Below are 144,179 nucleotides of genomic sequence, written 5' to 3'. Positions count from 1 at the left end.
CGTGTACCTGTACCACTAAGTCTCTCTGTTCACGAATACATCCGTGGGCTTGTTTCTCCAGTCCTGATTTAACCTACCAAAGTTATCACACCTCACACTTGTCAGAGTAAAATTTCATCTGCCATTCCTTGACCCACTCCCCACTTCCTCTGGACCTTGTAGTAATCTCGGTTCAGAAGAATGAGGTGCGGGGGGTGGGGGGCCTCACAGGAGCAATTTGAATGTTGAAAGGCCTGGACGGAGTAGATGCAGCAAAGTTGTTCCCCATGGTAGGGGAGCCCAGGACAAGAGGACACAACTTCAGGATTGAAGGGCGCCCCATTTAAAGCAGAGATGTGGAGGAATTCCTTCAGCCAGAGAGTGGTGACCCTCTGGAGTTTGCTGTGGAGGTCAGGTCGTTGGGCATATTTAAGGCAGAGATCGACAGGTGTCTGAATAGTCGGCGTATCAAAGGATACAGGGAGAAGGCCGGGGAGTGAGGCTGAGTGAGAGAAGGGATCAGTTCATGATGGAGCGGTGGGGCAGACTCAATGGGCTGAATGGCCTACTTCTGCTCCTATATCATATGGCCTTATGATCTTTTTCAATGTCCACAATATCACCAATTTTGGTGTCATCTCTAAACGAGGTAACCATGCTAATTCCACTGTCATCCACGTTAATATAGATGTCAAGCTTTCAACCTGAAATGTTCACCACTACATGTCCTATGATCACCTCCAGGAGCTCTGGTTTCCTCCACCGTTAAAAACATACTGAGGGTGAAGGTCAAATTGGGCAACACGGGCTTGTGGGCCAAAAGGGCCTGTTTACTGTACAGTATGTCCGTATATATAAATATTCTTTTCATCTCATCCAATACCTTAATGCTACTCGCAATCAAATTAATGGAACCATTTGTTTAATGAATACCACAAAACATTTTAATATTATTTATGAGGGTAACAAATTGTAATGGAAAAAAGAATTAACGCAGCAGAGATGTGGTTTCTCAGAACAATGCTGTGCATATTATCTATGGACAGAATAACAAACGAAGGAGTTCGACAAAGAACGAAAACAAAACATACGTGACTTAAAAGAATCGGAAAACAGCGATCAGAATTCTTTGGGCACATCATGTGAAGAGAGACATGAGAACATTTTGTTACAACGGGAAAGCTGGATGGCAAAAGATGCCGAGGCAGGCAGAGGATGAGAATGAGCAGTGGATTAACATTGTGGTTAGAAGCAGGGGAAGCAACAGTTCGGAGGGTCAGTGACCGTGATGGAAGGAGAGACGTGATTGCCCATGCTGAACGGCAAGGCACCTGAACGAACCAAGCATTCAAGTTACGGGAAAGTTAGGATAAAGTTGAATTTGTGTTATTCAAGCAACCTCAGGGCCCTTTTGTGGGGGATATTTGACATGGGCATTAAAGAGAGCTATGTTACAGTGTGTATTGAATGGAATAAGAGTTGTTTACATTGTAGGGAAAAATAGCGATTATTTTCATCAGAGGTGATGGTCCTGCCCACATCACAAGGAATGTGACAAGGAGCACTGCAGATGGTGAACATGAAGACAGCTCTGAGTACATGGTGAGGATGCACAACTTCTGGAATTTTGTGCTGAATAATTGGAGCTCGGAGGAAGAACACAAAGGCTCAGTTTGCCCTGCTGGAGCTCTCGTGCTTATGGCAGATCAGCCCTCCTCATTTATTGCTCAGCGGAAGCTGGAATATTTCCGCCATCCACACTATTCTGAGCCAGGGAAACTGCTTCAGTGAGGAGACTTCGGAAAGGGGACAAGAGACGGTTGGCCTGGTTTACAGGGGAGAGGCTGGACAACTTGGGAAGTATTATCTGGAGCGTTGGAGGCCAAGGGGAGACCTGATTGAGGCTTATAAGCTCACAAATGATGTAGGATGGTGTCTTGGGTAAACTTATACCTCTCATTTTGTTCATTTTAGATTGGTCACAGTGTTTGAGCTACCGAAAGAAAATAGACACACACACCGAGAGCAGTTCAGTTTATACAAAAGTTTATTACTAATTCAAAAGCTGATTTCACACTACAATATGCAAGCCCTTCCCAACTATACTTATCAACGCTTGGACTGGTCCCAACTGCCGAAGCGAGGCAACAACTGCACATTTGTAGTAGGTTGTCAGGGCGCTGGTAGCAGCTTCTCCACCTCCCCCGACCGGGACGTTGCTCGGACTCTGGCTGTTCTTCCTTCTTGACAAGGGGTGTTCCCACCCCTCGGAGAGTCTAAACTTCAGCAGCAGGACCACAGACTTTTATACCCCAAAAACAATTAATCATGCACCCACTCCCTCTAACATTTGTCAGTCAAAATCAAAGCTGAGCATACTATTCTACAATTTAGAAGATTAATTATTATGGAGCAGGATGCTATGATATCCTGGTTTATCTCGTAGATACAAGGACTCATTAAAACTTCTTGAGCAAGACAGGTTGTGACCAATACGTCAATTTCAGAGTGTCGTATTTGACAACTGCTTTCCCTGGGCCTCACGGTGGAATTCCATTTCAAAGTGTATCTTCAGATAAGTCCCCATGGCTGAGTTTAATTACATCTGCTAGTTCTGAAAGTAAGGTGACCTGCGTGTGGACCCAGTGTCGTCAGTTCCACATAAGCAAAAAGCATCTGAGTACATGGTTTTAATCCTCCATTACATTCCACCCCTTGGTCACAATCTGTCATTTGCGAGGCCTAACCAGTATTTGAGTACAGAGGGAGCGAAAAAAGAGAAATCAAAACAACAATTACAAAGATAAGCAATGACGCGAGCAACCAACGGAGGATAGTGTGGCCCACTCCCCCAAATGTAGCAGTTAGCCATGAGAAAGGATTCCAACCAAGGCTCAAATTATCCTTGTTGGCCACAATACCCAGATACTGGAGCTCACGAACAGATTTTGAAACATGCTGAACAATAACATATTTATATAAGCTGCACTTGAGGCTGGTGACCGAGGACTTCCTTGGTGTAATGCATCGGACCGTGTTTCCCACGGGGAACTCCCTTGGAACCTCCTCGACATTACAAATCCAATTGCTGGCATCAAAGCAGCTGTTAAGCCAAATCACCAGGAGTGTAAAATGGAGAACCTGGAACAAAGAAGCCTGACACATGTCACTCACGATACCATAAGCGTTCAGTGTTTAAACAGACTAAATCATCCTGTCCCTCAATAGCTACCCACTGAGTGTTACCCTGGGCAGGTGTCACTATTTCCCCTTTTACAGGAGGGCCACTACCTGGTGGTGCCACCCATACCTTTTGTCCAACATTCTCTAGTTCGGGGATGGGGGGCAATCACTGTTTTTCCTCTGGAATAGGCTGTAATTCAGGAGCGTGAAGAAGTCGGTGGAAAGGTGTACCTCCTTTTAAAGGGCGATGATTCAAATTGTCGACTGCCTGCTGCAGCACATGGCACCATCCCTTCTGGGTCCCCAGTGATGTTAACAAACGAATTTGTTCCTTCAGTAAGCCGTTCATTTGTTCAACTAACCCGGCAGCCTGCGGGTAATAAGGAATATGGTGGACCCATAAAATACCGTTGTCATTTGCCCAATCACAGATTGCTTTCCCGGAGAAGTGCGAGCCATTATCAGAGTGAATCTCCTCTGGAACATCATAACGATAAATCAAATGGTTTTGTCCTTGGATAGTGCTAGCTTGGTCAGCCGTCTTGGTGGGAAAAGTAAAAACCAGGCCCGAAAAGGTGTCAACCATTACTAGGACGTAATATTTACCCATGCAGTCTAGCATGGGGCCTATGTAATCAATTTGCCAGACCGCAGCTGAGTGAGCACCCCGTTTTATTCGGCCATGCGGACCAGGTGGAACGGTATGGAACTTCACAAGCTGACATTCTGGGCATGTACATATGACCATGCGGACATCATCCTTATGGATGGATAAAGCATGTGTACGGGACCACATAGCTGATCCCTTCTCCCCCAAATGACCACTCTGTTCATGTGCCCATCGAGCCAGGGGGACGGTATCAGCACAGCTGATAGTGGCAAGCTGATCTGCTACTGCATTATGTTGAGCCATGTTAGTCGCCATATTGGTATGGGCATCAACGTGATAAACGGTTATCTCACGATGGTGGGAAGCATCCCACAACAGCTGCCACAACTCTTTGCCCCATACTGGGCGGTCATGTATCATCCAGTTGTTCTTTTGCAAATCAGGCATCCATACCACAAGTCCATTAGCCAAAGCCCAGGAATCAGTAAACAGGCGAAGAGGGTGATCATGGGGATCTAGTGGTAAAGTGACTGCCTTCAACTCAGCATACTGACTGGAGCCACCATCCCCCTCCTCCGATAAGTGAGTTCCTGACCTGGGATGGTAAGCCACCTGTTCGTGTACGCGGCCCACCCCTTCAGACCCTCTGGTCGCACGACTCTGAATATACCACTTCCATTTAACAATAGAAGACTGCTGAGCCCGCCCGATCTTTAGATTAGCATTATTAGCCAGGACCCAATTCATTATAGGAAGTGCAGGTCGCAATTGAACATCTGCATCACCTGTCATTCTTTCAGTCTCTAGCAGGGCCCAGTAACAGTCTAGTAACTGTTGTTCAAAAACAGAATAACGAGTGGCAGCCTCAGGCATGGTACGTGACCAGAATCCTAGTGGGACTCGGCGACCCTCTTGTTTCTGCCAGAGGCTCCAGGAGGCCACATCATCAATATAATGGTGAATTGAGAGGGAAGGCGATACTGGAAGGTGGGTGAAGGTATACTGGCGCCCCTTCCAGGTAAAGGCGAACTGATCCTGTGAATCCTCAGCTATAAGAATACTGAAGAAGGCGTTAGCGAGATCAATGACAGCATACCATGTTCCTGAGTTCCCAGTAGCAATGTTTTCAATAAGGGTGACAATGTCCGGAACTGCTGAAGCAAGTGGTGGGGCATGTTTGTTCAAAAAACGATAATCAACTGTCATTCTCCAGGAGCCGTCCGGCTTCTGGACCGGCCAAACGGGGCTATTAAAGGGCGATGTTACGGGCCTCACTACCCCTTCTTCTTGCAGAGCATCGATGGTGGCAGTAATCTCTTCCTGCCCCCCAGGGAGACGATATTGTGGAATGCACACTGGTTTCATGGGGGCTGGCACCATCACAGGATCCCACTTAGCCTGACCCACTACTAGTTTTTTTGTAATAGTTCGAATTCCAAATTCAAATCCCCCTTGGCTAGTATTAAGGGCCATACCGGCCAACATATTAATACCCAGGATACACTCGTCAGTAGCAGCCACCAGGGCATGTAACCAGACAGGGGAAGGGCTATCACCCACCATGGCACAGACTTTTATTTCCTTTGCCAGGGTGACCGCTCCTCCCAACCCCTCTATTTGAAAGGCCGGTCCAGTCCAGAGGTCGGGATTACCAGGAATCACCGAGTGCTCTGCACCGGTGTCGACCAAAGCCAAGTATTGGCGATCATTACCCCCACCCCAGTGGATTGTTAATGGTATGTAGGGCCGCGGATCCCCGTGTGTGCGCCGTGTCTCGATGGAGTAGACACGGGAATCCTGCCCACACCTTCAGGCTTCAGAAGGGTTCGGGGGCTTCCAGGACCACATGCTATTGTTATCTTTAAGAGCCTGTTTAACCCATTGTTTTACCTCATCATGAGTAACTGGAGCAGGAGAAGCCAGCTCGATAGAAGCAGCAGTGGGAGCAGAAAGCACAGCTGGGCCAGGAGGACTCAGCAGCTGGGGATGATGTTCCCCTGCTTTTTGCCTAAATCGATCTCCAATGGCAGCCAGCTCTTTTACAGAGAAATCACGGATCATTGACTCCTTCCGACCCCTGTTCCCACTTTGGCTCACAGGGTCCTCCACCCAGTCTAGGGGAGGAGGTGGAGGCCATCCAACAGAGGGAGTAGGCCATAGAGCATAAGCAGGGGTTTGGGTATTTTCCCCTGGGTCCACATGGGAAACCGGGGTATCTATCCCTTCCATCTCTACCCTTACATCATCCCCCCTTCTGTCTGTTTGGGAAATCTGCTGCCTTATAGGGCGGGCATGAACAGCAGATGGAGAGGGTAGTATGTTAGACACATGCTGAGGAGTATCTGCATTATTACCATTGTCATTCCAGATATTCCCATCCCAATCCTCAATTACATCAGGATCATCACCATTCCTTATCATGGCATGAATACGATATGGATCGGGTTCTACTCCATGCCTTTCCTTATCTGCACAGAGCTGCTGCCGGAGTTTAATATTACGGCAAATCATTTGGACATGCTTATCTTCCCATTCTTTGGCTCTGTCCTGACTGGTGCGAACAATCTCGCTCATCATGGAACAGCATTGTCGCAGGACTTCTAGCTCCTCCTCTAATTGCTTTCTTTTGCACTGAGATTCTACTTCTCTTTGAATTAATTCTGCTTCACGCTGAACGGAGTGGCGTAATGCTGTGGCCAGCAACCAAAAACCATTCGTCAGCGTTCCCTTTTTATCAGGAAATTTACTTTCTCGAAGGAGAGTGGCAACCCGCTCTCCCAGAGGTGCACTTGATGAGTCTAACTTCTCATCCCAACTAATGGGTGGTCCCAACAAAGACAGGGTATTGGCCAACATGCCAAACCCATCGTCTTTGGAAGTCCATCCAGGAATCAAGAACTGCTCAGGGCTCACCTCTTTCTTTCGGCGAAACATCTTGAGACCAACCCTGCTCGCAGCGCCAATTGTCTTGGGTAAACTTATACCTCTCATTTTGTTCATTTTAGATTGGTCACAGTGTTTGAGCTACCGAAAGAAAATAGACACACACACCGAGAGCAGTTCAGTTTATACAAAAGTTTATTACTAATTCAAAAGCTGATTTCACACTACAATATGCAAGCCCTTCCCAACTATACTTATCAACGCTTGGACTGGTCCCAACTGCCGAAGCGAGGCAACAACTGCACATTTGTAGTAGGTTGTCAGGGCGCTGGTAGCAGCTTCTCCACCTCCCCCGACCGGGACGTTGCTCGGACTCTGGCTGTTCTTCCTTCTTGACAAGGGGTGTTCCCACCCCTCGGAGAGTCTAAACTTCAGCAGCAGGACCACAGACTTTTATACCCCAAAAACAATTAATCATGCACCCACTCCCTCTAACATTTGTCAGTCAAAATCAAAGCTGAGCATACTATTCTACAATTTAGAAGATTAATTATTATGGAGCAGGATGCTATGATATCCTGGTTTATCTCGTAGATACAAGGACTCATTAAAACTTCTTGAGCAAGACAGGTTGTGACCAATACGTCAATTTCAGAGTGTCGTATTTGACAACTGCTTTCCCTGGGCCTCACGGTGGAATTCCATTTCAAAGTGTATCTTCAGATAAGTCCCCATGGCTGAGTTTAATTACATCTGCTAGTTCTGAAAGTAAGGTGACCTGCGTGTGGACCCAGTGTCGTCAGTTCCACATAAGCAAAAAGCATCTGAGTACATGGTTTTAATCCTCCATTACAGATGGACAGTCAGAATCTTTTCCACTGAGTGAGAGTGCCACACGCTAGGGGAGTGAAACAGAAAGTCCGCAGACACCACAAAAGTGCTGGAGAAACTCAGCACGTCTCACAGTGTCCATAGGAGGCGAAAATATACAGCCCATGTTTTGGGCCTGAACCTTTCGTCAAGGTAGGAGCAGTATTCCTCTTTCTTCAAATAAATGTGGCTTTCCCTCCACTTCCATCAACTTAGCCCTCTCCCTCCGCCTTTCCTCACTCATTTGCCCTGATCTCCTCCACCCCCAGAGGCAATAAAGACAGGATTCTCTTTGCCCTCACCCACCTCCCCACCAGCCTCCATATCCAACACATCCATCTCTGCCATTTCCATCACCTGCCACGTGATCCCACTATCAGTCATATCTTCCCCTCTTCACCTTCTGCAGGGACCGCTCCCTCCATGACTACCTTCTCCACTCCTTCCACTGCACTAATCGCCCCCCTTGGCACCTACCATCACCACTGCAGGAAACGCTCCATTTGCATCCACACCTCCTCCCTCACCACCACCCGGGGCCCCAAACAAGTCAATCTAAGTGCACTTGTGAATCTGCAGGGGTTGTCCTCTAGATCGGAGAGACCGGGAGATCGCTTCGTGGAGCACATTCGCTCCGCCGCAATTCCGTGAATCTCCCAGTGGCCACCCATTGCAATTCCCCACCCCATTCCCTTGCCAAAATGTCAGTCCATGGTCTCACGCACTACCCAACAGAGGCCACTCACAACAATCCGGGCCCCCTCAAAGCGGATGGAATTAACATCAGATTTTACGGTTCCTGTTAGGCTCCCTCCCATTCCCTTCCTTCTTGTTCCTCCTTTCCTCCAACTCCTTCTCTCTCTCCCTATCCCTCTGTCTCCTTTTCTTCTCTCTCTCCCTATCCCTCTCTCCTTTTCTCCAGCTCCTCTCACTCTCCCTATCCTTCTGCCTCCTTTTCTCCAACTCCTTCTCTCTCTCCCTCTCCCTCTGTCTCCTTTGCTCCACCTCCTTTTCTCTCTCCCTATCCTTCTGTCTCCTTTCCTCCAACTCCTTCTCTCTCTCCCTATCCCTCTGTATTAGCTGCTACATTAACTGTGAAGACCGGTGCCCATGATGTTGGTGCCAAGGAAAGTGTAATAGAGTTGTACTAACCGCTACACTAACTGTGAAGACCAGTGCCGGTGATTTAGGTGCAAATGAAATTGTAATAGTGTTGTACTAACCACTACATTAACCATGAAGAACGATTCCTGTGATGTCGGTGCCGATGATGGTATAATTGAGTTGTTCTAACCGCTACATTAACCGTGAAGACCGCTGCCCGTGATGTCAGTGCCAATGAAAGTGTAATAGAGTTGTACTAACCACTATATTAGTCATGAAGACCAATGCCCATGATGTCGGCGCCGATGAAATTGTAATAGGGTTGTACTAACCCCTACACTAACTGTAAAGGTCAGTGCCCAAGATTTTGGTGCCAATGAAAGTGTAATAGAGTTGTACTAACGGCTACACTGACTGTGAAGACAGTTGCCCTTGAGGTCAGAGCCAATTATGGTGTAATAGAGTTGTACTAAGCACTACACTAACCATGAAGACCGGTGCCCATGATGTCGGTGCCAATGAAGGTGAGATAGAATTGTATCAAACATTACTTTAACTGAGAAAGACCGATGCCCCTGATGTCAGTGCCGATGATGGTGTAATAAAGTTGTACTAACCGCTACACTAACCGTGAATGCCGGTGCCTGTGATGTCGGTGCCAATGAAGGTATAATAGAGTTGTATTAACCATTACATTAATCATGAAGACGGATGCCCCTGATGTCAGTTACGATGTCACTAACCGTGAAGACAGGTGCCCTTGATTTAGGTGCGAATGAAAGTGTAATAGAGTTGAACTAACCACTACATTAACCATGAAGACTGATTCCTGTGATGTCCATACCGATGATGGTGCAATTGAGTTTTACTATCCGCTACACTAAATGTGAAGGCCGATGCCCGTGATGTGGGTGACAATTGAAGTGTAATAGAGTTGTACTAACCACAATACTAACAATGAAGACCGGTGTCCGTGATGTGGGTGCCAATAAGCTTATAATGTGGTTGTACTAACCGCTACACTAATTCTGAAGGCCAGTGCCCGTGATGTCAGGATCAATGAATGTGTAATGGAGTTGTACTAAATGCTACACTAACCGTGAAGGCCAATGCCCTTGATGTCGGTGCCAATGAAAGTGTAATAGAGAAGACCAATGCCCCTGATGTCAGTTACGATGATGTTGTATAGAGTTGTACTAATTGCTACTCTAACCGTGAAGACCGGTGCCTGTGATTTCGGTGCCAATGAAGGTGTAGTAGAGTTGTATTAACCACAACACTAATGGTGAATACCGTTGCTCTTGATGTCTGTGCAATAAAAATGTAATAGTGTTTTACTAACCGCTACACTAACAGTGAAGGCCACTGCCCGGGATGACGGTGCCAATGACATTTTAATAGGGTTGTACTAACCGCTACACTAAACTGAAGACCGGTGCCCATGATGTCGGTACCAATAAAGGTGTGATAGAGTTGTATCAGCAGTTACTTTAACCGTGAAGACCGATGCCCCTGATGTCAGTGCCGATGATGGTATAATACCGTTGTACTAACCGCTACACTAACCGTGAAGACTGGTGCTTGTGGGAGGAGTCACGTGATGGAGTAGTGGCCGGACCGTGAACTCCAGCCCTCTCCAGAAAAGTTGGGAAAAACAAAGGAAAACACAAAGGCACAGAAATAAAAGTTAAAGAAAAGTGAGTATAAAGGTGGAAAGAAGATGGCGACAAAAAAAGAAAAATCAAAATCAACGGTAAGAAGAGAGGAAGAGAAGACAACGGAGGAAGAAGGAGAAGGCCTTACCTGTTCGAAGAGGCCCGCTGTGGAGAGAGAAGCCCGCTTCCTCAGGTCGGTAGAAATTGGACTACAAAAATGGCTTGCTGAGCCGAGTAAAAGTGCGCAACCGCGCATGAAAAAAACCACACCGACGGGAGGGGGGACCAGCTGGGGAGTCGATCTCCACAGCCGGCAACGACAGCTGCAGAACACCTGCAGCAAGAAGAGAACACAGAAGACAATGGAAACAAGAAAGAAGAGAAGAAAAGGGCAACAAAGAAACAACAGATGGCCAACCCAGAGGATGAAGAAGAGGAAGAGTACAGTGAAATAGAAGAAGAAGGGAAAGGCAAGATAAAGGATATACTTTCTCTTGTTAGAGGATACATGGAGTCATTTAAAGAATGGCAGACACAGGAATTTAATGATTTAAGAAGAAGAATAAACAACACAGAAGAGAAAATGAACAAAATAGATATGACCCTAACAGAAATGGGAAAGAAAATGGACAAGATGGAAGAGCGGGAAGCAGCAGTAGAAATGGAGGTAGAGGACTTAAAAAAGAAATTAGAGGAATCTAATAAAAATGTTATAGAGACACAAGAACTGTTAGCTCAGAAAATAGATATAATGGAAAATTATAACAGAAGAAATAACAAAGATAGTGGGCCTTAAGGAAGATGAAGAAGGCAAAAATATGAGGGAGTTTATAAAAGATTGGATCCCTAGGATCCTAGGATGTCCAGAACTACAGCAAGAAATGGAAATAGAAAGGGCACATAGAGCATTGGCCTTTAAACCACAACCACAACAAAAACCAAGATCTATTTTAGTAAAATTCCTAAGATATACTACAAGAGAAAAGATACTGGAGAAGACAATGGAAAAAGTAAGAGAGGCCAACAAGCCACTGGAGTATAAAGGGCAAAAAATCTTCATTTATCCAGATATAAGTTTTGAACTCCTAAAGAAGAGAAAGGAGTTCAATACAGCAAAGGCGATTTTATGGAAGAAAGGGTATAAATTTATACTAAAGCATCCAGCGGTATTGAAAATATTTATTCCAGGAAAACAAAACAGACTATTCTCGGATCAAGAAGAAGCACGAAAATTTGCAGAACAACTACAAAATAGACGGAGAGATGAAGACGTGTAATGAGAGTAAAAATGATCACGATTGATATGTATGTGGGTAAAGAGGTATAAGAGTGTATAGGTATAATGTGCATACGTGAATGTATCTGTACTTAGAGGAAAATATAGATAGTATAGACAAGAATTAATAAGGGAAGGTAATGGAATAGAGAGAATAAGGAGGGAATTAAAAGAGTGACCTTTGTTACATATGAAAAGTGAAATCTTTTCTGGGGGGGCTGGGTGGGGGGGAATAGAGGTCACTGCAAAATCAGTTGACGCTTGCGAGTGAATTCGCAAACCCAAATGGAGAGGGGAGATGTGGTTGTCCGACAAGGGATAAAGGACAACTCAGGAGGGGAAGGGGAGATTGGGGCTAAAGAAGTTATAAATAGGAGAATAAGGAAAATGTTTGATGTTTTAGGAATGTTGTCTTATAAAGGGTTTAAAATAAGAAAACAGAAATGGAAAAGGAGGAAAGGTAATGATGGAAAAACGGAAAGGGAAGATAATCAAAGTATAAAATGGCTACGTTGAACTATATGACTTTAAATATTAATGGAATACATAACGAAATTAAAAGGAAGAAACTGCTAAATTTACTGAAAAAAGAAAAAATTGATATAGCATTTGTCCAAGAAACACACTTAACAGAATTGGAGCACAAGAAATTAAGGAGAGATTGGGTAGGACATGTAACAGCAGCATCGTATAATTAAAAAGCAAGAGGAGTGGCTATATTAATTAGTAAAAATGTGCCATTTAAAATAGAAGAGGAAATAATAGATCCAGCAGGGAGATATGTAATGATAAAATGTCAGATATATTCGGAGTTTTGGAATCTACTTAATGTATATTCACCTAACGAAGAAGATCAAAAGTTTATGCAAGATATCTTTTTGAAGGTAGCTAATACGCAAGGGAACATACTAATAGGAGGGGATTTCAACCTGAATTTGGATTCAAATATGGTTAAAACTGGGAAAAAAATTAACAGAAAGAACAAAGTAACCAAATTTATAATTAAATCAATGCAAGAAATGCAACTTTTGGATATATGGAGGAAACAAAACCCAAAAGAAAAGGAATATTCATATTACTCGGCTAGACATAAAACATACTCAAGAATAGACCTATTTCTGTTATCAGCTAGTATGCAAGATAGAGTAAGAAAAACAGAATATAAAGCTAGAATACTATCGGACCATTCACCCTTAATATTGACAGTAAAGCTAGAGGACAAGAATGTATAGATGGAGATTAAACCCCATGCTACTTAAAAGGCAGGATTTTAGAGAATTTATTGAAAAACAATTAAAAATGTATTTTGAAATAAATACGGAATCAGTGGAAGATAAGTTTATACTATGGGATGCAATGAAAGCATTCATTAGAGGGCAAATAATAAGTTATGTAACCAAGATGAAGAAGGACTATAATCAGGAAACAGAGCAGTTGGAAAGGGAAATAGTAAATATAGAAAAAAAATTAGCAATGAAGGAAGATACAACTAAAAGAAGAGAATTGGCGGATAAAAAAATTAAATATGAAACATTACAAACATATAAGGTAGAGAAGAATATAATGAAGACAAAACAGAAATATTATGAACTGGGTGAAAAAACGCACAAAATCCTAGCATGGCAGCTTAAGACAGAACAAGCTAAGAAAATGGTATTGGCATCAAGGAAAAAAGACAAACAAATTACATATAATCCAAAAGAAATTAAGGAAAACTTTAGAGAATTCTATGAACAATTATACCGAACTGAAAACGAAGGGAAAGAAGGGAAAATAGATGAATTTTTGACTAAAATTGAACTACCAAAACTACAAATAGAGGAACAAAATAAATTAACAGAACCATTTGGAACAGTAGAAATACAAGAGATAATAAAAAAATTACCAAATAATAAGACACCAGGAGAGGATGGACTCCCAATAGAATTCTACAAAACATTTAAAGACTTATTAATTCCACCCCTCCTGGATGTAATCAACCAGATTGATGAAACACAAAGCTTACCAGATTCATGTAAAACAGCAATAATTACAGTAATACTAAAACAAGGGAAAGATCCACTCTCACCAGCGTCATATAGACCAATATCTTTACTAAACACAGATTATAAGATAATAGCTAAACTATTAGCAAACAGATTAGCAGAGCAGGTACCGAAAATGGTAAATTTAGACCAAACTGGATTTATTAACTTAATTCATGCAGTAGAAGGAAATAAAGCACTTATAGTAGCAGTTGCTTTAGACGCAGAGAAGGCCTTCGACAGAGTAAGTATATTAATTGGATTAAAGCATTATATAAGGGACCGTTAGCGAAAGTGACAGTAAATGGACATGTATCAAAACAATTTAACTTAAGCAGGTCAACGCAGCAGGGATGCCCACTATCACCTTTATTGTTTGCGTTAGCTATAGAACCACTAGCAGAATTGATAAGAATAGATAATAATATAAAAGGAATAAAAATAAAAGACAAGGAATATAAAATCGGTCTATTTGTGGACGATGTTATAGTGTACTTAACAGAACCAGAACTATCAATAAAAGAATTATATAAGAAATTGAAGGAATATGGAGAAGTGTCGGGTTACAAGATAAACGTAAATAAAAGTGAAGCAATGCCTATGAATAATGCGGATTTCTCAAAATTTAAGAAGGAATCTCCATTTAGATGGCAAATGCAGGCAATAAGATACCTAGGTGTACAAATAAACAAACATCTCGGCCAATTATACAAACTTAATTATTATCCACTAATGAAAAAATTACAGGACGATTTAGAGCATTGGAAAGATCTACCACTAACACTAATAGGAAGGATAAACTGTATTAAAATGAACATTTTTCCAAGGATATTATACTTTTTTCAAGCATTGCCAATACAACTGACAGAAAAATTCTTCAAAGAGTTAAAGAAAATAATAAGGAAATTTTTATGGAGAGGGGGGAAACCGAGGATAGCACTGGATAAATTAACAGAAGGGTATAAACAAGGAGGCTTACAATTGCCAAACTTTAAAAATTATTATAGAGCCGCACAATTAAGATACCTATCAGATTTTTATCAAACAAGGGAAAAACCAGACTGGACGAGATTAGAATTAGATAAAATAGGGGAAAAGATACCTGAACACATATTATATAAATGGGATGAAAAATTGGTACAACATAGAACTTCTCCAGTATTACATCATCTCCTCAATATTTGGAAGAAGATTCATGTAGAAAGAAATAAAACAAATTATCAATTACCAAAACTAATATTGAAGCAAAATAAGTTACTCCCTTTTACAATAGATAACCTTTCCTTTAGAGAATGGGAAAAAAAAGGGATTAAAAGAATAGAGAATTGTTTTTCAGGAAGTAGATTCTTATCCTTTGAACAAATGAGAGATAAGTACAATATAACTACTTGAAAGATAAATTAGGAAGCAATTTGAGTTTGCCAGAGGGAAGTAACCTTGAATATGTGATTACAGATACAATGATAATCAAAAGATTTATAACAAATATGTATATTGAACTGCAAGAAAAAGAGAATGAGGAAACAAATGGTAAAACTAAACAAAAATGGGAACAAGATTTAAATATAAAGATAAAAAAGGAAACATGGGAGAAATTATGTTCTGGAACGATGAGAAATACAATAAATACGAGGTTAAGTATGATACAATATAACTGGCTACACAGACTATACATTACACCTCAAAAGTTAAATAAATGGGACCCAACAGTATCTGATAGATGTTTTCGATGTAAAAAAGAAATGGGAACAACAATTCATGCAATCTGGACATGTGAAAAAGTAGAAAAATTTTGGGAAAATCTCAATCAGATATTAAATAAAATAACAGAAAACAATATACCAAAGAATCCAGAGATCTTTCTTCTAAGCAACATAAAAAACAAAGAATTTGGAATGGATTTGGAGGATGCACAAAAAAGATTTGTTAAGATAGCCCTAGCCGTAGCAAAAAAATGTATTATGTCAACCTGGAAATTGGAAGATAATCTTAAAATACAACAATGGTATATAGAAATGAATAAATGTATTCCATTAGAAAAAATTACATATAGTTTAAGAAATAATATTGAAATATTCGAACAAATATGGGAGCCTTACATTAAATACAATAGCGAAAACCTACCGGGGACAATCATTACCTAAGTTGATGGAAGGAGAAGGAAAGAAAAGAATGGACTCAGTAGAATTTCTGGGTTTTTTTTGTTGAATGACAACATTATCTGACTGGTTTAATGTAACCTAGATTGTATACCTAAAATGGATGGGAGGGGGGGGGGTGGGGGGGTGGCTTGGGAGGAGGGAGGGGGGGGAGAAAAAGTCACTGTATATGTGTGAAAAAGAAAAAGTGTGTAGCATGGCTAATGTGATTTATGGTGTGAAAAATAAAAAATAAAAATAAAGACTGGTGCTTGTGATGTCGGTGCCACTGAAAGTGTAATAGAGTTTTAATAACTGCTACTCCAACCGTGAAGGCTGATGCTCGTGATGTCAGTGCCAATGAAGGTGTAGTAGAGTTGTATTAACCGTTACATTAACTGTGAAGACCAATGCCCCTGATGTCAGTTACGATGATGGTGTATAGAGTTGTACTAATCGCTAATCTAACCGTGAAGACCGGTACCCGTGATTTCGGTGCAAATGAAAATGTAATAGAGTTGTACTAACCACTACATTAACCATGAAGACCGATTCCTGCGATGTCGGTGCCGATGATGGTATAATTGAGTTGTACTAACCGCTACATTAACCTTGAAGACCGTTGCCCGTAATGTGAGTGCCAATGAAAGTGTAATAGATTTGTACTAACCACTACACTAACCGTGAAGACCGGTGCCCATGATTTCTGTGCCATTTAAAATGTATTCGAGATGTACTCGCTGGTACACTAACCGTGAAGGCCGATTCCAGTGATGTCGGTGCCAATGAAGGTGTAATAGCGTTGTATCAACCGTTACTTTAACCATGAAGACCGATGCACCTGATATCAGTGTTGATGATGGTGTAAATACAGGTGTACTAACTGCTACACTAACTGTGAAGGCCGATGTCTGAGATGTCAGTGCGAATGAAGGTGTAATAGAGTTGTATTAACTGCTGCACTAACCGTGAAGACCATTGTCCTTGATGTTGGTGCCAATGAAAGTGTAATTAAGTTCTACTAACCGCTACACTAACTGTGAACACCAGTGCCCATCATGTCAGTGGCAATGAAGGTGTAATACAGTTGTATCAACTGTTAATTTAACCGTGAAGACTGATGCCCCTGATGTCTGTGGCAATGATGATGTAATAGAGTTCTACAAAACACAACACAGACTGTGAAGACTAGTGCCCGTGATGTCGGTGCCAATGAAAGTGTAATAGAGTTGTACTAACCACTACACTAACCATGAAGGCCGGTGCCCGTGATGTCGGTGCCAATGAAATTGTAATAGGGTTGTGTTATCCGCTACACTAATTGTAAACGCCAGTGCTGATGATGGTGTAATACATTTGTACTAACCGCTACACTAACCGTGAAGACCAGTGCCCATCATGTCAGTTGCAATGAAGATGTAATAGAGTTGTATCAACCTTTACTTTAACAGTGAAGACCAATGCCCCTGATGTCAGTGGCAATGAAAGTGTAATAGAGTTGTACTAACCGCTACACTTACCGTGAAGGCCGATGCTCATGATGTCGGTACCAATGAACGTGCAATAGTGTTCTACTAACCGCTACACTTACCGTGAAGGCCGATACCCGTGATGTCGGTGCCGATGAAATTATAATAGGGTTGTACTAACCGCTACACTAACTGTGAAGGCCAGTGCCCGTGAGGTCAGGGCCAATTATGGTGTAATACAGTTGTACAAATCTCTACACTAACCCTGAAGGCCAATGCCCATGATTTCTGTGCCAATGAAGGTGTAATAGAGTTGTAGTAACAGCTGCACTTACCGTGAAGGCCGATTCCAGTGATGTCGGTGCCAATGAAATTATAATAGGGTTGTACTAACCGCTACACTAACTGTGAAGGCCAGTGCCCGTGAGGTCAGGGCCAATTATGGTGTAATACAGTTGTACAAATCTCTACACTAACCCTGAAGGCCAATGCCCATGATTTCTGTGCCAATGAATGTGTAATAGAGTTGTAGTAACAGCTACACTTACCGTGAAGGCCGATTCCAGTGATGTCGGTGCCAATGAAGGTGTAATAGAGTTGTATCAACCGTTACTTTAACCGTGAAGACTGATGCACCTGATATCAGTGTTAATGATGGAGTAATAGAGTTGTACTAACCGCTTCACTAACTGTGAAGACTAGTGCCCATCATGTCGGTGCCAATGAAAGTGTAATAGTGTTTTACTAACCGTGAAGGCCGATGCCCGTGATATTGGTGCCAATGAAATTATAATAGGGTTGTATTAACCACTACATTAACCGTGAAGACCGGTGCCCATGATATCTGTGCCAATTAAAATGTAATAGAGATTTACTCGCCGCTACACTTGCCGCGAAGGCTGATTCCAGTAATGTCGGTGCCAATGAAGGTGTAATAGAGTTGATTCAACCGTTACATTGACCGTGAAGACCGATGCACCTGATATCAGTGTTGATGATGGTGTAATACAGTTGTACTAACTGCTGCACTAACCGTGAAGACCATTGCCCTTGATGTCGGTGCAAATGAAAGTGTAATAGAGTTGTACTAACTGCTAGACTAACCGTGAAGACCGGTGCCCATGATTTCTGTGCCAATCAAAATGTAATAGAGATTTACTAGCCGCTACACTATCCGGTAAGGCCGATTCTAGTGATGTCGGTGCCAATGAAAGTGTAATAGAGTTGTACTAACCGCTATACTAACTGTGAAGACCGATGCCCGTGATGTATGTGCCGATGAAATTATAATAGGGTTGTACTAACCACTACACTAACCGTGAAGACCGGTGCCCATGATGTCTGTGCCAATTAAAAAGTAATAGAGATTTATTAGCCGCGACACTAACCGTGAAGGCCGATTCCAGTGATGTCGGTGCCAATGAAGGTGTAATAGAGTTGTATCAACTGTTACATTAACCGTGAAGACCGATGCACCTGATATCAGTGTTGATGATGGTGTAATACAGTTGTACTAACTGCTGCACTAACCGTGAAGACGGATGCCTGTGATGTTGGTGCCAATGAAGGTGTAATAGAGTTGTATTTACTGCTGCACTAACTGTGAAGACCATTGCCCTTGATGTCAGTGCAAATGAAAGTGTAATAGAGTTGTACTAACCGCTAGACTAACCATGAAGACTGGTGCCCATGATGTCTGTGCCAATCAAAATGTAATAGAGATTTACTAGCTGCTACACTAACTGGTAAGGCCGATTCCAGTGATGTCGGTGCCAATGAAGGTGTAATAGAGTTGTATCAACCATTACTTTAACCGTGAAGACTGATGCACCTGATATCAGTGTTGATGATGGTGTAATAGAGTTGTACTAACTGCTACTAAATACTAGGATTCTACTAAATAGAATAATACCTAGTGTCGCCGAGAATATTCTCCCAGAATCACAGTGCGGCTTTCGCGCAAACAGAGGAACTACTGACATGGTCTTTGCCCTCAGACAGCTCCAAGAAAAGTGCAGAGAACAAAATAAAGGACTCTACATCACCTTTGTTGACCTCACCAAAGCCTTCGACACCATGAGCAGGAAAGGGCTTTGGCAAATACTAGAGCGCATCGGATGTCCCCCAAAGTTCCTCAACATGATTATCCAACTGCACGAAAACCAACAAGGTCGGGTCAGATACAGCAATGAGCTCTCTGAACCCTTCTCCATTAACAATGGCGTGAAGCCAGGCTGCGTTCTCGCACCAACCCTCTTTTCAATCTTCTTCAGCATGATGCTGAAACAAGCCATGAAAGACCTCAACAATGAAGACGCTGTTTACGTCCGGTACCGCACGGTTGGCAGTCTCTTCAATCTGAGGCGCCTGCAAGCTCACACCAAGACACAAGAGAAACTTGTCCGTGAACTACTCTTTGCAGACGATGCCGCTTTAGTTGCCCATTCAGAGCCAGCTCTTCAGCGCTTGACGTCCTGCTTTGCGGAAACTGCCAAAATATTTGGCCTGGAAGTCAGCCTGAAGAAAACTGAGGTCCTCCATCAGCCAGCTCCCCACCATGACTACCAGCCCCCCCACATCTCCATCGGGCACACAAAACTCAAAACGGTCAACCAGTTTACCTATCTCAGCTGCACCATTTCATCAGATGCAAGGATCGACAATGAGATAGACAACAGACTCGCCAAGGCAAATAGCGCCTTTGGAAGACTACACAAAAGAGTCTGGAAAAACAACCAACTGAAAAACCTCACAAAGATAAGCGTATACAGAGCCGTTGTCATACCCACACTCCTGTTCGGCTCCGAATCATGGGTCCTCTACCGGCAGAACGCTTCCACCAGCGTTGTCTCCGCTCCATCCTCAACATCCATTGGAGCGCTTTCATCCCTAACGTCGAAGTACTCGAGATGGCAGAGGTCGACAGCATCGAGTCCACGCTGCTGAAGATCCAGCTGCGCTGGATGGGTCACGTCTCCAGAATGGAGGACCATCGCCTTCCCAAGATCGTGTTATATGGCGAGCTCTCCACTGGCCACCGTGACAGAGGTGCACCAAAGAAAAGGTACAAGGACTGCCTAAAGAAATCTCTTGGTGCCTGCCACATTTACCACCGCCAGTGGGCTGATAACGCCTCAAACCGTGCATCTTGGCGCCTCACAGTTTGGCGGGCAGCAACCTCCTTTGAAGAAGACCGCAGAGCCCACCTCACTGACAAAAGGCAAAGGAGGAAAAACCCAACACCCAACCCCAACCAACCAATTTTCCCCTGCAACCGCTGCAACCGTGTCTGCCTGTCCCGCATCGGACTTGTCAGCCACAAACGAGCCTGCAGCTGACGTGGACTTTTTACCCCCTCCATAAATCTTCGTCCGCGAAGCCAAGCCAAAGAAAGAATAGAGTTGTACTAACTGCTACACTAACCGTGAAGGCCGATTCCTGTGATGTCAGTGCCAACGAAGATGTAATAGAATTGTACTAACCGCTGCACAAACTGTGAAGACAGTTGACCTTGAGGTCAGTGGCAATGAAAGTGTAATAGAGTTGTACTAACTGCTACACTAACCGTGAAATCCGTTGCCCTCGATGTCGGTGCCAATGAAAGTGTAATAGAGTTGAACTAACCGCTATACTAACCGTGAAGGCCGATGCCTGTGAATTCGGTGCCGATGATATTATAATAGGGTTGTACTAATCGCTACACTACTGATGTCAGTGGCAATGAAATTGTAATAGTCTTGTGTTAACCGCTACACTAAATGTGAAGACCGATGCCCCTGATGTCAGTGGCAATGATGGTGTAATAGAGTTGTACAAACCGCTACACTTACCGTGAAGTCCAGTGCCAGTGATGTCAGTACGAATGACGGTGTAATAGATTTGTACTAACCGTTACACTAACCGTGAAATCCATTGCCCATGATGTCGGTGCCAATGAAAGTGTAATAGAGTTTTACTAACCACTTCACTAACCATGAAGGCCGGTGCCCGTGATGTTGGTGCCAATTAAATTGTAATTGGGTTGTACTAACCGCTATACTAACTGTGAAGAACGTTGCCCTTGATGTCAGTGCCAATGAAAGTGTAATAGAGTTGTACTAACCACAATACTAACAATGAAAACCGGTGCCCTTGATGTCGGTGCCAATGCAAGTGTAATAGAGTTTACTAATCACTACATTAACCGTGAAGACCAATTCCCGTGATGTCATTGCCAATGATGGTGTAATAGAGTTGTACTAACCGCTGCACTAACCGTGAAGACCGGTGCCCGTGATGTCGGTGCCGATGATGGTGTAATAGAGTTGTACTATCCGATGCATTAACCGTTAATAATAACCTCTGTTAATATTTCTCCTCAGTATCCTCTGTTTTTTTCAATAACAACCCAATTATCCCATCTTTCTGACAGGTACCTTTTCCAGGCCCAGCGACATCCTCTGAAAGCTCCACTCTTTCTGCAACATGAGCACACCTTCTCTGCATTATGGTGATTTCAGTCAGTCCGGTTTAGCAGCAAAATCTCAAGTCCTATCACGCTGAGCACTAGCACACCTCAGGGCTGGGTGCTCAGCCTGCCACTGTCCACACTGCTGATTCACGACTGCTCCACCAGCTTCAGTTCCCACACAATCATCAAGTTGGCAGGTGATACCACATTCGCTGGCCTCATCGGCGACAAAATGAGTTGGCTGATAGCAAGGAGGTTGGAGGGCCTGTCAAAAGGTGCGAGAACAACAACCTGAGTCTCAACAACAAACGGGAGGAGTGAGGACTTCAGGAGGATGAAGTCTCCATTGCTCATTAATGTTTCTGAGGTTGAGGTTGAGAGCATTTTAAGGATAACCGATCCTGGACCCACAACACCTCCTCATTCGTCAGGAAGGCATAGCAGCCCCTACTACCAAGGAAGATGAGGAGGGCAAAGCTCCCAGCTCCCATTTTGACATTTTACAGGTGTTCTGTTTGACTGCACCATTGTGTGATATGGTCATTGCAAAGCCTTGGACTGGGTCAATATGGACAATCAGCTCTATTTATGACATTCACTGGGAGTGTTGCCTAAAATAGGGCTCAAAGAATTATTGAAGATCCTTTCTATCCAACCCACAGGATCTTTGACCCACTACCTTCAGGAAGGAGGTGCAGCAGCATCAAAATCAGGGCCGTCAGGCTGGGATAGCTTTTTCCTGCAGGCTTTGAGACTGATGAACATTATCTTGTAACCTCGACTCTTATTAATGAAACTGAGTAATTTATTCCAGAATATTTATGTTTCTTTTATATTATATTTCTATGCATGTAAGTAATGATGTGTGCTGTGTATTGTTGGTGCACCGTGATCCGAACAAACACTGTTTCACCTGGCTGTATATGTTCAGACAATGATTATAAATGAGATGTGCTTCTTCACAGTATTGCCACCAATTCAGCACTTACCCGCATCTCCTCTATTTGCCCTGGCCTCCTTCGCCTCAAGACACAGGCCAGGATATCCACTTACCATCTCTGTATCCAACCTCTGTATCCAACGTCTTATCTAGCGCAATTTCCGCCACCCACAATGTGATCCCACCACCAGGCACATCTTCCCTTCCAGCTTTCCACAAGGACCACTTCCTCATCAACTCATCCCTTCCCACTCATCCTCCCCTCCACAAAAGATGCTCCACACGACCACACCTCCTCCCTCATCACCATTCAGGGCCCCAAAAAGCCCTTCCAACCAAGTGAAGCAGCACTTCAATTGTTGCAGGGGTGATTTACCATATCCAAAGCTCTCAGTGTGGCCTCCTCTTCATTGGAGAGACTGAACACATAGTGGGAGATCGCTTCATTGAGCTCTGTCCAGTGTAATGACAGGGACCTCTCAGTGGGCGACCATTTTAATTCCACACACCATTCCCAAACTAACTATCCATGGCCTCATGCAGTGCCAAACCAAGGCTACCCACAAATTGGAGAAGCAACTCTTCATATTCCATCTGGGTACTCTCCAACCAGATGGTATTAACATTGACTTCCCCAGTTTTTGTTAGGCCTCTTCCTTGAGCCTCTCTCTTACCCAGTTCCTCTGTCTGCTTTCCTCCAGCTCCCCATCCCCTCCCCTCTCATATAGAGAGCGACACCCTGCCCATCACCAACCTGTTTTCCCTTTACCCTCCCACCTATATCCATCTATGACCACATCTGTTAGCCTGTACTCCTCCCCCGCCCCTCCCTCCCTCCACTCCTCTCCCCACCTTTTCATTCAGGTGCCTGCCTGCCTTTTGCTCATACCATGACAAGCCTGATACGTAACTCTTTGTGGTGGAACACTGTATTACAGTCATTGTACTGGTTGGCTCACCCCGATACTGTAACTCCTCCCCCAGGATTCCTAATAAAGGCGTTATCGCCCAATCCCCTCCCTCAGCACTACCTTGCAATCAGGCCAACAGCATGTAAGATGTAACTGTAAGTTTATAGTGATTAAAACCTATTAATCTCGACTTCTGGCCTGTCGAGCCTAATTGATAGTGCTACAATTTAATTGCTATACTTTCATGCCATGGACAAGGACCCAGAGGCCTCTGTAAAATTCAATGATCAAAGACTGTGAGACTCACTCAGCCACTATGGAGCTCCTACAGAAGCACTATCTGGCCCTGAAGAACATGATCTATGCCAGATACCACCTGGGCAGCCGTCAACAAGCATCTGGTGAGTCCATAGATAAACACATTTGAGCCTTGTGGGAGTTGGAGAGAGTGGTGGCTGTACCGACGTTACGGTTGCAGTCTACCAGGAGGAGTTGATCAGGGACGCCCGTGTGACCCCTCTTAGGTCTGATCATATCCGACAAAGGCTCCTGGAGAAGGGCGATCGGACCCTGCAGGACGTGGCCGATCTCGCAAAGGCATTAGAGACGTCCCCACAGAACGCCAAGGTTTACTCCACCGGCAGCACAGCCGCCACGTGGGGAGTTCAGGAGCCACCATATTGGGATGTGGGGTCCCAAACTCCAGCTGCTATCCATCTTGGACCACGTCACTTCCTTCCCCACTTCATTCAGGAAAACAGCACGACAGGGTCCATGCATGACGGCCAGGGTCGACGCCACTTCCAGCAGCAACCGCGTGCAAACCATGGGGGCAGCCATCTTCGGGTCAGACATCTTGGAGGCTGCTGCGCACATACAGTCGCAATGAGTCAGTTAACAATAAGAGCAGCTCACATCAATTAACAAAGTCTACCATGGACATCGAGATAAATGGCTGCATTACAAACTGCTTATTCGACATGGGAAGCACCGAAAGCTTCATACACCCAGGTACTGTACAGTGCTCCCTCACATTGGCCTCCAAGTCCCACTCGACCGAAAACCGAGGGAGCTGCGCAGTAACACTGACCATGGGTGGCACCGAGTACAACAATTTTAAACTGCTCGTGATGCCACAGCTCTGTGCACCGGTCACACTGGGACTTCCAGTGCCAACTTAGAAGTGATCTGATGGAATATGACAGGCCTCACCACTTCCTCACTGTAATACTCAGCTTTTAAACCATGCACCTGTCTTCTTGAACACAGCCAACCAGTGACTGAACAATGCCCACTGTTCACAACCTGCGGTCTGTCCATCCTCCAGGTTCCACCACCCCCCTGTTCAAAAACCTCACTCCCGACTGTAAACCGGTAGCAACTAAGAGCAGGTGATACAGTCCCAGGGACAGAGCCTTTATCAAGGCTGAGGTTAAACGACTCCTGGAAGAGGGCATCATAGAGCCCAGCACCAGCCATTGGAGAGCACGGGTTGTTGTGGTGAAGACTGGAGAGAAGCATAGAATGGTCATAGACTAAAGCTAGACCTTCTTGGATGCCTACTCCCTCTTCCGCATAGCCGACATGGTGAATGAGATTGCCCAATACTGGGTCTTTCCGCCCCAGCCTCCCCATCAGCCCCCACTGCCCCCTGCTGCCTGATGGCTCCCGCCTGCCGCCCCTGCCTTGAGGGGATCATGGAGGGAGGGGGTGAGTGGGGAGATGGATCGTGGGTTGACGGCAACATCAGCCTGCACCTAACTAGCCACTTGCAGCAACTGTACATTCAGGTCAAGCAGTGGAGGTTGTGGAGCTCAGCCACAAGGAGGTACACATCCCTACCCACAGGTTGGTCCACACCTCTCTCCCCAGGGTGGTCCATGTTTCTTTCCCCAGGGGAATGCAGGCACTCTGACAAGATCTGTTGCCTTTTTGTAAACAACAATCCATTAGTGAAGTCTCTTGGGCATTCTCCAAAGATCTTGCAAAGACTCTTAGCGCTGGCCTGTCTATCATGAGCAGAGCTCCAGTATTTTAAATAAGATCTGTTTTAAAGTGTTTGTATGTGACCTACACTAACAAACCTGCCCCAATTTATCTCCCAAAAACATATCTATAATCTGTCACAGTACTGTGTAGTGTTGTTAATGGTGCAGGGTGGGGGGTGAATGTTATGATAACTTTCATTTACTTGTGATGCCACAGCTCTGTGCACTCATACCCCTGGGCCTCAACTTCCAGAGCCAGTTTAAGAGTGTAACAATAGTGTTTGGAGGACCGCAACTATCCATAATGGGACACAACCCCGATGCACAACCCCCTCCCCTCAGCAGTCAGGCCCCGCCTGCAGCCTCTCCACCCTCCGCATATCCCCTCTGTCACTGTTCGAGAACCTGACCCTGGACTGCCGGCCCATCGCGACGAAAGGCAGGCGTCATAGCGCCAAGAATCGAGGTGCAGCGACTCGCGATGGAGGGGAATTATAACTCCTAGTTTAAGCAAATGGCTAGATGCTTACCCCCTCCCCAGATAGCTGATATGGACAATAAAATAGCCCAATACAAAATGTACTCCATGATTGACCTGAAATCGGCATACCACCAACTCCCCCTTCACCCAGGCGACTGCAAATACACCGCCTTCGAAGCAGATGGCAGGTTTCATCACTTCCTCAGAGTCCCCTTCGGAGTCAAAGGGAGATGGATTGGATGGTAGACAGGCATAAACTGACAATGATGGTCCCCTACCTTGACAATGTCACCATCTGCGGCCATGACCAGCAGGACCACGACACAAACCTGGTGAAATTTCTCCGCACAGCCAAGTCCCTGAATCTGACATAACGAGAAGTGTGTATTTAGTACCACTTGCCTGGCCCTCCTTGGATGTGTTGCGGCACATGATGTCATTGCCCCTGACCCCGACCGCATGTGTCCCCTTATGGAGCTCCCGATACCACACAAGCTCAAGGCGTTGAAATGGTGCCTGGGGTTCTTTTCTTACTATGCCCAATGGGTGCCCAATTATGCTGGTAAGACCTACCCCTTCCCATTCCTGGTGGAGTGCAATGCCTCCACTCCCAACCAGGCAGGAAGGCCAGCAGTATTTTTTTTACTGCACTCTCCATGGCCCCGAGATACGGCACTCCTCAGTTGAGAAAGAGGCACAGGTGATCATTGAGGCAACTCCCAACCAGGTGGGCAGGCCAGTAGTATTTTTTCCCGCACCCTCCATGGCCCCGAGACATGGCACTCCTTAGTCGAGAAGGAGGTACAGGCGATCTTTTTCTTTTTAAATTTTTTATTTTTCACACCATAAACCATATTGACCAAGATACATACAGACATTTTTTCTCTTGAATATATAATGTCATTTTCTCCCCCTTTCTCCCCCTCCCTTCCCTCCCTCCCTCACCCCCTTTCCCATTTATTTGAAGCTCAATCTATAAGATACATTAAACCCGTTAAACAATGTTGTCACTTAATAAAAATAAACAAGAAATTTTACTGAGTCAGTTCTTTTCATTGTCTTCTCCTTCTGTCATTTTAGGTGGTGGAAGTCCATGGTAGGATTTCCCTATTGTATTTCATGTATGGCTCCCATATTTGTTCGAATATTGTAATGTTATTTCTTAAATTATATGTTATTTTTTCTAATGGAATACATTTATACATTTCTATGTACCATTGTTGTATTCTCAAGTTGTCTTCTAATTTCCAGGTTGATATAATACATTTTTTTGCTACAGCTAGGGCTATCATAACAAATCTTTTTTGTGCTCCATCCATATCGAGTCCAAATTCTTTATTTCTTACATTACTTAGGAGGAAGATCACTGGGTTTTTTGGTATATTGCTTTTTGTGATTTTATTTACTATCTGGTTTTGATCTTCCCAAATTTTTTTCACTTTCTCACATGTCCAGATTGCATGAATTGTTGTTCCCATTTCCTTTTTACAGCGAAAACATCTGTCAGATACTGTTGGGTCCCATTTATTTAACTTTTGAGGTGTAATATATAGCCTATGTATCCAGTTAAATTGTATCATGCATAACCTCGTGTTTATTGTATTTCTCATAGTTCCAGAGCATAGCTTTTCCCATGTTTCATTCTTTATCTTTATGTTTAGATCTTGTTCCCATTTTGGTTTAGGTTTACCATTTGTTTCCTCATTCTCCTTTACTTGCAGTTTGATGTACATGTTTGTTATAAATTTTTTAATTATCATTGTGTCTGTAATCACATATTCAAAATTGCTTCCTTCTGGTAACATAACATAACATAACAATTACAGCACGGAAACAGGCCATTAGGCCCTTCTAGTCCGCACCGAACCAAACACCCCTTTCTAATCCCACCTCCCTGCACAATGCCCATAACCCTCCATCTTTTTCTCATCCATATACCTGTCCAACCTTTTCTTAAATAATACAATTGACTCCGCCGCCACTATTTCTCCCGGAAGATCATTCCACACAGCTACCACTCTCTGAGTAAAGAAGTTCCCCCTCATGTTACCTCTAAACCTCTGCCCCTTAATTCTTAACTCATGTCCTCTTGTTTTAAACTTTCCTCCTCTTAACGGAAATAGTCTATCCACATCCATTCTGTCTATCCCTTTCATAATCTTAAATACTTCTATCAAATCCCCTCTCAACCTTCTACGCTCCAAAGAATAAAGACCCAATCTGTCCAATCTCTCCCCATACTCCAGATGCTTAAACCCAGGCAACATTCTGGTAAACCTTCTCTGCACTCTCTCCACTCTGTTTATATCCTTCCTATAATTAGGTGACCAGAACTGCACACAGAACTCCAAATTAGGCCGCACCAACGTCTTATACAATCTCAACATCACCTCCCAACTCCTATATTCCATGCAATGATTGATAAAGGCCAGCATACTAAAAGCCTTCTTCACCACCCTATTCACGTGAGTTTCTACCTTCAGGGAACGATGTACCGTCACTCCTAAATCTTTCTGCTCTTCTGTATTCCTCAATGCTCTCCCATTTACCACATATGTCCTATTCTGATTCTTCTTACCAAAATGAAGCACCTCACACTTATCAGCATTAAATTCCATCTGCCATTTTTCAGCCCACTTTTCTAAGCAGCCCAAATCCCTCTGCAATCCTTGAAAACCTTCTTCATTATCCACTATTCCACCTATCTTAGTATCGTCTGCATATTTACTAATCCAATTCACCACCCCATCATCTAGATCATTAATGTATATAACGAACAACAATGGGCCCAATACAGATCCTTGAGGCACACCACTGGTCACCGGCCTCCAACCTGACAGACAATTATCCACTATCACTCTCTGGCCTCTCCCTTTCAGCCAATGTTCAATCCATTTGACTATCTCAAAATTTATACCTAAAGACTGCACCTTCCTAACTAACCTTCCATGTGGTACCTTATCGAAGGCCTTACTGAAGTCCATATAGACAACATCCACTGCGCTACCCTCATCCACATTCCTAGTCACCTCTTCAAAAAATTCAATCAGATTGGTCAAACATGACCTTCCTCCCACAAATCCATGTTGAGTGCTCCTGATCAGACCCTGTCTATCCAGATGTTTATAAGTACTATCTCTAAGAATTTTCTCCATTAATTTACCTACCACTCAGACTGTCCTACCAGTCGATTTGTCGTTCAAGTAGGTTTTCAGTTGGTGGTATGCAAACATTGTATCGAGAGATATATTATATTTATCCTTCATTTGTTCCAAGGATAATAATTTATTTTCCGAAAAACAATTTTCTATTCTTTTGATCCCTTTTCTCTCCCATTCTCTGAAGGAAAGGTGATCTATTGTGAAAGGGATTAGATGATTTTGCGTCAATATTAGTTTTGGTAGTTGGTAATTTGTTTTATTCCTTTCTACATGAATCTTCTTCCAAATGTTGAGCAGATGATGCAATACCGGTGAATTCCTATGTTACACCAATTTTTCATCCCTTTATATAGTATATGTTCAGGTATCTTCTCCCCTATTTTATCTAGTTCTAATCTGGTCCAATCTGGTTTTTCCCTTGTTTGATAAAAATCTGATAGGTATCTTAATTGTGCGGCTCTATAATAATTCTTAAAGTTTGGTAGTTGTAAGCCTCCTTGTTTGTACCATTCTGTTAATTTATCTAGTGCTATCCTCGGTTTCCCCCTTTTCCATAAGAATTTCCTTATTATTTTCTTTAGCTCCTTGAAGAATTTCTCTGTTAGATGAATTGGTAATAACTGAAATAGGTATTGTATCCTTGGGAAAATGTTCATTTTAATACAGTTTATTCTTCCTATCAGTGTTAATGGTAAGTCTTTCCAATGCTCTAAGTCGTCTTGTAATTTTTTCATTAATGGATGATAATTTAGTTTATATACATGGCCGAGATTTTTACTTAGTTGCATACCTAGGTATCGCATTGCTTGTGTTTGCCATCTAAATGGTGATTCTTTCTTAAACTTTGTGAAATCTGCATTATTCATTGGCATTGCTTCACTTTTATTTGCGTTGATTTTGTACCCCAATACTTCTCCATATTCCTTCAATTTCCTATGTAATTCTTTTATTGATATTTCTGGTTCTGTTAAGTATATTATCTGCAAATAGACTGATTTTATATTCCTTCTCTTTTATTTTTATCCCTCTTATTTTATTTTCTGTTCTTATCAGTTCTGCTTGTGGTTCTATAGCTAACGCGAACAGTGAGGGAGATAGTGGACATCCCTGCCTTGTTGATCTGCTTAAGTTAAATTGTTTTGACATATATCCATTTACTGTCACTTTCGCCAATGGCCCCTTATATAATGCTTTAATCCAATTAATATATTTCTCTGGTAGCTGAATTTTTGTAGTACTTTGAATAAATAATTCCATTCTACTCTGTCAAAGGCCTTCTCTGTGTCTAAAGCAACTGCTACTGTTGGAGTTTTATTTCCTTCTACTGCATGAATTAAGTTAATAAATTTACAGATATTGTCCGTTGTTCGTCTTTTTTTAATAAATCCAGTTTGGTCTAGATTTACTATTTTTGGTACATAGTCAGCCAATCTGTTTGCTAATAGTTTAGCTATTATCTTATAATCTGTGTTAAGTAGAGATATTGGTCTATATGATGCTGGTGCAAATGGATCTTTCCCTGTCTTTGGTATTACTGTAATTATTGCTGTTTTACATGACTCTGGTAAGCTTTGTGTTTTATCAATCTGGTTGATTACTTCCAGAAGGGGAGGAATTAATAAATCTTTAAATGTTTTATAGAATTCTATTGGGAATCCATCTTCTCCTGGTGTTTTATTGTTCGGTAGATTTTTTAATATCTCCTGTAATTCTTCTATTTCAAATGGTTTTATTAATTTCAGTAGTTCAATTTTAGTTAGAAATTCATCTATTTTGTCTTCTTTCCCTTCTTTTTCAGTTTGATATAGTTGTTCGTAGAATTCCCTGAAGTTTTCATTGATCTCTGTTGGATTATATGTAATTTGTTTGTCCTTTTTCCTTAATGCCATTCTTTTAGTTTGTTCTGTCTTAAGCTGCCAAGCTAGAATTTTGTTCGTTTTTTCTCCTAGCTCATAATATTTCTGTTTTGTCTTCATTATGTTCTTCTCCACCTTATATGTTTGTAGTGTTTCATATTTTATTTTTTTATCTGCCAATTCTCTTCTTTTAGTTGTATCTTCCTTTATTGCTAATTCTTTTTCTGTATTTGTTATTTCCCTTTCCAATTCTTCCCGATTGTAGTCCTTCTTCATCTTAGTTACATAACTTATTATTTGCCCTCTGTTGAACGCTTTCATTGCGTCCCATAGTATAAACTTATCTTTCACTGATTCCGTATTTATTTCAAAGTACATTTTGTCGTTCAATTAATTCTCTAAAATCCTGTCTTTTAAGTAGCATGGAGTTTAATCTCCATCTATACATTCTTGGTGGGATGTCCTCTAGCTCTATTTCCAATAACAGGGGTGAGTGATCCGATAATAGTCTAGCTTTATATTCCGTTTTCCTAACTCTCCCTTGAATGTGGGCTGATAACAGGAATAGATCTATCCTTGAGTATGTTTTGTGTCTACCCGAATAATATGAATATTCCTTTTCCTTTGGGTGTTGTTTCCTCCATATATCCAAAAGTTGCATTTCTTGCATCGATTTAATTATTTCTGTTAGTTCTTTTCCAGTTTTATTGGTTTGAGTCCAAATTAAGATTAAAATCCCCTCCTATTAGTATGTTCCCTTGCGTATCTGCTATCTTCAAAAAGATATCTTGCATAAATTTTTGATCTTCTTCATTAGGTGAGTATACATTGAGTAAATTCCAAAATTCTGAATATATCTGACATTTTATCATTACATATCTCCCTGCTGGATCTATTATTTACTCTTCTATTTTGATTGGTACATTTTTATTGATTAATATAGCTACTCCTCTGGCTTTTGAATTATATGATGCTGCTGTTACATGTCCTATCCAATCTCTCTCTAATTTCTTGTGTTCCACTTCAGTTAGATGTGTTTCTTGTACGAATGCTATATCAATTTTTTCTTTTTTCAGTAAATTTAAGTTTATTCCTTTTGATTTGGTTATGTATTCCATTAATATTTAAAGTCATATAGTTCAACATAGTCATTTCATACTTTGTTTATCTTTCCTTTCTGCTTCCTCATCACCACCTTCCCTTTTTATCCATTTCTGCTTTCTTTTCTTGAACACATTATAAGACAACATTTCTAAAACATAAAATATTTACACTATTCTCATATCTAAAATTCCTTTAACCCCAATAGTCCCTCCCCTTTCTGAGTTGCCCTTTGTCCCTTGTCGGGCAACCACATCTCCCCTCTCCATTTGGATTTGCGAATCCGCTCACAAGCGTCAACTGATTTCGCAGTGACTGTTATTCTTCCCCACCCAGCACCCCCCAGAAAATATTTTAATCTTCATATATAACAAAGGTCACTCTCTTAATTCCCTTCTTACTTCCTTTCTTCCCTTTCTTTCCCTTTTTAGTTCTTACTTATACTCTATTTTTTTTAATATATATGTATAATTTGTTGTAATTTTTGTTCTTGTTCTTGTTACATCTCTTCATCTCTCTGTCTGTTTTGTAGTTGTTCTGCAAATTTTCGTGCTTCTTCCGGATCCGAGAATAGTTTGCTTTGCTGCCCCGGAATAACTATTTTAAGTACCGCTGGGTATTTTAACATAAATTTATAACCTTTTTTCCATAGGGTCATTTTTGCTGCATTAAACTCCTTCCTCTTCTCCAGGAGTTCAAAACTTATATCTGGATAGAAAAAAAATTTTGACCCTTGTATTCCAGTGGTTTTTTTGTCTTCTCTTATTTTTTTCATGGCCTTTTCAATATATTTTCTCTTGTTGTATATCAGGAATTTTACTAGAATGGATCTTGGTTTTTGTTGTTGTTGTGGTTTAGGGGCTAATGTTCTGTGTTCCTTTTCTATTTCCATTTCTTCTTGTAATTCTGGCCTTCCTAGGACCCCAGGGATTCATTCTTTTATAAATTCTTTCATATTTTTGCCTTCTTCATCTTCCTTAAGGCCCACTATCTTTATATTGTTTCTTCTATCTTCTGAGCTAACAGCTCCTGTGTTTCTTTAACTCTTTTATCAGATCCTTCTAATTTCTTTTTTAAGTCATCTACCTCCATTTCTATGGCTGTTTCTCATTCTTCCACCTTGTCTACTCTTTTTCCTATTTCTGTCATGATCATCTCTAATCTACTCACTTTTTCTTCTGTACTTTTTATTCTTTTTATTTCACTGAATTCTTGCATCTGCCATTCTTTTACTGTTTCCATATATTCTTTAAAAAATATATATATCCATGTACTTGCCCTTCTCTACATCTTCCATTTCTCTGTGTTCTCCCTCCTCTTCTTCTGAGTCCACTCCAGGATCTGTGTCCTTTACCTCTGTCTCTTCTGATTTTCTTGTTGGGTTGTTTATTTTATTTTGTTGGGTATTTTTGTTCTTCTTATTTTTATTAAAGGTGTCTTGGTGTTGGTCTTCTTCCTCTGGGTTGGTCATCTGTTGTTTCTTTGATTTCCTATTTTTATTCTCTTCCTTCTTGTTCCCGTTATTTTCTATGTTTTCCTGTTGGGAGTCTTGCTGTCATGTTATACTTGTCTGTTTCGGCTGTGGAGATCTACTCCTCAGCTGCACCCCCCCTCCCGTCGGTGTTGTTTTTGTCTTGTGCATCGCGCATGCGCGAGGATTCACGCATGCAGAGTTGCGCACTTTTGTTTGGCTCCGTGAGCCATCTTTGTAGTCCTGAGTTCGGGGTTTCCATTGACCTCAGGGAGCGGGGTTCTCTCTCCACGCCGTCTTCCTCGTACCGGTAAGGCCTTAACCTTCCTCTTCCGACGTCCTACCTTCTTCTTTTCTTCCCGTTGTTTTTGGTTTTTCTTTCTTTGCTGCCATTTTCTCCACACTTTCACTTTCAATTTGTTATGGTTTCTGTGTTAGTGACTTTGTTTTTTCACTACCTTTTTTTAACTTTTCTGGAGAGGGCTGGAATTCCCCTACCGGCCACTACTCCATCACGTGATCAGGCGATCTTTGAGGCCATGCGCCACTGGCATCACTACCTGGCCAGGAAAAGATTTACCCTGCTGACATCCTTAACACAAACTGCGGCGTAAAATCAAGAATGATAAAATCCTTTAGGTGTAGAATTGAACTCTCCACCTAAAACTATGATATTCTGTATCGGCCGTACAAACTCAATAATCCACGGATGCCCTATTCCGGGGACGTGCGTCAGTCTGCATCTCGACCGCCTCCAGTCCTTCCACGATAACCTCTGCCACCCTGGAGTCACAAAGTTGTTCCACTTCATAAAAGCTCGGAACCTCCCGTACTCCATCGAGGATATCAGGTCTCTGACCAGACACTGTCGTAACTGTGCGGAATGTAAACCGCAGTTCTTCAGGCCCAACAAGGCTCACCTCATCAAGGCCACGTGCCCCTTCAAACAACTGAGTGTCAATTTCAAGGGACCCCTGCCCTCAACCAATAGGAACGTCTATTTCCTTAATGTCATAGATGAGTTCTCCAGATTCCCGTTTGCCATCCCCTGTCCCGACATAACCTCTGCACAGTTATCAGAGCCCTCCGCAATATGTTCACCGTTTGGGTACCCAGTCTATATTCATAGTGATTGGGGGTCCTTGTTCATGAATGGCGAGCTGTTGGCTAGAGACATAGCCACTAGTTTGACCACAAGCAAAAACCACAGGTTATAAACAGCCAGGTGGAGCGAGAAAATGCCACCAATTGGAAGGCGATCCTCCTGGCCCTTGTCAAAAGGCCTGGCAGTGTGAGGCACTCCATGCCATCCGATCCCTCCTATGCACTGCTACAAATATGACCCCATGTAAACGCCTGTTTTCCTTCTCAAGGAGGTCAGCAACCAGAACCCCTCTGCTGCCCAAGCTCTCATCTCCGGGACCCATCCTGCTGAGGAAGCACGCGACGAGCCCTAAGACCGACCTGATGGTGGAAGAGGTGTAGTAGCTTCTGCATGCAAATCCACAATTCGCATACGTCCAGTACCCCGACAATCATGAGGACACCGTCCCTGTCTGGGACCTGGCACGTGCTGGAGACATCCACCTACCTACAGCCCCAACCACCACATACACATCGGCCCCTACAGGGACTTGGTGCAGGCTATCGACGCCCCCCCAGACACTCACACCACATGCCCGGGTCACTCGCCTAGCCGAGCTGACCGCCATGACTGCCCCACAGACACCCAAACCCCACCCCTACGGTGACAGCCTTTCCCCTCCCCACATCAAGACACCCGACTTGGAACGGAGCCAACCATTACACCCCCGGCAGAGCTGCACAGGTCACAGAGGCAGAGGAAGCCACTTGACCGGCTGAACCTCTAGAATTGGGTCTTGTTTTTTAAAGGGGGGTGACTGTGGTGATATGTATATACTGACCGGTGTATAAGTGGCTGGCCTGCCCACTGACGACTTAACCCCCTGTAACCTCTCCCCCTGTGTCCTGGCCATAAAAGTAACCTCCCTGCCCCCTTCCATTCATTCAAGCACATGGACTTGGGCCAGCCAACATTTGGGCCAGCCGAAATCTAATGTGTATTAAAGCCTATCGTTCCTCACTCAGTCTTTGGAGTCATTGATAGAGCATATCACAGTTGATGTTATCTAACTGGATTTCAGTAAAGATTTTGATAAGGTCTCACATGGTAGGTTGGTATGGAACACATGAGAGGAGACAAGCCAACTGAGTAAAAACAATTGGGTTAGTAATAGGACTGAGAATGGGTGTCGGGGGATCTTTGTCAGATTGTTGGACTGTGACCAGAGCAGTGCCTCAGAGTTGAGTAATGGGACCCTCATTCTTTCTGGAAAGTTGCTGATCTTCACCTCACCCACCCCTGCATTGCCCTATTGCTTGTTGTCTGTCAGCAGCAGAAGCCGTGGCAATGGACCACAGGGACAGGGATCCTGTCCCCACCGCTCCCCCAAGGAGCCAGGAGATGGGTGGAGTCGCAGTCCTTGGCCCTGACCTGTCTAAACCCAGCAGTCCAAGGGCCCCAGCAGGGCCTGACACCAGCCTGCTGGTCTGGGAGCTGAGACCTCTGCCAGAGAAGCGCTTCCCCCGCTGACAGTGGGACTCTCCCCACGTCCCCCTGGGTCAAGTCCTGGCTGCATCCTGGGGGTGTAGATTACTGGGATGTAAATTAGGTGGCACGGACTCGTGGGCCAAAATGGGCTGTTACCGTGCTGTATGTCTAATTTTTAAAAAAATTCCTCAATCTGGATCTCAACTCACACTCCCTGGGACGGGGCTGGGTCGGTCCATCCTGAAGACCACTTCCCCCTTTGGTCACAGGCACCTCAGGGGGTGTTTTGACTGCTCTCCAGCTCTCTACCCAATCCTCTGCAGTGGACCCTCTGCCGTCCACCCAGTTCTTCCCCAGACCCTCTGTGCCTCCTCTTCCAAACCCTCTGTCCCTCCTCTTCCCTGGACTCACTGCCCCACCTCATTTCCCAGACCCCCTCCCCCACCCACTACCTCCACCTTTGACCTCATCTCTCTGCTCCTCTTCCCCAGATCCTCTTACGTATTCCTGTCCCTCTACTCCCTCCCTCCGGTCGTCCCTCTTCATCCTCCCATCTGTCCCTCGACCCATCCTCTTCGCGGACCCCTCAGCCCGCTTCACTTCCCGCTACCCGGACATCGGATCTCAGTCTGACGCCAGTGCGCAGCCGCGGGTGACGCCAATAATGGTGGGTCTGGCGGAAAAGAGCCAACAGCCCCAGTGGCCTAATGGATAAGGCACTGGCCTCCTAAGCCAGGGATTGTGGGTTCGAGTCCCATCTGGGGTGAGGGATTTTTTTTTTCATTTTTATTGACCTCATGATATTTTACCTCAAAAGGATCCGTTCAGATATTTTCCTTGTCATTTCTCGGCCCGTGGAACAGCGGCCGCGGCTCAGTATGTGTCTGTCAATAACCCAGTCAATGTTCACCCATTCTTCCATGGAGCTCTCTGCATCCTGACTGTCCTGTTTCACGACCACCCTGGGGAGAGGGGCGTGGACCACCCTGGGGGTAGGGATGTGTACCTCCTTGGGGTGAGGTACCCACAGCCTCCCAGCGTGAGCTGCCGCAGTACCCTAGGGTGAGGTGCTTGTATCCCCTGGGGTGAGGTGCATTGTGCACCTGAGATGTCTTTAGCACCCACTTTCCACCAGGATGTCATTCTGTTCACCAGACAACTACAGAGCAACTCCCACCCCCCACTCCCCCACCCTCATGACCCAGAGTTCTCCTGCCCACTCCCACCAGCACCCTTCTAACCGCAATGCAGGAGAGGCTGTTGCAGGCTCCACCCTGGCACCAGCCCACAGGAGATGAACTCTGGGTGCTGGGGAATTGGAGCATTGCACTTTGCTGGAAACACTCAGCAGGTCGGGCAGCATCCGTGGAGAGCAGCGGGCAGTCAGCGTCCTCGGGCCTCTAGCAGATTAACTACCACCCAGGCCCCTAGGCTGATTTTTATTAAGGCCCTCCTGACCTTGCCGCCCCCCCCCCCCCCCCCCCCCCAGGGAGATGTCCTTCCCTTACATATTCTAAATTTATCCACCGGATATGTACTCGGGGTGTTCGCTGTGCTTGGCAATAGCAGGATAGTACAGTGGAGAGGGGTGCATGGGGAGGGGTCGGGATTGGGCCAGTAGTGAAATGCCTTGGCGGGGACCACATTGCCAGCTCTGACACTGACGACTGCCGTGTAACAGGTTCAGCCGTATTGGCATTTTATCACCCGAGCCTTTCTGCTTAGGTTCAGAGAAATAACTGGAGACGAAAAACAGATGGATAAAAATCAGGCATCGGCATATTTCTAAGATGCAATCTACTTCGATATAATCTGTTATTAAATGTATATTTCTATTTCCGCACGGTTCCTGGCCTTGACTTTCCTCTAATTACATTGATTAACAGAGAAAGCTCTGCCCCGGGTCCGTGTTTGCTCGTACTTTGACCGCATGGTTGAAAGCTTCTCTGTTGATCGATTTAGATTTATTAAATCATGATTTCCACACTGAAAATGTAGATATATTTCTGTTTGGTTGGGAGACTTTGCAAGAACAAGGTTATGTTTATGAAGCATGTTAAATTGGGACACTGCCATGATGTGAGAGGCTCTCTGGAAATGGCGAGGTGACTTCAGTTTGCATTGAAAGACGATGAATTTACCCCTGTCTTCATGGTAAAACATAGGGTGAGACAGCGGTGAAGTTCAGGGAATGAAGAAAGGTTGTCCCCCTCCTCTGGTCTCTCCCCCGCCTCCCTCCCCCCATCATACCCTTGAGACACAAACTCAGCCCATTTGCTTTGAAATGTTCCCGAACCCCCTTTTTCCAGGCATTGTGCATTGTGGTGTGGATCACAGTGACTCGTGAGGTAAATAAAATCCTTTACGGCCCTTAAATCAAAGCACCCGTCCAGGTCATGTCGTGCTGTGCTCGCCGTGGAGGGGGGGGGCTCCTAAACTCATCCTTATTATGATGTTATCCAGTACACTGGAGATTATGGGCAGGATTCAACCCTGTCCCCACCCCCCAATCCTGACCTTCCCACCAAACTATTAGATTTTTAATGTCTCTCTGAGTGAATTGTACATTAAAAATCTAATAGTTTGGTGGGAAGGTGAAGGATTAGGGAGTGGGGTTGAATCAAAGCAGCTCACCCAGAATGCACAGAGGCAGTTAGTGGCCCTCTGGTGGGGCTGGAGGACGCCTCTCACCCAGCAGTGGCCACCAGCCCCATACTTAACTGCCTTTGGCATTGCCAGATGCTACGTATATTATTTTTTTGGCCACCATTATGTCAACCTTCTTCAGGAGCTCCATCGAGAACATCTGTGCCAGCTGCATCACTGGGTGGTATGGTTGCTGCAGAGAAGTGGATCGGCGTTCAATCCAGAGGGCCATAGGAGTGGCGTAGCATTAGCGTGATGCTGTTACAGCGCCAGCGATCGGGACTGGGGTTCGAATGTAAGGAGTTTGTACGTTCTCCCCAGGTCTGTGTGAGTTTTCCCCATGGGCTCCGGTTTCCTCTCATCGTTCCAAATATACTGGGGGTGGGGAGTGGGGGAGGTGGTGTAGGTTAATTGGAGTGTAAATTGGGCAGCATGGGCTCGTGGGCCGAAATGACCTGTTATCGTTACATTTCAATTTAATTTTTTTAAATTTATCAGGCTTTTGCGTTCATGTGCAAATGCCACAGATGCACAGCGACAGCAAACGACCACGTTTAATACAGGTGATCTTATCACAAAGAAATTCATCTGTACACTGGACTTTTCTTTTACAGTGTTCATTTTTGAACAGAATTTCAAGCATTACATGCTCTTTTTTGTCGTGAAAAAAATTTATTTACACTTTGCCAAATATCAACTTAATTTTTCTTTAAAGCTGCTCATTTTGATAAGTGGGCCATGCCTTATTTGCTCATGAATAAACTATCAACATTTACCTGTTCAACTCTTCTTTAAACCTCCTTAAATTTGAATTTTAAAAGTACCGCCTGAGAATCCAGAAAATCTGGACCGACCCAATCCACGAGCAGCCCGGGTGTTGGGCGCTATTGGTCGCCCCAGCAATGACACAGACAGAAAGACTGAGGGGAACGATAGGCTTTATTGTACTAGAGACTGCTGGCCCGGATCCAAGGCTAGGAATGAGCGGGAAGGAGAGGGGACTCGACCTTTATGGCCCGGGGTCACACGGGTAGGACTAAGGGAAGAGCCAAGAACACCTGGAGGTAGGGCCACCCAGCACATACAATCGTATCATTACACCGGGTTTCAAGACACTTGAAGCAGGGCTCAGGCTCAAATTATCAGTAATATATTTTTACCTCCAATGGTCTCTATGAGACTGGCTGAGTCCCTCCAGCATTTCTGTGTTTTTACTACAATCTCAGCATCTGCAAACTTTTGTCTTTCACTCTCAGGGAAGGGGTCCATAATCCTTTGAGACCTGGGGGGTGGGGTGGGGGGGGGGCATGCCTTAGCCAAACAAAAAAGATTGAGAATGGCTGCACTCGATTAATGAAATGTCACCTCTCTCCTCACTCCAGCACGTTCTGTGACCTGATGTTTGTGCAGCTTGAGCTCTGTCCCAGTTGCTTTCCATGTGACCCACAGCTGTGGGCAGAGAAGTACAAAGCGTCGGAGGAGCAGCAGAGCATGGCTCCCCTCACAGACCAAGTGTCTGTGTGTATGCAGGTGCCCACCAGTGGCTGGCCTGACTGTTCCCATGCATTACTCCCCGAACTGCCAAGGCAGCAGCAGCAAGAGATGAGATTTCCGAGCCCTTGCTGCCCTGGTTAATGGTGGCCTGGGAGCCGTGTGAAGCTTGGAGTACTGTGTTCGGCTCTGGTCGCCTCATTGCAGAAAGGACATAGAAGCTTTAGAGAGGGTGCTGAGGAGATTTACCAGGATGTTGGCCTGGATTGGAGAACATGTAAAGGCGAAGAGAGCTGGGACTTTTCTCTTTGGAGCGAAGAAGGATGAGAGGTGACTTACTAGAGGTCCACAGCGTTATGAGGGGCTTAGATAAGGTGGGCAGCCAGCACCTCTTTCCCAGGCAAACACCAGAGGACATCTGTTTAAGGTGAGGGGAGGAAAAGTTAGGGGAGATGTCAGGGGCCATCAGTGGTGGGTGCCTGGAATGCATTGCCAGGGGTGGTGGAGGCGGGTACAATAAGGACATTTAAAAGATTCTTAGACAGGAACATGGATGCAAGAAAAATGTAGGTTTGGAGGTGGGAGATAGGGAAGGTTTAGTCTGTGGAGTAGGTTTTGTATAGGACATCTTAACATTGTGGGCCAAAGGGCCTGCACAGTGCTGCAAAGTTCTACACTCTGTCACATTTAATCAGCTCCCCCAAAGGAAAGGTCAGATCTTCAATCGATGACTCACCAGCCTGCCACAAATATTAAGGAAGCAAATTAAATTGTGTTTTGTCATTGAGTGTCCCTGTCCAGAAACAATATTGCTGCAGTGTCCAATCCAAGGATTGTCTGTCTTTGGAGTGGAAGGGGAGTCAGGACAGTGTGCTGGGGGTTCACGGGAAAGAAGGGATCAGCTCCAAGGCGAGACTGGGGAAGCCCCAATCTTCTCCTTCTAGTGAGAGCTTTTGGCATTTTGGCCTCGATGAATCAAAGTATTGAGTTGAGGGGTTGGGGTGTCATTGTGAGGTTGTATAAGAAATTGGTGAGGCCAAATTCAGAGTATTGTGTCACTGAACTATAGGAAGGATATCAATAGGATAGAAAGAGTACAGAGAAGATTTACACGTAAGAGTAGAAGGTAACCAACGTTTCGGGCCTGGACCCTCTGTCAGGAATTCCTGTTTATTTTACTTCCTCTGGATGTTGCGTGACCTGCTGAGTTTCTCCAGCACGTTTGCATACTGCTCTTGTCCTTGGTAAGTGCCTCCCAGTGACTCGGTGAATGGGAGAACCTGGGAGAGTTAAACATAGAACAGAACAGTACAGATCCTTCGGCCCAGCATGTCTCTGCCAGAACAGACTACTTCCACCTGAGTCTGACTAAATGCTTCCTGAACTCTCATATCTCCCTGGCAGTACATTTCAGGAACCACCCTCTGTGGAAATCTCCCTTAAACCTCCCCCTCTCACCTTAAACCAATGACATTAGACATCTCCACTCTGAGAATAAGACTAGTTTTCAGTTCAGAGTGTATTCATGACATCACAGACAACCAGCCGGGACGTGGACTGTGAGATGCCGCTGGGAATAGAAAAAGCGCGTCAGAAGGAGAACTTCAAGATAATTATGGGAGATTTCAATATGAGAGGGGATTGGGAAAGTCAGGAAGGTACAGGATCTCAGGGAAGAGAGTTTACAGAATGCCTAAAGGATGGCTTTTTGGAACAGCTGGTCGACCGGCCCACCAGAGGATCAGCGGGTTTGGATTGGGTGATATGTGATTAGGGATTTAAAAGTTGTGGAGCCCTTGGGAAGTAGTGATCACAACATGATAGAGTTCAGCTTCCAATTTGAAAGGGATAAAAATGATATCAGGTGTATCAATATTTCAGTGGAATAAATGGAATTACAGTGGGACAAAAGAGGAATGGGCCCAGGTTGACTGGAAGAGTCAGCTCGATGGGGGGACGGTAGAGCAGAATTGGAGGAATTCAATTTCAATTTCTACAAGAAATAAAGAAAGCCCAGGATGGATATATTCCAAGGAAAAGGAAAATTATGAATGGTAAAATGACGCAGACGTAGCTAACAAGAGGTTAAAGCTAAAACAAAAGCAAAAGGGAGGGCAAAAATTACTGGAAAAACAGGGGACTGGGAAACATACAGAGAGAGTCAAAGAAAGGCATTAGGAAAGAAAAGACGAATCATGAAAGGAAGTTGGCAAATAACATACAAAAGGACACGAAGAGTTTCTTAAATATATAAAGAGTAAAAGAGAGATGGGTAGATATAGGGCCGATTGAAAATGATGCTGGAGAAATTATAACAGGTAACAAAGAGATGGCAGAGGAACTAAATGAGTATTTTGAGTCAGTTTCACTGAGAAAGACAATAGCCGCATACATGTAATCAGAGGACTCGGGGAATAGAAGTACAGTCGGGATTACTAGAGAGATGGTGCTTAGTAAGATGAATGGACTAAAGATAGATAAGTCTCTAGGGCCAGATGAGGAGCACCCACGGGTTCTGAAGGAGGTGGCTTTGGAGATTGTGGAGTCTTTGGAATTGATTTTCCAGAAATCAATAAATTCTGACATGGTTCCTGAGGATGGGAAGCTCACAAATGTAGTTCCGCTGTTTAAGAAAGGAGGGAGGCAGAAAAAGAAATTATAGGCCTATTAGTCTGACATCGGTCGTTGGAAAGTTATTGAAGTCGATCCTCAAGAATAAGGTTATTTCTACCTCGAGGTGCACGACATGATAGGACCAGGCCAGCATGGGTTCATGAAGGGAAGACACTGCCAGACCAACCTAATGGAAGTTTTTGGAGGAAATCTCTTCGGGTGGACAAGGGAGAGGCTGTGGATGTTGTGTATTGGATTTTCAAAAGGCCTTCAATAAGGTGCCACATAAGAGTGGAAAGAGATTGGGGGTAACATTGGCTGACAGGCAGGAAGCAAAGGGCGGGAATAAAGGAATCCTGTTCTGGTGGGTGGGTGGTGTCTGCAGGGTCAGTGTTGGGGTGGCTTCTTTCTACAATGAATATTGATCGTTTAGATTATGGAGTGAATGGTTTTGTGGCTACGTTTGTAGATGACACCAAGATGTGTGGTGGAGTAGGAAATGTTGAAGAAACCGAAAGGCTGCAGAGAGACTTGGACAGTTTAGGAGAGTGGGCGAAGAAATGGCAGGTAAGATACAATGTTGAGAAATGTACGGTTGAACACTTTGGAAGAGGAAATAAGCAGTCGGATTATTATTCAGATGGGGAGTAAATTCAAACCTCAGAAGTGCAAAGGCACTTGGGGAGTCCTCGGCAGTAAAGAAGGTGAATGGTATGTTGGCATTCTTTTCCAGAGGAATAGTGTATAGGAGTAAAGCAGTGTTGATGAGACTGTATGGGGCACTAGGGAGACCTCATTTGGAGAATTGTGTGCAGTTTTGGGCCCCATATCTTAGAAAGAATATAGCAGTGGAGAAGGCCCAGGTCGGACAGGTCGGGAAGGGAACGGGGAGGGGACAGGGGAGGTGAAATTGCAGCCCTGAAGTTGGAGGTTGAGATGGCCCTGGTGGACAGAGTGTGGATGCTCTGTGAAACAGTCCCCAAGACTGCGCCTGTTCTCATTGATGTAAAGGCCACGCCGGGAGTACCGGGTGAGGTGGGAGAGGGTGCCCGGGGATACCTGCCTCATCTGGAAGGGCGGTTTGGAACCCTGGATTGAGGTGAGAGAGGCGGTGTGACAGCAGGTGTTGCACTTCCAGCAGTTGCAGGGCAAGGTAGTGTGGGGAGAGGCACATCAAAGTGGTCAGGGGTCTGGGCAACAGGATGCTCTGTGGGGTGGGGGGGGGGTGGAGTTCAGAGAGGACTAACTCAGGAGATGCAGGGTTAATCCTGCCTGCAGGAGCCCACAGCTCAGTGACCGATGGCTCCACTCCCCCTGCTGAAAGTCGGTGGACACAGAGTCAGCTTTGAGCCAATAATGAGGACAGGTCCTGCCGTCATGTCCCAGAGCTAATTATTGTCCAGAGTCTCATCAAAGTCAGCCAAGGCCGTAATATTTTAATAAAACTCTGAACACCCCAGAGCAATGTAGCAATTGGATGGAGAGATGACAAATGAGCCTTAACTTCGTAGATTGAAATCAATACCTAATGGTGACAAAAGGAGAACAGTAACAAGGTGGAGATCATCTGCACACATTTTCCTCCTGGAGTAATCTCTGCTGAAGAGTACGAGGGTGTTTTTCAGGATCCCTGTGCCAACAGTCAGGGATCCAGGAGGTTGACCAAGCAGCAGCTTCCCTCCCTCCCTGCTTGCCTCCTGTGACTCCGTGATGGGGCCCTGCAGGCAATCGGGTGGACCAGACAGCATCCATAGAGAGAAAGGGGCAATGTAGTGGTCAGCGCAACACTGTTACAGCACCAGCAACCCAGGTTAAAATCCGAGAGGAGCTTGCATGTTCTTGCCATGTCCGCTTGGGTTTCCTTCGGGTGCTCCAGTTTCCTCCCATGTTCCAAAGACATGCTGGATTAGAAGGTTAACTGGCCACATGGGTGTATGTGGGCTGCGCAGGCTCAAGTCCTGTTACCATCTGTATGTCTAAATTATAGGGTCACAGAGCAAATAGACAACAGACAATAGTAGATGCTGGAGTAGGCCAATTGGCCCATCGAGCCACCACCACCATTTTTCAGATCATGGCTGATCATTCTCTGTCAGTATCCATTCCCTGCCTTATTCCCATAACTCCCCTGCCCACAAGAGCCTTAATCTAACTCCTTTTTGAACATATCCAGTGAATCTGCCCCTACCACCCTCTGTGGCAAAGCATTTCACAGATCCACACTTCTCTGATTAAAAAGAATTCTGCTCATTTCCGTCCTAAATGGCCTTCCCCATATTCCTAAATTTTTCCCTCTAGTCCTAGTCTCTCCCAACATTGGGAACATGTAATCCGAATTCACCCTGTCTGGCCCCTTGATAATCTTAAATAGCTCAATCATGTCTCCCCTCATCCTTCTAAACTCCGTTGCAGGTGTTGCACTTCCAGCATATGTCAATCCTGCCATCCTGGGAACCAACCTTGTAAATCTGCGCTGCACTCCCTCTTTAGCAAGTATGTCCTCCCTCAAATTTGGGGACCAGAAATGGACGCAATATTCCAGGTGAGGTCTCACCAGGGCCCTGTACAACTGCAGGAGGGCATCTCTGCTCCTGTAGTCCAATCCCCTCTTTATGAAAGCTAACATACCGTTCGCCTTCTTCACCAATTGCTGAACCTGCAGGCTAGCTTTTAATGACTGGTGTACGAGTTCACCCAGATCCCTTTGCACTACCCCTCTCCTGAGCTTGCCTCCATTTAAATAATACTCTGCTCTCTTATTACTGCCTCCAAAATGGATAATCTCACATTTGCTCACATTGAACTTCATCTGCCATTTCTCCACCCACTCCCCCAACCTGTCCAAGTCCCTCTGCATTTTCCTGACATCCTCCTCACCCTTTACACTGCCACCCAGTTTAGTGTCATCTGCAAATTTGCTCATGTTGTTACTAATTCCTTCATCCAAATCATTTAAATAAATGAGGACCCAACACTGAACACTGTGGTACCCCACTCATCATATCCTGCCATCCTGAAAGTGACCCATTTATCCCAACCCTTTGTTTCCTATTTTTTAACCAATACCATGCTCCTTGATTTTGCCCACTAGCCTCCTTTGTGGGACCTTATCAAAGGCTTTCTGGAAGTCCAGGTGCACCACGTCCACTGGCTCTCCTGAGTCCACTCTCTTTGTCATATCTTTGAAAAATTCCAGAAAGTTAGTCAAGCATGATTTTCCCTTAAGGAATCCATGCCGATTAGCTCTGATACTCTGCTATTTCTCCTTTTATGATAGATTCTAATATCTTCCCCACCACTGACGTCAGGCTGACAGGTCTATAATTTTCTGCTTTCTCTTTCCTTCCCTTCTTAAAAAGTGGCGCTACATCAACCACTTTCCAATCCACAGGCACTTCCCCTGAATCTATGGAACTTTGGAAAATGTTGACCAGTGCTTCCACAATTTCCAGAGCAACCTCTCTAAGCTCCCTGGGATGCAGCCCTCAGGCCCAGGGGACTTATTAGGCCTCAGTTCTAACAATTTGCTCACAACCACCTGCTTCTGGATCTGAATATCCATCAAATTCTCTGTTTCCTTTGGTAATTTCACCAAGTCCCTAGATACTGCAATGACCTCTACCCCCTATCTGACCAGAACCTGGATCCTCCTTGGTGAAGACAGATGCCAAGTATCTGTTAACTTCTTCTGCTATCTCCTTGTTTCCAGTAATAATTTTACCCGTTTCTCTTTTTAAGGGTCCAATTTTCGTCCTAACCAATTTCTTCCTCTTTACATAACTAAAGAAGCTTTTGCTATCCCCTTTTATATAACTTGCCAATTTATTCACGGACTTCATTTTCCCCTCCCGTATGACTTTCTTAGTTTCCCTCTGTTGGTTTTTGAAGGTTTCCCAATCCTCTAACCTCCCACTCTGCTTTGCTAACTTATACTTACTCCCTTTGGACTTGATACTGCACTTGATTTCACTTGTCAGCCATGGCTGCCATTAGGCTCCCCTTTCCTCTTCTTTGGAATGAATTTGTCCTGAATTCTGTGAAAAATGCCTAGAAATACCTACCATTTTTGCCTAGTTGTCCTCCCAGCGAGGGTATCCTTCCATTTTATTTTGGCAAACTCCTCCCTCATAGTTGTATAATCCCCTTTATTCAACTGCAGTACTAATGTTTCTGACATCCTTTCCTTCTCCCTTTCCATTTGCAGTTTAAAGTAACTAGACTATGGTCAGTATTACCTATTGGCTCCCCTACTTCAAGGTTCCTTATTAACTTTGCATCATTGCACAGTACCAAGTCCAGAATCGACATCCCCCTAGTAGGTTCCATCACAACATGGAAACAGGCCCTTCAACCCAACTTGCCCACACTCGTCTAAACTCATCCTGTCCCTGTATCCATCCAAATGTTCTTTAAATGTTCCAATAGTCCCTGACTCAAGCACCTCCTCCGGCAGCCTGTTCAACCACCCCCCCACACCCCCCACCACCACCGGCAGCCCATTCCACACACCCATCACCCTCTTCGTAAAATAGTTACCCCTCAGGTTCCTGTTAAATCTCCTGCCCCCCCCCCCCCTCACCTTAGACCTGTGTCCTCTGGCTACTGATTCCCCTATTCTGGGCAAAAAGCTTTTAAGACCTTTTGTTGGTCTGGATTCCCTCCCCCCCACCCCCCCATTGTTTGATATATCTTTGTCTCCTATGGACGCTGAAAAGACCGACTGAGTTCGTCCAGCATTACTACAATCACAGCGTCTGCAGCTTGTCGTGTTTCACAAAAGGCTCTCTGTGGTCACACAATCTCATGACTTTGTGCTTGTTCTTCATCACGTTCTTTTTTTTTGAATATTTTATTTATAATTTTTCACACAGGCCTGTACAGTCCTGCCAATCTCGTATACATGTCCTCCTTTTCTCTATGACTGTATATACAAGCCTGTGTCATTACCCATCCCCCTCCTCCCACCTATAAAACTAAACAATTTGTTCATACTACAATATCGATAACAATAACAAACTCTAACATTAAGGAAATGAATAAGAGTACAAATAATAAAAAAAGAAATGATAAAAAGAAACAGGGACTATCATGGCTCAATGGACGATTTCTGGGTCGGTGCTCATTCTGGACTTTCCTTGATCGGGATCAGTGTGGGAGAGAGGGAGCCGCAGCATGGAATGGTAAAACAATCACTTCCATGCTCTTTTTGTTATTCAGATTGTAAGTTATTTTCTCCAGAGGAATGCAACTTTGCATTTCCTTGTTCCATCACACGATACTAAGAATGGAGTCAGACTTCCAAGTTGTCGCAATGCACTTCCTGGCCACTGCCAATGCGATTAACACAAATTGTATTTGAAATATGGACACCTTATGTCCATTATATTCCCCAGCAGGAACACTTCTGGGTCCTGAGGGAACTGTTTACCTATAATTTTCTCCAGGACTTGGCCTAGATCCACCCAAAAGGGCCTCACCTTGGCACATGACCAGGTTGCATGCATGAATGCCCCGGTTGCAACACCACATCTGAAGCATTTGTCCGGGAGTTCTCGTTTTGATCTATTGATTTTCTGTGGCGTTATATACAACTGGTGCAAAAAGTTATACTGGTCCAGCCGATACCTTGCATTAACAACCATGGTCATACTTTCTCGGCACAGGTCAGACCAGCACTTCTCACCAATTGTAACACCCAAGTCCGACTCACATCTTTCTCTCGATCTATGAAGGCCCTGTTTGGGTCCCTCTGACTGGAACAGGTAATAAATACATTGCTGAAATAAATTTCTTGTCGATCCCCTTTTGAATCAGGGCCTCAATGTTGTTGCATTGAGGTAGGGCCATACTTGGATCTAGTACATCCCGTAGAAAAGACCTTATTTGAAGATAGCAGTGGAATGTTTTATTTGGTAAATCATATTTATTTTTGAGCTGTTCAAACGACACTAATTGCCCTTGCTCGTAACAGTCCTCTATATATCTGGCTCCATTACGGAGCCAGATGTCCAGAATCTTGTTACCCACTGGCCGTGGTATTAATTTATTCGGAGTCAAGGGCGTTTTTGGTGACAGCCCCATCTTAATATCCGAATACTGGTTGATTTTGGCCCCGATACTAATCACTTGTTTTAATATGAGGCTGCACTTCTTCCCTGTCAACAATTTAATTTCCCATTTATAAATAAAATCTTTTGCTATCTTCTCGCCCACCAGGTGCAAATCAATTTGTGCCCTGGATGGTCCATCTCCTCCCTGAAATCGGGAGGCGATGTATCTCGACTGAGCCACCCAATAATATTTTTTGAAGTCCGGCAATCTCAATCCACCTCGACTATAGTCCCATGTTAATTTTTCCATAGAGACCCTTGGTACCTTACCATTTCAAGGAAAACTCCTAACCATATGTGATAACTGTTTGAAGAAATCCTGGGGCAATGGCACAGGCAATGTTTGGAAAAGATATTGGAATCTTGGCAACACATTCATTTTGATGCAGTTGACCCTGCCTACCAGTATGATAGGCAGGCGCATCCACCTCTAAGTTCTCCTTGACTCTTCCCAGCAAGGGGGTATAATTTGACGTATAAATTACTCAAGTCACTATCAATATTAACTCCTAGGTATTTGATCCCCTTCTGTGGCCACTTTAAACTACTAATTCCTTTAAATTTATTATAATTACCCTCAGTCAGTGGCATCACCTTGCTCTTATCCCAATTGATATTATACTAAGAAACTTCCCCATAGTCCTCCAGTATCTCTTGCAGCCTAGGCAAGGAAGTCGCAGGGTCTGTCAAATATATCAGTATGTCGTCAGCGAACAAGTTAATTTTGTGTTCCTCCTGTCCCACTCTATAACCTTTGATGTCTGGATCCTGCCAAATAGCTTCTGCTAACGGTTCCATAGCCAGCACAAAGAGAGCCAGTGAGAGCGGGCACCCTTGCCTACTAGATCTGGTAAGTGGGAAGGCTGGAGAGACCTTCCCATTGGTTACAATTTTCTTCTTGGGCACATGGTATAGCACCCTAATCCAGTTTTGAAAAATTGGTCCCAACCCTGCCTTCTCCAGCACCTTGAATAAAAATTCCCACTCCAGTCTATTGAAGGCTTTTCTGCATCCAAGGGTCTGAAGCTAGATCCTTCTCATTTCTAGATTGTATAACACTCAGCAATCTGCCAATATTATCTGCTGCCTGTCTTCCCTGCATAATGCCTGTCTGATCCTTGTTTATTAATTTCAGCAAATGCAATGCAAATCTATTTGCCAAGGCTTTGGCTAGGATCTTGTAATCAGTATTCAGCAGAGAAATTGGCCTATAGGAAAAGGGCATAAGTGGATCCTTACCCTTCTTCAAAATCGTCGTAACAATCGCCACTGTAAAAGGGACCTTGTTTCCCTAGCCTGGTCTACCACCTCCATATACAGAGGCATTAATAAGTCCTTCAATTCTTGATAGAACTCAGGAGGGAACCCGTCCTCCCCCAGAGACTTGCCTGTTTGCAGCACACTCAATGGAAGGATGTTCTTGCAATGGAGGGAGTGCAAAGGCGATTCACCAGGCTGATACCTGGAATGGCAGGAATAACTTATGAGGAAAGATTGCGCAATTTGGGATTGTACTCGCTGGAGTTTAGAAGATTGAGAGGGGATCTCATAGAGACATATAAAATTCTGACAGGACTGGACAGAATGGATGCGGTAGGGATGTTTCCAATGGTGGGGGAGTCCAGAACCTGGGACCATGGTTCGAGGATAATAGGCAAAACCATTTAGGACTGAGATGAGGAGGAATTTCTTTACCCAGAGGGTGTTGAATCCGTGGAATTCATTGCCACAGAGGGCAGTAGAGGCAGGTTCATTGAATATATTTAAGAGGGAATTAGATATATTTCTTCAGTATAAGGGAATTAGGGGTTACAGAGAAAAGGCGGGGACGGGGTACTGAACTTTAAGATCAGCCATGATCTCATTGAATGGCAGAGCAGGCTTGAAGGGCCGAATGACCTACTCCTGCTCCTATCTTCTGTGTTTCTATGTTTACCCAGTTCTTCCTCAGTAAAAGGAAGATCTAATCCTGCCTGAGCCCAGAGCAGGGGAGGTCTAACCTGGCCAGGAACTTGTCCTCCTGACTGACATCCCCAGACAATTCATATTTATATAATCCTTCATAAAATTCCCTGAAGGTCTCATTAATTTCCTTTGGTTTGTACGAGACCTGGCCATTCCCCATTCTTATTGCATTAATTGTTCTAGAGGCTTGTTCTGGCCTCAACTGCCATGCGAGTAACTTATGAGCTCTCTTCCCCCAACTCATATTTTTGTCTCGACCTCATAATAGCCTTTTCCACACTATACGTCTGAAGCATATTATATTCCAATTTCTTATTTGTGAGAGCTCTGTAATGGTCCTCCAGGCCTGATTCCTGAAAATCCTTCTCTAATTGGGTAATGTCCTTTTCCAATTCTTCCACTTCCCTCATATAGTTTTTCATGACCATCTTCTTATACCCAATTATCTGAACCCTCAAGTATGCCTTGAGGGTGTCCCATAGAAGAAATTTATCTGGAGTAGAGGGGCAGTTGCCCTCACAAAATTGAATTATTTGAGTTCTTATAAAGCTACAAAACTCCAGCTTTTTCAATAGCAAAGTATTAAGACACCACCTGTATGCTGTGTCCTGCTTATCTGGCATGTCTATAGTCAAGACCAGAGGGGAGTGGTCTGAGAGAAGTCTCGCTCTGTACTCGGCTTCCATGATCCTACCCTCTAAATGGGCTGAAGCCAAAAAGAAATCTATTCTAGAGTAGGAGTCATGTTGTTTGAGTAGAATGAGTAGTCCCCCTCTCTTGGGTGCATTCTATGCCACACATCTATTAAATTCAACTCCCTCATACAGCTTTCGCCCTTCTAGTCCAAGTTATTCATTTTGTGGACTTGACCAATACAGGATAAATTAAAGTCGCCCCCAATCAAAATGGCCTGCTTCTGTTCCTTTTTCTTGTGATTTGAAAATTAAAATAGATGAAAATCATTGGAAAATGGTATGTAAACAACATATAATTAAAATTATTAATGTTAGGTACAGGTTAGTAACAATATAATTTTTTTACATCAATTATACTTAACAACTAAGAAGTTTAATTCGACATTATCAGTTTTATGTTGTAAATGCAAGAAAGTCGAAGGCTCTTCCACACATTCTACTTGGCTTTGTCCAAAAGTATTTTACAGATCTACTACATGGAAATCTAATGCAGACTTAGGGTTAGCCAGAAGGGCTTATTTAAGTAACCATTTGTCTTGGTGAATTTCTCTTGCAGCTGGGTTTTGGGATCCTCTGGGCTCATAACAATATACATATATTACAACTTATCTTTATATTATTAGATTAGGAAAGGGGAAGGGTTAGGAAGGGAAGTTGAGAGGGAGGGAGGAAGGGTTGAAAATATTCACATGTAATTTGACATCTATTTATATATATGTACTTTTCAATGTGGTTTAAACTCTTTAAATATTTTTTTAAATGCTGAAGGAGAGTTCAGTGGAAGAAGTTCTTTTTGGTGTACGTTCAATCTACATCCTGAAAATGAAAGGAATGAGATCATATGGAGGGAGTGCGGGAGGCATCTGGATCCGAAATGAAAATGATCATCTGCATAAAGGGAGACCTTGTGTTCTATCTCTTTCCTCCATATCCCTGTGGCTAAGAAGGAAAGGGAGCTGTAGTGATAGGGGATTCCAGAGTTAGGGGGGACAGATAAGAGGTTCTATGGAATAGACAGAGAATCCCAGATTTTACTTTTCCTCTCTGGTGCCAGGGTCTGAGATATCTCAGATCGTGTTCATGGCATTCTCAGGAAGGAGGGTGACCAGCCAGATGCCGTGGGTAGGAAGGGTCCTGCAAGGAGAGTTCAGGGCAATAGGCACTAGGTTAAAGGACAGGGCCTCCAGGGTTGTGATCTCAGAATTGTTACCTGTGCCACGTGTCAGTGAGGTTAGAAATAGGAGGATAATGTAGCTTAACATGTGGCTAAAGACACAGTGCAGGACAGAGGGCATCAGGTTTCTGGATCATTTGGCTCCTTCCCAGGGAAGGTGGGACCTGTTCTGATGGGACAGTTTACATCTGAACTGGAGGGAACTAATCAGAATCAGAATGCACTGTCATGAACAAATGATGAAATTATCCTTGAAGGAAGGTTTGCTAGTTCTGCTCTGGTGGATTTAAACTAGATTTGCAGACAGAGAGGAACCAGAGTGCCAAAACAGATGGCGAAGTGGAGGAGGGAAAAGATGATGTGAAATTGCATACACCATTAAAAGTCAACGGGTTGAATGTGGTGGAAATGTTCTCAGGTGCATCTACTTCAATGCAAGGAGTATTATAGGAAAGGCAGACAAGCTTAGAGCGTGGATTGGCACATGGAATGATGACATTGTGCCCATTAGTGAAACTTGGTTGCAGGAGAGGCAGGACTGGTAGCTCAATATTCCAGCCTTTAGACATGATAGAATTGTGGGAATGAAAGGGGGAGGAGTGGCATTGCTCATCAGGGAAAATATCACAGCTAAGCTCAGGCAGACAAGACCAAGAGGGCTCATGTACTGAGGCTCTATGGGTGGACATAAGGAATGGGAACAGTATGACCACACTCATGGGCTTGTATTATAGACCACCCAATAGCCAGCAAGAATTGGAGGAGTAAATCTGTAGAGAGATAGCAGACGGCTACAGGAAACACAAGGTTGTGATAGTAGGGGATTTTAACTTTCCACATATTGACTGGGACTCCCGTACTATAAAAGGACTTGGACGGCTGGGAGTTTGTCAAATGTGTTCAGGACAGTTTTCTAAATCAATATATAGAGGTCCAACTAGAGAGATTTCAATACTGGATCTCCTATTAGGGAAAAGACAGGACAAGTGACAGGAGTACGTGTAGGGAAACATTATGGGTCCAGTGATCATAATGCCATTAATTTCAAGTTAATTATGGAGAAGGATAGATCTGGGCTTCGGGTTGATATCCTAAATTGGAGAAAGGCTAATTCTGAGGGAATAAGAAAGGATCTAGAATGCGTGGATTGGTATGTTGATTTCGGGCAAGGATGTGTGAGGTAAGTGGAGGACATTCACAGGGGAAATTTTGTATGTTCCTGTTGTGATCAAAGGCAAGGTTAGAAGGCAATGGGAACCTTGGTTTTCAAGGGAACCTTGGGGATCTGGTTCGGAAGAACATGTATAGGCATCATGGAGCAAATTTGAGAAGTATAAAAAATCCAAGAAAAACCTCAAGAAAGAAATCAGGACGGATAAAAGAAGACACAAGGTTGCTTGGGCAGACAATATGAAGGAAAATCCTAAGGGTTTCTCCAGGTATATGAAGAGCAAAAGGATAGTAAGGGACAAAATTGGTCCCCTTGAAGATCAGAGTGGTCGGCTTTGTCTGGAGCCAAAAAAGGGGGGGGATCTTAAATGGGTTTTTGCATCTGCATTTACTCAGGAAGCAGGCTCAGAGTTGTGGGAAGTAAGGAAAACAAGCAGTGAGGTCATAGAACCTATACAGATTAAAGAGGAAGAGTTGCTTGCTGTCTTAAAGCAAATGAGGGTGGATAAATCCCCAGGGTCTGACATGATATTCCCTCAGATCTTGAGGAAGGCTGGTGCAGAAATTGCAAGGGCTTTGGCAGAAATATTTAAAATGCCCTTAGACAAGGGTGAGGTGCCAGAGGATTGGAGGGTAGCTCACGTTGTTCTATTGCTTAAAAAAGGCTCCAAAGGTAACCCTGGAAATTATAGGCCAGTGAGACTGTCGTCAGTGGTAGGGAAATTATTGGAAGTTGTTCTGAGAGATCAGATATAGAATCATTTGTATAACCAGAAACTGATTAGGGATAGTCAACATAACTTTGTGTGTGGTAGGTCATGTTTAACCAAACTTATAGAGTTTTTCGAGGAAATTACCAGGAAAGTTGATGAAGGGAAGGCTGTGGATGTTGTCTACATGGACTTTAGTAAAGCCTTTGACAAGGTCCCACATGGGAGGTTAGCCAGGAACGTTCAGACATTAGATATTCATGCTAAAAAGCCAGAGAGTAGTGGTGGAAGATTGCTTCTCATACTGGAGCCCTGTGATTAGTGGTGTATTTCAGGGATCGGGCCTGGGACCATTGTTGTTTGTCATCTATATCAATGATCTGGATGATAATGTAGTAAATTGGATCAGCAAGTTTACAGATTGTCAAGTTTACAGTTTAAGATTGGAGGTGTTGTGAACGGTGAATAAGGTTTTCAAAGCTTGCAGAGGGGTCTGGACCAGCTGGAAAAATTGGCTGAAAAATGGCAGATGAAATTTAATGCAGGCGAGTGTGAGGTGTTGCACTTTGGAAGGATAAACCAAGAAAGAACATACACGGTGAATGGTGGGACACTGAGGAGTGCGATAGAACAGAGGGATCTGGGAATACAGATACATAAATTCCCTGAAAGTACATCACAAGTGGATAGGGTTGTAAAGAGAACTTTTGACATATTGGCCTTTCATAAATCAAAATATTGAGGATTGGAGTTGGGATGTTATGGTGAAGTAGCTCAAGACATTGGTGAAACCAAATTTGGAATACTGCATGCAGCTTTGGTCACTGAACTATTGGAAGGATATCAATAAGATAGAAGGAATGTGGAGAAGTTTTCTGATGAAGAAGTTAAGGATCCAGTTTCAGAGGGGGTGCAAAAGAAGAAGATGGAGCTTGGTGACCAGCACTGAGGCAATAATGGTGTTCCCAGACTTCAGGAATGGAGTGACAGGGAAATGTTACACCGGTTAGGACTTTATTCCCTGGAGCGTAGAAGAATGAAGGGAGATTTGATAGAGATGTTTAAAATGATGAGGGGGATAGACAGAGTAAATGTGGACAGGCTTTTTCCACTGAGGGTAGATGAGTTAGGAAAAATTTAAAACCTTAGAACCATGGAACCCTTCTTCTTCTTTGGCTTGGCTTCGCGGACGAAGATTAATGGAGGGGTAATGTCCATGTCAGCTGCAGGCTCGTTTGTGGCTGACAAGTCCGATGTGGGACAGGCAGACACGGTTGCAGCGGTTGCAAGGGAAAATTGATTGGTTGGGTGTTGGGTTTTTCCTCCTTTGTCTTTTGTCAGTGAGATGGCCTCTGTGGTCTTCTTCAAAGGAGGTTGCTGCCCGCCGAACTGTGAGGCGGCAAGATGCACGGTTTGAGGCGATATCAGCCCACTGGTGGTGGTCAATGTGGCAGGCACCAAGAGCTTTCTTTAGGCAGTCCTTGTACCTCTTCTTGGTGCACCTCTGTCTCGGTGGCCACTGGAGAGCTTGCCATATAACACGATCTTGGGAAGGCGAAGGTCCTCCATTCTGGAGACATGATATACCCAGCGCAGTTGGATCTTCAACATTGTGGATTCGATGCTGTCGGCCTCTGCCATCTCGAGCACTTTGATGTTGGTGATGAAGTCGCTCCAATGAATGTTGAGGATGGAGCGGAGACAACGCTGGTGGAAGCGTTCTTGGAGCCGTAGGTGATGCCGGTAGAGGACCCATGATTCGGAGCGAACAGGAGTGTGGGTATGACAACGACTCTGTATACGCTAATCTTTGTGAGGTTTTTCAGTTGGTTGTTTTTCCAGACTCTTTTGTGTAGTCTTCGAAAGGTGCTATTTGCCTTGGCGAGTCTGTTGTTTATCTCATTGTCGATCCTTGCATCCGATGAAATGGTGCAGCCGAGATAGGTAAACTGGTTGACCGTTTTGAGTTTTGTGTGCCCGATGGAGATGTGGGGGGGCTGGTAGTCATGGTGGGGAGCTGGCTGATGGAGGATCTCAATTTTCTTCAGGCTGACTTCCAGGCCAAACTTAAACCAACTTATGTGGACAAATCTTCCCCAATGCAGCAGCCAACAGTTCGTTGCAGAGGTCAACCACCTAAAAGACAGACAAACCTCTCTGCTGGTTCTGGTAGGGGGGAGGGGGCTGCGTTTCCAGTGGTCACAATGCCACAGTGGTCGGCAGAATCACAGATGGCAATGAGGAATTGAACGGGAGGGAGATAGATCAGCTCGGTGAATGGTGTCATACCAAAAAAGCTTGCGCTCAGGAAAACCAAGGAGATGACTGTGGACTTCAGGGGGAAGTAAGGAGAACACGACCCAGTCCTCATCAAGGGCTCAGTCAAGTAATTCAAATGACTGTGTGTCAACATCTCTGAAGATCAATCCTGGGACTTTCATGTTGATGCAATCATGAAGAAGGTATACCAGCAACTGTACTACATTTGGAGTTTGGGGAGATTCGGGACATCACCAAAGACTTTTGCACATTTCTACAGGTGGACATGGAGAGCATTCTGACTGGTTGCATCACTAGCCGCTTTCAGGTGGAATTGCCAGGAAAATGCGGCTCCAGAGCAGCTGCGGGTGTCTGCGAAGGGACGTTCAGGTGGCAGTGGTGAAAGCGGTGTTTTGCCACCTGAAAGGTCTGCAGCGGGAGAGGGGCCACGGAGCAAATGCCGGCTCCTGAGTCGGGGCGGGGCAGCCTTCCCACTGCCGACAGCCCTCTCCTCGCTGCCTGACAGCCCCCTGATGCGGAACTACAGGACTGAAGGGGTGGGGGAGGTGGCCGATGCAGGACTACAGGGCTGGGGCAGCCAGTGCAGGGTGTCAGGGCTGGAGTGGCTGACGCAGGACTACAGCCCTGATGTCCCACACCGGCCGCCCCAGACCTATAGTCCCGCGCCGGCCGCCCCAGCCTGGTAGTCCCACACCAGCCGCCCCAGCCCTGTAGACCTGCACTGGGGGAACTGTCAGGCAGCGGGGACTGCTAGGCATCTGAAAGCTGCTTTGCCTGGTGCTGCCTTCAGGTGCAACGGGGGATTCTCCGAGCTGGAGAATAGACCTACAGGAGGAGGGTTAGGTAAGTGCTCCTCCTGGCCAGGTTCTCCACTTTCAGGTGGCTGCCACCCGATAGCCACATTAGGGTAGAATAGGCAGCCTTACAGTTGGGTATTCTGGCCACCTGAAAGCAGCTACTGTCTGGTGTGGAGATGTCAGTGCACAGGACAGGAACAGGCTACAGAGAGTTGTGAACCTGGCCAGTATCATCATGGGTATCAGCTTTCATTCCATTGAGGGCATCTACATTAGGTGATGTTTAAAAAAGCAGCCTCTATCCTCAAGGACCCCCACCACCCAGGCCAGGTCCTGTTACTTTTCACTCTGCTACCATCGTGGAAAAGGAACAGGAGCTTAAATGATGAGCCCTCAGTGGCACAAGGACAGCTTCTTCTCCGCTGCCATCAGATTCCTGAATGATCAATGAACCACAGGCATAGCCTCATTTTCCTTTCTTTTGCACAAATTTATTTCATTTTTTAAATGTTATTCAGGGCAATATATTTGCACCTAGTGATGCTGTCGTAAAACTATGAATTTTGTGACATTCTATGACAATAAATTCTGGTTCTGTACCTCTTGAATCCTCCCTGACCACCGCTCTGTCAACATTGAGATGCCCATCGCACACAGACCTGGGTGTTTACATTGTCCTCCAGTACAGAGAGGCCCTTCAACCCACTACCTCCATGCTGACCCTCACTATCTCCCTCTCCGCTTTAACAGGATGGTCTGTGTGTAGATGAAGCTCAACTGTTCTGATCCCCCGTGACACAAAACATTTGCCCTCTGGTTTTGGTTCTCTTCTAATCTGTGCCAAACCATTTTTCTTGGCCTATTCCCACTGACATGAACCCAGTCCATAGCCCTCCACACCTCTCCCAGCCATGTACCTGTCCAAATTCTTCTTCAATGTTAAAATTGAGCCCACATTGAAAAACTGAATTAGAATTTTAAATGAATTTAATGTGGAACTCTGCATTTCCGGATACCTGTCGCCCGCTCTCCTCCCTGCCACATTCTGCTGGTAATGATAGTACCAGTCGATCCTGACTTCTTCCAGCCCGGTGCCATGCTGTCAGTGCTCCTTCTTCACCGGAAGGAACATGTTCAGGTTGCGTAACCCCCAGCTGCAGAAATTGTCCGGTCACAAAAATAGAACGCAGGGATTGTCTGGTCATAGGGATTGTCCAGATACAGGGATGGTCCGGCTACAGGGATAGACAGGACGTAGGGATTGTCCAGACACAGGGAATGTCCGGGTGCTGGGATTGTCCGGATGTGGGAATTGTCCAGAAGCAGGGATTGACCAGTCACAGGGATTGTCCAGTCACAGGGATTGACCAGTCACAGGGATTATCCGGATGCGGGGATTGACCAGACCCAGGGATTGTCCAGAAGCAGGGATTGACCAATCACAGGGATTATCCGGATGCGGGGATTATCCGGATGCGGGGATTGTCGGGATGCGGGGATTGTCGGGATGCGGGGATTGTCCAGACGCAGGGATTGACCAGACGCAGGGATTGTCCAGACACAGGATTGTCCAGACACAGGGATTGTCCGGATACAGGGATAGTCTGGATACTGGGATTTACCCGACATGGGGATTGTCTGCAGTCTCCATCTCTGACAGGTTGGTCTGTGGTCTCTGTGGTGAGGAGCAACATCAACTGTTGCACTGAGTGGGTTGCAGCTGGGTGGACGGCAGAGGGGTCCGGAGCCGCATGAATCAGAGCAACCATGGCTTTTGAATGTCCACCTCCCGCGAAACACCCCTCCCCTCACCTCCCGCGAAACACCCCTCCCCTCACCTCCCCTTCCCTTTCCACTGAACGCCCCTCCCCTGAACACCCCTCCCCAAAACACCCCTCCCCTCTCCATCAAACATCCCCTCCCTGAAAACACCCCATTCCCCAAACACCCCTGCCCTCTCCACCGAACAACTCCCTCCCGTGACTCTCTCCTCTCCACTGAACAACCACTCCCCCAAACATCCCTCCCCTCTCCACTGAATAACCCCTTGCCCAAACACCCTTCCCCTGATCCTCCCCTCTCCACCGAACAACCCCTCCCTAAAAACACCCCCTCCCCCAAACACACCTCCCCTGACTCTCCTCTCTCCACCGAACAACCCCCTGCCCCGAACACCCCTCCCCTCTCCATCAAACATCCCCTCCCTGAAAACACCCCATCCCCCAAACACCCCTGCCCTCTCCACCGAACAACTCCCTCCCGTGACCCTCTCCTCTCTACCGAACAACCACTCCCCCAACATCCCTCCCCTCTCCACCGAATAATCCCTTGCCCAAACACCCCTCCCCTGACCCTCCCCTCTCCACCGAACAACCCCCTGCCCCGAACACCCCCTCCTCCAAAAACCCCCCATCAACCTCCCCACTCCACCAAACACCCCCTCCCCTCACTCCCAAATACCTCCTCCTCCAAACACCTTCTCACCTCACCCTCTCCACCAAACCCCTCCACAGAACACCCCCTCCACCAAACACCCCCTTCCCTCTCCATTGAACAACCCCTCCCCCAAACACCCCTCCCCTCACCCTCTCCTCTCTATTGAACCCCTCTCCACCAAATAACACCCTTCCCCAAACACCCCCACTTCCAAACACCCCTCCCATCAACCTTCCCACTCCACAGAACAGCCCCTCCCCTCACCACTAAATATCCCTCACCTCACCACAGAACAACCACTGCCTGAAAACACCCCCTCCCATAAACACCCCCTCCCCTTCCCTTGACGCTCTGCCGTCCTCGAACCCCTTTGCCCCGGAACACTGGCCATATTCGGTGCTGGGCTATCCCATGAAAGGTTGGGCAGGATGAAGGGGACACATATTGCCACCACTGCAAGAACTTTAATACAACACACACCCATGAGCACTCGGTACAACACAGTGAGCGGAGAGTCACGGAAAAGGGGTCAACACCAGCTCCAGGGGTCTGTACACCACACCCCACCCCCACATGGGTTCAGAACCCAGGGTCTCAAGGTCAGAACTTGACTGCCCCATGTCTGTATGCATCAATGTTCTCCCCTTATCCCCCTCTTCCTGTTACTGTTCCCCCCTTATCTCCTTTCCCTGTCACTGTTCACCCCTATCCCCTCTCCCTGTCACTGCTACCCCTTATCCCCCCTCCCCATTGCTGTTACCCTCTTATCCCCTCTCCCCGTCACTGTTCCCACCCTTACCCCATCACTGATCTTCTCCTCTCCAAGTCACTGATCCCCATTCAAATGACTGTTACTCCTCTGCCCTTTGTCACCGTTCCCCATCCCCATCCCCATCACAGCTCACCACCCCTCTTGACACTGATCTGCTCCCACCCCTCCTCCCACAGCCTTCACTTGGCTTGCCTCAGCCCTGCCCGATTCCCACTACCTGCCCCGTCCTTGTTCAGTGCAGTAGTGCTGGGGATGTTCTGCAACCACCCGTCTTGGTGATCTCAGTGCTTGCTGTTCACCACGTAGTGAGCTCCCCATCTTCCCCCACCCTCCATCCCTTAAACATCCTGCCTGCTCAGCTCCTACCCCTCCCACTTTGGGTGACATACAGGCTCTGAGGCGCTGCCGTATGTTGTGCATGCATGGTCAGATGACAATAAGCTGGAACGTGGACAAAGAACCAGCTTCCAATGTAAATTCCCACAGCTCAGAGGTTGGGGAAGGAACCAGCGATGGGTGGAGGAGTCCAATCTGTGCCCGGGTCAGGTCTGGACTGGGTGAAAACATGTCCAGGACCGACCGCACTGGGTCTGAGGTGTGACCACGGTTCAGGACTATGCTAAGTTTGGGGTGGGAACACAGTCCATGACTGCACTGGGTCAGGTGTATGAAAGCAGATAGTGGAGTGGGAACATGGGTCAGGATGGCATTGGGTTGGCAGTGGGAATGCGTGTGAGGACTGCGCTGGGATGGCGGTGGGAACATGTGAGGACTGCGCTGGGCTGGTAGTGGGAACGCATGTAAGGGCTGCACTGGGTTGGCAGTGGGAACGTGTGTGAGGGCTGCGCTGGGTTGGCAGTGGGAACGCGTGTGAGGACAGCACTGGATTGGTAGTGGGAATGCGTGTAAGGATTGCGCTGGATTGGCAGTGGGAACGTATTGAGGGCTACGCTGGGTTGGCAGTGGGAACGCGTTTGAGGACTGTGCTGGGTTGGCAGTGGGAACGTGCGTGAGGGCTGCGCTGGGTTGGCAATGGGAATGTGCGTGAGGGCTGCGCTGGGTTGGCAATGGGAATGTGCGTGAGGGCTGCGCTGGGTTGGCAGTGGGAACATGCGTGAGGGCTGCGCTGGGTTGGCATTGGGAACACACGTGAGGGCTGTGTTGGGTTGGCAGTGGGAAAGTGTGTGGGGACTGCACTGGGTTGGCAGTGGGAACGCGTGTGGGGACTGCATTGGGTTGGCAGTGGGAATGTGGGCCGGAACCTGGGCATCACAGGAGAACTGACCAGGGTGGTGTCAGAGCTGGCCCGGTGGGGGGTAGGGGGGTGAGATAGAGGTCAGTATAGTCCCTGTCCTCTCAATGGGCTGGTTCCACTTAGCCACGGACTGAGTGGGAAGTAACCTTGGTAACACGAAGGTGCTGGCCACGGTCATCAGCAAGCAACGTCCCAAAATCCAAGCTCATCCACCACGACCATGCCGAGCAAGGGAGAGATAGCATGGAGTGGCCAGCAGCAATTTGACAGGACACACTTCTCAAACAGGAGTGTGGCTCCAACAGCCCCCCAGCACTATTTCCACAGTGGGCCCCAGAGGACGCCACCCAACAATGGAGGACTGATGAGTTCACAGTGAAAGTGTGGCAGTGGGCGGCTCAGGAGCAACTGCAATGCACCCAGACAACTGTCAGATCCACCGGCTGCAGACGGCAGAGGGGAACCTGAGGACACAGCAACAGACGGGTGCACCTCCAAGTGATGACACCCTCAGCAAGAGGTTTGAGAGCAGACACCACCCTCTCTCCCAGTGACAGCTGCAGTTCCCCAATGGGTGATACAAGAGACACTGGGCACTGGGTGTAGTAAAGACTTGAGCACTGGAAGACTGATGGCGAGCTGCCCTAGCTCCTTGCACCCAGTTTGATGCCCACACCTCTGCCTGCATCCTGATTCCCCTCCCCCAACCACGCACCCTCTAGCTTTGGTGCCCCGACAACGTTGGACCCTCATGTGGCTGTGAGTCAGGAGGCTTGCTATGAGCAGGCTGTGTGAAAATGTACAGGGCTAAGGCAGCCGAAATCCTGTTCGCGTGGTGCCTCTTGGCCACGACAGAGAAGCTGCTCGTTCCTCAGGTCTCCATTGGTCCGTAGATCTGGATCGTGCCGATCGCGGAGAGCGGTACCATCTCCTTCCTCACCAACGGCACAGTCGAGGAGATCAAAGTCACACCCATTGATCTGAAGGTTCACCGTGTCCCTGCTGATGTGGATGGAGCTCCTTGTGCTGCGCCTGGTGAATGTCTGCTCCGTCTTCCTCAGTATGTGCCTCCGCAGAATCTTGCGGAAGGTCTGCCGGAACTCACGGATACGGTAGGCGTAGATGAAGGGATTGACGACGGAGTTGGCGTGAGAAAGGATGATGGCGAAGTACAGGACGCTGGCGGGCGCCCGGCAGTCTTGGCAGAAGAGGTTCACGCAGTTGATGATGTGCAATGGAAGCCAGCAGCCGGCGAAGAGCCCCACAATAATGGCCAGTGACTTGGCCGCATGCACCTCCTTCTGCAGCGTGGTGCGGCTCCTCTCTGCCTGCATACTCTTGCAGCTCATCTGCTGCAGCTGATGGCGAGCAGCCATGAAGATCCTCAGGTAGATCCCCAGCATCAGAAGAAGGGGCACCAGGACACAGGCAAAGAAGTTGTAGTAGACCATGTAATCCATGGTCACCACCTCTTCGAAGAGGCAGGAGACCATGCCCCCTCTGCATGGAGACGTGCCGTTCGTTCCCACCACTGCAATGTCACTGGATTTATTCCAGCCGAAGATGGGCGTCAGGCCAATCAGGAAGGACAGAATCCAGCAGATACAGATGATGTTCCTCGCACGGGATCCTGTCACCAGGCTGTTGTACCTGCATCAAATCAGAATCTGAATTTATAATCATGAACACATCACGAAATTCGTTGTTTTGCCACCGCGCGTCAGAGCAAACATTCATATAAACCACCTTCCGACAATAAATAGAAATAGTGCATGAAAAGTCAAAGTAGGATTATTCAGGAATCTGATGGCAGCGGGGAAGAAGCTGCCCTTGTTCTCATCTTTAGGATTCTGCACCTTTTCCCCAATGGTAGCAGAGTGAAGAGGGCATAACCCAAGTGGTGGGGGTCCTTGAGAATAGAGGCTGCTTTTTAAAGACATCGCCTCATGTAAATGTCCTCGATGGAGTGAAGTCTGGTGCCTGTGATGCTGCAGGTCAAGTTAACAACCCTCTGGAGTTTATTCTTGTCCTGAGATTTGGTGCCTCCAAAGCAGGCAGCAACTGGCCAGAAGGCTCTCGGGGACCCCCTGAGGACCTGCAGAAGTTTTCAGAAGTGACAGACTAAATCTCCTCAAGCACCTGACAAACCTTCTTCATGATTGCATCAACATGGAGGCTCCAGGATTGATCCTCAGAGATGTTGAAACCCAGGAATTTGAAGTTCTTGACCCTATGCACTTCTGAGCACTCGATGAAGACTGGGTCGTGTACCCTTGACTTCCTCCTGGTCCACAATCATCTCTTTGGTTTTGCTGACATTGAGTGCAAGGTTGTGTGTGTGAGACACCATTCAATGAGCTGATCTATCTCCTTCCTGTTCGCTTCCTCATTGCCGTTTGTGATTCTGCCGACAACTGTGGTGTCATCGGTAAATTTGTAGATGGCATTGGAGTTGAGCCTGGTCACTGTCATGGGTGCATAATGGGTGGAGTGGTAGGCTAAGCACGCATCCTTGGAGTGCACCAGTGTTGATGATCAGGGAGGAGGGGATGTTTCTAGTTCGTACTGAGTGCAGTCTTCCAATGAGAAAGTAAGTTTGTCCCCCACTGACACTGTGAAGCACACATTAAGAAGGAGAGCCAACATATCAGAGACTCCTTGTTACCAGTGACATGAGGGGAGCTCTCTGCAGGAAGCATTCCTGGGCAAGGATCAGTCCCACCCCCTCTATGTGTTCTCCAACACCGTGGTCGAATCCTTTCATCACAGCTAACCCATGGGTGCAGAGAGTAGTCAGCACTCTACCACACTCTCAGGCCTCACCCATGGGCAGTGATTCAAACCAGGGTTCTGAATCAACCCAATTAGAGTACAGCCAGGCACTGGAAACTATCTGGGTCACAAGAGATGGTCAGGGTAGATCCCGCTCACCAGAGATGGTTAGGCTAGATCTGGGTCACTGCAAATTGTGGGCATCACTGAAAGAAGACCACAGTTGGGAAACGGCAAGGCTCATTACATGGGAAGGAGAGAGAATTTTATTCTATCCTGATCTAGAGTAAAGATCTATTGAAGAGAAGGAAAGATTCAATCCTGCTAAGAAAATACTCTTTGATAAAATCTACAAATTTGTTCTTCGTTATCCTGTGACTTAGAAGATTTTGTGCCTGGAGATCAAAATAGATTCTTTTCTAACTTTACTCAATTTGCTCGGAGTCTCCCTAGAGTGCAGATCCGAGAAGATACAGGATCTTTGATGGGATGAACGATTTCTTTCTTTTTTTCTCTAAGATGGAAGAAATAATTAAGAATCATTCTTTTTGCTCGTCTCGCTTTTCTTTTGATTTCCAGGAAGCTATTTTATCTGTGGGTAATTAATTAATTAAACATTATGTATGAAATGCACCAAGGGAGTTGGGAGGAGTGCGGGGTGCTGATCGCGGTGGGATTATGTGTGTTTTTCAGACTTTAGTCACAACCCGTAAAGTTGTGAAAAATGGTTGAATGTGATTAAACTCCCACCATTCTGTGAAAATTGATGGAATGCAAAGTATGTAGATTAGTGACCCAGAGTAGGCAGTACTAGCTAGTGGGCCCCTTCTTATCTCGAGTCCCAAGGATGCAAGGATCTGGTTCAGGCTGGTACAGTGACCTAAGGTAGTCTATAGCTAGTACTCCGCTTGCTTAATAGAGACATGAATATTAACTTAGACGCAGAATATTAACTGCAGACTCGAAATAAAGCTGAACCTGTTCTCCAAGACTTTGTTTCCAGAGTAGTGATTGTGAACACTTTATATTTCACAAGCTTGGGGGCTCATCTGGAATTCTCAACTCCCACTGCTTGGTGACTGGCTATTGAAGAACGAGAAGGTGCACCCCACTGATTTCAGTGGTCTCCAATTTCCTTGCTTGCCATCAGCGGTTTGAATGAGTGATATCCAGACAGGAGACTCTGGAGAACAGGACCTAGGGAAGCTCCAGTAGAGGGAGTGGTACAGAACGAAGGGACTCTGGTAGGAAGAGTGGTTCGGTTGGGGCAACTCTCGTGCACGAGACCCGGGTAAGAAAAATTGACTATTAAGTATTACTCGGGCGACCGGGATTCTGTCAGGAGTGAGTGATCCGACAGGGATATGGGTAATTAGAGTACCCGAGAGAAGAAGGGACTCCGGAGTGGGGGTCCCGGGATTGACGTTCTGCTCGATAGTCCGTTGGGGCGGATGTTAGGAAACTGGGGTCAGGGAAGGACCCAGGAAAGGCTAAGGATACTATGATAAAACAAATGGCCTCAGTCATGGATTCTGGGGTCTTTGGTTTGGTGGCCCTGACTAGGGTCAGATGAAGATTGGATATGTCAGAAATTAAATTTATTCGTAAATGAAAGAAGTCCTCCAGACCCGGAGGAGTCAGATTATGCAGCATGTTGGATCCGAGTGTCCAAATTGTTTAAAGTTGCTGGAAAAAAATGAGGAGGACGACATACCTCCCTGGGATCTTTTGAAGCACCTGCCCCCGCCGTATGACAGTCAGAGGGGAGGGGAGAATCACCGGGATGCTGGTGATATCCCTCCCGAGGAACACCAACAGGTGAGAGAGTCCGATGGAGGGGTAGAGGCCTGTGCCCCAGAGCTGGAGGAGGCAGGACAGAACAGCTCGGACAGGCAGGGAAAAACATGAGAAAAAGAGAAACAGACCTGTAAAAGGGTTGGGTCGGAGACCAAGGAATGTTTCCGGGGAGATTTCAGTGAACTCAGCAGTTGAGGACTGTGGTTGAATAAGAGCTTAGGGAGCTCAGTTAAGAGTTCAGGGAACTAGTCTGGTCAGGGACCGTTAGTGTGTTTGTGTATATGTGTGCTCAGGAATGGGGAATTGTGTAGATACAACTATCTGGAAGTTGAAAATATAATTCAAAAAGTTTCTGAGACATTAAATAAAAGACAAGGGAGAGAAGGCTGGCCGTTGGGGGGGTGTGGGGGGGGGGGGGTACTTGGGATGATGAATTCATTAAAGAGCTCATTGGAAAGTGGCGCTTGTTAGCACAAGAAAGAAAAGAGATAGGCTTTCAGTTTGCCAAACTAATGCTGTAAAACTGTCAGAAGAGGGGACAATAAACCTATGGATGTCCTCCAGAAAGAATGTGCACATAGAAAGGAGCAGGACAGGAAAAATCAAGAAAGGAAAAAAGCAAAGGGTAGGCAGGAGAAGCCTCCTGCACAGGAGGATAAATAAAGACTACATAGTCAAATGGAAGTCTTAAGGCTGATGGAAGAGGGAGAGACGAGTGACCCCAAGTACTCCTTGGGGACCCCCTAAGGACCACCACTAGCATATCATCTGTCTGTATCTAGACCCCTAGCCAGTAATACCCAAAGTATTTTCAGATATTGTTAGTGCTCAAACTCAGAACCATAATAAATCATCTGGCCACTGTAACAAAGAAGTTAAGATTTAAAGTCTTTGGAAAATTCTAGAAGCTTTTGTTTAAACACGTTTGTCTGCATTTGCACAGTTTAAAAATTAAGCTGTTCTCAATGAGGACAGAGAGAACTCAACATAAAAACATAAGATACCAGCCAGGCAAATTGGAAGGAAGCCTAGAAGAAGAGCTAAAGCAGCCAGTTTGTGCAGAATACTACAGAGCACAGAACAAAGATAGCCAGGAATACTCTTAAAGGGGCCACACAAGATACCAATTTGTTTGCAGTTTAAAGTTGAGCACATACTCATGATAAAGATGTGATTTCTTAATGAGGCAGCTGATAAAGTATCTAAAGGGTTATCAAGATTGGGACCCCAAAGATTTAGTTCAACACGAGTCCTCCTCAACAAGTCTTATACCTTCCATTCAGGAGATTAGACTCCACCAGAGGGACGCCTCTGATAGAGAAATTGAGCGATGGAAATATTCCGGTTGTTGTTATGTTGATGTATTTGAGTTTTGGGTAACCCCAGCAGGCAGAGTGTAACTATTGTAGGAAAGTGGGACACTTCAAACAGGAATGTCCCGAATTAAAGAGGGAAAAGGATGCTATCCCTCTGACGACTTTTGGGGAGGATTAAAGGTATCGGGGTTTCTTCCAGGTGGGACCCAACAAAGAAGATGCCGTTTTTCTGGTGAACACAGAGGTTACTAGATCATCATTAAACGTTATACCGGAGGGAGTTAGATTCACTAGTCCACAATTAAAGGTATTGGAAGTAGGGGGGAGAGTCATGAAGACCCCTCTGATCAAGGTGGTCTGTGTGAAGTATCAAGACAGGGAGGAAATTGATTCTGGTTCCTCAAGCTGGGGTGAATCTGATGGGACAAAATCTGCAAATTAGACTAGGAGTCAGTACCGCTCCAGTAGAAGGACGTATGATGATGAAATTGTACCCATTGAGGGAAGAGGATATCCAGGAGATTGTGGACTGTGTCTGGGCCGGAGAGGAAACAGGGGAGGACTGCAAATAACCTCACTCAAAATAACCCTAAAGGAGGGTTTCCAGCCAGTATGGGTGGAACAGTATCCTATTTCGGTAGAAGGACAAAGTGGCCTTCAGCCGGTTATTGAAAATTTGCTGCGAGATGGAATGCTAGAAAGTTGCATGTCCCCTTATAACACCCCTGTCCTCCCTGTACGGAAAACGGATGGGACTTTCTGCTTGGTCTAGGATCTATGAGAATTAAATAAGATTGTTCAGACACGACATCCAGTCGTCCCAAACCCCTATAACATATTGAATCGAATTGTCCCGGAACACAAGTGGTTTAGTGTTGTAGATTTGAAAGATGCTTTTTGGAGTTGCCCCTTGAATGAGAATAGTCGGGACTTGTTTGCATTCGAGTGGGAGGGCCCTCACTCGGGAAGAAAACAGCAGTATCGATGGACAGTTCTCCCCCAAGGGTTTACAGAATCTCCCAATCTATTTGGACAACTTTTAGAGCAAGAATTAGAAGAACATCCAAGCACAGTTAATACAGTATGTAGACAACCTGTTGATTTCAGGAACAAAGGAAAATGAAGTTCGTAAATCCACCATTGAGTTGCTAAGTATTTGGGACACTTCGTTAGCCAAGGGAAAAAGAAAATCAGACCTGAACGAATTGCTGGTATCACCGGTTTGCCAATACCTAAAAATCAGAAGGTGATAAGGAAGTTCCTCGGATTAATTGGGTATTGCTGACTGTGGATAGATAAATACGCACAGAAAGTCCGATTTTTATATGAAAAACTAAGAAGCAAAAAAGAAAATGTGGAGTGGAACCAAGAGGAACAGCAGGAATTTAATTGCTTGAAGAAAGACTTGATTAATGCTCCGGTCCTGGCTTTGCCTAATATTAATCAGCCTTTCCACTTGTTTGTAAATGTGGAAAAAGGGATAGCTTTGGGAGTGCTAGCTCAGAAAAGAGGAGACCAGAGGCAACCTGTGGCATTCCTCTCAAAAATGATGGACCCAGTGTCATGAGAGTGGCCAAAATGCATTCAAGCAGTAGCAGGCACAGCAGTATAAGTGGAAGAAAGCCGAAAATTTACCTTTGGAGGGAGTCTGGTTGTATTCACTCCCCACACTGTCAGAACCATTTTAACTCAGAAGTCTCACAGATAGTTGACAGACTCGAGAATTTTAAAGTATGAGGCAATCTTAATGGAAAAAGATGACTTAACGATTTGTACAGATAAAAGTCTGAACCTTTCACAGTTCCTGTACTCGTCAGGAGAAGATAAAGAACCAGAGGACTCAGGGCACAACTGTGGCAAGGTGGTCGAGCTGCAAACGAAAAGTCGAGATGACTTAGAAGAGGAACCCCTCTTGGAAGGACAACGGCGGTTCATAGATGGATCGTATAGATGGGAAGATATGCTGTCGTTGATGGAGTTACTGGAACCGAAGAGGAAACTGGGCATCTGCCAGGCAGCTGGTCCGCTCTGTCCTGCGAGTTGTATCCCCTAATGAGAGCCCTGGAACTGTTGGAAGGGCAGGAAGGTACCATATATACAGATTTGAAATATACGTTTGGAGTCTACACATATTTGGGAAAATTTGAAAAGAACGGGGGATGATAACAGCAAGAGGAAAAGAATGAGCTCATGAGCAACTAATTGAAAAATCTTTGGAAGCATTAATCAAACCAGAAAGAATTGCCATAGTACATCTACCAGGACATCAGAAGGGGAACTCACTAGAAGCCTGAGGAAATCAGATGGCTGATGAACTGGCCCGACAAGTGGCACGATCAGGAACAGTGGACATGATGGCTCTGATACCTCACAGAGAAAGGGCTGAAGAAGAACAAATGGAAAAGATGGGAGCAAAGGAGAAGGAAGATGGAAAATGGTGGCTCCCCGATGGAAGACAATTGTTAAAGAAATCACCCAGTAGATACTAGGAGAACTATACTCATGCTCCCACTGGGGAGCACAAGCATTGTGTGATGTATTCTTACGAACTTATGCCTGCAGAGGAGTTTATACCTTAGCAAGACAGACAGTGAACTGCTGTGTGATCCGTTTAAAGGTTATTAAGAAAATTATGAGAGCTATGCCTGGAGGAGGATAACCTTTAGCAATCCAGCCATTTCAGCAGATACAAGTGGATTTCACAGAATTCCCTAAGGTCCAGCGATGGAAATTTTTACTAGTAATAGTGGACCACTTCATGAGATGGGTTGAAGCGTTCCCCACTGTCAATGCCACTGCACAAGCAGTGGCAAAAATAATTCTGGAACACATTGTACCCCGATATGGAATAGCCAAGTCCATCGATTCAGATCGGGGAACACAGTTCGCTTCTAAAATTCACAGCCTGGTCTGTGAAGCCTTAGGGATAAAATGGAAGCTGCATACACCATGGCATCCACAGAGTTCCGTGGACCAAGTGCTTACTGATAGCTCTTCTCAGAATTCGGACAGCCCCACGACAAGACATTAGAATATCCCCTTATGAGATGTTATTTGGACTCCCATATTTGGGGTGGGTAGAAGGAATACCTATAGTCGAAAGTAATGATGTGTTTTTAAGGAACTATTTACTGGAAGTCTCTCATTCTCTTGCAGATTTAAAAGCTAAGGGTCTGCTGGGGCAGAGCCCTCCTCTGGATTTGGATTTCCCTATCCACTCTGTGAATGCTAGTGACTGGGTGCTGATCAAATCATGGAAAGAAGAAAAGCTTCAGCCCCAGTGGAATGGACCATATCTGGTACTGTTGACCACAGAAACAGCAGTCCGAATGAAGGAAGAGGGGTGGACACACGCTTCAAGAATAAAGGGACCAGTGGACCCACCACCAGCCACAGAAGGAAGGAAAGAGGAGTAAAAAGGGACAGAAAAGAAAACTACAATAATGAATCTTTTACGCTTACTATTTCAATTTGTACTTATACACATCATAGCTTTGCATGTTCAACCTAAAAATTCTTTTGTCTCTCTATGTACTAATTATGCTAAGAACCAAAATCAAATAGATTGTTGGGTATGTGAGAAAATACCACACCATGGCAAGTCATGGCAAGCTACCCCTTAGTAGCAGTCCCTCTCTCCCTACACAAATTATTTTATATATATATATATATATATATATATATATATATACACCTTGCCCAGCAACAGTGATCCAACTACTGAAGATAAATACAAAGGGTGGTCTATACGACCAAAACCAACAAAGTCAGTAACTACTCAGTCTGGAGAGTTGCTTCCTTTTGAGGAACCAACTAGGAGTTTCCAATTGCATGCAGAATTGGAGCGTCACACGGTTACCCAGGGAAAAGGAATGTTGGAATCGGACAAAAGGGCTTAAATTGACCCGTACACCTAAAGGTTGAAGTGGATGTTGTTACCTGGCCTACTTAATTCCCCATGTCTGTGTACTTAACCAGCTACCTGTACTAATCTCGTCCCATGGGCAAAGCAAAAGAAGGCGATCATCTCACGTGGATGTTTTCCCTCACATATGGAGCCGCATGAGCTGGGGTTGAGATTCAAGAATTTGCAGCCACCCTAGATGAACTAGTGAATGATACGGACCTGGCGTTTGGGGAAGTCCAATCCCAAGTCCGGGCAATAACTACAGAAATGGCCACCATGCGACTTACAGTCCTCCAAAAATGCATGGCCCTTGATTTTATTTTAGCAGAGAGAGGGGAGACTTTTGCTTTGATTGGCTCTGAATGTTGCACATACATCCCGGATGAATTAGCTAATATCTTGGATTTGGAGAGAAAATCCGGGAGGCTAGAGACAAATATAAAAAAGGTGTATGGGGTGATTGGACATGGGGAGATTGGAATTTCAGAGGTTGGAGGCCATGGTTAATGCACCTTGCAAAATATGGTTTAATGATTCTAGTGGGTTTATTTACTGGATTAGCCATCCTACGATGTATTATCACTAGATTAATTTGCTCAGATACTGGAGCGAAGCAGATGGTATTTAAAAAACCCCATGGCAGATGAACAACGACAAATTCAACTCATGTTACAACAATTTGAGGAAACAAAAGGTGAACAATAATGTAGTTTAATCAGAAATACATGGTAAAGAGAAAAAAGGAGGTATTGTGAAAAATGGTTCAAAGTGATTAAACTCACACCATTCTGTGAAAAGTGATGGAATGCCAAGTATGTAGATTAGAGCTTGAGAGTAGACAGTTCTAGCTAGTGGGCCCCTTCTTATCTTGAGCCCTAAGGATGCAAGGATCTGGTTCAGGCTGGTACAGTGACCCAAGGTAGTCTATAGCTAGTACTGTGCTTGCTTAATAGAGACATGAATATTAACAGACACCCCTTAGAAGGGAATTAACTAATTAACATAACATACGATGTATGAAGAGGGAGGAACTGAGTGATACCTGGATTGATGGAAGGGAGAAGGAAAATGTAATGTATTGGAATTCTGATTGGAAGAAGGTAAATTAAGATGGGGTGATGTTGAGCGTGGGACTGTACAAAGGAGTGATGATTCTGAACCTCTGGTGTGTCTCCAGACCAGGGACACCTGACTCTGCAGACTCGAAATAAAGCTGAACCTGTTCTCCAAGACTTTGACTCCAGAGTAGTGATTGTGAACACTTTATATTTCACAAAGTGGAGGGGGGTAGTGATGTATATTAAAACAACACTTACGGGGAGGGTTTTCTTTTATATCAATGAAGTTGCAAATATTGCAAAAATGTATATTGTTTCTTGAATTTTTTTTCCCTTTATCTGGATTGCTGGAGGAGATATGTACTGAAATATTACTTATTGGAATAAGAAGAGATTTGCAGGGGGAGTGGGGTGATGAGGAGGATTGATTATGTCTTATCGAGATGAGTAAGGTAATGAAGTTTGTAAATTTTAATGTTAATGGGTTAAAAAGGAAGCGTTGTTAACATATATTAAAAAAATTTGGACTTGATGTGGCCTTTCTTCAAGGAACACATTTAACTGAAAAATAACATTTGAAATTCAAAGAGAATTAGGTTGGGCACATAGTGTCTTCTTCATTTAATTCTAAGGCAAGAGGTGAGGCAATTTTGATTAAAAAAAGAATGTTCCAAATAAAATTCAAAATGTTGTGATAGACCCGTCATGGAGATATGTAGTGGTACACTACCGAATATTTCTGAACTGTGGACTTTTAAAAATTTGTACGCTCCAAATATTGATGACAAATTTATTCAAAAAGTATTTCTTAATCAAGCAGAGGTTCACGAGAATATTTTAGTAGGAGGGGATTTTAAATTTTGTTTTGATCCATCGTTAGATAGATCTACTCAAGTAAGACTGGTTTTGATGAAAGTTTGAATTTAATAGAGGTATGGAGAAGGATTCATCCAAGAGAGAAAGATTATTCATTTTATTCGAGTGGGTATGATTCTTATTCGAGAATTGATTTATTTTTGATCTTGGCACAAATGCAAGTTAGGATTCTGATTATAAAGTGAAAATTTTATCTGATCTTTGTTAACAATGATGGAAATGCCTGATAAGGAAATGATCTATAGATGGAGATTGAATTCTTCATTATTGAAAAGATTTTTGTGAGTTTGTTCAATACAAATGTGGACATTTTGTAATACAAATTTTAACTCAGTAAATGATGCATTTATTTTATGGGATGCTTTAAAAGTGTATTTAAGAGGTCAAATTATATTTTACTTCTAAAAATAAAAAGGAATATATGAGCGAGATTGATCAAATAGAAAGAGAAATAACAGTTTTGGAAAAAGATCAAGAGGGTGGCTCTGAAGATAAATGTAGACAATTAATAATACATTGCAAACTTATGCAACTGAAAAGCAATTATAAGAACAAATCAAAGATATTACAAATTAGGTGAGAGATTACAAAGTATGAGCTTGGCAATTAAAGGCAGAACAGACCTGGAGAACAGTCAGTGCAATTAAAAAGGATAATAACGTAGTCATTTACAAGCCTCAAGAATCATTTAAAAATTATTTGAAATTATATAGGTCAGAAACTTAAAAGATGAAAATAAAATAGATAGTCATTTATCATAGATAATACTGCCGAGATTAAGTTTGGAAGAGCAGACTGAGCTGAATGTTCCTTTTACAGATGTAGAGGTGAGGGAGGCCATGGGTTCACCTCAAGTAATAAATCTCCAAGAGAAGATGAATTTCTGCCTGAATTGTATAAAGAATTTAAAGATTTATTAATTCCAATATTTAGATATTAGATCAGACTATGAAAACCCATACTCTCCCAGAATCATTTTCAATTGCAGTAATTACAGTGATTCCTAAAAAGGATACAGACCCTTTAAAACCTTCATCTTGCAGACCTATTTCATTGTTAAATGCAGATTATAAAATTGTTGCAAAAATTTTGGCAAATACATTAACTAAATTGTTGCCTAAATTAATGAATATGGATGAAACAGGTTTTGTAAAAAAGAGACAGTCGTCGGAAAATGTAGCTAGATGACTGAATATAATCCATTTAGCCCAAAAAAAGTCCCAATTTGAGTGATGCAGTGGCTTTAGAAGCAGAAAAGGTGTTTGATAGATTGGAATGGGAATTTTTTATAAAAGTTTTGGAAAAATTTGGATTTGGATTGAATTTGGCACTGTATAACAATTCTAAAGCTAAAGTAGTGACCAATGGACAAATATCTGCACTGTTTCAATTAGTTTGATCCAGTAGACAAGGATGCCCTTTATCTCCAGCTTTGTTTATTTTAGCTATAGAACCTCTTGCTCAAGCAATTCGGAGTGATTTGCAAATTAAGAGATTTAGAGTAGGTCAAGAAAAACATAAAATTAGGTTATTTGCAGATGATGGTTTTAATATATTTGACTGAACCTGAGACATATTTACAAAAATTATATGTTCAATTGGAAGAATATGTGAAAGTTTTGGGTAATAAAATAAATTGGAATAAAAGTGAAGGAGATTATACTCAATGTCAAAGAGACACTCTGTTTAAATGGCCAAATGAGGGTATTAAATATTTAGGTATCCATAAGGATAGAACTTTCAAAAATCTATATAAATAAAATAATTTATCATTACCTAAAAAGATCAAGGAAGATTTTTAAAAATGAATGAATTTACCTACAACTTTGGTGGGATGGGTTAACTGTATTAAGATGAATATATTCCCAAGATTACAATATCTTTTCCAAACGCTGCCTATTTTAATATCTCAATCTTTTTTCAAGAATTGAATAAATATGCAAGGAAATTCCTCTGGAAAGTTAAAATGTCAAATTTAACATGGAAATTTGATCTGGGAGACCTACAGCTTCCTAATTTAAAAAAATTATTATCATGCAGCACAAATTAGATTTCTTACTTCTCGGCATGGGTTAAAATAGAATTGAATAAAATAGGAGAGAAAAAAGCAGAATTTTTGTATGTGGGAAATTAATGGTTGGTGAGAAATATATATAATATCTGGACTAAAACAAATGAAGAAATTGGTGTAAGATTGTATATCACCTAAAATGTCTTTGATTCAAATTCTTCACATCTTTTTCAAAGGATATTTGTTCTCAATTGAAAAATAGATATGGTATAACACATAACACTCTTTTTTGCTATTTCCAACTAAGGGCATATCCATGTTGTTGCCTAGTTGTACTGGAGTAGAATTCCTTATTAGGAGAGGAATTGTTAAAATGTTTATTTGTATGATGTACTCCTTATTACAAGAGGAACTTTTAAATGAGGAGTTCATAAATCTATACAGAGGTGGGAAATAGACCTGAATATTGCAATTGAATATTTGAATATTGCAATAAAGCTGTCTTATACTCGCACTGCTGGTGTGGTTATTGTCATAACAATTTAATAAACTAATATGTACACTAAGAGGTGGGGAAGAAGGACTGCAGGAATGGTGGGGAGGAGTCTAGGATGGGGAGAGAAAGGAAGTAGGAACTGGAATAACTAGTTAAAGGGGGGGAGGGGAAAAGGCAAGTTGATTAGTGGAATACAGTGAACTCAATGTTCATGCCCTGGGGTTGGATGGTGCCCAGACAAAAAATGAGGTGTTGTTCCTCTAATCTGCAGGTGGTCAGGGTGGGGTAGTGTGAAAGGCAATGGACAGATATGTGAGCTAGAGAGTGTGACTCAGAATTGAAATGGATGGCTACGAGGAGGTCGCTTTTGTCACGGACAGAGAAGGGGTGCTGGGCGAAATGATCTCCTTATCTGCAACAGGTCTCTCCGATTACTATACTTCTGATTCTAATTACTGCATTTATGGAGAAAATTTAACTAAAATATTCAAAAATACAAGTGTACTTGGAGGCATGCAGTAAAATAGATGGAAGCCAGCATGGTTTCCTGAAAGGTGTCTTGCCTGACCAACCTGTTGGAATTCTTTGAGGAAATAACAGGAAGGACAGATAAAAGAGAGTCAGTTGATGTTGTTTGCCTGGATTTTCAAGAGGCCTTTGACAAGGTGCTACACACGAGGGAGCTAAGCAAGATAGGAACCCATGGATTTTGGGAAAGATTCAAACATGGAGAGAATATTGGCAAACAGGCAAGAAGCAGAGTGGGGATAAAAGGGCCATTTTCTTGTTGGCTGCTGGTGACCAGTGGTGTTCTGCAGTGCACAGTGATGGGGCTGCTTCTTTTCATGAAGTATGTCCAAGGTTTTGGATGATGATGGAACAGATATCAACAGTAAATTTACCTTTTGATCCAGAGTTGTTTTTATTAGGAGATATTAATGCAACAGGTTTAAGATTGAGATTGACCATGTACCAAATTGAATTTTTGCAATTCAATTGGGGATTGGGTTAGTAAAAGGCAGGTGGGGCACAGAGGGGTGAGGTGTATGATCATGCACTTTTGTAGAAGGAACAAAGATGTTGACTATTTTCTAAAGGGTTCAAAATCAAATGAGCAGACAGACTTGTGAGTTCTTGCATAAGACTCAGTGGTAAGCAAAGCAAATGGAATAAAGAGCGGTAGAGAGGATCTCACTCACCCCCCCCACATCAACGTGATCTAGCAGGATTGTTGTCTGAATAGGGTGGGCAAAATCATTGAGGACCCCTTCCACCCTGCACACAGCATCTTTCAGCTGCTCCCGTCGGGGAAGAGATACAAGAGTATCGGAGCCAGCACCACCAGACTGAGGAACAGCTTCTTCCCACAGGCAGTGAGAATGCTGAACGACCAAAGGAACTGCTCACACTAACCATCCAAGACTCCTCTGAACAAAACAATATTTATTTATTTGTGAATACGAATATTGCACATGTATCATTTGTCTGTACATGTTATGTCTGATTGTGTGTCTGCATCTTTTGCACCAAAGAACGGAGAACGCTGTTTCATCAGGTTGTACTTGTACAATCGGATGACGATAAACTTGACCTGAATACAGGCATTTATTTCGAGGGGGATAGAATATAAAAGCAGGGATGTAATGCTGAGGCTTTATAAGAAATTGGTCAGGCCAGACTTGGAATATTGTGAGCAGTTCTCAGCTCCATATCTCAGAAAGGCATTGGAGAGTGTACAGAGGAGATTGACAAGGATGATCCCTGGAGTGAAAGGGTTTTCACGTGAGAAGCGTTTGAAGACTCTGGGACTGTACTTAGTGGTGTTTAGATGATTTGATGAAAGGGGGACGGGAAGATCCCACTGAAAGCTATTTATTACTGAAAGACCTGGATAGAGAGGAGTTGGAGAGGATGTTTCATAAAAAACATCACGTTAGAACAGATAGATCTCTGAAAAGTATAAGGAAATCAAAGATAGCAACACAAATGGGATCATTGATGAAAGACTTGAATTTAGTCAAAATTTGGAGGAAAATAATTCTGACAGAAAAGGACTTTTCTTTTTATTCATCCAGACATGATTAATTCTCTAGAATAGATTTGTTTTTGATTTCGACACATTTGCAGGCTAGAGTAGTGCCAGCTGAATATAAGAGTAGGGTTATATCTTGTGAAGGTTCTGAAATGTTACAATCAATTTACCGGTGGAGATTTAATGTAGTTATTGAAGAAAACAGAGTTTATTACTTTTGTTAAGGAACAGATTGCTTTATTTCTAGCTGAAAATGCTAATTCAATAAGTAGTAATTTTATAATGTGGGATGCTTTAAAGGCATATTTGCATTTCACCAGATCTGTAGAATTTGTTGGCATGCATGGCTATGCAGGCTGAGTCTTAAGGAATATTTAAGTAAAAGTTGAATATGATCTTGATCAGGATTAGAATCAAAGGTTTTGGGCAGGTGAATGGGGTTCAAGAGGATAGTAAATCAGCCATGAAGGTATGAAAGGGCCGAATCTATGGGCCAAATGGCTGACACTGCTCATATTACTTATGGGCTGATGGAGATGGTCAGGGTAGATCTGGGTGACTGGGGATAGTAAGGGGAGATCTGGATCATTGGAGATGGTCAGGGTAGATCTGGGTTAACAGAGATGGTCAGGGGAGATCCTGGTCACTATGGATGGTCAGGGTATATTTGGGTCAATTGGAATGGTCAGGGTACTTCTGCATCACTGAGGATGGTCAGGGGAGATGCAGGTCAATGTGGATGGTTAAGGTAGATCTGGGTCACTGGGGGTGGTCAGGGTAGATCTGGGTTACTGCACACGGTCAGGCTAGATCTGGGTCACTGGAGATGGTCAGAGTAGATCCGTGTCACAGGCAATGGTCACGAAAGATCTGGGTCACTGGGGATGGTAAGTGTAGATCTGGTTACTGGGGATGGTCAGAGTAGATCTGGGTCACTGGGGATAGTTAGGATAATCTTGGTCACTGTGGTCAGGATAGAATGGGTCACTGTGGATGGTTAGGTTAGATTTGGGTCACTGGGGTTGTTCAGGGTAGATCCAGTTCACTGGGAATAGTTTGGGTAGATTCACATCATTGCAGATGGTCAGGGTAGATCTGGGTACTTGGGATTGTCAGGGCAGATCGGGGTCATTTAGATGGTCAGGGTAGATCTGGGTCACTGGAGATAGTCAGGGTACGTCTGGGTTAACAGGGATGGGCAGGGTAGAACTAGGTTACTGGGAATGGTCACCCAAGATCCAGGTCTCAGGGGATGGTGAGGGTTATCCAAGTGACTGGGGATTGTCACAGGACACCCAGGTCATTGGGGATAGTCAGGGTTGATCTGGGACACGGGATGGTCAGGGTAAATCTGGATCACTGGGGATGGTCAGGGTAGATCTGGGTTTATGATGATGGTCAGGGTTGATCTGGGTCAGTGGAGATGGTCAGGGTAGATCCGGGAGACTGGGGATGGTCAAGGTAGATCTGGGTCAGTGGAGGTGGTCAGGGTAGATCTGGGTCACTGGGGAAAGTCAGGATAGCTCTGGGCCACTGGTGTTGATCAGAGTAGATCTGGGACACTGGGGATGGTCAGGGTAGATTAGTGGCACTGGGGATGATTAGGGTAGATCTGGGATAATGGGGGTGGTCAGTGTAGATCTGGATTAATGGGGATGGTCAGGATAGATCGTGTCTGGGGATTGTCAGGGTAGATCTTGGGTCACTGGGGATGGTCATGGTAGATCTGGGTCAATGGGGATGGTTAGGGTACATCCGGGTAAATGGGGATGGTCAGGGTAGATCTGGGTCACTGGAAGTGGTAAAGGTAGATCTGGGTCCTTGAGTTCATCAGGTTAAATCTGGACCATTGAGGATGGTCAGGTTAGATCTGGTTCACTGGGGATGATCAGGATAGGTCTGAGTTAATGGGGATGGTCAGGGTAGATCTGGGTCACTGGAGATGATCAGGGTAGATCTGGGTCATTGGTGATGTTCAGTGTCGCAGGTGACTGGGGATGATGAGGGTAGATTCGGGACACTGCGGATGTTCATGGTAGATCCTGGTCACTGGGAATGGTCAGGGTAGATCCGCTTTACATGGGATTGTCAGGCTAGATCTTGGTCACTGGTGATGGTCAGGGTACATCTGGGTCACTGGGGATAGTCAGGATAGATCAGGATCACTGGAGATAGGGTAAATCTGGGTCACTGGGGATGGTCAGGGTAGATCTGGGTCAGTGGAGGTGTTCAGTGTAGATCTGGGTTAATGGGGATGGTCAGGGTAGGTTAGGGGCACTGGGGATGATTCGGGTAGATCTGGAACATTGAGGGTGGTCAGGGTAGATCTGGGTCACTGGGAATGGTCAGGGTGATATTTGGGTCACTGGAGATGGTCAGGGGAGATCTGGGTCACTGTGGATGCTGATGATGGATCTGGGTCACTGGAGGTGGTCAGGGTAGATCTGGGTCACTAGGGATGGTCAGGGTAGATCTGTGTCACAAGGGATGGTCAGGGTAGATCTGGGTTTATGATGATGGTCAGGGTTGATCCGGGTCAGTGGAGGTGGTCAGCGTAGATCTGGGTCACTGGAGAAGGTCAGGATAGCTCTGGGTCACTGGTGTTGATCAGAGGAGATCTGGGACACTCGGGATGGTCAGGGTAGATTAGTGGCACTGAGGATGATTAGGGTAGATCTGAGATACTGGGGGTGGTAAGTGTAGATCTGGATTAATGGGGGTGGTCAGGATAGATCCATGTCTGGGGATTGTCAGGGAAGATCTTGGGTCACTGGGGATGGTCAGGGTAGATAATGGTCACTGGGGATGGTCAGGGAAGATATGGGTCACTGGGGATGGTCAGGGTAGTTCCGGGTCACTGGGGATGATCAGGGTAGATCTGGGTCACTGGGGATGGGCAGGGTAGATCTGGGTCACTGGAGATGGTCAGGGTAGATCTGAGTTAATGGGGATGGACAGGTTAAATTAGGGGCTCTTGGAATTATTAGGGTAGATCTGGGACATTGGGGGTGGTCAGGGTAGATTTGGGTCACTGGGGATGTTCAGAGTTGATCCAGGTCACTGGAGAAAATCAGGGTATATCTGGGTATTTGGGATTGTCAGGGTAAAACCAGGTCTACAAGACCTGTTGCAGATCTGCTTTAATGGGGATAGTCAGGGTAGATCTAGGTTAATGGGGATGGTCTGGGTAGATTCAGGTCACTGGGAATAATTAGGGTAGATCCAGGACACTGGGTGTGGTCAGGGTAGATCTGGATCACTGAGGATAGTCAGGTTAGATCCAGGTCACTGGGGATGGTCAGGGTAGATCCATGTCACTGAGGATGATTAGATTGGATCCAGGTCACTGGTGATGTTAAGTGCAGATCTGGTTACTGGGGATGGTCAGGGTATATTTGGGTCAATTGGAATGGTCAGGGTACTTCTGCATCACTGAGGATGGTCAGGGGAGATGCAGGTCAATGTGGATGGTTAAGGTAGATCTGGGTCACTTGGGGTGGTCAGGGTAGATCTGGGTTACTGCACACGGTCAGGCTAGATCTGGGTCACTGGAGATGGTCAGAGTAGATCCGTGTCACAGGCAATGGTCACGAAAGATCTGGGTCACTGGGGATGGTAAGTGTAGATCTGGTTACTGGGGATGGTCAGAGTAGATCTGGGTCACTGGGGATAGTTAGGATAATCTTGGTCACTGTGGTCAGGATAGAATGGGTCACTGTGGATGGTTAGGTTAGATTTGGGTCACTGGGGTTGTTCAGGGTAGATCCAGTTCACTGGGAATAGTTTGGGTAGATTCACATCATTGCAGATGGTCAGGGTAGATCTGGGTACTTGGGATTGTCAGGGCAGATCGGGGTCATTTAGATGGTCAGGGTAGATCTGGGTCACTGGAGATAGTCAGGGTACGTCTGGGTTAACAGGGATGGGCAGGGTAGAACTAAGTTACTGGGAATGGTCACCCAAGATCCAGGTCTCAGGGGATGGTGAGGGTTATCCAAGTGACTGGGGATTGTCACAGGACACCCAGGTCATTGGGGATAGTCAGGGTTGATCTGGGACACGGGATGGTCAGGGTAAATCTGGATCACTGGGGATGGTCAGGGTAGATCTGGGTTTATGATGATGGTCAGGGTTGATCTGGGTCAGTGGAGATGGTCAGGGTAGATCCGGGAGACTGGGGATGGTCAAGGTAGATCTGGGTCAGTGGAGGTGGTCAGGGTAGATCTGGGTCACTGGGGAAAGTCAGGATAGCTCTGGGCCACTGGTGTTGATCAGAGTAGATCTGGGACACTGGGGATGGTCAGGGTAGATTAGTGGCACTGGGGATGATTAGGGTAGATCTGGGATAATGGGGGTGGTCAGTGTAGATCTGGATTAATGGGGATGGTCAGGATAGATCGTGTCTGGGGATTGTCAGGGTAGATCTTGGGTCACTGGGGATGGTCATGGTAGATCTGGGTCAATGGGGATGGTTAGGGTACATCCGGGTAAATGGGGATGGTCAGGGTAGATCTGGGTCACTGGAAGTGGTAAAGGTAGATCTGGGTCCTTGAGTTCATCAGGTTAAATCTGGACCATTGAGGATGGTCAGGTTAGATCTGGTTCACTGGGGATGATCAGGATAGGTCTGAGTTAATGGGGATGGTCAGGGTAGATCTGGGTCACTGGAGATGATCAGGGTAGATCTGGGTCATTGGTGATATTCAGTGTCGCAGGTGACTGGGGATGATGAGGGTAGATTCGGGACACTGCGGATGTTCATGGTAGATCCTGGTCACTGGGAATGGTCAGGGTAGATCCGCTTTACATGGGATTGTCAGGCTAGATCTTGGTCACTGGTGATGGTCAGGGTACATCTGGGTCACTGGGGATAGTCAGGATAGATCAGGATCACTGGAGATAGGGTAAATCTGGGTCACTGGGGATGGTCAGGGTAGATCTGGGTCAGTGGAGGTGTTCAGTGTAGATCTGGGTTAATGGGGATGGTCAGGGTAGGTTAGGGGCACTGGGGATGATTCGGGTAGATCTGGAACATTGAGGGTGGTCAGGGTAGATCTGGGTCACTGGGAATGGTCAGGGTGATATTTGGGTCACTGGAGATGGTCAGGGGAGATCTGGGTCACTGTGGATGCTGATGATGGATCTGGGTCACTGGAGGTGGTCAGGGTAGATCTGGGTCACTAGGGATGGTCAGGGTAGATCTGTGTCACAAGGGATGGTCAGGGTAGATCTGGGTTTATGATGATGGTCAGGGTTGATCCGGGTCAGTGGAGGTGGTCAGCGTAGATCTGGGTCACTGGAGAAGGTCAGGATAGCTCTGGGTCACTGGTGTTGATCAGAGGAGATCTGGGACACTCGGGATGGTCAGGGTAGATTAGTGGCACTGAGGATGATTAGGGTAGATCTGAGATACTGGGGGTGGTAAGTGTAGATCTGGATTAATGGGGGTGGTCAGGATAGATCCATGTCTGGGGATTGTCAGGGAAGATCTTGGGTCACTGGGGATGGTCAGGGTAGATAATGGTCACTGGGGATGGTCAGGGAAGATATGGGTCACTGGGGATGGTCAGGGAAGATATGGGTCACTGGGGATGGTCAGGGTAGTTCCGGGTCACTGGGGATGATCAGGGTAGATCTGGGTCACTGGGGATGGGCAGGGTAGATCTGGGTCACTGGAGATGGTCAGGGTAGATCTGAGTTAATGGGGATGGACAGGTTAAATTAGGGGCTCTTGGAATTATTAGGGTAGATCTGGGACATTGGGGGTGGTCAGGGTAGATTTGGGTCACTGGGGATGTTCAGAGTTGATCCAGGTCACTGGAGAAAATCAGGGTATATCTGGGTATTTGGGATTGTCAGGGTAAAACCAGGTCTACAAGACCTGTTGCAGATCTGCTTTAATGGGGATAGTCAGGGTAGATCTAGGTTAATGGGGATGGTCTGGGTAGATTCAGGTCACTGGGAATAATTAGGGTAGATCCAGGACACTGGGTGTGGTCAGGGTAGATCTGGATCACTGAGGATAGTCAGGTTAGATCCAGGTCACTGGGGATGGTCAGGGTAGATCCATGTCACTGAGGATGATTAGATTGGATCCAGGTCACTGGTGATGTTAAGTGCAGATCTGGTTACTGGGGATGGTCAGGGTAGATCTGGGTCACTGGGGATAGTTAGGATAATCTTGGTCACTGTGGATGGTCAGGATAGAATGGGTCACTGTGGATGGTCTGGGTAGATCTGGGTCACTGCAGATGGTCAGGGTAGTTCTGAGTCAAAGGGTATAGGCAGGGAAAAACTGGGACACTGGGGATGGTCAGGGTAGATCTGGGCCACTGGAAATTGTCAGGGTAGATCCAGGTCACTGGGAATGATTAGGGTAGATCGAGGACACTGTGGATGGTCAGGGTACATCTGGGGCACTGGGGATGGTCAGGGTAGTTCCGGGTCACTGGGAATGGACAGCGTACATCCGGGACACTGGGAATAGTTAGGGTAGATCCGGGATACTGGGGATGGTCAGGGTAGATTTGCTTCACTGGAGATGATCAGGTTAGATTGGGTCACTGGAGATGCTCAGGGTAGATCTGGGTCCTTGAGATGGTCAGGGTAATCTGGATCACTGAGGATGGTCAGATAAGATCCTGGTCTCTGTGGATGGTCAGGAAAGATCTGGATTCACCTGCGGTGGTCAGGTTACATCCGGGACCCTGGAGATGGTCAGGGCAGATCCGCTTCACTGGGGATGGTCAGGGTAGATCCGCTTCACTGGGGATAGTCAGGGTAGGTCTGGGTCACTGGGGATGGTCAGGGTTGATCCCAGGTCACTGGGGATGGTCAGGGTAGATCCAGTTACTGGGGATGGTCAGGGTAGATCACTGTGGAAGGACAGGATAGATCCTGGTCACTGGAGAATGCTCAGAGTAGATCTGGGTCACTGGAGATGGTCAGGGTAAATACGGTCACTGGATATGGTCAGGGTAGATCCGCTTCACTGGGGATAGTCAGGGTAGGTCTGGGTCACTGGGGATGGTCAGGGTTGATCCCAGGTCACTGGGGATGGTCAGGGTAGATCCAGTTACTGGGGATGGTCAGGGTAGATCACTGTGGAGGGACAGGATAGATCCTGGTCACTGGAGAATGCTCAGAGTAGATCTGGGTCACTGGAGATGGTCAGGGTAAATACGGTCACTGGATATGGTCAGGGTAGATCCGCTTCACTGGGGATGGTCAGGGTAGGTCCACTTCACTGGGGATGGTCAGGTAAGATCCGCTTCACTGGGGATGGTCAGGGTAGTTCCGGGTTACTTGGGATGGTCAGGGTTGATCCCAGGTCACTGGGGATGGTCAGGATAGATCTGGGTCACTGGGGATGGGCAGGGTAGATCTGGGTCACTGGGGATGGGCAGGGTAGATCTGTGTTAATGGGGATGGTCAGGGTAAATCAGGGGATCTGGGAATTATTAGGGTAGATCTGGGACATTGTGGGTGGTCAGGGTAGATTTAGGTCACTGGGGATGCTCAGAGTTGATCCAGGTCACTGGAGATTATCAGGGCATACCTGGGTATTTGGGATTGTCAGGTTAGAACCAGGTCCCTGGAGATGGTCAGGGTAGATCTGGGTTAATGGGGATTGTCAGGGTATAGATCTGGGTCAATTGGAATTGTCAGGGTATATCTGGGCCACTGGAAATGGTCAGGGTAGATCTGGGTTAATGGGGATGGTCAGGGTAGATCCAGGTCACTGGGAATGATTAGGGTATATCCAGGACACTGGGGGTGGTCAGGGTAGATTTGGTTCACTGTAGATAGTCAGGGTAGATCTGGGTATTTAGGATTGTCAGGGTAGATCCGGGTCACTGGAGATGGTCAGGGTTGATCTGAGTCAGTGGAGATGGTCAGGGTAGATCTGGTTTAACGGGGATGGTGAGGATAGATCTGGGTAACTGGAGGTGGTCAAGGTAGATCTGGAACTTTGAGATGGTCAGTGTAAATCCGGATGAGTGAGGATGGTCAGGTTAGATCCGGATCACTGGGGATGGTGAGGGAAGATCTAGAATCACCTGCCATGATCAGGGTACATCTGGGACCCTGGAAATGGTCAGGGTAGATCTGGGTTTATGAGGATGGTCAGGGAAGATTGGGAAAAATCTTTCGTGGTCAGTGTACTTCTGGGGCCCTGGAGATGGTGTTAGGTCTGCTTTGTTCATGAATGAGTGAGACAAACACCAGGCTGAGTCGAAATCAGGGTTCTTTGTTCTTTATTACCGGATTGTAACACTTGCAACTAACCATGTTAGTCGGAGAATGCATTCTGTCGTTATCAGCAAAATGGTGATTTTTTATACCCTTGGATACGTGCTTAGAACATCATCATATCATTACTTGTCCAATGACTAAAACTGTTGCTATCCTTTCCCTGCTAGCTTCCTGCCTCTCAATCCATCAATGTCTCTCTTATCTTGTAAGTACAAGGATGCATTCACATCTTGTTACAGCCCTGTACAGGGTAACTCCTTACACATTCCCATCTCATGATGTTTTACCTTACAATGGTCAGGTTAGATCTGCGTCAGTGGGGATAATCGGGATCGATCCAGGTCAGTGCGGTTGGTCATGAGATCAGAGTTCACTGGAGATGGTGAGGATAGATCTGGGTCATTGGGAACGGTGAGGTTGTTCTGGGTCACTGTAATGGTAGGGTAGATCTGGGCCATTGGGGATGGACAAGTTAAATCCGTGTCACTTAGGATTGTTAGTATAGATCTGGGACATTGGGAGGGTCAGGGAAGATCTGGGACACTGGGAATGGACTGGGTAGATCTGGGTTAATGGGGATGGTCAAGGTAAATTAGGGGCTCTGGGAATTATTAGGGTAGATCTGGGACATTGTGGGTGGTCAGGGTAGATTTGGGTCACTGGGGATGCTCAGAGTTGATCCAGGTCACTGGAGATAATCAGGGCATACCTGGGTATTTGGGATTTTCAGGTTAGAACCAGGTCACTGGAGATGGTCAGGGTAGATCTGGTTTAACGGGGATAGTCAGGGTAGATCTGGGTTAATGGCGATGGTCAGGGTAGATCTGGGTGACTGGAGATGATCAAGGTAGATCTGGGTCCTTGAGATGGTCAGGGTAATCTGGTCAGATAAGATCCAGGTCTCTGTGGATGGTCAGGGAAGATCCGGATTCACCTGCGGTGGTCAGGGTACAACCAGGACCCTGGAGATGGTCAGGGTAGATCCACTTCACTGGGGATAGTCAGGGTAGATCCACTTCACTGGGGATGGTCAGGTGAGATCCGCTTCAGTAGGGATGGTCAGGATAGGTCCGGGTCACTGGGGATGATCAGGGTAGATCCAGGTCACTGGGGATGGGTAGGGTAGATCTGGGTCACTGGGAATGGACTGGGTAGATCTGGGTTAATGGGGATGGTCAGGGTAAATAAGGGGCTCTGGGAATTATTAGGGTAGATCTGGACATTGTGGGTGGTCAGGGTAGATTTGGGTCACTGAGGATGGTCAGAGTTGATCCAGGTCACTGGAGATAATCAGGGCATACCTGGGTATTTGGGATTTTCAGGTTAGAACAAGGTCACTGGAGATGGTCAGTGTAGATTTGGTTTAACGGGGATAGTCAGGGTAGATCTGGGTTAATGGGGATGGTCAGGGTAGATCTGGGTCAATTGGAATGGTCAGGGTAGATCTGGGCCTCTGGAGATGATCAGGGTAGATATGGGTTAATGGGGATGGTCAGGGTAGATCAAGGTCACTGGGAATTATTAGGGTAGATCCAGGACACTAGGGGTGGTCAGGGTAGATCTGGGTCACTGGAGATAGTCAGGGTAGATCTGGGTATTTAGGATTGTCAGGGTAGATCCGGGTTACTGGAGATGGTCAAACTACATCTGGGTTACTGGAGACGTTCAGTGTAGATCTGGGTCACTGGAGATGATCAAGGTAGATCCAGGTCCTTGAGATGATCAGGGTAAATCTGGATCATTGAGGATCGTCAGGTTGATTCTGGGTAACTGGGGATGGTCTGGGTCATTGCAGATGTTCTGGGAAGATCACGGTCGCTGCAGATGGTCACGGTACATCTAAGTTAATGAGGATGGTCAGGGTAGATCTGGGTCATTTGAGATGGTGTGGGTAGATCTGATTCACTGGAGATGGTCAGGATAGATCTGGGTCACTGTGGATGGTCAGGATAGATCTGGGTCACTGGGGATGGTCAGGGTAGATGCAGTTACTGGGGATGGTCAGGGTAGATCTGCTTCACTGGGGAGGGTCAGGGTAGATCTTGGTCACTGGAGATGCTCAGTGTAGATTTGGGTCACTGGAGATGGTCAGGGTAAATACGGTCACTGAATATGGTCAGGGTAGATCTGGGTCCTTGAGCTGGTCAGGGTAATCTGGATCACTGAGGATGGTCAGATAAGATCCAGGTCTGTGGATGGTCAGAGAAGATCCGGATACACCTGCGGTAGTCAGGGTACATCCAGGACCCTGGAGATGGTCAGGGTAGATCTGCTTCACTGGAGATGGTCAGGGCAGATCCGCTTCACTGGGGATGGTCAGGGTAGGTCCGGGTCACTGGGGATGGTCAGGGTAGATCCAGGTCACTGGGGATGGTCAGAGTAGATCCGGGCCAATGGGGATGGGCAGGGTGGAGCCAGGTCACTGGGGATGGGCAGGGTAGATCTGGGTCACTGGGGTTGGACTGGGTAGATCTGGGTTAATGGGGATGGTCAGGGTAAATCAGGGGCTCTGGGAATTATTAGGGTAGATCTGGGACATTGTGGGTGGACAGGGTAGATTTGGGTCACTGCGGATGGTCAGAATTGATCCAAGTCACTGGAGATTATCAGGGCATACCTGGGTATTTGGGATGTCAGGTTAGAACACAGGTCACTCTCAGATGGTCAGGGGAGATCTGGTTTAACGGGGATAGTCAGGGTACATCTGGGCCACAGGAAATGGTCAGAGTAGATCTGGGTTAATGGGGATGGTCAGGGTAGATCCAGGTCACTGGGAATGATTAGGGTAGATCCAGGACACTGAGGGTGGTCAGGCTAGATCCGGGTCACTGGAGATATTCAGGGTAGATCTGGGTATTTAGGATTGTCAGGGTAGATCCAGGTCACTGGAGATGGTCAGGGTTGATCTGAGTCTTTGGAGATGGTCAGGGTAGATCTGGTTTACCGGGGATGGTGAGGATAGATCTGGGTTACTGGAGGTGGTCAAGGTAGATCTGGATCTTTGAGATGGTCAGTGTAAATCCGGATGACCAAGGATGGTCAGGTTAGATCCAGATCACTGGGGATGGTCAGGGAAAATCTAGAATAACCTGCCATGATCAGGGTACATCTGGGACCCTGGAGATGGTCAGTGTAGATCTGAATCACAAGAGATGGTCAGGCTAGATCTGGGTCACTGGAGATAGTCAGTGTAATCTGGATCACTGAGGATGGTCAGATAAGATCTAGGTCTCTGTGGATGGTCAGGGAAGATCCAGATATACCCAGGGTATATCTGGGTCACTGGGGATGGACTGGGTAGATCTGGGTTAATGTGGATGGTCAGGGTAAATTAGGGGCTCTGTGAATTATTAGGGTAGATCTGGGACTTTGTGGGAGGTCAGGGTAGATTTGGGTCACTGGGGATGTTCAGAGTTGATCCAGGTCACTGGAGATAATCAGGGCATACCTGGGAATTTGGGATTGTCAGGTAAGAACCAGGTCACTGGAGATGGTCAGTGTAGATCTGGGTAACTGGGGATCTTCAGGGTAGATCTGCTTCACTGGGGATAGGCAGGGCAAATCTGGATCACTTGAGATGTTCAGGGTACTTCTGGATCACTGGGGATGGTCAGGGTGGATCTGGGATACTGGAGGTGGTCAAGGTAGATCTGGGTCCTTGAGAAGATCAGGGTAAATCAGGATCATTGAGGATGGTCAGGTTAGATCCGGATCACAGCGGAGGGAAAGCATAGGTCTGGGTTAATGGGGATGATCACAGTAGGTCTGGGTCATTGCAGATGGTCTGGGAAGATCCCGGTTGCTGCAGATGGTCAGGGTAGATCTGTGTCACTGCAGTTGGTCAAGGTAGATGCGGGTCTATACAGATGATCATGGTAGATCCGGGTCACTGTGGATGGTCAGGTTGGATCCAGTTCACTGGGGATGCTGAGGGTAGATCCGATTACTGGCGCTGGTCAGGGTAGATCTGGTTTAATGGGGAGTGTCAGGATAGATCTGGGTTAATGTGGATGTTCAGGGTAGATCTGGGTCAATGGGGATGGTCTGGGTACATCTGGGTAAATGGGGAAGGTCTGGGTAGATCCAGGTCACTGGGAATGATTAGGGTAGATCCAGGACACTGGGGGTAGTCAGGGTAGATCTGGGTCTCTGGTGATAGTCAGGGTAGATGTGGGTATTTAGGATTGTTAGGGTAGATCCGGGTCACTGGAGATGGTCATGGTAGATCTGGTTTAACGGGGATGGTGAGGATAGACCTGGGTCATCGGAGGTTGTCAGGATAGATCTCAGTCTCTGGGGATAGTCAGAGTAGATCTGAGTCACTGTCAATGGTCAGGGTAGATCTGGGTCTCTGGAGATAGTCAGGGTAGATCTGGATCACTGGAGGTGGTCAAGGTGGATCTAGGTCCTTGAGATGATCAAATTAAATCTGGATCATTGAGGATGGTCAGGTTATATCCAGGTCACTGGGGATGGTCAGGGTAGGTCTGGGTTAATGGGAATGATCAGGGTAGATCTGGTCACTGAGGAGGGTGAGGTTGGATCCGGGTCACTGGGGATGGTCAGGGTAGATCCGTTTGCTGGAAATGGTCAGGGTAGATCCGCTTACTGGGTTTGGTCAGGGTAGATCTGGGTCACTGGAGATGGTCAGGCGAGATCTTGGTTAATGGAGATGATCAGGGTAGATCCAGGTCACTGGGAATGATTAGGGTAGATCCAGTTCACTAAGGAAGGTCAGGGTAGATCCGGTTACTGGCGATGGTCAGGGTAGATCTAGTTTAATGGGGATAGTCAGGGTAGATCTGGGTTAATGGGGAATGTCAGCGAAGATCTGGGTCAATGGGGATGGTCTGGGTAGATCTGGGCCACTGGAAATTGTCAGGGTAGATCTGGGTTAATGGGGATGGTCAGGGTAGATCCAGGTCACTGGGAATGATTAGGGTAGATCCAGGACACTGGGGGTGGTCAGGGTAGATCTGGGTCACTGGAGATAGTCAGGGTAGATCTGAGTCAGTGCAGATGTTCAGGGTAGATCTGGTTTAACGGGGATGGTGAGGATAGATTTGGGGCACTGGAGGTGGTCAAGGTAGATCAGGATCTTAGAGATGGTCAGTGTAAAGCCGGATGACTGAGGATGGTCAGGTTAGATCCGGATCACTGGGGATGGTCAAGGAAAATCTAGAATCACCTGCCATGATCAGGGTACACTTGGAACCCTGGAGATGGTCAGGGTAGATCTGGGTTAATGAGGATGGTCAGGGAAGATTGGGAAAAACCTGTTGTGGTCAGGGTACCTCGAGGACCCTGGAGATGGTCAGGGTAGATCTGCATCAGTGGGGATCATCGGGATGGATCCAGGTTAGTGCGGTTGGTCAGGAGGTTAGAGTTCACTGGGGATTGTGAGGATAGATCTGGGTCACTTTAGATGGTCAGGGTACTTCTGCATCACTGGGGATGGTCAGGGTGGATCTGGGTTACTGGAGGTGGTCAAGGTAGATCTGGGTCCTTGAGATGATCAGGGTAAATCTGGATCATTGAGGATGGTCAGGATAGATCCGGATCACTGGGGATAGTCAACGAAAATCTAGAATCACCTGCCATGATCAGGGTACACTTGGAACCCTGGAGATGGTCAGGGTAGATCTGGGTTAATGAGGATGGTCAGGGAAGATTGGGAAAAACCTGTTGTGGTCAGGGTACCTCGAGGACCCTGGAGATGGTCAGGGTAGATCTGCATCAGTGGGGATCATCGGGATGGATCCAGGTCAGTGCGGTTGGTCAGGAGGTTAGAGTTCACTGGGGATTGTGAGGATAGATCTGTGTCATCGGAGGTGGTCAGGGAAGATCTCATTCACTGGGGATAGTCAGAGTTGATCTGAGTCACTGTCAATGGTCAGGCTAGATCCAGGTCACTGGGGATGGTCAGGGTAGGTCTGGGTTAATGGGAATGATCAGGGTAGATCTGGTCACTGAGGATGGTGAGGTTCGATCCGGGTTACTGGGGATGGTCAGGGTAGATCCGCTTACTGGGTTTGGTCAGGGTAGATCTGGGTCACTGGAGATGGTCAGGCGTGATCTGGGTTAATGGGGATGGTCAGGGTAGATCCAGGTCACTGGGAATGATTAGGGTAGATCTAGTTCATTGGGGAAGGTCAGGGTAGATCCAGTTACTGGCGATGGTCAGGGTAGATCTGGTTTAACGGGGATAGTCAGCGTAGATCTGGGTTAATGGGGATGGTCAGGGAAGATCTGGGTCAACGGGGATGGTCTGGGTATATCTGGGTCAATGGGGATAGTCTGGGTAGATCTGGGTCAATGTGGATGGTCAGGTTAGATCTGGGTTAATGGGGATGGTCAGGGTAGATCCAGGTCACTGGGAATGATTAGGATAGATCCAGGACACTGGGGGTGGTCAGGGAAGGTCTGGGTCACTGGAGGTAGCCAGGGTAGATCTGGGTATTTAGGATTTTCAAGGTAGATCCGGGTCACTGCAGATGGTCAGATTTGATCTGAGTCAGTCGAGATGGTCAGGGTAGATCTGATTTAACGGGGATGGTGAGGATAGATTTATGTCACTGGAGGTGGTCAAGGTAGATCAGGATCTTAGAGATGGTCAGTGTAAATCCGGAGGACTGAGGATGGTCAGGTTAGATCCGGATCACTGGGGATGGTCAAGGAAAATCTAGAATCACCTGCCATGATCAGGGTACGTCTGGGGCCCTGGAGATGGTCAGGGTAGATCTGGGTTAATGAGGATGGTCAAGGAAGATTGGGAAAAACCTGTTGTGGTCAGGGTACCTCCAGGACACTGGTGATGGTCAGGGTAGATCTGCGTCAGTGGGGATAATCGGGATGGATCCAGGTAAGTGCGGTTGGTCAGGAGATTAGAGTTCACTGGGGATGGTGTGGATAGATCTGGGTCATCGGAGGTGGTCAGGGTAGATCTCAGTCTCTGGGGATAGTCAGAGTAGATCTGAGTCACTGATAATGGTCAGTGTAGATCTGCATCACTGGAGATGGTCAGGGTAGGTCTGGATCACTGGAGGTGGTCAAGGTGGATCTATGTCCTTGAGATGATCATAGTAAATCTGGATCATTGAGGATGGTCAGGTTATTTCCAGGTCACTGGGGATGGTCAGGGTAGATCCGTTTACTGGAGATGGTCAGGGTAGATCCGCTTACTGAGGCTGGTCAGGGTAGATCTTGGTCACTGGGAATGATTAGGGTAGATCCAGGACACTGGGGATGGTCAGTGAAGATCCGGGTCACTGGAGATAGTCAGGGTCGATCTGGGTATTTAGGATTTTCAAGGTAGATCCGGGTCACTGCAGATGGTCAGGGTTGATCTGAGTCAGTGCAGATGGTCAGGGTAGATCTGGTTTAACGGGGATGGTGAGGATAGATTTGGGTCACTGGAGGTGGTCAAGGTAGATCAGGATCTTAGAGATGGTCAGTGTAAATCCGGATCACTAAGGATGGTCAGGTTAGATCCGGATCACTGGGAAAATGTAGAATCACCTGCCATGATCAGGGTACATCTGGAACCCTGGAGATGGTCAGGGTAGATCCAGGTCACTGGGGATGGTCAGGGTAGATCTGGGTAACTGGGGATGGACTGGGTAGATCTGGGTAACTGGAGGTGGTCAAGGTAGATCTGAATCTTTGAGATGGTCAGTGTAAATCCGGATGACTGAGGATGGTCAGGTTAGATCCCTATCACTGGGGATGGTCAGGGAAAATCTAGAATCACCTGCCATGATCAGGGTACATCTGGGACCCTGGAGATGGTCAGGGTAGATCTGGGTAAATGAGGATGGTCAGGGAAGATTGGGAAAAACCTGTTGTGGTCAGGGTACCTCCGTGACACTGGAGATGGTCAGGGTAGATCTGCGTCAGTGGGGATAATCGGGATGGATCCAGGTCAGTGCAGTTGGTCAGGAGATTAGAGTTCACTGGGGATGGTGAGGATAGACCTGGGTCATCGGAGGTGGTCAGGGTAGATCTCAGTCACTGGGGATAGTCAGAGTAGATCTGAGTCACTGTCAATGGTCAGGGTAGATCTGGATCATTGGAGGTGGTCAAGGTGGATCTAGGTCCTTGAGACGGTCAAAGTAAGTCTGGATCATTGAGGATGGTCAGGTTATATCCGGGTCACTGGGGATGGTCAGGGTAGGTCTGGGTTAATGGGAATGATCAGGGTAGATCTGGTCACTGAGGATGGTGAGGTTCGATCCGGGTCACTGGGGATGGTCAGGGTAGATCCGTTAACTGGAGATGGTCAGGGTAGATCCGCTTACTGGGTTTGGTCAGGGTAGATCTGGGTCACTGGAGATGGTCAGGTGAGATCTGGGTTAATGGGGATGGTCAGGGTAGATCCAGGTCACTGGGAATGATTAGGGTAGATCTAGTTCACTGGGGAAGGTCAGGGTAGATCCAGTTACTGGCGATGGTCAGGGTAGATCTGGTTTAACGGGGATAGTCAGCGTAGATCTGGGTTAATGGGGATGGTCAGTGAAGATCTGGGTAAATGGGGATGGTCTGGGTAGATCTGGGTCAATGGGGATAGTCTGGGTAGATCTGGGTCAATGTGGATGGTCTGGGTAGATCTGGGCCACTGGAAATGGTCAGGTTAGATCTGGGTTAATGGGGATGGTCAAGGTAGATCCAGATCACTGTGAATGATTAGGGTAGATCCAGGACTCTGGGGGTGGTCAGGGAAGGTCTGGGCACTGGAGGTAGTCAGGGTAGATCTGGGTATTTACGATTTTCAAGGTAGATCCGGGTCACTGTAGATGGTCAGATTTGATCTGAGTCAGTCGAGATGGTCAGGGTAGATCTGATTTAACGGGGATGGTGAGGATAGATTTGGGTAACTGGAGGTGGTCAATGTAGATCAGGATCTTAGAGATCGTCAGTGTAAATCCGGATGACTGAGGATGGTCAGGTTAGATCCGGATCACTGGGGATGGTCAGGGAAAATCTAGAATCACCTGCCATGATCAGGGTACGTCTGGGGCCCTGGAGATGGTCAGGGTAGATCTGGGTAAATGAGGATGGTCAGGGAAGATTGGGAAAAACCTGTTGTGGTCAGGGTACCTCCGGGACACTGGAGATGGTCAGGGTAGATCTGCGTCAGTGGGGATAATCGGGATGGATCCAGGTCAGTGCAGTTGGTCAGGAGATTAGAGTTCACTGGGGATGATGAGGATAGACCTGGGTCATCGGAGGTGGTCAGGGTAGATCTCAGTCACTGGGGATAGTCAGAGTAGATCTGAGTCACTGTCAATGGTCAGGGTAGATCTGCATCATTGGAGATGGTCAGGGTTGATCTAGGTCCTTGAGATGATCAAAGTAAATCTGGATCATTGAGGATGGTCAAGTTATATCCGGGTCACTGGGGATGGTCAGGGTAGGTATGGGTTAATGGGAATGATCAGGGTAGATCTGGGTCACTGATGATGGTGAGGTTGGATCCGGGTCACTGGGGATGGTCAGGGTAGATCCGGTTACTGGAGATGGTCAGGGTAGATCCACTTACTGAGGATGGTCAGGGTAGATTTGAATCACTGGAGATGGTCAGGCCAGATCTGGGTCACTGGAGATAGTCAGTGTAATCTGGATCAGTGAGGATGATCAGATAAGTTCCAGGTCTCTGTGGATGGTCAGGGAAGATCCAGATTCACCTGCATTGTTCAGGGTACATCCAGGACCCTGGAGTTGGTGAGTGTAGTTCCACTTCACTGGGGATGGTCAGGGCAGATGCACTTCACTGGGGATGGTCAAGTAAGATCCACTTCATTGGGGATGGTCAGGTAAGATCTGCTTCACTGGGGATGGTCAGGGTAGGCCCAGGTCACTGGGGATGGTCAGGGTAGATCCAGGTCACTGGGGTTGGTCAGGGTAGATCCGGGTCACTGGGGATGGGCAGGGTAGATCTGGGTTAATGGGGATGGTCAGGGTAAATTAGGGGCTCTGGGAATTATTAGGGTAGATCTGGGACATTGTGGGAGGTCAGGGTAGATTTGGGTCACTGGGAATGGTCAGAGTTGATCCAGGTCACTGGAGATAATCAGGGCACACCTGGGTTTGGGGATTGTCAGGTAAGAACCAGGTCACTGGAGATGGTCAGTGTAGATCTGGTTTAATGGGGATAGTCAGGGTAGATCTGGGTAACTGGGGATCTTCAAGGTAGATCTGCTTCAATGGGGATGGTCAGGGCAAATCTGTGTCACTTGAGATGGTCAGGGTACTTCTGGATCACTGGGGATTGTCAGGGAGGATCTGGGTCACTTTAGATGGTCAGGGTACTTCTGCATCACTGGGGATGGTCAGGGTGGATCTGGGTTACTGGAGGTGGTCAAGGTAGATCTGGGTCCTTGAGATGATCAGGGTAAATCTGGATCATTGAGGATGGTCAGGATAGATCCGGATCACTGGGGATAGTCAACAAAAATCTAGAATCACCTGCCATGATCAGGGTACACTTGGAACCCTGGAGATGGTCAGGGTAGATCTGGGTTAATGAGGATGGTCAGGGAAGATTGGGAAAAACCTGTTGTGGTCAGGGTACCTCGAGGACCCTGGAGATGGTCAGGGTAGATCTGCATCAGTGGGGATCATCGGGATGGATCCAGGTCAGTGCGGTTGGTCAGGAGGTTAGAGTTCACTGGGGATTGTGAGGATAGATCTGTGTCATCGGAGGTGGTCAGGGAAGATCTCATTCACTGGGGATAGTCAGAGTTGATCTGAGTCACTGTCAATGGTCAGGCTAGATCCAGGTCACTGGGGATGGTCAGGGTAGGTCTGGGTTAATGGGAATGATCAGGGTAGATCTGGTCACTGAGGATGGTGAGGTTCGATCCGGGTTACTGGGGATGGTCAGGGTAGATCCGTTAACTGGAGATGGTCAGGGTAGATCCGCTTACTGGGTTTGGTCAGGGTAGATCTGGGTCACTGGAGATGGTCAGGCGTGATCTGGGTTAATGGGGATGGTCAGGGTAGATCCAGGTCACTGGGAATGATTAGGGTAGATCTAGTTCATTGGGGAAGGTCAGGGTAGATCCAGTTACTGGCGATGGTCAGGGTAGATCTGGTTTAACGGGGATAGTCAGCGTAGATCTGGGTTAATGGGGATGGTCAGGGAAGATCTGGGTCAACGGGGATGGTCTGGGTATATCTGGGTCAATGGGGATAGTCTGGGTAGATCTGGGTCAATGTGGATGGTCTGGGTAGATCTGGGCCACTGGAAATGGTCAGGTTAGATCTGGGTTAATGGGGATGGTCAGGGTAGATCCAGGTCACTGGGAATGATTAGGATAGATCCAGGACACTGGGGGTGGTCAGGGAAGGTCTGGGTCACTGGAGGTAGCCAGGGTAGATCTGGGTATTTAGGATTTTCAAGGTAGATCCGGGTCACTGCAGATGGTCAGATTTGATCTGAGTCAGTCGAGATGGTCAGGGTAGATCTGATTTAACGGGGATGGTGAGGATAGATTTATGTCACTGGAGGTGGTCAAGGTAGATCAGGATCTTAGAGATGGTCAGTGTAAATCCGGAGGACTGAGGATGGTCAGGTTAGATCCGGATCACTGGGGATGGTCAAGGAAAATCTAGAATCACCTGCCATGATCAGGGTACGTCTGGGGCCCTGGAGATGGTCAGGGTAGATCTGGGTTAATGAGGATGGTCAAGGAAGATTGGGAAAAACCTGTTGTGGTCAGGGTACCTCCAGGACACTGGTGATGGTCAGGGTAGATCTGCGTCAGTGGGGATAATCGGGATGGATCCAGGTAAGTGCGGTTGGTCAGGAGATTAGAGTTCACTGGGGATGGTGTGGATAGATCTGGGTCATCGGAGGTGGTCAGGGTAGATCTCAGTCTCTGGGGATAGTCAGAGTAGATCTGAGTCACTGATAATGGTCAGTGTAGATCTGCGTCACTGGAGATGGTCAGGGTAGGTCTGGATCACTGGAGGTGGTCAAGGTGGATCTATGTCCTTGAGATGATCATAGTAAATCTGGATCATTGAGGATGGTCAGGTTATTTCCAGGTCACTGGGGATGGTCAGGGTAGATCCGTTTACTGGAGATGGTCAGGGTAGATCCGCTTACTGAGGCTGGTCAGGGTAGATCTTGGTCACTGGGAATGATTAGGGTAGATCCAGGACACTGGGGGTGGTCAGTGAAGATCCGGGTCACTGGAGATAGTCAGGGTCGATCTGGGTATTTAGGATTTTCAAGGTAGATCCGGGTCACTGCAGATGGTCAGGGTTGATCTGAGTCAGTGCAGATGGTCAGGGTAGATCTGGTTTAACGGGGATGGTGAGGATAGATTTGGGTCACTGGAGGTGGTCAAGGTAGATCAGGATCTTAGAGATGGTCAGTGTAAATCCGGATCACTAAGGATGGTCAGGTTAGATCCGGATCACTGGGAAAATGTAGAATCACCTGCCATGATCAGGGTACATCTGGAACCCTGGAGATGGTCAGGGTAGATCCAGGTCACTGGGGATGGTCAGGGTAGATCTGGGTAACTGGGGATGGACTGGGTAGATCTGGGTAACTGGAGGTGGTCAAGGTAGATCTGAATCTTTGAGATGGTCAGTGTAAATCCGGATGACTGAGGATGGTCAGGTTAGATCCCTATCACTGGGGATGGTCAGGGAAAATCTAGAATCACCTGCCATGATCAGGGTACATCTGGGACCCTGGAGATGGTCAGGGTAGATCTGGGTAAATGAGGATGGTCAGGGAAGATTGGGAAAAACCTGTTGTGGTCAGGGTACCTCCGTGACACTGGAGATGGTCAGGGTAGATCTGCGTCAGTGGGGATAATCGGGATGGATCCAGGTCAGTGCAGTTGGTCAGGAGATTAGAGTTCACTGGGGATGGTGAGGATAGACCTGGGTCATCGGAGGTGGTCAGGGTAGATCTCAGTCACTGGGGATAGTCAGAGTAGATCTGAGTCACTGTCAATGGTCAGGGTAGATCTGGATCACTGGAGGTGGTCAAGGTGGATCTAGGTCCTTGAGACGGTCAAAGTAAGTCTGGATCATTGAGGATGGTCAGGTTATATCCGGGTCACTGGGGATGGTCAGGGTAGGTCTGGGTTAATGGGAATGATCAGGGTAGATCTGGTCACTGAGGATGGTGAGGTTCGATCCGGTTCACTGGGGATGGTCAGGGTAGATCCGTTAACTGGAGATGGTCAGGGTAGATCCGCTTACTGGGTTTGGTCAGGGTAGATCTGGGTCACTGGAGATGGTCAGGCGAGATCTGGGTTAATGGGGATGGTCAGGGTAGATCCAGGTCACTGGGAATGATTAGGGTAGATCTAGTTCACTGGGGAAGGTCAGGGTAGATCCAGTTACCGGCGATGGTCAGGGTAGATTTGGTTTAACGGGGATAGTCAGCATAGATCTGGGTTAATGGGGATGGTCAGGGAAGATCTGGGTAAATGGGGATGGTCTGGGTAGATCTGGGTCAATGGGGATAGTCTGGGTAGATCTGGGTCAATGAGGATGGTCTGGGTAGATCTGGGCCACTGGAAATGGTCAGGTTAGATCTGGGTTAATGGGGATGGTCAAGGTAGATCCAGGTCACTGTGAATGATTAGGGTAGATCCAGGACACTGGGGGTGGTCAGGGAAGGTCTGGGCACTGGAGGTAGTCAGGGTAGATCTGGGTATTTACGATTTTCAAGGTAGATCCGGGTCACTGTAGATGGTCAGATTTGATCTGAGTCAGTCGAGATGGTCAGAGTAGATCTGATTTAACGGGGATGGTGAGGATAGATTTGGGTAACTGGAGGTGGTCAATGTAGATCAGGATCTTAGAGATCGTCAGTGTAAATCCGGATGACTGAGGATGGTCAGGTTAGATCCGGATCACTGGGGATGGTCAGGGAAAATCTAGAATCACCTGCCATGATCAGGGTACGTCTGGGGCCCTGGAGATGGTCAGGGTAAATCTGGGTAAACGAGGATGGTCAGGGAAGATTGGGAAAAACCTGTTGTGGTCAGGGTACCTCCGGGACACTGGAGATGGTCAGGGTAGATCTGCGTCAGTGGGGATAATCGGGATGGATCCAGGTCAGTGCAGTTGGTCAGGAGATTAGAGTTCACTGGGGATGATGAGGATAGACCTGGGTCATCGGAGGTGGTCAGGGTAGATCTCAGTCACTGGGGATAGTCAGAGTAGATCTGAGTCACTGTCAGTCAGGGTAGATCTGCATCATTGGAGATGGTCAGGGTTGATCTAGGTCCTTGAGATGATCAAAGTAAATCTGGATCATTGAGGATGGTCAAGTTATATCCGGGTCACTGGGGATGGTCAGGGTAGATCCGGTTACTGGAGATGGTCAGGGTAGATCTACTTACTGAGGATGGTCAGGGTAGATTTGAATCACTGGAGATGGTCAGGCCAGATCTGGGTCACTGGAGATAGTCAGTGTAATCTGGATCAGTGAGGATGATCAGATAAGTTCCAGGTCTCTGTGGATGGTCAGGGAAGATCCAGATTCACCTGCATTGTTCAGGGTACATCCAGGACCCTGGAGTTGGTGAGTGTAGTTCCACTTCACTGGGGATGGTCAGGGCAGATGCACTTCACTGGGGATGGTCAAGTAAGATCCACTTCATTGGGGATGGTCAGGTAAGATCTGCTTCACTGGGGATGGTCAGGGTAGGCCCAGGTCACTGGGGATGGTCAGGGTAGATCCAGGTCACTGGGGTTCGTCAGGGTAGATCCGGGTCACTGGGGATGGGAAGGGTAGATCTGGGTTAATGGGGATGGTCAGGGTAAATTAGGGGCTCTGGGAATTATTAGGGTAGATCTGGGACATTGTGGGAGGTCAGGGTAGATTTGGGTCACTGGGAATGGTCAGAGTTGATCCAGGTCACTGGAGATAATCAGGGCACACCTGGGTTTGGGGATTGTCAGGTAAGAACCAGGTCACTGGAGATGGTCAGTGTAGATCTGGTTTAATGGGGATAGTCAGGGTAGATCTGGGTAACTGGGGATCTTCAAGGTAGATCTGCTTCAATGGGGATGGTCAGGGCAAATCTGTGTCACTTGAGATGGTCAGGGTACTTCTGGATCACTGGGGATTGTCATGGAGGATCTGGGTCACTTTAGATGGTCAGGGTACTTCTGCATCACTGGGGATGGTCAGGGTGGATCTGGGTTACTGGAGGTGGTCAAGGTAGATCTGGGTCCTTGAGATGATCAGGGTAAATCTGGATCATTGAGGATGGTCAGGATAGATCCGGATCACTGGGGATAGTCAACGAAAATCTAGAATCACCTGCCATGATCAGGGTACACTTGGAACCCTGGAGATGGTCAGGGTAGATCTGGGTTAATGAGGATGGTCAGGGAAGATTGGGAAAAACCTGTTGTGGTCAGGGTACCTCGAGGACCCTGGAGATGGTCAGGGTAGATCTGCATCAGTGGGGATCATCGGGATGGATCCAGGTCAGTGCGGTTGGTCAGGAGGTTAGAGTTCACTGGGGATTGTGAGGATAGATCTGTGTCATCGGAGGTGGTCAGGGAAGATCTCATTCACTGGGGATAGTCAGAGTTGATCTGAGTCACTGTCAATGGTCAGGGTAGATCTGGTTTAACGGGGATGGTGAGGATAGATTTGGGTCACTGGAGGTGGTCAAGTTAGATCTGGATCTTTGAGATGGTCAGTGTAAATCTGGATCACTGAGGATGGTCAGGTTAGATTCGGATCACTGGGGATGGTCAGGGAAGATCTAGAATCACCTGCCATGATCAGCGTACATCTGGGAACCTGGAAATGGTCAGGGTAGATCTGGGTAAACGAGGATGGTCAGGGAAGATTGTGAAAAACCTGTTGTGGTCAGGATACCACCGGGACCCTGGAGATAGTCAGGGTAGATCTGCGTCAGTGGGGATAATCGGGATGGATCCAGGTAAGTGCGGTTGGTCAGGAGATTAGAGTTCACTGGGGATGGTGTGGATAGATCTGGGTCATCGGAGATGGTCAGGGTAGATCTCAGTCTCTGGGGATAGTCAGAGTAGATCTGAGTCACTGTCAATGGTCAGTGTAGATCTGCGTCACTGGAGATGGTCAGGGTAGATCTGGATCACTGGAGGTGGTCAAGGTGGATCTAGGTCCTTGAGATGATCAAAGTAAGTCTGGATCATTGAGGATGGTCAGGTTATATCCGGGTCACTGGGGATGGTCAGGGTAGGTCTGGGTTAATGGGAATGATCAGGGTAGATCTGGTCACTGAGGATGGTGAGGTTCGATCCGGGTCACTGGGGATGGTCAGGGTAGATCCGTTAACTGGAGATGGTCAGGGTAGATCCGCTTACTGGGTTTGGTCAGGGTAGATCTGGGTCACTGGAGATGGTCAGGTGAGATCTGGGTTAATGGGGATGGTCAGGGTTGATCCACGTCACTGGGAATGATTAGGGTAGATCTAGTTCACTGGGGAAGGTCAGGGTAGATCCAGTTACTGGCGATGGTCAGGGTAGATCTGGTTTAACGGGGATAGTCAGCGTAGATCTGGGTTAATGGGGATGGTCAGGGAAGATTTGGGTAAACGGGGATGGCCTGGGTAGATCTGGGTCAATGGGGATAGTCTGGGTAGATCTGGGTCAATGTAGATGGTCTGGGTAGATCTGGGCCACTGGAAATGGTCAGGTTAGTTCTGGGTTAATGGGGATGGTCAGGGAAGATTTGGGTAAACGGGGATGGTCTGGGTAGATCTGGGTCAATGGGGATAGTCTGGGTAGATCTGGGTCAATGTAGATGGTCTGGGTAGATCTGGGCCACTGGAAATGGTCAGGTTAGTTCTGGGTTAATGGGGATGGTCAGTGTAGATCCAGGTCACTGGGAATGATTAGGGTAGATCCAGGATACTGGGGGTGGTCAGGGAAGATATGGATCACTGGAGATAGTCAGGGTAGATCTGGGTATTTAGGATTTTCAAGGTAGATCTGGGTCACTGCAGATGGTCAGGGTTGATCTGAATCAGTGGAGATGGTCAGGGTAGATCTGGTTTAACGGGGATGGTGAGGATAGATTTGGGTCCCTGGAGGTGGTCAAGGTAGATCAGGATCTTAGAGATGGTCAGTGTTAATCCGGATGACTGAGGATGGTCAGGTTAGATCCGGATCACTGGGGATGGTCATGGAAAATCTTGAATCACCTGCCATGATCAGGGTACATCTGGGGCCCTGGAGATGGTCAGGGTAGATCTGGGTTAATGAGGATGGTCAAGGAAGATTGGGAAAAACCTGTTGTGGTCAGGGTACCTCCGGGACTCTGGAGATGGTTAGGGTAGATCTGTGTCAGTGGGGATAATCGGGATGGATCCAGGTAAGTGCGGTTGGTCAGGAGATTAGAGTTCACTGGGGATGGTGTGGATAGATCTGGCTCATCAGAGGTGGTCAGGGTAGATCTCAGTCTCTGGGGATAGTCAGAGTAGATCTGAGTCACTGTCAATGGTCAGTGTAGATCTGCGTCACTGGAGATGGTCAGGGTAGATCTGGATCACTGGAGGTGGTCAAGGTGGATCTATGTCCTTGAGATGATCATAGTAAATCTGGATCATTGAGGATGGTCAGGTTATATCCAGGTCACTGGGGATGGTCAGGGTAGATCCGTTTACTGGAGATGGCAGGGTAGATCCGCTTATGGGGGATGGTCAGGGTAGATCTTGGTCACTGGGAATGATTAGGGTAGATCCAGGACACTGGGGGTGGTCAGTGAAGATCTGGGTCACTGGAGATAGTCAGGGTAGATCTGGGTATTTAGGATTTTCAAGGTAGATCCGGGTCACTGCAGATGGTCAGGGTTCATCTGAGTCAGTGCAGATGGTCAGGGTAGATCTGGTTTAACGGGGATGGTGAGGATAGATTTGGGTCACTGGAGGTGGTCAAGGTAGATCAGGATCTTAGAGATGGTCAGTGTAAATCCAGATCACTAAGGATGGTCAGGTTAGATCCGGATCACCGGGAAAATGTAGAATCACCTGCCATGATCAGGGTACATCTGGAACCCTGGAGATGGTCAGGGTAGATCCAGGTCACTGGGGATGGTCAGGGTAGATCCAGGTCACTGGGGATGGGCAGGGTAGATCTGGGTAACTGAGGATGGACTGGGTAAATCTGGGTAACTGGAGGTGGTCAAGGTAGATCTGAATCTTTGAGATGGTCAGTGTAAATCCGGATGACTGAGTATGGTCAGGTTAAATCCGGATCACTGGGGATGGTCAGGGAAAATCTAGAATCACCTGCCATGATCAGGGTACATCTGGGACCCTGGAGATGGTCAGGGTAGATCTGGGTAAATGAGGATGGTCAGGGAAGATTGGGAAAAACCTGTTGTGGTCAGGGTACCTCCGGGACACTGGAGATGGTCAGGGTAGATCTGCGTCAGTGGGGATAATCGGGATGGATCCAGGTCAGTGCAGTTGGTCAGGAGATTAGAGTTCACTGGGGATGATGAGGATAGACCTGGGTCATCGGAGGTGGTCAGGGTAGATCTCAGTCACTGGGGATAGTCAGAGTAGATCTGAGTCACTGTCTATGGTCAGGGTAGATCTGCGTCACTGGAGATGGTCAGGGTGGATCTAGGTCCTTGAGATGATCAAAGTAAATCTGGATCATTGAGGATGGTCAAGTTATATCTGGGTCACTGGGGATGGTCAGGGTAGGTGTGGGTTAATGGGAATGATCAGGGTAGATCTGGGTCACTGATGATGGTGGGGTTGGATCCGGGTCACTGGGGATGGTCAGGGTAGATCAGGTTACTGGAGATGGCCAGGGTAGATCCGCTTACTGGGGATGGTCAGGGTAGATCTGAATCACTGGAGATGGTCAGGCTAGATCTGTGTCACTGGAGATAGTCAGTGCAATCTGGCTCACTGAGGATGATCAGATAAGTTCCAGGTCTCTGTGGATGGTCAGGGAAGATCCAGATTCACCTGCAGTGTTCAGGGTACATCCGGGACCCTGGAGATGGTGAGGGTAGATCCACTTCACTGGGGATGGTCAGGGCAGATCCACTTCTCTGGGGATGGTCAAGTAAGATCCGCTTCACTGGGGATGGTCAGGTAAGATCTGCTTCACTGGGGATGGTCAGGGTAGGTCCAGGTCACTGGGGATGGTCAGGGTGGATCCAGGTCACTGGGGATGGTCAGGGTAGATCTGGGTTAATGGGGATGGTCAGGGTAAATTAGGGGCTCTGGGAATTATTAGGGTATATCTGGGACATTGTGGGAGGTCAGGGTAGATTTAGGTCACTGGGGATGGTCAGAGTTGATCCAGGTCACTGGAGATAATCAGGGAATACCTGGGTATTGGGGATTGTCAGGTAAGAACCAGGTCACTGGAGATGGTCAGTGTAGATCTGGTTTAATGGGGATAGTCAGGGTAGATCTGGGTAACTGGGGATCTTCAAGGTAGATCTGCTTCACTGGGGATGGTCAGGGCAAATCTGGGTCACTTGAGATGGTCAGGGTACTTCTGGATCACTGGGGATGGTCAGGGTAGATCTGGGTTAATGGGGATGTTCAGGGTAAATTAGGGGCTCTGGGAATTATTAGGGTAGATCTGGGACATTGTGGGAGGTCAGGGTAGATTTGGGTCACTGGGGATGGTCAGAGTTTATCCAGGTCACTGGAGATAATCAGGGCATACCTGGGTATTGGGGATTGTCAGGTAAGAACCAGGTCACTGGAGATGGTCAGTGTAGATCTGGTTTAATGGGGATAGTCAGGGTAGATCTGGGTAACTGAGGATCTTCAAGGTAGATCTGCTTCACTGGGGATGGTCAGGGCAAATCTGGGTCACTTGAGATGGTCAGGGTACTTCTGGATCACTGGGGATGGTCAGGTTGGATCTGGGTTACTGGAGGTGGTCAAGGTAGATCTGGGTCCTTCAGATGATCAGGGTAAATCTGGATCATTGAGGATGGTCAGGTTAGATCCAGATCACAGCGGATGGAAAGCATAGGTCTGGGTTAATGGGGATGGTCTGGGTAGATCTGGGGAAATGGGGATGGTCTGCGTAGATCCAGGTCACTGGGAATGATTAGGGTAGATGCAGGACACTGGGGGTAGTCAGGGTATATCTGGGTCACTGGAGATGGTCAGGGTAGATCTGGTTTAACGGGGATGGTGAGGATAGATTTGGGTCACTGGAGGTGGTCAAGTTAGATCTGGATCTTTGAGATGGTCAGTGTAAATCTGGATCACTGAGGATGGTCAGGTTAGATTCGGATCACTGGGGATGGTCAGGGAAGATCTAGAATCACCTGCCATGATCAGGGTACATCTGGGACCCTGGAAATGGTCAGGGTAGATCTGGGTTAACGAGGATGGTCAGGGAAGTTTGTGAAAAACCTGTTGTGGTCAGGGTACCACCGGGACCCTGGAGATGGTCAGGGTAGATCTGCGTCAGTGTGGATAATCGGGATGGATCCAGGTAAGTGCGGTTGGTCAGGAGATTAGAGTTCACTGGGGATGGTGTGGATAGATCTGGGTCATCGGAGGTGGTCAGGGTAGATCTCAGTCTCTGGGGATAGTCAGAGTAGATCTGAGTCACTGTCAATGGTCAGTGTAGATCTGCGTCACTGGAGATGGTCAGGGTAGATCTGGATACTGGAGGTGGTCAAGGTGGATCTATGTCCTTGAGATGATCATAGTAAATCTGGATCATTGAGGATGGTCAGGTTATATCCAGGTCACTGGGGATGGTCAGGGTAGGTCTGGGTTAATTGGAATGATCAGGGTAGACCTGGTCACTTAGGATGGTGAGGTTGGATCCGGGTCACTGGGGAAGGTCAGGGTAGATCCGTTTACTGGAGATGGTCAGGGTAGATCCGCTTACTGGGGATGGTCAGGGTAGATCTGGGTTACTGGAGATGGTCAGGCTAGATCTGGGTTAATGGGGATGGTCAGGGTAGATCCAGGTCACTGGGAATGATTAGGGTAGATCCAGGACACTGGGGGTGGTCAGGGATGATCTGGGTCACTGGAGATAGTTAGGGTAGATCTGGGTATTTAGGATTTTCAAGGTAGATCCGGGTCACTGCAGATGGTCAAGGTTGATCTGAGTCAGTGCAGATGGTCAGGGTAGATCTGGTTTAATGGGGATGGTGAGGATAGATTTGGGTCACTGGAGGTGGTCAAGGTAGATCAGGATCTTAGAGATGGTCAGTGTAAATCTGGATCACTAAGGATGGTCAGGTTAGATCCGGATCACTGGGGATAGTCAGGGAAAATGTAGAATCACCTGCCATGATCAGGGTACATCTGGAACCCTGGAGATGGTCAGGGTAGATCTGGGTTAATGAGGATTGTCAGGGAAGATTGGGAAAAACCTGTTGTGGTCAGGGTAACTCCGGGACCCTGGAGATGATCAGGGCAGATCTGCGTCAGTGGGGATAATCGGGATGGATCCAGGTCAGTGCAGTTGGTCAGGAGTTTAGAGTTCACTGGGGATGGTGAGGATAGACCTGGGTCATCGGAGGTGGTCAGGGTAGATCTCAGTCACTGGGGATAGTCAGAGTAGATCTGAGTCACTGTCAATGGTCAGGGTAGATCTGCATCACTGAAGATGGTCAGGGTGGATCTAGGTCCTTGAGATGATCAAAATAAATCTGGATCATTGAGGATGGTCAAGTTATATCCGGGTCACTGGGGATGGTCAGTGTAGGTCTGGGTTAATGGGAATGATCAGGGTAGATCTGGGTCACTGAGGATGGTGAGGTTGGATCCGGGTCACTGAAGATGGTCAGGGTGGATCCAGGACACTGGAGATAATCAGGGCATACCTGGGTATTAGGGATTGTCAGGTAAGAACCAGGTCACTGGAGATGGTCAGTGTAGATCTGGTTTAATGGGGATAGTCAGGGTAGATCTGCGTAACTGGGGATCTTCAAGGTAGATCTGCTTCACTGGGGATGGTCAGGGCAAATCTGGGTCACTTGAGATGGTCAGGGTACTTCTGGATCACTGGGGATGGTCAGGGAGGATCTGGGTCACTTTAGATGGTCCGGGTACTTCTGGATCACTGGGGATGGTCAGGGTGGATCTGGGTTACTGGAGGTGGTCAAGGTAGATCTGGGTCCTTGAGATGATCAGGGTAAATCTGGATCATTGAGGATGGTCAGGATAGATCCGGATCACAGCGGATGGAAAGCAGAGGTCTGGGTCAATGGGGATGGTCTGGGTAGATCTGGGGAAATGGGGATGGTCTGCGTAGATCCAGGTCACTTAGGATGGTGAGGTTGGATACGGGTCACTGTGTAAGGTCAGGGTAGATCCGTTTACTGGAGATGGTCAGGGTAGATCCGCTTACTGGGGATGGTCAGGGTAGATCTGGGATACTGGAGATGGTCAGGCTAGATCTGGCTTAATGGGGATGGTCTGGGTAGATCTGGGCCACTGGAAATGGTCAGGGTATATCCGGGTTAATGGGGATGGTCAGGGTAGATCCAGGTCACTGGGAATGATTAGGGTAGATTCAGGACACTGGTGGTGGTCAGGGTAGATCTGGGTCACTGGAGATAATCAGGGTAGATCTGGGTATTTTGGATTGTCAGGGTTGATCTGGGTCACTGGAGATGGTCAGGGTTGATCTTAGTCAGTGGAGATGGTCAGGGTACATCTGGTTTAACGGGGATGGTGAGGATAGATTTGGGTCACTGGAGGTGGTCAAGGTAGATCAGGATCTTAGAGATGGTCAGTGTAAATCCAGATCACTAAGGATGGTCAGGTTAGATCCGGATCACTGGGAAAATGTAGAATCACCTGCCATGATCAGGGTACATCTGGAACCCTGGAGATGGTCAGGGTAGATCCAGGTCACTGGGGATGGTCAGGGTAGATCCAGGTCACTGGGGATGGGCAGGGTAGATCTGGGTAACTGAGGATGGACTGGGTAAATCTGGGTAACTGGAGGTGGTCAAGGTAGATCTGAATCTTTGAGATGGTCAGTGTAAATCCGGATGACTGAGTATGGTCAGGTTAAATCCGGATCACTGGGGATGGTCAGGGAAAATCTAGAATCACCTGCCATGATCAGGGTACATCTGGGACCCTGGAGATGGTCAGGGTAGATCTGGGTAAATGAGGATGGTCAGGGAAGATTGGGAAAAACCTGTTGTGGTCAGGGTACCTCCGGGACACTGCAGATGGTCAGGGTAGATCTGCGTCAGTGGGGATAATCGGGATGGATCCAGGTCAGTGCAGTTGGTCAGGAGATTAGAGTTCACTGGGGATGATGAGGATAGACCTGGGTCATCGGAGGTGGTCAGGGTAGATCTCAGTCACTGGGGATAGTCAGAGTAGATCTGAGTCACTGTCTATGGTCAGGGTAGATCTGCGTCACTGGAGATGGTCAGGGTGGATCTAGGTCCTTGAGATGATCAAAGTAAATCTGGATCATTGAGGATGGTCAAGTTATATCTGGGTCACTGGGGATGGTCAGGGTAGGTGTGGGTTAATGGGAATGATCAGTGTAGATGTGGGTCACTGATGATGGTGGGGTTGGATCCGGGTCACTGGGGATGGTCAGGGTAGATCAGGTTACTGGAGATGGCCAGGGTAGATCCGCTTACTGGGGATGGTCAGGGTAGATCTGAATCACTGGAGATGGTCAGGCTAGATCTGTGTCACTGGAGATAGTCAGTGCAATCTGGCTCACTGAGGATGATCAGATAAGTTCCAGGTCTCTGTGGATGGTCAGGGAAGATCCAGATTCACCTGCAGTGTTCAGGGTACATCCGGGACCCTGGAGATGGTGAGGGTAGATCCACTTCACTGGGGATGGTCAGGGCAGATCCACTTCTCTGGGGATGGTCAGGTAAGATCCGCTTCACTGGGGATGGTCAGGTAAGATCTGCTTCACTGGGGATGGTCAGGGTAGGTCCAGGTCACTGGGGATGGTCAGGGTGGATCCAGGTCACTGGGGATGGTCAGGGTAGATCTGGGTTAATGGGGATGGTCAGGGTAAATTAGGGGCTCTGGGAATTATTAGGGTATATCTGGGACATTGTGGGAGGTCAGGGTAGATTTGGGTCACTGGGGATGGTCAGAGTTGATCCAGGTCACTGGAGATAATCAGGGAATACCTGGATATTGGGGATTGTCAGGTAAGAACCAGGTCACTGGAGATGGTCAGTGTAGATCTGGTTTAATGGGGATAGTCAGGGTAGATCTGGGTAACTGGTGATGTTCAGGGTAGATCTGCTTCACTGGGGATGGTCAGGGTAGATCTGCTTCACCGGGGATGGTCAGGGTAGATCTGGGTCAGTGAGGATGGTCAGGATAGATCCGGTTCACTGGAGATAGTCAATGTAGGTCTGGGTATTGGGGATTGTCAGGGTTGATCCGGGTCACTGGGGATGGTCAGAGTAGATCTGCTTCACTGAGGATGGTCAAGGTAGATCTGGGTCACTTGAGATGGTCAGGGTACATTTGGGTCACTGGAGATGGTCAGGATAGATCTGGGTCACTGGAGATGGTCAGGGTGGATCTGGGTCACTGGACATGTTCAGGGTAGATCTGGATCACTGGAGATGGACAGGGTTGATCTGGGTCACTGGGCATGCTCAAGGTAGATCTAGGTCCTTGAGATGATCAGGGTAAATTTGGATTATTGAGGATGGTCAGGTTGATTCTGGGTCACACGGGATGGTCTGGGTAGGTATGGGTTAATGGGGATGGTCAGGGTAGATCTGGGTCATTGCAGATGGTCTAGGTATATCGCGGTCACTGCAGATGGGCAGGGTAGATCTGGGTCACTGCAGATGGTCAGGGTAGATGCGGGTCACTGGGAATGATCATGGTAGATCTGGGTCACTGAGGATGGTCAGGTTCGATCTGGGTCACTAGGGATGGTCAGGATAGATTGGATCAATTGAGGTGGTCAGGTTAGATCTGCATCACTGGGATAGTTGGGGTAGATACGTGTAATTTGGGATGATCAGGAGGTTAGAGGTCACTGGGGAGGGTCAGGATAGATCTGAGTCACTGGGATGGTAGGGTAGATCCGGGCCACTGAGGATGGTCACATTATTTCGGGGTCACTGTGGATGGTAAGGGAATATCCAGAATCACTGAGGGTCGTCAGGGTACATTCGGGTCACTGGATATGATTAGAGTAGTTCTGGGTCACTGGGGATGGTCAGGGTAGATGCTGGTCGCTGTGTTGTTCAGAGTAGTTCTGGGACACTAGGAATGGTCAGGTAGATCTAGGTAAGTGGGGATGGTCAAGGTAGATCTGCTTCACTGGGGATGGTCAGGGTAGATCTGCTTCACCGGGGATGGTCAGGGTAGATCTGCTTCACTGGGGATGGTCAGGGTAGATCTGCTTCAATGGGGATGGTCAGGGTAGATCTGGTCACGAGATGGTCAGGATACATCTGGGTCACTGGGTTTGGTCAGGATAGATCTGGGTCACTGGAGATGGTCAGGGTAGATCTGAGTCACTGGGGACGGTCAGGATAGATCTGGGTTACTGGAGGCGGTCAAGGTAGATCTAGGTCCTTGATCTAATCAGGGTAAATCTGGATCATTGAGGATGGTCAGTTTAGATACGGTTCACTGGGGATGGTCAGCATAGGTCTGGGTAAAATGGAGATGGTCAGTGTAGGTCTGAGTCATTGCAGATGGTCTGGGTAAATCCCGGTTGCTGCAGATAGTCAGGGTAGATCTGGGTCACTTCAGGTGGTCAGGGTACGTCCGGGTCACTGTGTATAGGAAGGCGAAATCTGGGTCATTAGGGATGGTCAGGGTAGATCCAGGTCACTTAGGATGGTTAGCTTGGTTCCAGGTCACTGGGGATAGTTAGGGTAGATCCGGGACACTGGGGATGATCAGGTTAGATCCGCTTCACTGGGGATGGTCAGGATAGATCTGGGTTACTGGAGGTGGTCAAGGTAGATCTAGGTCCTTGAGGTGATCAGGGTAAATCTGGATCATTGAGGATGGTCAGGTTAGATCCGGTTCACTGGGGATGGTCAGCATAGGTCTGGGTAGATCATTGCAGATGGTCTGGGTAGATCCCGGTTGCTGCAGATGGTCAGGGTAGATCTGGATCACTGCAGGTGGTCAGGGTAGGTCCGGGTCACTGTGTATAGGCAGGGGAAATCTGGGTCACTAGGGATGGTCAGGGTAGATCCAGGTCACTTAGGATGGTTAGCTTGGATCCAGGTCACTGGGGATAGTCAGGGTAGATCCGGGACACTGGTGATGATCAGGGTAGATCTGCTTCACTGGGGATGTTCAGGGTAGATCCGCTTCACTGGGGATGGTCAGGGTAGATCCACTTCACTGGGAATTGTCAGGGTAGATCCAGTTACTGGGGATGGTCAGGGTTGATTTGACTCAATTGGGATGGTCTGGATAGATCTGGGTCAGTGGGATGGTCAGGATAGTTCTGCGTCACTGGAATGGTAGGGTAGATCTGGGCCATTGGAGATGGACAGGGTAAATCCGTGTCACTTGGGATGGTTAGTATAGATCTGGAACATTGGGAATGATCAGGGAAGATCTGGGACATTGGCGATGGTTGAGGTAGATCTGGGTCACTGGGGATGATCAGGGTAGATATGGGTCACTGGAGGTAGTCAGGGTAGATCTGGGATTATACACAAGAAAGAATTTACAGGCATATCAAATCTTTCTCTGAATTGTTTAAAACAAAGAAATTGCCCTTCTTCAAAACAATCTTGTATTGTCTTTTTTAGAGTCCCAAATCTTTGTTTATGCATCATCAACTTAGAGCTAAAAGATAATTATGGTAGAGTGATTACTTTATTTCCTCTATATCGAAAATGGGTTATATTTCAGTTACGTTTAATTTGGGATAAGTCAGATTGGGAGAAATCTAAACTTAAATGGGTGAGTGATTTAGTATTTATTTTTCCCGAAGATGATTGGGCGACTATGTGTCAGGACAATATAATTAAATTGACTAATGTAAGATATGGAATGGTTAATTATAAATTTTTACATCAAATATATTTGACCCTGGAAAAGCTAAAAAAAATTGTGTTTAGTAATTCGGATTCTTGTTTTGGATGTGGCTCATGTATTGGAACTTTTCTACATGCTGTTTGGACTTGTGTAAAAGTTCAATCATTTTGGCAAGGAATTAAAGTAGTTTTGGAAAAATTATATAATTTTATATTACCATTAGATACAAAGATTTTTTTGTTGGGAAATTTGTATTCGTTCAGGGGAATGGGATTGGACAGATTTAAATTGCTTTTGTAGGTTCGGTGTTATCAGTAGCGCATAAATGTGTTGCTCGTACTTGGAAAGATCATACTGAGATTAATATATCACATCGGCACAATGAATTGAAAGTATGTATAGTCATGGAAAAATTTACCTATAATTTACATAATTATTCTTTTTTTGTTAGTATGTGATCTCCGTACTTGAAATATAGACTTTAAAATGTTATTAACATTTATGATATTTTCTTTTTATACAAGTATAATCTATATTTTGTTGCTTCCCTTAAGGGAGCTGGATGAAGGGGTGGGAGGGTGGGGTGGGATGTTTTTTTATTGTATTTGTTTTTAATTTTAAAAAAATATTATTTGTTTTGTTTTTTTTATATATATCTTTGTAAAAATCCTTTTTTGATTCTTACTACACTATATGTCATGTTCTTTTCTATCTTTTAAATAAAGTTTGAAAAAAAGGTAGATTTGGGTCGTTGAAATGGTCAGGGAAGATCTGTGTCACTGTGGATGTTCAAGGTACATCTGGGTCACTGGGGATGGTCCGGGTAGATCTGGGTCACTGGGGATGGTCAGGATAGATCTGGGTCACTGGGGATGGTCAGGATAGATCTGGGTCACTGGGGATGGTCAGAGTAGATTTTGTTCACTGGGGATGGTCAGGGTATATCTGGGTCACTGAGGATGGTTTGGGTAGATCAGGTTAATGGGGATGGTCAGGGGAGATAAGGGTTAATGGGGATGGTCAGGGGAGATAAGGGTCACTTGGGATGGTCAGGGTAGATCTGGTTCAGTGGAGATATTCAGTGTAGATCTGGTTCAGTGGAGATATTCAGTGTAGATCTGAGCTTATGGGGATGGTCATGGTAGATTAGGGGCACCAGGGATAATTAGGGTTGATCAGGGACACTGGGGTTGGTCAGTGTAGGACCGGGTCACTGGGGATGGTCAGGGGGATTTCTGGGTATTTGGGATTGTCAGGATAGATCCAGGTTACTGGAGATTGTCAGGGTAAATCTGGGTAATGGGGATGGTCAGTTTAGATCTGGGTCACTGGGGATGATCAGGATAGATCCAGGTCACTGAGGGTGGTCAGGGTAGATCCTGGTCACTGGAGATTGTCAGGGTATATCTGTGTTAACGGGTATGGTCAGGGTACATCTGTGTCAATGGGGATGGTCATGGTAGATGTGGTTCACTGGGGATGTTCACCCTAGATCTGGGTCTCAGGGGATGGTTAGGGTAGATCTAGGTCACTGGAGGTGTTCAAGGTACATCTGGGTCACTGGAGATGGTCAGGGTAGATCTGGGTCTCTGGCAGTGATCAGAATAGATCTGTGTATCTGGAGGTGGTCAGCGTGGATGCATTCCTCTGTGGATGGTTAGGGTAGATCCGTGTCTCAGGCGATGGTCAGGTTATATCCTGGTCATTGGTGATGGTCAGGGTAGATCTGGGTACTTGGGATTGTCAGGGCACATCTGGGTTAACGGGGTTGGGCAGGGTAGAACCAGGACATTGGGATGGTCACCCGAGATCCAGGTCTCAGGGGATGGTCAGAGTTATCCAAGTGACTGGGGATTATCCTGGGATACCCAAGTCATTGGGGATAGTCAGGGTAGATCTGGGTCACTAGAGGTGTTCAGGGTAGATCTAGGAAACTGGGGATGGTCAGGGTAGATCTGGATCACTGGGGATGGCCAGGGTAAATCTGGATCACTGGGGATGGCCAGGGTAAATCTGGATCACTGGGGATGGCCAGGGTAAATCTGGATCACTGGGGATGGCCAGGGTAAATCTGGATCACTGGGGATGGCCAGGGTAAATCTGGATCACTGGGGATGGCCAGGGTAAATCTGGATCACTGGGGATGGCCAGGGTAAATCTGGATCACTGGGGATGGCCAGGGTAAATCTGGATCACTGGGGATGGCCAGGGTAAATCTGGATCACTGGGGATGGCCAGGGTAAATCTGGATCACTGGGGATGGCCAGGGTAAATCTGGATCACTGGGGATGGCCATGGTAGATCTGGGTTTATGTTGATGGTCAGGGTTGATCCAGGTCAGTGGAGATGGTCAGGGTAGATCCGGGACACTGGGGATGGTCAAGGCAGATCTGGGTCAGTGGAGATTGTCAGGGTAGATCTGTGTTAATGTGGAGTGTCAGGGTAGATCTGTTTTAATGTGGATTGTCAGGGTAGATTAGGTGGACTGGGGATGATTGGGGTAGATCTGGGATACTGGGGGTGATCAGGGTCGATCTGGGAAACTGAGGTTGGTCAGTGTAGATCCAGGTCACTGGAGATTATCAGGGTAGATCTGGGTATTTGTGATTTTCAGGCTATATCTGGGTCACAGGAGATGCTCAGTGTAGATCTGGGTCACGAGATTATCAGGGTTGATCTGGGTTAACGGGTATGGTCAGGGTAGATCTTGGTCATTGGGGATGGTCAGGGTTGATACGGGTCACTGGGGATGGTCAGGGTAGATCCGGGTGTCAGGGGATGGTCCAGGTACATCCGGGTCACTGTTGATGGTCAGGGTAGGTCAGGGTCACTGGACATGATCAAGCTAGATATGGGTTAACAGGGATGGTCAGTGTAGATCCGCGTCTCTGGAAACTATTAGTGTAGATCCCGGACACTGGGTGTGGTCAGGGTAGTTCATGGTCACTGTGGATGTTCAGGGTAGATCTGGGTATTTAGGATTGCCAGGGTAGATCTAGATCACTGTAGATGGTCAGGGTAGATCCTGGTCACTGGAGATTGTCAGGGTATATCTGTGTTAACGGGTATGGTCAGGGTACATCTGTGTCAATGGGGATGGTCATGGTAGATGTGGTTCACTGGGGATGTTCACCCTAGATCTGGGTCTCAGGGGATGGTTAGGGTAGATCTAGGTCACTGGAGGTGTTCAAGGTACATCTGGGTCACTGGAGATGGTCAGGGTAGATCTGGGTCTCTGGCAGTGATCAGAATAGATCTGTGTATCTGGAGGTGGTCAGTGTGGATGCATTCCTCTGTGGATGGTTAGGGTAGATCCGTGTCTCAGGCGATGGTCAGGTTATATCCTGGTCATTGGTGATGGTCAGGGTAGATCTGGGTACTTGGGATTGTCAGGGCACGTCTGGGTTAACGGGGTTGGGCAGGGTAGAACCAGGACATTGGGATGGTCACCCGAGATCCAGGTCTCAGGGGATGGTCAGAGTTATCCAAGTGACTGGGGATTATCCTGGGATACCCAAGTCATTGGGGATAGTCAGGGTAGATCTGGGTCACTAGAGGTGTTCAGGGTAGATCTAGGAAACTGGGGATGGTCAGGGTAGATCTGGATCACTGGGGATGGCCAGGGTAAATCTGGATCACTGGGGATGGCCAGGGTAAATCTGGATCACTGGGGATGGCCAGGATAAATCTGGATCACTGGGGATGGCCAGGGTAAATCTGGATCACTGGGGATGGCCAGGGTAAATCTGGATCACTGGGGATGGCCAGGGTAAATCTGGAACACTGGGGATGGCCAGGGTAAATCTGGAACACTGGGGATGGCCAGGGTAAATCTGGAACACTGGGGATGGTCAGGGTAAATCTGGAACACTGGGGATGGCCAGGGTAAATCTGGATCACTGGGGATGGCCAGGGTAAATCTGGATCACTGGGGATGGCCAGGGTAAATCTGGATCACTGGGGATGGCCAGGGTAGATCTGGGTTTATGTTGATGGTCAGGGTCGATCCAGGTCAGTGGAGATGGTCAGGGTAGATCCGGGACACTGGGGATGGTCAAGGCAGATCTGGGTCAGTGGAGATTGTCAGGGTAGATCTGTGTTAATGTGGAGTGTCAGGGTAGATCTGTTTTAATGTGGATTGTCAGGGTAGATTAGGTGGACTGGGGATGATTGGGGTAGATCAGGGATACTGGGGGTGATCAGGGTCGATCTGGGAAACTGAGGTTGGTCAGTGTAGATCCAGGTCACTGGAGATTATCAGGGTAGATCTGGGTATTTGTGATTTTCAGGCTAGATCTGGGTCACAGGAGATGCTCAGTGTAGATCTGGGTCACGAGATTATCAGGGTTGATCTGGGTTAACGGGTATGGTCAGGGTAGATCTTGGTAATTGGGGATGGTCAGGGTTGATGCGGGTCACTGGGGATGGTCAGGGTAGATCCGGGTGTCAGGGGATGGTCCAGGTACATCCGGGTCACTGTTGATGGTCAGGGTAGGTCAGGGTCACTGGAGATGATCAAGCTAGATATGGGTTAACAGGGATGGTCAGTGTAGATCCGCGTCTCTGGAAACTATTAGTGTAGATCCCGGACACTGGGTGTGGTCAGGGTAGTTCATGGTCACTGTGGATGTTCAGGGTAGATCTGGGTATTTAGGATTGCCAGGGTAGATCTAGATCACTGTAGATGGTCAGGGTAGATCTGGGTATCTGTCAGGGTAGATCTAAGATGCTGGGGTGGTCAGGGTAGATCTGGGGCACTGGGGATGGTCAGGGTTGATCCGGGACACTGGAGATGATCAGGGTAGATCTGGGTATTTGTGATTGTCAGGGTAGATCCGGGTCACTGGAGATGGTCAGGGTAGATCCAGGTCACTGGAGATGGTCAGGGTAGATCCAGGTCACTGGAGATGGTCAGGGTAGATCCAGGTCACTGGACATGGTCAGGGAAGATCCAGGTCACTGGACATGGTCAGGGTAGATCCAGGTCACTGGACATGGACAGGGTAGATCCAGGTCACTGGACATGGTCAGGGTAGATATGGTAACTGGGGATGCTCAGGGTAGATCTGGGTCACTGGAGATGATCAAGCTAGATATGGGTTAACAGGTATGGTCAGTGTAGATCCGTGTCTCTGGAAACTATTAGTGTAGATCCCGGACACTCGGTGTGGTCAGGGTAGTTCATGGTCACTGTGATTGTTCAGGGTAGATCTGGGTATTTAGGATTGCCAGGGTAGATCTAGGTCACTGTAGATGGTCAGGGTAGATCTGGGTCTCTGTCAGGGTAGATCTGAGATGCTGGGGTGGTCAGGGTAGATCTGGGGCGCTGGGGTGATCAGGGTCGATCTGGGAAACTGAGGTTGGTCAGTGTAGAAACAGGTCACTGGAGATTATCAGGGTTGATCTGGGTATTTGTGATTTTCAGGCTAGATCTGGGTCACAGGAGATGCTCAGTGTAGATCTGGGTCACGGGATTATCAGGGTTGATCTGGGTTAACGGGTATGGTCAGGGTAGATCTTGGTCATTGGGGATGGTCAGGGTTGATGCGGGTCACTGGGGATGGTCAGGGTAGATCCGGGTGTCAGGTGATGGTCCAGGTACATCCGGGTCACTGTTGATGGTCAGGGTAGGTCAGGGTCACTGGAGATGATCAAGCTAAATATGGGTTAACAGGGATGGTCAGTGTAGATCCGCGTCTCTGGAAACTATTTAGTGTAGATCCCGGACACTGGGTGTGGTCAGGGTAGTTCATGGTCACTGTGGATGTTCAGGGTAGATCTGGGTATTTAGGATTGCCAGGGTAGATCTAGATCACTGTAGATGGTCAGGGTAGATCCTGGTCACTGGAGATTGTCAGGGTATATCTGTGTTAACGGGTATGGTCAGGGTACATCTGTGTCAATGGGGATGGTCATGGTAGATGTGGTTCACTGGGGATGTTCACCCTAGATCTGGGTCTCAGGGGATGGTTAGGGTAGATCTAGGTCACTGGAGGTGTTCAAGGTACATCTGGGTCACTGGAGATGGTCAGGGTAGATCTGGGTCTCTGGCAGTGATCAGAATAGATCTGTGTATCTGTAGGTGGTCAGCGTGGATGCATTCCTCTGTGGATGGTTAGGGTAGATCCGTGTCTCAGGCGATGGTCAGGTTATATCCTGGTCATTGGTGATGGTCAGGGTAGATCTGGGTACTTGGGATTGTCAGGGCACGTCTGGGTTAACGGGGTTGGGCAGGGTAGAACCAGGACATTGGGATGGTCACCCAAGATCCAGGTCTCAGGGGATGGTCAGAGTTATCCAAGTGACTGGGGATTATCCTGGGATACCCAAGTCATTGGGGATAGTCAGGGTAGATCTGGGTCACTAGAGGTGTTCAGGGTAGATCTAGGAAACTGGGGATGGTCAGGGTAGATCTGGATCACTGGGGATGGCCAGGGTAAATCTGGATCACTGGGGATGGCCAGGGTAAATCTGGATCACTGGGGATGGCCAGGGTAAATCTGGATCACTGGGGATGGCCAGGGTAAATCTGGATCACTGGGGATGGCCAGGGTAAATCTGGATCACTGGGGATGGCCAGGGTAAATCTGGATCACTGGGGATGGCCAGGGTAAATCTGGATCACTGGGGATGGCCAGGGTAAATCTGGATCACTGGGGATGGCCAGGGTAAATCTGGATCACTGGGGATGGCCAGGGTAAATCTGGATCACTGGGGATGGCCAGGGTAGATCTGGGTTTATGTTGATGGTCAGGGTTGATCCAGGTCAGTGGAGATGGTCAGGGTAGATCCGGGACACTGGGGATGGTCAAGGCAGATCTGGGTCAGTGGAGATTGTCAGGGTAGATCTGTGTTAATGTGGAGTGTCAGGGTAGATCTGTTTTAATGTGGATTGTCAGGGTAGATTAGGTGGACTGGGGATGATTGGGGTAGATCTGGGATACTGGGGGTGATCAGGGTCGATCTGGGAAACTGAGGTTGGTCAGTGTAGATCCAGGTCACTGGAGATTATCAGGGTAGATCTGGGTATTTGTGATTTTCAGGCTAGATCTGGGTCACAGGAGATGCTCAGTGTAGATCTGGGTCACGAGATTATCAGGGTTGATCTGGGTTAACGGGTATGGTCAGGGTAGATCTTGGTCATTGGGGATGGTCAGGGTTGATGCGGGTCACTGGGGATGGTCAGGGTAGATCCGGGTGTCAGGGGATGGTCCAGGTACATCCGGGTCACTGTTGATGGTCAGGGTAGGTCAGGGTCACTGGAGATGATCAAGCTAGATATGGGTTAACAGGGATGGTCAGTGTAGATCCGCATCTCTGGAAACTATTAGTGTAGATCCCGGACACTGGGTGTGGTCAGGGTAGTTCATGGTCACTGTGGATGTTCAGGGTAGATCTGGGTATTTAGGATTGCCAGGGTAGATCTAGATCACTGTAGATGGTCAGGGTAGATCTGGGTATCTGTCAGGGTAGATCTAAGATGCTGGGGTGGTCAGGGTAGATCTGGGGCACTGGGGATGGTCAGGGTTGATCCGGGACACTGGAGATGATCAGGGTAGATCTGGGTATTTGTGATTGTCAGGGTAGATCCGGGTCACTGGAGATGGTCAGGGTAGATCCAGGTCACTGGAGATGGTCAGGGTAGATCCAGGTCACTGGAGATGGTCAGGGTAGATCCAGGTCACTGGACATGGTCAGGGAAGATCCAGGTCACTGGACATGGTCAGGGTAGATCCAGGTCACTGGACATGGACAGGGTAGATCCAGGTCACTGGACATGGTCAGGGTAGATATGGTAACTGGGGATGCTCAGGGTAGATCTGGGTCACTGGAGATGATCAAGCTAGATATGGGTTAAGAGGGATGGTCAGTGTAGATCCGTGTCTCTGGAAACTATTAGTGTAGATCCCGGACACTCGGTGTGGTCAGGGTAGTTCATGGTCACTGTGGATGTTCAGGGTAGATCTGGGTATTTAGGATTGCCAGGGTAGATCTAGGTCACTGTAGATGGTCAGGGTAGATCTGGGTCTCTGTCAGGGTAGATCTGAGATGCTGGGGTGGTCAGGGTAGATCTGGGGCGCTGGGGTGGTCAGGGTAGATCTGGGGCACTGGGGATGGTCAGGGTTGATCCGGGTCACTGGAGATGATCAGGGTAGATCTGGGTATTTGTGATTGTCAGGGTAGATCCGGGTCACTGGAGATGGTCAGGGTAGATCCAGGTCACTGGAGATGGTCAGGGTAGATCTGGGTATTTGTGATTGTCAGGGTAGATCCGGGTCCCTGGAGATGGTCAGGGTAGATCCAGGTCACTGGAGATGGTCAGGGTAGATCCAGGTCACTGGAGATGGTCAGGGTAGATCCAGGTCACTGGAGATGGTCAGGGTAGATCCAGGTCACTGTAGATGGTCAGGGTAGATCCAGGTAACTGGCAATGGTCAGGGTAGATCCAGGTCACTGGAGATGGTCAGGGTAGATCCAGGTCACTGGAGATGGTCAGGGTAGATCCAGGTCACTGGAGATGGTCAGGGTAGATCCAGGTCACTGGACATGGTCAGGGTAGATCCAGGTCACTGGACATGGTCAGGGTAGATCCAGGTCACTGGACATGGTCAGGGTAGATCCAGGTCACTGGACATGGTCAGGGTAGATTCAGGTCACTGGACATGGTCAGGGTAGATCCAGGTCACTGGACATGGTCAGGGTAGTTCCAGGTCACTGGACATGGTCAGGGTAGATCCAGGTCACTGGACATGGTCAGGGTAGATCCAGGTCACTGGACATGGTCAGGGTAGATCCAGGTCACTGGACATGGTCAGGGTAGATCCAGGTCACTGGACATGGTCAGGGTAGATCCAGGTCACTGGACATGGTCAGGGTAGATCCGGGTCACTGGGGATGCTCAGGGTAGATCTGGGTCACTGGGTATGGTCAGGTTAAATGTGGATCACTGGAGATGGTCAGGGTAGATCCAGGTTTCTGGGGATGGTTAGGGTAGATCTGGGTCTCTGTCAGGGTAGATCTAAGATGCTGGGGTGGTCAGGTTAGGTCTGGGGCACTGGGGATGGTCAGGGTTGATCTGGGTCACTGGAGATGATCAGGGTAGATCTGGGTATTTGTGATTGTCAGGGTAGATCCGGGTCACTGGAGATGGTCAGCGTAGATCCAGGTCACTGGACATGGTCAGGGTAGATCCAGGTCACTGGACCTGGTCAGGGTAGATCCAGGTCACTGGACCTGGTCAGGGTAGATCCAGGTCACTGGACCTGGTCAGGGTAGATCCAGGTCACTGGACCTGGTCAGGGTAGATCCAGGTCACTGGACATGGTCAGGGTAGATCCGGGTCACTGGACATGGTCAGGGTAGATCCGGGTCACTGGACATGGTCAGGGTAGATCCGGGTCACTGGGGATGCTCAGGGTAGATCTGGGTCACTGGGTATGGTCAGGTTAAATGTGGATCATTGGAGATGGTCAGGGTAGATCCAGGTCACTGGAGATGGTCAGGGTAGATCCAGGTCACTGGACATGGTCAGGGTAGATCCAGGTCACTGGACATGGTCAGGGTAGATCCAGGTCACTGGACATGGTCAGGGTAGATCCAGGTCACTGGAGATGGTCAGGGTAGATCCGGGTCACTGGACATGGTCAGGGTAGATCCGGGTCACTGGACATGGTCAGGGTAGATCCGGGTCACTGGACATGGTCAGGGTAGATCCGGGTCACTGGACATGGTCAGGGTAGATCTGGGTCACTGGACATGGTCAGGGTAGATCCGGGTCACTGGACATGGTCAGGGTAGATCCGGGTCACTGGATATGGTCAGGGTAGATCCAGGTCACTGGACATGGTCAGGGTAGATCTGGTTACTGTGGATGCTCAGGGTAGATCTGGGTCACTGGGTATTGTCAGGTTAAATGTGGATCACTGGAGATGGTCAGGGTAGATCCGGGTCTCTGGGGATGGTTAGGGTAGATCTGGGTCACTGGACATCGATCGACAGTGTATTTGTACCTCAGAGTCTCTGCACTCTCTGACCCCATATTACAGTCCTTGCCCTCTCACCCTGCATTGCTGACCCCGCCAACTGACTCCATGTGTTTCAGTCTCACCGCTGAACCCTGAATGTAACAGTGTGAAGTATAAGAGTACTGCAATAAGCTGCAGTTGCTGGAATCTGGAGCTGACAAGGAACTGTTGGAGGAACTCAGCAGGTGAGACAGCATCCATGGGTTGGAATGGGCAATCAGCATTTCAGGTTGGGACCCGTTTTCGAGACTAAGATAGAACAGATGAAACTACATGAAGGAAGGGAAAAAGAGGGGCCCAGGTGTGATAGGTTGTAGGGCAGAAGGTGTGAGAGGTGGAAGAATAGGTAGAGGAAGCGATCACAAGGAAAGGGAATTGAAGAGAGAGAGAGGGAGAGAGGCGTGAGAAAGTCAACAGGTCATCAATTTTACTGTCATCTGATTATACAAGTATAACCTGATGAAACAGCGTTCTCCACAACCATTCATCACACACACACATGCTCAAGTTTAGACCCACACATACACAAGGTGTAGGTTTTCAATAAAGCGATCGCCTCATCCGAGTTTGATCTCACCCATGGTGATGAGTTGGCGCTTCCAGCAGGCCAAGGTGGGAACGTTGAGGAGAGACCGAGAGCATCATCACTCCCCACCCAACTCGAGGCCACTTTGCCGCAATTTCCCTACCTGAGCGGGTTCTTGATGGAAATGTATCGATCAACTGCGATGGCCAGCAAGCTGAAGGCCACCCTAGGGATACCAGACACAGTAGATTGGGTCCGATGGTGTCCAGGAATAGCTCTGCCTCACTTGGAACGTCTGTCTGCGGCCCTGGGTTATGGTGGCCATTCCAAAAGCAGGACATGGTCACATATGTACACAGTGCGTTTGCATTTGTTGTTTTAGCAATACAGTTTCAATCTTATAAAAAATATAATTTTTTAAAACACACCGCGTGCGCGTGTGTGTGAGCGTGCGTCCACGCGCATAGTGACCTATGACCACGTCCTCATTTGGGAATTTGGGAATCCCGAGGTGGATTTGTGGGGGTGAGGAGGTGTCGGGGTAAAGTTCTGCAGTTACAGTGGGAAGGGTCTGAGGGGGTTGAAGGGTAGGGGTGGGGCAAGGTAGTAGAGGGAGCAGAGGGAAGAACAGGTCAGGGAAACTCGGAGAGACGGATTCCTGTGAAAATCAGATCAGGGTGTGATGTGTGCGAGTGCTCCTCCCGAGATCCATCCTCACCCCAGCACCCTCCTGGGCTCACTGCACCGCCTCTCCCCACGCCGGGGAGAACTCCTGGCCACTTATTCCTGGGACAAAGCGCTTCCAGCAGGCCAAGGTGGGAACGTTGAGGAGAGACCGAGAGCATCATCACTCCCCACCCAACTCGAGGCCACTTTGCCGCAATCTCCCTACCTGAGCGGGTTCTTGATGCAAATGTATCGATCAACTGCGATGGCCAGCAAGCTGAAGATGGAGCTCTGGGTCAACACCACCACAAAGCAGGCAATGAAGAGGCAGCCGTAGAAGAGGGAGCAGAATCCAGTGCTAATGGAGATGGCAAAGGGGATGGCGAGCACTCCCACAGCAATGTCCGCCACCGCCAGGGACACCACAAAGAAGTTGGTGATGCTCTGCAGGTTGCTGTTCATGTAGACGGCCCAGCAGACCAGCATGTTGCCCAACACTGAGAGCACCGCAATCACCAGCTCAAATACAATGTAGACCACAGTGTCCCAGCTCCACTCTGGGACTGTCTGCATGGTGCAGGGAGCAGGATGCTGATGGAAATCAGTGATGAAACACAGTCCATATCTGCGGCTCAGGGCCAAGGGAGGTGGGGGCAGTTCGATCAGATCGAGGCCACAGACTGCAGCTGAAGACAGTGATATTCCCCCTGCTCCAGAACCACAGGTAGATTCCCTCTCTCCAAGGATTTCACAGGCACAATCATCGCTCTGCCCAGGGGGTACAATCCACTCTAGCGACAGGTCTCCGAGCAGTCGTCCATGAGAGGAACTTGTCCGTCACCTTTACTCGTTGAGACCCTGTCCGATCCTGAATCACACCAGAGTCTCAGTCTGATCCTGAATCACACTGAAGTCTCCATTCGATCCCGAATCACACATGATGCCTCCGTCTGATCCCAACTCATACCAGAAAATCCATCCGATCCATGTCCACACCAGAGACTTCGACCCTGGTCCACACCAGAAACTCTGTCCAATCCCAGTCCACACTAGAGACTCCAATTCAGGTCCACACTAGAGACTCCGATCCCGGTCCATACTAGAAACTCTGTCCGATCCCAGCCAACAGCAGAAACTCCACCTGATCACGATCCACACCAGAGACTCCGTCCGATCCTGGTCAACACCAGAGACTCCGGTCCAGAATTGAACTCTGACAAGATTAAGTGTTACACTTTGGTAAATCGAACCAGGGTAAGACTAATACGGTGAGTGGCAGGGCCTTGGAAGAGGCCAAAAATTAAACTCAGGTGGACAGGCTGGGGAAGACAACATTGGGCACACTGGCCTTCAATGGACAGGGTTATAAAGTACAAAAGTTGGGATGTCCTGATTTAGCTGAATGAGGTGTTGGTGAAACCACACCTGGAGTACAGTGTGCAGGTCTGGTCACCCAGCTATAGGAAGGATATCAAAAACTTAGGAGGGTGGAGGAGATTCACCATAGCTGGGACTGCAGGGGGTGAAGTTAGATAGGCTGGATCATTGTTCTCGAGAGCTTCATAAAATCACGAGGGCCATGGATGAAGTGATGGTTCTAGACCAGAGGGGGTAGGTTTAAGGAGAGAGGTTTAAGAGGGGAAACCTCGGTATGGAATGAGCTACCAGAGAAAGCTGGAGAATTGGTATAACTACAACACCTAAAAGGCATTTGGACAGACCATAACCCTAACCCTCATGTGCGATGGAGAGGAAGGATTCAGAAGGATATGGAACAAATGCAGGCAAATGGGATGGGCCCAGGAAGCAGACTTGGCTGGGATAAATGAGTTGAGCCATGCTGTGGGACTCCAGGCCACTGCTAAACCTGAGCCCCCTTCGCTCCCATTCTCTGTGATGTTAAGGCTTTTAAAAAGCACTGTTGTGACCTCACATGTGAGCAGTTTTGGGCTCCTCATTTAAGGAGGGATGTGCTGACGTTGGAGAGGGTTCAGAGGAGGTTCGCAAGGATGAGACCAGGGATGAAAGGGTTCTCGGCCTGTACTTGTTGGAATTTAGGAGAATGGGGGGGGGGTATCTCATTGAAACATTTCGAATGTTGAAAGGCATGGACAGAGTAGATTTAGAAAGGTTGTTTCCCGTGGTGGGAGAGTCAGGATTTTCTTCAGCCACTGGGAGGTGAATTTGTGGAATTTGATGCCACAGGCTGTTGTGGAGGCCGGGTCATTGGATGTATTTAAGGCTGAGATTGAGAGATTCTTGATTAGCCAGGGCATCAAAGGTTATGTGGAGAAGGCCTGAGTGGGAAAATGGATCAGCTCATGATTGAAGGGTGGCCCAGACTCAATGGGCTGAATAGCCTATTTCTGCTCCTATGTCTTATGGTCTAATTGAAGTCATCTGAACCCTGGTGACTCATCCTAACACACCTCATCTTCCTGTGGAAAGGTGACCAGAACTGCACTCAGTGCTCCAAGCAGACGAGATGTCAGGGGGATTGGAGGGGATGGTCTGTCTCCATGCCCTGCAAGAATCTCTGCCTTCAGGTAAAAATATCTTTCCACCCCTTGTCCAAATCTCTTGGCTGCAATAATCTTTCAGGACCAAGGTCATTCCCCTCTGCTCCATGCGGATGTTTCACAATGGTCGCTGAACTGGTTTCTTCACCAACTCTCAACACCTCCCCATCAACCCTCAGCACCTCTTCAGTCTCCCTGTGCCCTACGTACCATCCTGGGTTCCGGAGACGGGTCACTGAAACCCGGAAACCAGCCTCTCAATCACCACCCATCCCCTCATAGGTACATACAACATAGACACACTGAAATACATGTCCGCACAAGTCTCCATCCCGTCTGCTCCTCACACCAGGTTCACCAGAGGCCAGAGCAATCCCTCCAGTCCCGTCCGCCCTCACCGAGCCCCATTCCCCCTTTCCCCTCCCAGCCATCCCACTCATTCTCTCCCTCCCTACCCCTTCCTCCCTCCCCATCCACTCTCACCCCACCCATCACCCACTCCCTCCTCATTACCCCTCCCTCCCCCACCACCCCCTACATAACCTGGGCACCCCCTTCCCCCCACCCCCCACCATACCTGCCGGTCCCTCTGCCAACTGGCCCCGGACTCCGGGCAGCGGCCGGAATCACTGCTCAATCGGGTGGCCGAGATGACTGGGCCAGGCCGGCTACAGGATCTCAGACAGGGCGGGCAACAACGCCCAGAGGGACCCTCATGGGGCTCCAGGTCCCGCTCTCGTCCCCTTCCACACCTCCCGGTCCCCGCTACCTCCCCCACCCCAGTCCTCGCTACCCCGCAGGGTCTGGTCTCCTGCCTTCCGCCCACCCCCCCCCCCCCCCCCCCCCCGTTCTGCTCCGGCGGGTCCAGGTGCCCTGATCTTGAATGAACGGAGGAACCGAGCTCGTTGAGTGCCCCTATCTCTGGGCTCGGTCTGACCTCCCCTTCCCCCCTCCCCGTCCGGTCCAGTGGCAGCTCCGTGAACCCCTCCGTGTGGGGGATGGCCTATGGGGAATCCGTGACCGAGGTCCACACAGAGATGGCTTGACCTGCCGGGCGGGTTTACCCCGTCAGGTTAGTCAAGCGGGTTGGCCGGAATTGTCTTGTCCCCCACTTCTAGTCTGGACACCCTCTTACTTCCCGAACTCACAGCCTGCACCCCCTCCCCACCCCGGCACCGGAATCCCGGCCTTTGTCCCACCTCTAACATCCCCCCCCCCCCCCGTCCAGGACCCGAGCAAGGGGGACTCTCCAATGACCACTTGCCCTGTCCTGTGGATCTCCAGTCACCTGCCTCCTGTGTTCACTGTCTCTCCCCATCCTCCTCCTGCCCCCTCTCCCCATCCTCCTTCCGCCCCCTCTCCCCATCCACCCTCCCTTTCCTCCTACCGCCCTCGCCCCCTCCCCCTCCTCCTCCCGCCCTCGCCCCCTCCCCCTCCCTCCTTCCGCCCCTCTCCCTCCTTACCCCAGTTCCCTTTTGATTCCCCCACCATGGGGAGGGTGGGGGGTAGGAAGAGAGAGAACCTGACCGTCTGCCCTATCAAATGCTTCTTTTCATCTCACACACTTCTCTCAGCCCAGCTTCCTTCTCCTGAGGGGAACAAGGCCAGCCGTTGTAAATCCCTGCCAACGTCCTCAGATCCCGACAACATCCCGGTGAATCTCCTCTGCCCTCTCTCCAGCTCAACCACGTTCTTCCTGTAGTGACCAGAACGCCCTTTGGAAAGTAGCCACATCACGTCCCCTGACCCCTCTGAGACGAGAAATCCACATGCCGGCCTTCAAGGGAACTGTGGGTTTGAAGCCCCAAGGTCTCTCTGATAATAAACACCCCTCTGGGACACCAATACCCAGTCCTGACTGGAGCTGTTTTAAACAAACTATCTGTGTGGCTGCACCAAGTGAGATTTTCGGCCTGTACAAGGTACAATAAGTTATCACATCCTCTGCCGAGTTGAGTTCCCCATTTGTCAGGACTGATTTCCACCTTCCAGAGTTCTACCCGGTTGGAGAAACAGCGGGAGGAGGAATTGTCCTGTCTCTGGTTTCCAACTCCACTGTGAGTTCTCTCCAAGTCATGCCAATAATGAAGGACCACCCCACCCCCCCCACCCCTCCTCTCCTGCCGTCTCTCATGTCTCCAACTTTCTCATTCTCCCTCCTCCAAGTCGTATCACCGAGGTCCCAGCCCAAGTACAAACGTCCTTCACCACCAGTCTCTGCCCCTCCCATTATCCGGCCAATGTTGGACCGATCAGCCCTGGATCCCTCTGCGTCTTCCTCCTCCTGGACCGTCCTGTCACGTCGACCATCCCAACTTCACTGTTTGCCGCCGCTAAACACGCCGGGTTTACCCCAACTTCCCTTCTCGTCCTGACCACTGCGTGCCGAGTTGGCCGACCGTACCTTCCCCCAGGATGAGCCCCGTGTCCCGCCGCTCCCACTCACCCAACTCAGGATTCCATCGCCGGCGGAGCCCACCCGCCTCACCCCTCCTTCCGGCGGCCCGGGCTGCGCTAGGGATGTCCCCCTGCACGGAGCCGGCTCACCAAGACTCGGACACATTGTGGGGGCACTCTTCCGCCCCTCCCCCCCCCCCCCCGTTCTCCCCACATCCTGGGTTCCTCTGGGTTGAGGGGTGGGGGGAGATGCATCAGCCCAGCGGGTCACGGAGAGCAGGCTGGAAGTTCCACCCAGTGGACATGCGAGGGCACGATGGAGACTTGCCTGTGGGATGTGGCCGGCCGTGGGTTTCTCCCCTCCCTGGCGATCCGAGCCCTCGCCTGCCCGCCGAGCAGCGCCGCACCTGTGGCGTCCCGTCTCACCGGCCGAACCAAGCAGAGCGGGGCACGCCGTTTACTGAGCGAGGCGGCTGGGGTGTGAGGGCGACTTCCTGTCGGAACTTCCTCTCCGGATCTTCCCCGGCACCAAGCAGGGGGCGAGGGGGTCGTGGCAAGAAGTTGCAGGGAGGGTGGGCGCCGATCCCGGCTGTCCCCGAGAGGCATGGAGTCCCGGGACAGTGGCACCTCCCCGGTGGACGCGAAGCCCCGGCTTCCCAGTCGCTGCGAGACGAGCGCTGAATGAGAGCGAAGGGGGAGGCTGCCTGCGCTGGCGCAGCAACACCCAGCTAGTCCGGGTCCACCCCCTCCTTCTCACCTGGTCTCCAAGCCAATAGCTAGTACTGGAAAGAAAGCCCGATCCCTCTGTTCCATCCTGCCCGGCATGATCAACAAGTCTCCGTGAAGACCGTTTAGCCCATCGTGGCTCACTCAGCAGTCACGCAACCTCTTCTTCCCCCCCCCCACCAGTCTCTCCCTTGCCCGTAACTAAGAGCCCCCCCCCCGCATATTTTTATATGGAGTACTTGAAAAATCCGGAGCACTTGGGGGAGGGCTAGTTTGATTGAGGACGCGCAAACTCCACACAGACAACGCCCGAGGTCAGGATTGAACCCGCGTCTCTGGAGCTGGGAGGCAGCTGCACCCACTGTGTCCCTGTGACACCTCTGTATTAAGGAAGGTTAGTTTAGTTTTGTGGCACTGTCATTAGGTTCTTCTGAGTGCAGTCTACCGGGTTATCTCTTACATTCATAAAGATTGCAGGACCAAGCAAGAACTCCTGTTCATTCAGGAGCCTGATGGCTGTGGGGGTCTCTAGTCTTTCACACCCTTGCGCCCGATGGGAGGAGGGAGAAGAGAGTGTGTCCAGGGTGTCATGGGTCCTTAGCTGCCTCCCCTAGCCAGCAAGGAGTCCTTAGAGGGGAAGGAGGTTGTTGTGTGATGTTCTGAGCTGCTTTCACCACCTTCTGTTGCTTCTTCTGATCCTCAACAGAGCAGCTCCTGTCCCACACTGTGATGCATCCAGCAAGTCTCCTATCATAGAACATAGCACAGTACAGGGCCTTCAGCCTTCGATGTGCTAACCCATATATTCCTACAAAAGCCACACTAAACCTTTCCTACTCCGTAACCCTCTATTTTTCTTCTATCCAAGTGTCACTTAAACATCCCACTGTTTCAGCCTCTCCCACCACCAGGCATTCCAGGCACCCACAATTCTGTGTAAAAAAAAACACCCCTGATGTGACTAGGAAGATAGATGAGGGTAAAGAAGTAAACGTTGTCTATATGGATTTCAGTAAGACCTTCGATAAGGTTCCACATGGGAGATTGGTAAGGAAGGTTCAGGCGCCAAGTATAAATGTTGAGATAGTCAGATGGGTTCAACGGTGGCTAGAAGGTAGATACTAGAGAGTCATGGTGGATAACTCTCTACCAGGATGGAGACCCGTGATGAGCAGTGTGCCTCAGGGATCAGTGTTGGGTCCCTTTTTGTTTGTCATTTATGTTAATGATTTGGATGATGGGGTGGTAAATTGGGTGAGTAAACATGCGGATGATACAAAAATAGGGGGAGTTGTGGATAGTGAAGATGGTTCTCAGGGACTGCAGAAGGATTTGGACTGCTTAGAAGAGTGGGCTGAAAGATGGCAAATGGAGTTTAATGTAGATAAGTATGAGGTGTTTCATTTTGGGAAGATAATCAAAACAGGACACATGAAGGGGAGGGCGTTGAGGACAGAGAGATCTTGGAATAATGGTTCATCGTTCTTTGAAAGTGGGATCTCACATAGATAAGGTGGTGAAGAAGGCTTTGGTATGCTAGCATTTATAAATCATAGCTTAGAATATAGGCTGGGATGTGATGTTGAGACTGTTTAAGGCATTGGTGAGGCCAAGTTTGGATTATGGTATGCAGTTCTGGTCTCCAAATTATCTTTGGCTTGGCTTCGCAGATGAAGATTTATGGAGGGGTAATGTCCACGTCAGCTGCAGGCTCGTTTGTGGCTGACAAGTCCGATGCGGGACAGGCAGACACAGTTGCAGTGGTTGCAAGGGAAAATTGGTTGGTTGGGTTGGGTGTTGGGTTTTTCCTCCTTTGTCTTTTGTCAATGAGGTGGGCTCTGCGGTCTTCTTCAAAGGAGGTTGCTGCCCACCGAACTGTGAGGCGCCAAGATGCACGGTTTGAGGTGATATCAGCCCACTGGCGGTGGTCAATGTGGCAGGCACCAAGAGATTTCTTTAGGCAGTCCTTGTACCTCTTCTTTGTTGCACCTCTGTCTCGGTGGCCAGTGGAGAGCTCAGCCATATAACACGATCTTGGGAAGGCGATGGTCCTCCATTCTGGAGACGTGACCTACCCAGCGCAGTTGGATCTTCAGCAGCGTGGATTCGATGCTGTCGGCCTCTGCCATCTCGAGTACTTCGATGTTGGAGATGAAGTCGCTCCAATGAATGTTGAGGATGAGCGGAGACAACGCTGGTGGAGGAAGCGTTCTAGGAGCCGTAGGCGATGCCGGTAGAGGACCCTGATTCGGAGCCGAACAGGAGTGTGGGTATGACAACGGCTCTGTATACGCTAATCTTTGTGAATTATCTTTCTAAAATAAGGTAGAGAGGGTGCAGAGGAGATTTACTAAAATGTTGTCTGGATTGCAGTATCTTGAATACGGAGAAAGATTGAGTAGACTGGGACTTTTATTAATTGGATAGTATTTAAAATTATGAGGGGGATAGAGTAGATGTGAATAGGCTCTTCCCTTGAGGGAAGTTGAGATTGGAATGAGGGGTCATAATTTAAGGGTTGGGGGAAAAAGTTTAGAAGTAACATGGGGGGGAGCTTCTTCACTCAGAGAGTGGTGGCTGAGTGGAATTACATTTCGAAAGAGGTGGTTGCAGCAGGGTCAATTTTGCCATTTAAGAGAAGGTTGGATGAGTGCTTGGATGTGAGATGACTGGTGGGTTATGGACAAGGAGCAGGTGGGACTAGAAGAGATCACTTAAATCGGTGCGGACTAGAGGGGCCGAGATGGCCTGTTTCCGTAGTGTAATTGTTATATGGTTTGTTATATGGATGTCTCCCCTGAACTTTTCTCCCTTCACTTTGTACAGATGTGCTCTGGTGTTTGTACACCCCTATCAAGTCTCCTCTCACCCTTCTTCGCTTCAAACAGAAAAGTCCCAGCTCTGCTAACTTTTCCTCATAAGACTTATTTTCCAATCCAGACAACAGCCTGGTAAATCTCTTCTGCCCCCTCTCTGTAGCTTCCACATCTTCCAGAACTGAACACTATATTCCAAGTGTGGTCTCACCAGGAAAGGTTGTCATGCCAAACCTCCCTAGTCTTCGAGAATGTGGAGGTGCTGGTGAGCTTTCTTGACCAATGCAGCAATGTGCTTCTCCTAGGTCAGGTGATTAGAGATGTTTATTCCTAGAAAGTTGAAACTATCTACTCTTTCAACTTCATCCCGTTGAGTGAACAGGGTGTGGGTTCTGCACCCCTTCTCCTGAAGTCAATGATCATCTCCTTTGTCTTATTGATGTTTATTTTCTGTCCTCTCCGTCACTTTAGGCCCGACCACTGTGTTGCCAGTGAATTTGAAGATGCGTTGGAATGGTTAATCGCAGAATTGTGGGTGTAGAGGGAATTCACAATCCTGAGGAGGGCCGGTGTTGAGTGTGATCGTGGAGGAGATGTTGTTACCCATCTTCACTGATGACAGGAAGTCAAGGATCCATTTGAATAGGGGGCACTCATGCTGAACTTGAAGTTTGGGAATTAGTTCACTGTGGTCCATGGTATTGAGGCAGAGCTGCAGACGAAGACCAGGAGTGTCCAATATAGGTGAACAAGGCATCCAGAAGTGTCCAATATAGGTGAACAAGGCATTTAGGAGTGTCCAATATAGGTGAACAAGGCATCTAGGAGTGTCCAATATAGGTGAACAAGACATCCAGGGGTGTCCAATATAGGTGAACAAGGCATCCAGGAGTGTCCAATATAGGTGCACCCACAAATTGGAGAACCAGCTCCTCATCTTCCGGCTGGGCACCCTCCATAATCATTGATTCTCCGATTGTGATAGTCCCTTGCCCCCTCCCCCATATGTCTCCTTTTCTCTCACTCTCTCTTCCTTTTTCCTTTGCCTCCTTTCCCCTTGCTCTGCCTCCACAGAGCTCCAAACAACCTTTCCTCTCTCCTGATGGGACACAGGAGATGTCCCTAAATATGTCCCATCCATATTCAATTAACCCCTTTGGTTGGTGGGTCTGTGCTTCTTCCCTGCGCATTCTTCCCTCCCCAACTTATTACTTCTCACACCTTGAAGAAGGGCTCAGGCCCAAAATGAAAAAAATTCCTCTGTATCTCTGTTCTAATAAATTCTTCCGCATTTCTGCCCTTCAATCTTGTGCCCTCTTATCCTAGACTCTCCCACCATGGGAACCAGCCTTTCTACATCCTCTATGGATATTGTGAGACCTGCTGAGTTTCCCCAGCGCTTGTGTTTTTCCAACGATCATTCCAGTGTTTCACTCCAGTATTTCCAGCACTTCCCATAAATGTCTATTTTTGCCAAATGATTTGCCTCCCTCGTAATGAATCTGAAGGTGCAGTTAAATTTGAAACCTTCAGTTTTGGTCTTTGTACTTCTCCCTGGATTGTCTCCAACTGGGGTTTTACTCTGATGTTTCTACTCTCTGTCCTTCCATCCAATGGTTTTGCTGTTCCTCTTGAATGAAACAGTGAAGGACAAAGTTGTGCAGGGGGGGTTACATTTTAAGTATGTTTCCTGTACCAGGAGTAATCAGCATCTTTGTGTGTGCAGGGAAAGCTCTTCCTGCGATTCTCCTCACAGCCAACTGTTTGGGTGCCACTGAACATACTCAGGATAGAGATGGGTTTTTGATCTATAGGAGACAGGCCTGTAAATAGGATTAGTCATGAATGCGTTGAGAGCAAGATCAGATCAGACCTGATTAAACTGAATGACGGAAGATTAAGGAGGCCAGATCCTGCCAGAGTTAGTGTAGTGGTTGGCACAACTCTAATGCAGCACCAGTGACCCAGGTGCCATCGTAAGGAGTTTGTACATTCTCCCCGAGTCTGTGTGGATTTTTCCCCACTCTCCAAAATGTACGGGACTGTAGGTTAATTGGGTGGAACACATTTAAATGGCCAGATCAGCTTATACCATGCTGTAAATAATATTAAAAAATAAGATGACATCTCTCAGGCTCTCCACTTGGCCCATGAACTCCTGGAAGCCTTGTTCGATTGCGTTCTGGCCGTACATGAGACCGTGGACAGTTGGTAAGAGAATGGGGGCGGGAACTGAAATGGGTGGATTTAGCCGAGGTGCTCAACGAAGTGATTTCCCAGACTGCACCCAGTCTCTCGGAGCACCAGATGCGGTAGACGACCCCTGCAGATTCACAAGTTAAATGATGCTTCCCTTGGAGTGATTGTTCAGGGCCTCGAATGGCGCTGAGGGAATAGATGGAGCACCAACGGGGGTTGATGCCAAGTGTCAGGGAGGGAGGAGTGGACGGGGGAGTCACAGATGGAGTAGTCTCTGCGGAAGGCAGAGAGGGGAGGAGTGGGGAATATGTGCCTGATGGTGGGACCACATAGGAAGTGAAAAACTGGCTTGTCCTCACCTGCCAGCCCACCAGCCTCCGCACCCATCCTTCACCATTGCTGCCTGGCATGATCTCTCCCAGGGATGTTATGTGAAGCAATGCTGGTGCCACAGGGGAGATGCCTGATGACAAGAGCAAAGATTATGCTTGTTCTCATGTTGAAAAGGGCAGTAGGGTGTTGGAGGGACAGATTTATGTTCACTTGGAAATACAGGGACCGATTAGAGGGAATCAACTGATTACAAGTGCAGGGGAGATTATATTTTACAAATCTGAAACTTTTGTGGTCCCTGAGAAATGAGGTGAACAGTAGATGGACTTCAACTAAGGTACAGGGATGTTAGTAAACAAGATACAAAATGAGATTGGTGAAAGTACGCACAGGGGAGCGATGGAATGAGTTATTTTGACAAGGGGCCTTTGACCAGTGGTGTACTGGAGGGATCATTGCTGGACTCCTGTTTGTCACATCTACATGGGACGGGAATGCAGATGGACTGGTTAGTAAGTTGGCAGAGAGCACAGAAATTGGTGAGCCATACATAAATAAAGAAGGAAGCTGTCAAAGGAATCAATCAGACGAGGATCAGCTGGAAAGTTCAGCAGAACAGTGAGAGATGGAATTTAATCCAGCCAAGAGGAGAAGGATCACAAGGGTAATTCTGGGAATGAAACATTTATCATATGAGGAGTGTTTGACAGCTCATCACCTGTATTGTTAGAATGTAGGAGAATGGGGGGGGGGGGGGGGGATCTCATTGAAACATTTGGAATGTTGAAATGCACGGAGAGAGATGTAGGAAAGACTGTTTCCCGTGGTGGGAGAGTCCAGGACAAGAGGAAACAACTCGAGGAATGAAGGGCATCCACTGAGAACAGGGATACAGAGGAATTTCTTCAGACAGAGGGTGGTGAATTTGTGGAATTTGTTGGCACAGGCGGTTGTGGAGAAACATAGAAAATAGGAGTAGGCCAACAGGTCATTGGTGTATTTAACACAGAGACTGATAGATTCTTGGATAGACAGGGTATCAAAGTTATGGGGAGAAAGCCAGGCAGAGGGACTGGGTGGGGAAATGGATCAGCACATAGTTAAATGACAGGGCTGACTTGAGGGGCTGAATGGCCTATTTCTCCATGCCCGTCTGAGATCCCGATGCATGACCATGTACCCTCATCCCGGAGACCTCGTCCTCGTTCCCGACTGGAACCTCACACCAGACGCCCAACCATCCGATCTCCCAACACCCCATCCACCATCCATGATTCTCGCCATGAACATCTACCCGTCCAAACTCACAACACCCCGACCGTAGACTCTCTCCCCAAACAGCCACCAGTCTGATATCCCAAAATCCCGACCATGGATCCTCACGGTGGACACCCACCCATCTGATTTCCCAACACCTCGACCGTGAATCCTACCTCCAACAACCACCCATCAATCTCCGTCACCCTGACCTTGGATCTTCACTCCAGATACCCAACTGTCCATTCTCCCAACACCCCGAATGTGGTTCCTTGCCCCCAGACACCCACCCGTCCGATCTCCCAACACTCTGACCATTGATCTTCACTCTGGACACACATCTGTCCAATATCCCAACCCCCGACTGTGCATTGTCGCCCCAGACACCCACTTGTTCAATCTGCAAACACTCCAAACGTGGATCCTCACCCCAAACCACCTACCCATCTGATATCTCAACACCCCAACCCTGAATCCTTGCCCCGGAAACCCACCCGTCCGATCTTCCAACACCCCGACCGAGGATCGTCACCCCAGACACCCATCCATCCAATCTCACAAAACTCCAACAGTGGATCTTGACGCTGGATACCCATCTGTCCAATTTCCCAACTCCCTGACCATGCATCTTCATTCTGGGACCCACCTGTCCAATCTCCCAACCCTCTGACTGTGCATTGTTGCCCTGGACACCCATCCGTCTGATCGCCCAACACCCGGGCAGTGGATCTTCATCCTGGACACCCACCTGTGTGATTTCCCAAACCCGACCATGGGTCCTCACCCAAGACACCCATTGTCTAATCTCCCAACAAACCGACTGTTGCTCCTCACCTCTTACACCCACCCATCTGATGTCCCATCACCCCAACTGTCCATCCTCCCCTCCAACAACCACCCATCTGATCTCCCAAAACCCCAATCGTAGATCTTCACTCTGGAAACCAACCTATCCAAACTTCCAACATCCCGACCTAACCCTAACCCAACACCATGTCAGTGGATCTTCACCCCGGAGACTCAACCTAACACATTCACAGTGGATCTCACCCTGAACATCCACCCATCTGATCTCTCAACACCCGACCGTGGATCCTCACCCTGGACACCCACCCGTCTGATCTCCCAACATCCCTGTTGATCTTCACTCTTAACACCTACCCGTCCGAGCTCCCAACCACCCAACCATGCATTGTCGCCCCGGACACCCAAACTGTCCAATCGCCAAACACACCGACCGTGGATCCTCACCCCAGACACCCACCAATCTCCCTAACCGCAGACACTCACCTGTATGATCCAACACCACCCCGAACATGGATCTTCACACCTCCTGACCATACATTGTCACCCCAGACAACCACTTGTATGATGTCTAGACAACCACTTGTATGATGTCTGAACACCCAAACCATGGATCTTCACCCCAGACACCCACCCGTCCAATCTCCAACACCCCAACCATGGATCTTCACACTGGACACCCACCATCTGATTCCCAACCCCAGACTGTGCATTGTCACCCCGGACACCAACTTCTCCAAAATCCAAACACCCCAACCATTGATCCTCACCCTGGTCACCTACCCATTCGATCTCCCAACACCCCAACCCCCACCATCCAATCTCCCAATACCCGGCCCGTGGATCCTCACCCCAGAGAACACACCCATCCAATCTCCCAACACCCGACCATGGACCCTCACCACAGACACCCACCATCCAATCTCCCTGATCATGGATCCTTCCCTCGGACACCCACCCATGTGATCTCCTAACACCCTGGCCCTCTCATCGGAACTCTTGATTATCTGACCATGGATCCCTGCTTTGGCCACTCACCCAGAGCTCCCATCACCCCAAACCTGGATCCTCGCCTTGCCCATTCTCCCACCAGAATTTTCAATGCCCTGGCTTTGGATTCTCACCTCGCTCCCCACCAGAACTCCCGATACCCTGACCATGGACCGTTGCCCCAGTCGTCCACCGATCCAAACTCCCTATGCCCAAATGTGTACTTACCACTTGTTTCTGGCCATCTGAGCTCCCAATGCCTTCAACAATGCAGGTAGTTACCACGGTCAAAAGTGGTATGTGTTTAATAGTCAGCCCCTTAAATTTAACCCTCAAAATTGGTCCCCAAACTCATTCATTACATGAATAGATATGCTACATTTATTCTGTGGCACGCCTTTTAACATTCAAAATATTTCAGAGATTCCCCCTTATTCTCTTAAATTTCAATGAGTACAGGCCAAGAGCTGTCAAATGTTCCTCCTTTCATTCCTCCAGTTATCTCAGTGAACCTTCTCTGAACCCTCTCCAATGTCAGCACATCCTTATGAGCCCTCAGCTGCTCACTGTCCTCCAAGGGAGGTCACACCAGTGCCTTTTAAAGTCTCAACCTCACATCCCTGTCTTATATTTTATTCCTCGTGAAATAAATGGCAACATCGCATTTGCCTTCTTCACCACTGTCTCAACCGGCAAGTTTCCCTTCGGGCTGTCCTGCATGAGGACTCCTAGGTCCCTTTGCATCTGGGTGCTTTCAATTTTCTCTCCATTTAAAACATATTCAAATGGATTCAACAGTGGCTGGAAGGGAGATGCCAGAGAGTCGTAGTGGATAAATGTTTGTCAGGCTGGAGGCAGGTGACCAGCGGTGTGCCTCAGGGATCTGTATTGAGTCCCTTGCTGTTTGTCATTTACATTAATGGTCTAGATGATGGGGTGGTAAATTGGATTAGTAAATATCCAGATGATACTAAAATAGGTGGAATTGTGGATAATGAAGAAGGTTTTCAAAGATTGCAGAGGGATTTGGATTACTTAGAAGAGTAGGCTGAAAGATGGCAGATGGAGTTTAATGCTGAGAAGTGTGAAGTGATCCATTTTGGAAAGAATAATCAAAACAGGACATACATAGTAAATGGGAGGACATTGAGGAATGCAGTGGAGCTGAAAGATCTAGGAATAACAGTGCATCATTCCCTGAAGGTAGAATCTCATGTGGATAGGGTGGCGAAGAAGGCTTTTTAGCATGCTGGCCTTTATAAATCAAAGAATAGAATACAGGAGTTGGGAAGTGATGTTGAGACTGTTCAAGGTACTGGTGAGGCCAAATTTGGAATTCTGGTCACTGAATTACAGGAAGGATATCAACAAGGTAGAGAAAGGGCAGAGAAGATTTACAAAAATGTTACAGGGGTTTCAGCATCTAGATTACAAACAAAGATTGAGCAGATTAGATCTTTATTCTTTGGAACGAGGAAGGTTGGGGGAGGGGGATTTGATAGAGATATTTAAGGTTATGAGGGGGATAGTTGGAGTTGATGTGGATTAGCTTTTTCCTTTGAAGGTAGGAGCAATTGAAACAAGAGGTCATGAGCTAAGAGTTCAGTGGCAAAGGTTTAGAAGTAACATGAGGGGGGACTTCTTCACTCAGAGAGTGGTGGCTGTGTGGAATGAGCTTCCGGGAGAAGTAGTGGCAAAAGGGTCCATTTTCTCATTTAAGGAAAAATTGTATAGGAATATGGATGGGAGAGGAATGGAGGGTTATGGGTAGGGTGCAGGTAGGTGGGACTAGAGGAGAGGACTTGGTTTGGTGTGGACTAGAAGGGCCGAGATGGCCTGTTTCCGTGCTGTCATTGTTATATGATTATAGACTGCCCGTTTATTATTTCTACCAAGTGCATGATGGTACACATTTGACATTATATTTCATTTGCTACTTCTTTGCCCATTCTTCTAATCTAAGTCCTCCTGCAGCCTTTATGTTTCCTCTACATGACCTGCTCCTCCACTTATCATCCGCAAACTTGGCCACCAAGCCATTTATTCCATAATCCAAACCATTAATCTACAACATAAAAAGTAGCTGCCCCAATACTGACCCCTGTGGAATACAATCAGCAACTGGTAGCCAACCAGACCATGATCCCTGAATCTGCTTCCTGTCAATCAGCCAATGCTCTACTCACGCTGTTTCCTGTTATACCATGGGCTCTTATCTTTTTAAGTAGCCTCATGTGCGACGCCTTGTTAAATGCCTTTTGAAAATCCAGATACATCTTCCTTGTAAGGAATGCAAGGCCAATATGTGAAAGTGGCTGTCGTTGTGTTGATGTGGGCCCCTTATAGACTGAGGCAAGGAGAAGTTAGTCGACAGGACTGACCCTGAGATCTCTGTGGCTGCTGCTTGAATTGACTATCCCAGTCGCACTCTAACCTGGTGGTCTGTACTGCCTGGACTGTTACAGTAAGCCTCTACACCATCTCAAGGAGCAGCACCTCTGCCTAGGCATGTTTGAGTCTGCAGGCCTCCATACTGAATTCTCCAACCAGCCAAGTATCTTCTGTGGAAGAGCCAAGTTGGCTCAGTGTTTATTCAATTTAATTTTTTTTAAAATTATAGCATGGTAACAGGTCTTTTCATTGACAAACCCATGCCATCCAATTATACTTGATTAACCCACACCCCCGGCACATTTTGAACGGTGGGAGGAAATCAGAGCGCATGGGGAAACCCAGGTGGAGACACGGGGAGAACATGAAAATTCCTTACAGACAGCGCGGGATTCCAACCTCGGTCCCGATTGCTGGCGCTGTAACAGAATTGCATTAAGCACTAATCTAACCTCTCCATGAACCCAGCCTGAGCTGACAAACACATTTTGTTGCTCACGTCCTTCAATATTTCTTTGTGTTCTCGCTCATTAATTGCAGGCATTAACCCAGGGGTGAGCTGGTCCCTACAACTTACCCCCACTGCAACGCTGACTTCACCTTGTCAGAAATATACCCTCTCCACACCACCCCCCCCCCCACCATCCCCTCTCTACAACTTAAAACCACCATCCTGTTTTTATTTCAGATTTCCAGCATTCACTGTATTTTGGCTTTTCTCAGGAAAAAATAATATTGGGAAATAGAGAGTGAACAAATATTTTAAGTAGGCCAATTCTTACTGGGCTGACAAACGATTCATCACTGAGTTTTAAGTGGCAGGGTATTAGAGTTGTTAAAGCAAGAGATTCAAGGAATTCAGGGCTTACGTTCCCACAAGGGGAGGAACTGCCACATCAGGAGTAAGAGAAGCTTGCGGTGGACATCGGGGGCTCTCAACACTGCAGTAAACCTGGGAAGAGCAGCAGAGTGCAGGACTGAAGTTAAATGGGAAATTGGCCTGGATTCACAGAGTAGGAGAGACACTGATGTCCATGTGTGTGTTGGCAAAGTTGTTAGATGTCTCAGATGTGTAAAGGTGGATAAGGGCTCAGATCTGATGTAATGTATCCCTGGTTGCGTTAGGTGTAGGTGGACCTTTGTTAGTCACAAGTGAGGAGCCAGATAACTGGAGGATGTCAAGTTTGGTTCCATAATTCAGGAAGGGCAGGAGGGACAAGCCAGGAATCTGCAGGCTAGTGCAACAGTGGGAAGGAATTGAATGGAAATATTCCAATTTATCCTTAATTCAGGAAGGCAGGGGTTGATGAGAATCAGTCAATATGACTTTGTGGGAGATCCTGCTTCACTACTTCTGTATATCAGAGAGACCGGTCGCAGTCTGGGAGATTGCTTCACTCAGCACCTCCACTCCGCTTGTAATCACTTCCATTCAGGGTCACACTCCCATACTGTCCCACCCTGACCACCCACAGATTGGAGGATCAACACCTTATTTTCCATTTGGACCCCCTCCAACCCCAGAGCATGAACATTGATTTCACTGCTTTCCATTAAACTTGTTTGCCTTTTCTTCCCCCTCCCCCATTTCCTGTCCTTCCAGTTCTTTCACCCACACAGCCCCATCACCTCCCCCCACCTCATTGCTGCTGTCCCCTTCATCCTTTCTCCACCTATCATCTCCTGCCTTTGCCAACACCCCCTCCCCCAGATTCTTTTGTTCAGATGCTTTTTTTTTAAATTTTTTATTTTTCACACCATAAATCACATTAGCCATGATATACACTATTTCTTTTTCACACATATACAGTGACTTTTTCTCCCCCCCCCTTCCTCCCAAGCCACCCCCCACCCCCCCCCCTCTCATCCATTTTAGGTATACAATCTAGGTTGCATTAAGCCAGTCAGACAATGTTGTCATTCAACAAATATACACCAGAAATTCTACTGAGTCCATTCTTTTCTTTCCTTCTGCTTCCATCAACTTAGGTAATGTTTGTCCCCGGTAGGTTTTCACTATTGTATTTAATGTAAGGCTCCTATACTTGTTCGAATATTTCAATATTATTTCTTAACCTATATGCTATTTTTTCTAATGGAATACATTTATTCATTTAAATTTAGTAGTTTCTTCCTTTTAATTTGGTTATGTATTCCATTAATATTTAAAGTCATATAGTTCAGCGTAGCCCTTGTATATTTTGTTTATCTTCTCTTTCCGTTTTTCCATCATTACCTTTCCTCCTTTTCCATTTCTGTTTTCTTATTTTCAACTCTTTATAAGACAACATTCCTACAACATCCAACATTTTCCTTATTCTCCTATTTCTATCTTATTTATCCCCAATCTCCCCTTCCCCTCCTGAGTTGTCCTTTATCCCTTGTCGGACAACCACATCTCCCCTCTCCATTTGGATTTGCGAATCCACTCGCAAGCGTCAACTGATTTTGCAGTGACCGCTATTTCCCCTCACCCCGCCCCCCCCAGAAAAGATTTCACTTTTCATATGTCACAAAGGTCACTCTTTTAATTCCCTCCTTATTCTCTCTATCCCATTACCTTCCCTTATTAATTCTTGTCTATACTATCTATATTTTCCTCTAAGTACAGATACATTCACGTATGCACATTGTCTCTATTCACTCTTATACCTCTTTACCCGCATACATATCAATCGTGATCATTTTTACTCTCATTACCCGTCTTCATCCCTCAGTCTATTTTTGTCTTTACCCACATACATATCAATCGTGATCATTTTAACTCTCATTACCCGTCTTCCTCTCTCAGTCTATTTTTGTAATTGTTCTGC

The 144,179-nt window shown here is 47.2% G+C and overlaps 1 protein-coding gene and 1 non-coding gene across 5 annotated transcripts; one reads left to right on the top strand and one right to left on the bottom strand.

The window, feature by feature from the left end:
• The first annotated feature begins 36,815 nt into the window (after positions 1-36,815).
• On the top strand, positions 36,816-36,888 carry trnar-ccu (transfer RNA arginine (anticodon CCU)). Its single transcript has one exon. It is a non-coding gene; the product is annotated as a tRNA-Arg (tRNA).
• Positions 36,889-62,244: 25,356 nt separating this feature from the next.
• adora2aa (adenosine A2a receptor a) lies at positions 62,245-130,706 on the bottom strand. Of its 4 annotated transcripts, none has more exons than XM_069933756.1 (3): positions 130,608-130,706; positions 125,161-126,147; positions 62,245-63,886 (listed from the first exon to the last, which is right to left on the bottom strand). In XM_069933756.1, exons 2-3 carry the CDS (start codon positions 125,505-125,507, stop codon positions 63,013-63,015), a joined length of 1,221 nt encoding a protein of 406 aa, XP_069789857.1. In that variant the 5' UTR covers positions 125,508-126,147; positions 130,608-130,706; the 3' UTR covers positions 62,245-63,012. The 4 variants fall into 4 exon arrangements, with proteins under 4 accessions (XP_069789857.1, XP_069789854.1, XP_069789855.1 ...); XM_069933753.1 differs by lacking the exon at positions 130,608-130,706 and adding an exon at positions 130,179-130,268; XM_069933754.1 differs by lacking the exon at positions 130,608-130,706 and adding an exon at positions 129,900-130,000.
• Positions 130,707-144,179: the final 13,473 nt, after the last annotated feature.

This window comes from Narcine bancroftii, chromosome 4 (assembly GCF_036971445.1).
Source record: "Narcine bancroftii isolate sNarBan1 chromosome 4, sNarBan1.hap1, whole genome shotgun sequence".
Classification (NCBI taxonomy): domain Eukaryota; kingdom Metazoa; phylum Chordata; class Chondrichthyes; order Torpediniformes; family Narcinidae; genus Narcine; species Narcine bancroftii.
The sequence above is the reverse complement of the archived record's forward strand: the minus strand, read 5'-3'. Positions and strand labels throughout refer to the sequence as shown.

Excerpts from the sequence above, each read along its gene's own strand:
- adora2aa (XM_069933756.1), bottom strand. The coding sequence starts at position 125,507 with ATGCAGACAGTCCCAGAGTGGAGCTGGGACACTGTGGTCTACATTGTA. Across the intron at positions 63,887-125,160 it reads TGCATCAAGAACCCGCTCAG|GTACAACAGCCTGGTGACAG; the intron begins GTAGGGAGATTG and ends GATTTGATGCAG.